At 49.8% G+C, this 140,062-nt stretch overlaps 5 protein-coding genes across 8 annotated transcripts in view; 1 reads left to right on the top strand and 4 right to left on the bottom strand.

Annotated features, from left to right (window-relative positions):
- Positions 1-7,831, bottom strand: part of CMTM2 (CKLF like MARVEL transmembrane domain containing 2) — an 11,991-nt gene extending 4,160 nt beyond the window's left edge. Inside the window, exons 1-3 of the mRNA XM_060000938.1 lie at positions 7,779-7,831; positions 7,229-7,376; positions 6,932-7,090 (exon numbers count right to left, since the gene is read on the bottom strand). Of these exons, the coding sequence (XP_059856921.1) occupies positions 6,932-7,090; positions 7,229-7,376; positions 7,779-7,831 (360 nt within the window). The remainder of the gene's footprint in view (positions 1-6,931; positions 7,091-7,228; positions 7,377-7,778) is intronic.
- A 13,277-nt stretch (positions 7,832-21,108) lies between these two features.
- Positions 21,109-33,939, bottom strand: LOC132417262 (chemokine-like factor). 2 transcript variants are annotated; one of them, XM_060000939.1, is made up of 3 exons: positions 33,760-33,939; positions 23,527-23,622; positions 21,109-21,225 (listed from the first exon to the last, which is right to left on the bottom strand). In XM_060000939.1, the coding sequence occupies exons 1-3, from the start codon at positions 33,835-33,837 to the stop codon at positions 21,109-21,111; spliced, it is 291 nt and encodes a 96-aa protein (XP_059856922.1). In that variant the 5' UTR covers positions 33,838-33,939. The 2 variants fall into 2 exon arrangements, with proteins under 2 accessions (XP_059856922.1, XP_059856923.1); XM_060000940.1 differs by lacking the exons at positions 21,109-21,225; positions 23,527-23,622 and adding an exon at positions 28,110-28,405.
- A 1,831-nt stretch (positions 33,940-35,770) lies between these two features.
- TK2 (thymidine kinase 2) lies at positions 35,771-63,597 on the top strand. Of its 3 annotated transcripts, none has more exons than XM_060000989.1 (10): positions 35,771-35,897; positions 37,136-37,173; positions 41,513-41,587; positions 43,948-44,001; positions 46,567-46,656; positions 48,875-48,948; positions 56,103-56,191; positions 56,766-56,845; positions 59,699-59,779; positions 60,163-60,200. In XM_060000989.1, the coding sequence occupies exons 1-10, from the start codon at positions 35,783-35,785 to the stop codon at positions 60,169-60,171; spliced, it is 705 nt and encodes a 234-aa protein (XP_059856972.1). In that variant the 5' UTR covers positions 35,771-35,782; the 3' UTR covers positions 60,172-60,200. The 3 variants fall into 3 exon arrangements, with proteins under 3 accessions (XP_059856972.1, XP_059856973.1, XP_059856971.1); XM_060000988.2 differs by lacking the exon at positions 60,163-60,200 and adding an exon at positions 60,907-63,597 and having other exon boundaries at positions 35,777-35,897; XM_060000990.1 differs by lacking the exons at positions 59,699-59,779; positions 60,163-60,200 and adding an exon at positions 56,932-57,191.
- Positions 63,598-68,948: 5,351 nt separating this feature from the next.
- LOC132417255 (spermatogenesis-associated protein 2-like protein) lies at positions 68,949-71,067 on the bottom strand. Its single transcript, XM_060000932.1, has 2 exons — positions 70,726-71,067; positions 68,949-70,046 (listed from the first exon to the last, which is right to left on the bottom strand). Exons 1-2 carry the CDS (start codon positions 71,065-71,067, stop codon positions 68,949-68,951), a joined length of 1,440 nt encoding a protein of 479 aa, XP_059856915.1.
- Positions 71,068-76,707: 5,640 nt separating this feature from the next.
- BEAN1 (brain expressed associated with NEDD4 1) lies at positions 76,708-115,979 on the bottom strand. The gene is made up of 5 exons (XM_060000933.1): positions 115,910-115,979; positions 106,964-107,070; positions 84,800-85,063; positions 79,919-80,069; positions 76,708-78,909 (listed from the first exon to the last, which is right to left on the bottom strand). Exons 2-5 carry the CDS (start codon positions 106,986-106,988, stop codon positions 78,567-78,569), a joined length of 783 nt encoding a protein of 260 aa, XP_059856916.1. The 5' UTR covers positions 106,989-107,070; positions 115,910-115,979; the 3' UTR covers positions 76,708-78,566.
- Positions 115,980-140,062: the final 24,083 nt, after the last annotated feature.

Raw genomic sequence — 140,062 nt, 5'->3', positions numbered from 1 at the left:
AAACGCTTCCAACATTTTACCATGAAATGCAATGTTCATTTTAGGTTTGGGTGGTTTTCTGTTATTAAGTTAAGGAGGTTCCCTTTTTTCCTAGTTTGCCAAGAGTCTTCCAAAAATTAGTATTGAATATTACTAAATAGTTTTCCTACAGCTTATGAGATGATTAAATGGTTTTCTCCTTTAAATAAAAGATGGTGAATTATGTTAACAGAATTTTGAGACAAAACCACCTTTACATTCCTTGCAGATGCCCTGCTTGATCCTGATGCATTGCTTGCTTATATATTGCTTGATTTAGTTTGCTAGTATTTTATTGAGAATTTTTATGGCTGTATTCAAATAATATAGGCCTATAGTTTACTTTCCTTATTATGTCTGGTTTTAAGATCAAAGCTTTACCAGATGGTACAACATATTATAACCCCCCCCCCTTTTTTTTAAGAGAAAAAGGGACAGACAAGTAGAACTGAATATGAATCTAGAAATGAATTGCATATGGGATTTTATTCTTTTTTTTTTTTTGCCACACGACGTGGCATGGGGGATTTTAGTTCTCCAACCAGGGATCAAACCAGTGCCCCCTGCAGTGGAAGCGTGGATTCTTAACCACTGGACTGCCAAGGAAGTCCCACGTATGGGATATTAGCATTTAACAAAAATGCCATTTCAAATCAGTGGGGGGAAGTTGTACTAGTCAGTAAATGAATAAACTGAGTGATAGGGTGGAACAGCTGGAGAGCCATCGGGATACAAAGCTGGAGCCATGGTTCACACCATATACCAAAAGGACTCCAAATAAAAGATTTAAATGTAAAAAATGAAACAAGTGCCAGATGAAAACATGGATGAATTATTTTATACCCTGTTTTTCTATTTCTTTTTCAGTCAATTTTTGTACATCATATGTTTTTCTGGGATATTATCATATAATAATTTATTGGCATAAAAGTTCTTATTTTCCCTGTGATCTTTAAAACCTCTTCTTTATACTAATATTTTTCTTTGTTCTCTTTTTTTCTTATGGTTTATCTACTTTATTAGTCTTTTCAAAGAACTAGATTTTGGTTTTATTAGTCATCACTATGAATCTTTGTTTCCTATTTTGTTAATTTTAACTCTTTGACATTGCTTTCTTAATTCCTTTTTTTGTTTTGTTTTGGTACCTCTTTTTAAAAAAATTTTATTTATTTTTTTATACAGCAGGTTCTTATTAGTTATCCATTTTAGACTTATTAGTGTATACATGTCAATCCCAATCTCCCAATTCATCCCACCACCATCACCACCCCAAGGCCCCTCCTTGCCCCACTTTCCCCCCTTGGTGTCCATACATTTGTTCTCTACATCTGTGTCTCAATTTCTGCCCTGCAAACTGGTTCATCTGTACCATTTTTCTAGGTTCCACGTGTATGCGTTAATATACAATATTTGTTTTACTCTTTCTGACTTACTTCACTCTGTATGACAGTCTCTAGGTCCATCCACGTCTCTACAAATGACCCAATTTCGCTGTAATAAATTGGCTGAGTAATATTCCATTGTATATATGTGCCACATCTTCTTTATCCATTCATCTGTCGATGGGCATTTAGGTTGCTTCCATGTCCTGGCTATTGTAAATAGTGCTGCAATGAACTTTGGGGTGCATGTGTCTTTTTGAATTATTGTTTTCTCTGGGTATATGCCCAGTAGTGGGATTGCTGGGTCATATGGTAATTCTATTTTTAGTTTTTTAAGGAACCTCCATACTGTTCTCCATAGTGGCTGTATCAATTTACATTCCCACCAACAGTGCGAGAGGGTTCCCTTTTCTCTACACCCTCTCCAGCATTTGTTGTTTGTAGATTTTCTGAGGATGCCCATTCTAACTGGTGTGAGGTGATACTTCATTGTAGTTTTGACTTGCATTTCTCTAATAATTAGTGATGCTGAGCAGCTTTTCATGTGATTCTTGGCCATCTGTATGTCTTCTTTGGAGAAATGTCTATTTAGGTCTTCTGTCCATTTTTGGATTGGGTTGTTTGTTTTTTTGATATTGAGTTGCATGAGCTGTTTATATATTTTGGAGATTAATCCTTTGTCAGTTGCTTCATTTGCAAATATTTTCTCCCATTCTGAGGGTTGTCTTTTCATCTTGTTTATAGTTTCCTTTGCTTTGCAAAAGCTTTTAAGTTTCATTAGGTCCCATTTGTTTATTTTCGTTTTTATTTCCATTACTCTAGGAGGTGGATCAAAAAAGATCTTGCTGTGATTTATGTCAAAGAGTGTTCTTCCTATGTTTTCCTCTAAGAGTTTTATATTGTCCAGTCTTACATTTAGGTCTCTAATCCATTTTGAGTTTATTTTTGTGTATGGTGTTAGGGAGTGTTCTAATTTCATTCTTTTACATGTAGCTGTCCTGTTTTCCCAGCACCACTTATTGAAGAGGCTGCCTTTTCTCCATTTTCAGGACTGGCATATTGTCCTCTTTACAACTCTATCTCCACTCTGATAACCTCATCTTTACTTGACCATCTGCAAACAGCTTATTTCCAAATAAGGTCATATTCACAGATACTGGGAGTCAGGACATCAACATATTTGGGGGGTACATAATTCAACTCATAACAGATAGCAAGTTTAAAAGATAGACTTCTTGGTGGACAGTTTGTTTTCCTTTAAGGACTTTAAGCATATCATTCCACTCCCTCAGGCCTCCATGGTGTCTGATGAGAAATTGGCTGTTAATCTTATCAAGTGTCCCTTGTACAAGATAAGTTGCTTCTCTCTTACAACTTTCAAGACTTTCTCCTTGTCTTTGTCTTTGGACAGTTATTATAATGTGTCTCAGTGTGGATCACTTTGAGTTTATTCTACTTGGTGTTTTTTTGGATGTGTAGACTCCTATCTTTTACCAAATTTGGAAAGTTTTTTGGCCATTATTTCTTTGAATATTCTTTCTGTTCCTTTCTCTCTCTCTTCTTTTGGGGCTCTGCCTATGTTAGTATGCTTGATGGTGTCCCATGGGTCTCTTAGGCTCTGTTCATTTTTTTCCTTCATTCTTTTTTTCTTTCTGTTCCTCAGACTGAATAATCTCAATTGACCTGTCTTCAGGTTCACTGATTCATTCTTCTGCCTGCTCAAATCTGCTGTTAAACAACTCTAGTGAATTTTTCACTTCAGTTATATTACTTTTCAGCTCCAGAATTTCTATTTGGTTTCTTTTTAAACTTCTCTTTACTGACATTCTGTATTTGTTCATGAATTGTTCTCCTGGTTTCCTTTAGTTCTTTGAGCATTTTAGAGACAGTTGATTTAAAGTCTTTGTCCAGTAAGTCTAATATCTGGGCTTCCTCAAGGACAGTCTCTATTAACAATTTTTTCCTGTGAATGCGCCATACTTCTTTCTTTGTGTGCCTTATAATTCTTTGAAAACTGTACATTTTGAATATTATAATATAGTTACTCTGGAAATCATATTGCCTCTCCTCCCCAGAGTTTGTTGTTGTTGCTTGTTGTGAGTTAAAGTCATTTGTATGTTTAATGATTTTTCCTAAACTATGTTTTGAAAGACTATTCTTTCTCTTGTGTGGCCAGTGAAGTCTTTGTTTTTCACTAGCTTAATGGTCAGGTAGTGATTTGACAGAGATTTCCTTAAATATTTGGAAACAAGTCTTTGCAGATTGCCTTTGTGTTGGGGCACTCCTTCAACACCTCTCCAGGATGTTTAGAGCTCTTAGTTTTTACTTGCTGCTTGTGCAGGGCCTAAAGGTCAGCCAAAGGTGAAAGCTTAGGGTTTTTTTCTGGGCATGTGTCCAGCTCTGGCCATGTGCAGTCCTTCTAGATTCCCTGGTATAGGTGGGAGCTTTTCAAAGCTCTTATTCTCCCAAGCATCTGCTTCCCAAACTTCTGGTCTGTCTACTGCTTGGGAAACCTTGCCCCGGGTGGCTATGGTTAGTATATACGTCTTTAAATGCTTTAACAAATGCTATCTAGGAGACTGCTTCAGCCCTGAGAAAACTCTGAGGCAGGTGAAACAAAGGCAAGTCCCTGGCTAATCCCTCAGGGAGCCACCAGACAGGTCAAGCACACAACTCTAATGCTTTGGGAACAAGGTTTTTTTGTGTTTTTTTGCGGTACGTGGGCCTCTCACTGCTGTGGCCTCTCCCGTTGTGGAGCACAGGCTCCGGACGCGCAGGCTCAGCGGCCATGGCTCACGGGCCCAGCCGCTCCGTGGCATGCGGGATCTTCCCGGACCAGGGAATGAACCCGTGTCCCCTGCATCGGCAGGCGGACTCTCAACCACTGCGCCACCAGGGAAGCCCAGGAACAAGGTTTTTATTGTTCCGTCTGCCACCAGCAAGGAATGTGGCCAGGAATGTGGGCTGTCTTCATGGCCACTGACCAGCTGGGGATTAAGGGATGGCAGGCAGGTTAAGTAAAATGCTACAACATTCTCTTACCAAAATTCAACAGCCTCTTTCTTCATTGAGCATTCTCCTGTTTTATTTTGTTTTGAATTAGATTCCAGAGTTCTGAAAAAGTCGATTCTGACAGTTTTTGAGAACCTAATCATTGCTTTAGTGGAAGGACAGAGATTTGGAGTTCCCTACTCTGCCATTTTTAGTGATGTCACTCTTATTAAATCTGGCAGGTTCTCAGTCACTATCACTTTGAATATTTCTTCTCTATTATCTTGAGTGTCTTCTTCTGGAACTCCTATTAGGCTTATGATGAACTTTCTCATTCCATATTCTATGTTTCAACTTCTCTCTTTCATATTTTCTCTCTTTATCTGTCAGTACTATAATCTGGGTAATTTCCCCACATCCTTCAGCTCATTACTTCCCCAGCTTTTGTCTGATATGCTTTTTAACCCATTTATTGACATTTTTATTTCGATAACTATATGTTCAATTCTAGACGTTATATCTTGTACTTAAAAAAAATCTGTCTGTTCCATCCTAATAATGTCTTATTCTTTTCTTAGGGCTTTTATTTATGTCTTTATAATTTAAGTGTATTTTAAATTATTTTCAGACAGTTCTTTTATTATCTCATATTCTCAGGGTTCTAATCCTCCCATTTCTTGTTTTTGCTGGTTCTTGATTCTTAGTCCTGGGGATTTAAAAATCAGGTGTTTTGTAGTTTTGAACTGTGAGTTGATTTTTGTACACCCCCCCCCCCATATCTGTCCTGTGAGAATCTCTTTATGCTTTGATTATGATTTTGCATTTGTTTTTCAGGAGTCCCATGGATTTCTTCAGAATACCATCAAATTGGGATCGATTTTTATGCCAGTTCCCAGGCACTACATTTTCTAAGCTGCATGAAGGTTTCTAGGCTGAAGGTAGGAAAAACTTATACCAAATCTGTACAAAGTGTAGGCTCAAGGTTCGTATTTCTCAAGGCGGTCTTTTTTGCTTTTCCCCACTCAAAACTCGGGCAGAGATGAACATGCTTTCTTGTTCCTCTGTGTGGGTGAAAGGTATCGTCTCTGTCTTTTCCCTTAGGGTGCAGTCTTTGCAGGGTGCTGGCCTTATGCAGGATTCTCAGTTCTAAATTCCCACTTTGCTTGGGACCAAGGCCTCAACTCCTAACTTGAAAGTATATGAGAATCCATATTCTAGGTTCCTGGGATAATATCTCGTGGGTCATTTCCACCCACACTGAAGCAGCTGATTTGTCACTGCTCCTGTTTTCCATTTCCAGCACCTCTGTGTTTCCTCTTCTTTTTTTTGCCAGCTCAGCTATTCAGTTAAAGCAATAGTGTTTACATTTCCCCTGGTAGTTTTAGGTAAGTACAGCAGGAGGATTTTCAGGGTTCAGTGATTTTTCATCTTGCTGGAGCTAAAAGTATCTTCTCAAGCACCTTGGCTGGGAATGTGTCCTCTGCCTGTCTCTTTACTTTGTCCTCTGCGTATCCATCTCCCAAGAGTCTTATATGGCCCTCTTTTCCTTTCTCCTGATACTGGGAGTCCTCATCTACCCCCCTGAGACCTATGGATCCCTGGACCCTAATAACTTTTAATAAGTAGGCAGGACACAGTGTAGTTAGGGACTCAAGATTCTACTGATAAAGCTGGGTTTGAATCCTTTTTCTGCCACTTACTGCCTGATTTACCTGGGGGCAAGTTACTTAGCCATTCTGAACCCATTTCATGTGTAAAGTGAGTGAAACAGTGAGCATAGGCTCTGGAGACATGCTGTGAATGTGCAATGAACAAGGGACCTTGGGTTAGTTGGGAGTTAGGTAGGTAAGCTTTGTGATTACAGAGGTAATGGGCAGGGATTCAAGTCCATGAGTCTTCAGGCACAGCAGCTGGGGCTTTACTTTTACTCCTGAGGAACAATCTCACACAAGATTATTACTGTCTTCATGTTACAGATGAGGAAACAGAGTCTGGGAGTGGGTGGTAACTTGCCCAGCTCAGTCCCATTCCAGTGGATGACTGCTTTGGGCTGAACATCCTTCTGGGCTTAACATCCCTTGCAGGGATAGTCACTGGAGATCTGAGGCTGCTTTAGATGTGACTTTTTTTTTTTTAATTCTCATTTTATATTACTGATTTTTTTCTTTGAATTCTGGGGATGGGGTACCGTCAGAGTGGTCTTTCCAGTCAAGTGGGAGCTGGCACAGGGGATGGAAGGAACCGCTGGTTGCTACACCTCCCCTGCTCCCAAGGAGAGCAAAGCCTCAGGAAGGCAAAGACTCCTTCCTTTGACCACCAGGTAGGAAAGAGGTCCTCCACCCCCAAGTTGGGCTTTCTGGAAGCCTTTTCTACCTAACTTCAGCTGCCCCTGCTCTGGCCCCACTGGAAGGTCTGAGCCCATGCCCGGAGCACAAATAAGGGAGATGAGGCATATCTCTCTGTTCAGTCGCTTTCCAGGTGCCAGGATATACGCGTGAACGCACACCAGGCTCAGGCACTCCCCACCGCCCCTCACTTACAGAAATGGGCCACAGGATGAAGAATGTGTATCTCTGGATGGCGAAGGTGTAGATAATGATGAAGAAGATTAAGATGGACAACTCCATGGTGATGATGAGTGTCACGTGGGGGTGCACAGTGGTCCCCTTGAACATCATCAGTGAACCTATTAGGCAGCCCTGCCGGGAGACATGCCCTTTGAGCCACGGCAGAGGGCTCGGGCCAGAGGAGGCCTCGGGGAGCCCGCTCCTCCCTCTGCCCGTCTTTGGGCACTCCCTACCCCCCCCAGCCCCACCCAGGGATACGGGCCCACTTACCAAGATAATGAGCTTGACCTCAGCGTACCCATTAAGCCAGAACTCTCTATTGCTGTTCTTGACTTCCAACTTGTAACGGCGACACCACCCCTTCCACCCTCCCACTTCATCGCCCGGAGGAGGGGCCGCCCCCAGCGCGGCTGCGGCTTTGGCTTTGGCTGCGGCTGCGGCTTTGGCTGCGTCTGCGGCTTTGGCTGCGTCTGCGGCTTTGGCTGCGGTTGCGGCTTTGGCTGCGGTTGCGGCTTTGGCTTTGGCTGCGGCTGCGGCTTTGGCTGCGTCTGCGGCTTTGGCTGCGTCTGCGGCTTTGGCTGCGGTTGCGGCTTTGGCTGCGTCTGCGGCTTTGGCTGCGTCTGCGGCTTTGGCTGCGGTTGCGCCTTTGGCTGCGTCTGCGGCTTTGGCTGCGGTTGCGGCTTTGGCTGCGGTTGCGGCTTTGGCTGCGTCTGCGGCTTTGGCTGCGGTTGCGGCTTTGGCTGCGGTTGCGGCTTTGGCTGCGTCTGCGGCTTTGGCTGCGGTTGCGGCTTTGGCTGCGTCTGCGGCTTTGGCTGCGGTTGCGGCTTTGGCTGCGGTGGCCCCGGGTTTGCCCTTTTTGCCTTTGTCAGCCATCTTGCCGTGGAGTTCTCAGCTTCTCACGGCCTGCCCAATTTTTGCTGTTCCCGGCCAGGCCTGGCCTTTGAGCGAGCCGAATGCCCACCGACCTGCTTGGAGGCCGCGCTCAGCCAACCGCCGGGAACGACGAGCGAAGGCCAGCGCTTAGCGCCCTCTCGACGCGCACCTAGTCTCTGCACGCGAGTCCCCTCCGCCCAGCCGCGCCCCCGCGCCCGGCAGCAAGCGCCTCGAGTGTCCGCGGCCGCCCAGACCCTGCGCGGGAGCCCCCGCCCCCACGCCGGCTCCGGTGGTGGTCCCGCCTCCACGCGGAGCGCTCCCCACGCGGAGCGCTCCCCACGCGAGGCCTCTGGGGGTGCCGGGGGCTGTAGCCGCTGCTCCCGCCTTCGGGTCGGGTTGGCTGAAACTGTGGCCGCCTGGGGCAGTCGCGCCCAGAGCCCCGAGGGCGCATTGGCACTCGTTTGAAAATGTAACGCGACTTTTACACAAGGCAGCACGAGCAAGCAGAAGTGTTCCAGGTTTAGCAGCCCTGATTTTACGATCACATGTGGGCTGAAATGGGTGACAGCGTGCGAACTCAGCGGCGGGAGGGAGAAGACGATGGTGCTTGCGAAGGTGCCCGCGACGGTGCCCGAGAGGGTGCTTCCGAGGGTGGCTCCGACAGGCCGCGTTGCTTCATGGTTGCCCTTGTAGGTGCCCTTGGGCTTCCCCTTGGGGGTACCCTTGTGCGTGAGATGGGTTCCTGGGTGGGGGAGGCACCGGTTTTGGTTTCGATTCCCAGAGCTTTTTTCATGGTATTCCTCATCGTCTTGGTGACCACAGTCGCATCGATGAGACACACGATTGCCGCTGTGAGACACAGGGACTGTCAGACACAAGACCATATGCGGGAAGGAAAGGCGGGGTTATTCTGCAGCTTCTTAGCAGCCTGTCCTCCCTATCTGGGCGGCGGGCGTGCAGCCTCCTGTCCCCCTCTGACCCTCCACTACCTTCCTGGTGTCTGCCCAGTCGGCTGCTGCAGCCCATTCTGGCATTCCCAGAGAAAGGGTTTTTGGAAATAGGCTTTTCTGCCAGTGACGGCCTTGCCTAAGGTCTGAGGCACCAGGACGAGAGTAGGGCACTGATCCTAGGAGGCTCCGGGTGGCTGTGGGCCTCCCGAGAAGGCCCCTCAGTGGAAAGGACTCTTGGGCTATGTTTGAAAAGGCAGGAAGGAGTTTCCAAGGGGACCAACTGGGAGGAGAACTCCAGGTACTGGACAGGGGTCTCCAAGGAATCTGGTGTGGCTGAGACGTATGGAGCCGGTGAGGGTGGGGGCAGAGTTGAGGCTGGGGAGGTGCAGGATCTGGGACTTCATCAACAGGGGAGGGGAGGTTCCCGATTCAGAAAGCCCACTTGTCGCAAGATGAATGGAAAGCGAACCAGGCTGGTGGCAGGGAGACCAGTGGAGGGTGGTAGGAGCCCCTGCCATCCAGGTAAGGATTGATGGAGACCAGGGCGTGGGAGCTCCTGGCAGGTAGGAGAAGGCTTGGTGGCTGAGTTAGCAGATGGGGGTCAGCGGGCTACAGCACACTAGATTCCAAGTGCTCCCCAGCTCCTGTCTACCTTGTATGTTTTTCTTTACTGTCACTTAATCCCTGGCTGCCTTCATGAACTTTTCCCAGATAGGTCTTGCTCTAGCTAATCTGTGAGCTCCCTAAGGGGGAAGGGACTCTATCTCCAACACTGAGCTCAGGCGCAGTCCAATGGGATCGACAAACATTTACTGATCATAGAATGAATTCAAAGAACTTAAACTTTTTTTTTTCTGGATTAATTTCTGTTCCCATAGCTTAACTTCTTGAATCAAAGTCTCACCACCCCGTTCCACACCCCCTATCTTCCAAGCATTTAATCTGCCATTTCTTGTGGTCTTCATATGTTGAGGATTTGTCCCAGCCTTGTGAGCCAGGGTAAGGTATTTAACCTCAGTTCCCATATCTGTAAAAATGAGAGTTATAGAGATTAAAACAGAACGTGCCTAGCCTGGTGTGGGAACTTCTTTTCCTTCCTCAACAAGGCTGAATCACTCACTTTTGACAATGCACTTTTTCTTTTCTACAATCATTTTTTTTCTTGTGATTTAAAGTATGATTTTCTAGTCCAGAAAAGTCAAAGTCCTACTTATAGATAAAAAGAACATCTTGTTGCAACATTTAAAAAAATAGTGTGTATGATTTTCAAAAGAGATTCTGTAGATTTGTTTTCCTACCTATTTGGAGAATGAGCTTAGAGTTTGTGCAACCTCAAATCTTCTGAAGAAGTCAGCACAAGAAAGAGAAAGGGTGGTGGCGATGGTGTTCTATAAATGAAATAATGATAGTCTGCCAGTTTCCCTTTTCCAAAGAGTCTTGAAATACTGATCTTAAATGGAGTCATGAAGGCTTCTACTTACCCCTCCAACGTAGAATAAATGACCTCTTTCCTTTTCTTCCATCGCCAAGACGGCAACTACGAAAAGGAACACAGCAGTAATGAAACTGTTGATAAGATCCTGCAATACAGAATTGAAAATTGTCAACTTCACATGAAAATGTAATTTCATAAAATATTTAAATTGGTCAGTTACCCATCTAAGGATGGATGCCTTTTAAAAACTTTCCCTTTGAGGAACCCTCCTGCACTGTTGGTGGGAATGTAAATTGATACAGCCACTATGGAGAACAGTATGGAGGTTCCTTAAAAAACTAAAAATAGAACTACCATATGACCCAGCAATCCCACTACTGGGCATATACCCTGAGAAAACCATCATTCAAAAAGAGTCATGCACCACAATGTTCATTGCAGCACTATTTACAATAGCCAGGACATGGAAGCAACCTAAATGCCCATCAACAGACGAACGGATAAAGAAGATGTGGTACATATATACAATGGTATATTACTCAGCCATAAAAAGGAACGAAATTGGGTCATTTGTAGAGACATGGTTGGACCTAGAGACTGTCATACAGAGTGAAGTAAGTCAGAAAGAGAAAAACAAATACCATATGCTAACACATATGTATAGAATCTAAAAAAAAAAAAAAAAGGTTCTGATGAACCTGGTTGCAGGGCAGGAATAAAGAGGTAGACACAGAGAATGGACTTGAGGACTTGGGGTGGGAGGGGGGCGAAGTGAGAGTGGCATTGACATATATACACTACCAAATGTAAAATAGATAGCTAGTGGGAAGCAGCAGCATAGCACAGGGAGATTCTGTGCTTTGCAACGACCTACAGGGGTGGGATAGGGAGGATGGGAGGGAGGCTCAAGAGGGAGGGGATATGAGGACAAGTGTATGCATATGGCTGATTTGCTTTGTTGTGCAACAGAAACTAACACAGTATTGTGAAGCAATTATACTCCAATAAAGATCTATTAAAAAAACAAAAAAAAATCCAAAATAAACTTTCCATTGATTAATATTAAGAGGAACTCTCAGCAGCATAATTCTTATATCTTCCATAGACATGAGTTTATGTGATTATAAGGTTCTGGATAGGACCGTCAGTAGAAATGGGTTTAACTTCATTAAAGAACACTCTTAAAAAAAAAAAAGCTGACAACTTTTCCATCAGACTTTTTAAAGGTCATAGGAAAATGGGCAAGAAAAAAACCTAGAGGTCTAGGGGCCTCACCCATATTGACCCTCCATAAATATGATCTTATTGAAGTTTTGTATTTTAAATTAATGTAAATTCTGCATTCTATTCCATAATACATTTGTTTTAATATAAAAATAAAAATTTAGATGAACACTTTACTGATTTAATTCTACTTCCAAATCTGCAAATCAGTAGAACTGATACTTTGGAAGTTGGATCATATTTATTCTTTAGGGTCCCACATCCCAAGAAGCAGGAACCCATCTGAGGAGCTAGCCTGATGTTCTGGAGTGAAAATGACTTTCTCTCTTTCCTAAAACGGCCAGAATTGAGTCTGCCTTGACATCTATAGGCTATCTGTGTCCTTCTTTTTGGACATTGATACTGGGTTCTTCAAATGCTGGCCCAATCTGTTTCTTCATGTGCTAAATAAAGGATGAGGATGAGTGGGAGGGGCACACTCCTGAGGATAAGCACAGCCTGGGCTTTGGTAGCACAGTGATAATGAAAGAGAAGGTTCTCACTGAGTCAGCGGCACCAGCGTTGGAGGATGAGTAAAACCCCGGGGTCCTTTAACCTCCATACGGCCCAGGTAACTAATCTGAACATTTTAAGTTTTTACGTCTTGGTGGCATGACTTGGTAGTGTCAGCTTGGCTGGTGCACTTGCCCAAACACAGCGAAGAGCCCTGCTGTCTGATCATAATGGGTCTAAGTGGAGCTCCTCAGCGTGCCGAGTGTTTCCCCTCTTATTACCTCATTTAACCCTCACAAACACCCTCCAAAGTCAGTATGGCTAGGATCCCCATTTTAAGAAGATGTAACAGAGGCTTAGAGAAGTTCATTAAATTGACTATGATTGAATATCTGGCAAGGAGTGGAGTCAGAACTCAACTCACTATTGCCTCCCATCAGGGACACCCAAATAAGGAGGAAATGATCTGTCCCCCAAGGTTGGCAGTGCCGCACCCATCTTTGGCATTTTCTGTGGAATGGGTAATGGAGGGTCAAAATGGTATGGGACAAATAAGGACAAATAATTGGCCTGCCAAGTCCTAGATGTATGACCTGGGGCGTGTTTTATCACCCCTCTGTGCCAACAGGCTAGGATCTTAGTTCCCTGACCAGTGAATGAATGTGTGCCCCCTGCAGTGGAAGTGCAGAGTCTTAACCACTGGACCACCAGGGAGTTCCCCCAACAGGCTTTTTTTTTTAAACATCTTTATTGGAGTATAATTGCTTTACAATGGTGTGTTAGTTTCTGCTTTACAACAAAATGAATCAGTTATATATATATATATATATATATATGTTCCCATATCTCTTCCCTCTTGCGTCTCCCTCCCTCCCACCCTCCCTATCCCACCCCTCCAGGCGGTCACAAAGCATGGAGCTGATCTCCCTGTGCTATGCGTCTGCTTCCCACTAGCTATCTACCTTACGTTTGGTAGTGTATATATGTCCATGCCTCTCTCTCACTTTGTCACAGCTTACCCTTCCCCCTCCCCATATCCTCAAGTCCATTCTCTAGTAGGTCTGTGTCTTTATTCCTGTCTTACCCCTAGGTTCTTCATGACATTTTTTTCCTTAAATTCCATATATATGTGTTAGCATACAGTATTTGTCTCTCTCTTTCTGACTTACTTCACTCTGTATGACAGACTCTAGGTCTATCCACCTCATTACAAATAGCTCAATTTCGTTTCTTTTTATGGCTGAGTAATATTCCATTGTACATATGTGCCACATCTTCTTTATCCATTCATCCGATGATGGACACTTCGGTTGTTTCCATCTCCGGGCTATTGTAAATAGAGCTGCAGTGAACATTGTGGTACATGACTCTTTTTGAATTATGGTTTTCTCAGGGTATATGCCCGGTAGTGGGATTGCTGGGTCGTATGGTAGTTCTATTTGTAGTTTTTAAGGAACTTGCATACTGTTCTCCGTAGTGGCTGTATCAATTTACATTCCCACCAGCAGTGCAAGAGGGTTCCCTTTTCTCCACACCCTCTCCAGCATTTATTGTTTCTAGATTTTTTGATTATGGCCATTCTGACTGGTGTGAGACGATATCTCATTGTAGTTTTGATTTGAATTTCTCTAATGATTGGTGATGTTGAGCATTCTTTCATGTGTTTGTTGGCAGTCTGTATATCTTCTTTGGAGAGATGTCTATTTAGGTCTTCTGCCCATTTTTGGATTGGGTTGTTTGTTTTTTTGTTATTAAGCTGCATGAGCTGCTTATAAATTTTGGAGATTAATCCTTTGTCAGTTGGTTCATTTGCAAATATTTTCTCCCATTCTGAGGGTTGTCTTTTGGTCTTGTTTATGGTTTCCTTTGCTGTGCAAAAGCTTTGAAGTTTCATTAGGTCCCATTTGTTTATTTTTGTTTTTATTTCCATTTCTCTAGGAGGTGGGTCAAAAAGGATCTTGCTGTGATTTATGTCATAGAGTGTCCTGCCTATGTTTTCCCCTAAGAGTTTGATGGTTTCTGGCCTTACATTTAGGTCTTTAATCCATTTTGAGCTTATTTTTGTGTATGGTGTTAGGGAGTGAGGCTAATTTTTAATATGGGGATAATGATTGGGATTCATTGCGTTCATCTGAGGATTAAATGGCACAATGAATCTGAAAGCATCACATGAGGTGTAGTGGGAATGCATCAAAGTGTAGATTCCTGATATCTGCCTTCAAGATAGTAAACTTTTCTGTGAACTTCTGGTGTTCTTCCTGTTGAGACTGTTGAGCAAGGAGCCCTGTTGTGGAATGGGACTTGCCTCTTGGAGAGGCACTAATGTCTGTTATTTGGGTGCCTGGTGAGTAACACTGGAGGGGGCACGTGGTGCAGGGCTGGTGAGGGTTGGAAGTCAGCTCCAGTTGGGTTCTGTAGGCTGAGTGAGAGGTCTGCCCACACTGGGGCAGGTACAATGGTTTTCAGCTTTGCAGGAAGCGTAGGATCTGAGGATTGTGTAAACCAAGATATCAAAAAATGTGAACAAGGCCCCAAGCGGAGTGTAAACTTATAAAATTAAAACTTAACTAACTGCAGTCTAGATCATTGAGAATTTGGACGAATGCACACTAATAATGATAACAGTAACAAAACAAATGCAGACTCGGTCTCCCTAGCCAATTGTTGACTCCCTGTCAGAGTTCCATCTCCTCGCTGGACTATTGGACATTATAGTTTACTGTGGTCCTTACTTGCAAGGAAGTGCTCTTCTGAACTGTCCCTTGGAAGTAATGCTTTCTTCGTACCTAACATTTCTATTGTAGCTCACATATCTTGAGCACTTACTATCTGTCACATACGGTGCCAAGGTGTTCATATGTGATCTCATTTGATTCTCACAACAAACTCTCATTATCCCCAATTTACAGATGGGTAAGCAACTTGCCTGGGGTTGCTCAGCCAGTAAGTGGCTATGACCCTCCTCAGTCTGACTTGAGAGCCCAAGGGTCTTCTCCTGACTAACACCCCCTCCCTTTTGCCTTAGACACAGACCCTCTTGTTGGCCTCATCTTTGACAAAGAGAAAGATACGTTCTCCCAGATGGGTAAAACTACAGCTGAGTCTTGCCATGTGCAAAAGCACTTCTGGTTTCCCCATAAATGTCATCCTTACTCATCATCTTTTTCTTTCTCCTTTTGACTAAATACCTTATTGACTCAAGTACCTGCCTCTGACACAGTGAGAGATGGGTTTGTGACTTGACTATTATTTTTTTATAAAGCCCCCAAACCGTTCCCTGAGATAAAGAAAATTGTATAGAATTAAAATTGGGAAAGAAAAAGATGCTTTGAGGGTGAATGCTTTTTTTTATTTTTTTAAATCATTGAATATTAGGAAGAAGTCAAACCTTTACACTTTGTTTCACAAAATGTGGTATTTGTAAGAAGCATGTATATACAATAAACATTATGTGGTATTTGTGCCTTGGGGTTCTCCAAACACATGGCAGAACCTGATCAGTCATCACCAGAATCTGAAGGGGACATTCTGAAGCTGATACCTTTTACTTGTAAATGTAAAGATATTGCTGGTAGTCTTGGAATCATCCCTTCAATAGAGTTCTAGTTAAATATGTTTATTATGTTCTTTCTTCTAGATTGCTTTCTATTGGAAAAGACATCAGCTTGACCAGAACTCAGTTTCTCGGACTGTATGGGGAAATACCTTCTTTACAGTGTAGAAGTGTTGAAAATATGGGCTATTCAGAAGACAATAATTATACTTCATACTTTTCTTGGGTACGCTGGTGACATAAGACTAGGGTGGGTAAAGTTGATAATGAAATCTAGCAATGAAGACAGTGACCCCACCACAGGTGGGGTGAGGAAAGCTGGCCACACCCTGGAGGACAGAAACAAGAAAAAGGCAGGGGCTTTGTATCACGCTCTGGGCTCCCATAGCTATCCAAAGAAAAGAGGATGCTCTCCCCCAAGGACAGAGGTAGCAAAAGGGGGCCTGGCTTTACCAGAGTCGCCCAGAGGCCTGCAGCTCTCCACAAGCTGGCCTGAGCTGCCCGTGACTGGGAACAGCTCCTCTCGCAGCACCTGCTTCATGCTTAGGAGACCCTGGCTCCTGCCTCTCCCTGAGGCTCTTCCTGGACGCTCCCCCTGGACCCTCCAGCAAAGCACGGGGCCTTGAGGCTCTCTCCAGCTCTCCAGCTTTATGGCCATGGGCCTTTGGAGGGCTCCGGTCCTCCTGACCACAGCTGCTGACCTTGGTGCAGCCCTCAGTCGCCGACCCCCAAAGGCTTGTACCCTGCCCTCCACTCCAGGAAAATCAGTTCACCGTTCGTCGCACATTTTAAGGAAACCATGAGAAAATGGGAGCGGATTCAGAGAAGGTAAGATTTTGAGAACGTGAGGGAGACAAAGATGTAGGGAGGGTGAAGATAAACCAGCACAAGGCTATAGGGCATAAAGTCTGGAAAGAGTCTGGGCTTTAGAGTCAGACAGACCTGGGCTCAAATCTGAGTTTCCATGTGCCTAGATACAACCACGGGCAACACAGTCTCTTTAATCCAATTTTCTCATTTGTTAAAGGGGGAGTGGGGGACGACCACAACCTCACTGGGTTGTTGTGAGGATTAAATGAGGTAATCTATATGAAGAAGTACCTGGTGTGTGGCATGTGCTCAGAAACAGTTATTTTACCTTCCGCTCTTGAAAACTTCCATGGACAGAGATTTTAGTTTCCGCTCAGAAACCTCTCCGTGGTTGTAGCTCTCCAGAACTGAGAGGGTCTTCCACGTGTCCAATTAAAGCTGCTCAGAGATTGCTTCCTGTGCTTTCTGCTGCTGAGAGAGCTCAGCAGCCTTTCCAGAAAATCCCTCAGACGCTTGGAGAAAGTATTTTGAGTTTTAGTTCAATAGCAACCCATCCTACCTTACAGTTTAAAAAAAGGTACCATAAAAATGTGGAATGATGTGGAAGAGGCATGGGCTCGGAGTTAGGATGGTTCACGGTGCAAAAGATAAAAGGGTAAAAGCCACCCAACTGCCTCAGGGGGTCCAACCCACACTTTGTAGCGAATATATTTACTTTGTGGCAAGCCTTTTGTGATCTTTGCTTTAAACACATTTAAATGTTACAGGACCCCTATAGACAGCTCTTATCATCATGCTTTTCCTTCTCTGAATTTCCCAGATGGGGAAACTGAGGCTAAAGTTCTCACAGCTAGTAAGGTGGCAGGGCCAGGAACGGGGCCCATGTCTGTATCTGGACAAAACTATGCTTCCTGTCCAGTCTGTGAGGATACAGAGCCTCAGAGTCCGGAATGAGAAGGATTTTTCTGTGACCTGAGGAATTAGCTTTGGGAATTTTTCAGTTGGTAAAGAGTATGAAATTCTGGAAAAAGCTATTGAAGAAGGCCATGCAGTGTCTTTTCCTGAATACTCCACCATATGGCACCCCTTTGGAAAAGCTGGACCCTTGACACATGAGAAGTTTGACTCTTGCACTCCTTCAGGGCACACGTGACAGTTTTCTGCCACTTAGCCATGTTGTAGAAACATGCTTTTTCGGAGGGACATTTGTAATCTGTTAGAGAGGGTGCTGTTTGACAAGTAGAAGAAGCACGTGCCGTTTTACAAGCAATATACTACTGAATACACTGAGTAAAATTTTCTTTAGGACCAGCTGAAAAGTACCACGTGTTTAGGGCCGTAGTGAGATGGAAGCAGGTGTGTGTGTTGGTTGTCCTATAGATGGAGGGATTCAAGGAATCTTTCTGAGCTTTAGGCTAGTTTCCTCTCTGGGATTAGGGTGACACTCTGTCATAGCTCAGCTATGTCCTTGTCCAGAGAGATCTCTCTGTTGTGCTCCCTTGAAGAGAGCCTTTACTGTGGGGCTGAGGGCAAAGCTTATATGAAAATTATGAAAATGAACACTTACAAGTAAGGACCAATGTAAATAAGTCATCGAGTGGTGAAGGGTTAGCATATATATTAGAATGAAAAAAAAGAACGATGCAGGTTTCCAGGACTGTGATTGCTATATAGGACTCCTGGGCTTCAGCAATGATGAAACAAACTAGTGCCCCTATGAGAAGGCCCTGCAGTAAAAGAAACAGGATTTGTTTTAATGCAAATGAGCTATTAAAAAACAAAATAAAATAAATGATCAGACTGTAAATCTGATTATATTGCAATTGCCTGTATTGTTTGCACATATATATTATTTAAAAAATTCCTTACATGTTTAAGAAATGAAATAACACAGACAAAAATTGCACACAGTACAGAAGCTTCTTTCTCCTCCCTCATCCCAACCCTAGTCTATCTCCTTAAAAGTAATCACTGTTAACAGTGTATATTTCATACCAGAAAGAATTGTGTATATACAGGTCAAGTAAAGTAAATATATACTGATTTTGATAGAAAGAGTGAGGTAGAGTCCCAGCTTTCTTTCTTTCTGAACAGCTGTTGATTATCCCAACATCATTTATTGGGAAACACCACTGATCTGAAATCCAACCTTTATCATATACTAAATTTTCGTGTGTATTCGGGATGCTTTTGAAACTCTTTTCTTCTATTGAGTTGCTGATTTCTTTTCTAGTACTTCTGAAATTACAAGCAACTCATTTTATGTTGTATTATTGTCTGACTTAGTCCCCCTTTCAGTACTCATTCTCAGGTTATGTTTCTCATTTTTGTCTTGGTCAAGTTCCCGAAGCTAAGCCTGTTGGTATTTTAATTGGGATTTCCTTTAACTTATAATATGGAAAGATTACAAAATTTAGTCTTAACTCTTTAAGAACAAAGTATATCTTTCCGGTTATTTTAGTGGTTTTTAAAATATCTCTCAATAGAGTTCTAAAGTTTTCTTCATATAGGTCTTTCAAATTTATTTCATTTAATCTTAGATATTTTGTCATCTTGATTGCTATTGCAAAGAGAAATATTTTCTTCTATTTTAAGTTCTTGTTTGCTCATTTCTACTAATGAGTTAGTAGAATTTATCTTGTTCTAAATTGTTTCCCAGTTGATTTTATTTTTTAGATCTTTGATCATATCAGCTGTAAGAAATGATATATTTTGCCTCTTCTTTTCAAATAGTCATACTTATTCCTTTTTCCTGTCTGATTGTGGTGACTAGTGGGCATCCTCTTTGTTCCTCATTTTAATGGGAATACTTCTGAGGTTTAATTATATATGATGCTGACTTTGGGGTTTATTTTTATAATGTCAGTGAAATATCTGTGTATTCCTATTTAACTGGTCTCTCTCTTCTTCCCTTGTTCACTTTTTTTTTCACTCAGAGATGAAAGTTGAATTTTGTCAAATGTGTTCTCTACCCTATTTGATACTGTCCTAATTTTTTCTTCTTTTACTTATGGTGGATTAGTTTAATAGAGTCCTAATATTGAATCATCCTTATGTTTCTTCTTCATGGTGTGTTTTGAAGAAGCACTGATGAGCATTTTCTGTTAATATATTAATACTGCTGCTTTGATACAAGTGAGATTTCTATTTAGTTTTCTTTTTCTGAACTTGGTCAGGTTTTGATATCAGTGTTACACTGACTTTGTAAAAATAGCTCAGAAATGTTTCTTCTTTCTCTATTCTTTGAAAAAGTTTGAATAGTATCAGAATTGCATCCCATGAAGGTTTGAAAAGAGTTAACCTGTGAAAAAGTCTGGGCCTGACACATTTCTGAAAGATACTCTCATTCCCCACCCCCCCACCCCCCACCCCCACCCCCCCGGTGCTTATATTGGTCTGTTCAGGTTTTTCTCTGTTCTGGGATCAGTTTTGGTAATTTATAGTTTCCCAGAAAATCAACTCTTTGATCCAATTATTCACATTTATTTGTTTTGCAAAGTGCTCCTGTGAATCCTTTCAGTTTCTTCGGGGTTTGCATTATTTTCCCTTTCTGGTTTCTAACTTTAAATATACGTCCTCTTTTACCCCATTTTTTCCTGTTATATTGGCCAGTGGTTTATCAACTTTATTGGTCAAGTCTATTATTCTTGTTTGCTAATGTACACATTTCTGTTATTATCTCCATTGCTTCCCTAGTTCCCTTTGTGAGGGGAAACCTGAGGAATATAAAAGTGAGGGGTGGAGGGAAGCGTGCCAAATTTAGTAGCAAGGGTAGAGTGTGTGGGAGGAGCAAAGGGAGAGGAGGAAGAAAGGGGAGGCGAAACAATGTGGACCGGCAAAGGGAATTAGGGAAGTTTCCCCCAGGTGGCGCCCCTGGGAATCACTCACTCCCTGAGGCCGAAGCCGGCCTGCATCCGCCCTTGCATCCGCCCAGCGGGCAATCAGCTCTCTCTGCTCACCAGCCTAATGATCTTCAAGATTCTTGTGGGCGAGAAGAGAAATCGCTTGAGGCCGTCCCTGAATTTGGGCGGGAGTTTGGCGCGGCCCTCAGCACGCTTTTGTATGGCCTTCTTCTCTCGCTGGCTGGGGATCGCGGGTTGTGCAGTGGGCTTGAGTGTGGGTGCAGTGCGCCCCCGGGATGCTGAGGGCGCCGCGCTTGTGTCCCGCACCGAGCTTGTGGATGGCGCCGAGCGCTCGGGATGCGCCGCACGGGCGACGTTTAGTGAGCGGGAGGGACGCGCCCCGGATTTCGAGTCCCCCGAACGTGCGTTGTCGTCTTCAGGATTCACGGTGGACCCCCGGGCCTGGTGGTGTCTGACGGGCCCCTCGGCTCTGAGCCTGCACGGCGGCGGCCGGCTCTCCCCGGGGAGCCAGCGTCGCGCCCCAACGGCTGCCGGCCGCCTCTCCCTCGCGCGCAGTCAGCTCTGGCTGCCGGCAGACAAACCAAGCCCTTCAGCCGCCCTCGTAGCCACTGGGATGCGACGCCGCTGCCTAGCCTGGGCACTCAAGGTCCCCTCAACGCCACCACCTCCGTGCTGCCAGCCAGCCGGGGAGCGGGCTCTGAAGACCATTTCGGGCGCTCCCGGCGCTTTCTCCTCTGCCTCCCGGGCCCAGGAACAGGAAAACCAGATCCCATAAGATTGAGGCGCTCGAGCGCTCCCTTGAAAGTTCAGCGCTGGGCCCACAGCTCCTAAATCTCTTCTTCCAGCTCCCATATAGAGATTAAAATGAGAACTGCAGAAAATATGTGTTAGAATAAAGAGATATGTTTAATAATTAGCATCAACTAAAAAGGAATATAAATTTACAAAACTTATAGTTTGTCATGAACAGCACTTTTCTGATAAGGACCACTTGGATTAAACAGCAGCTTCCGGTAAATGAGGGCCCCGTCGGCAATAGAGAGCACCGAGGCCACGAGTCCAAACACCTGAAACAAAGACACAGTGTCACTGCTGTGGCCATGGTCACACAGGTTTTAAGTGGTCTGCCCACCGGCTTCCTCTCCTGCGAGGGCACCAGGATTGCTCCCTACGCTGTCACCTAATACTAAAATGGGAAGAGACTTCAGAGATCATTTTATTCTCATTCCCAAGTTTTCCCAGTACCTTCCTAGAGAAAGGGAAAGGTAATTTAAGTGAGCAGAAACAATACTGAGGTGGTGTGGGCTCTGAAACCAATACTTGTCTGGATCTCTTGACATGCTCCTGGATATACTGTTTAAAGCCCTGCCGATGATACTTAGTTACTAATCAACATTTCTATACCCAATGATCAACTGTTTGACTTTCCTACTGCAAACTGTACTGGAGAAAAGGTCAGGTTAACACCAGCTCAAGCTTTAACCATGGTGATAGTAGCTGTGATAAGAGATTTGGAGAAATGGAGTGATAAGATGACCCAAAGTGAACTCTCAAAGGCCGGGCTACATCCACTTAAGGGGTGGGATTCTAAATAGGCCTCAGGAAAACAAAACTGAAGTAAAGGGAATAAACTAGAACATGGTCTTTAGGTACTCTGATGGCTGTTTGAGAACTGGTGCCGGGGCTGGAGAAAGGGGATGTCAGTGTTATTTCACCAGCTCCATCCAACTGCCAAGAAATCTGGCTTTCTGGCTTCAGACACTGTTCCTTTTCCATCCTGAATCTCAAACGCAGCTTCCTAGGTTCTGACCACGCTACATACCTCCTACCGGTGCTTTCATGACTCTGGTACACAGCATGTTGCTGGTTCCTCCACCTGGAACCATCCCCGTTTCCTCCCCTTTAGTTCTGGCAAACCACAATTCCACTGCTGGAGAGAGGTAGCTGCTTCCTCTTCTCTGTGCCCCACAGTACTCTGGTAACAGCTCAGACACAGCTGCTTGCACTTTTGTCTCCTGTATTAGGCTCTAAGCAACTTGAGGATAGGGCTTACATTCTAGTCCAGAGCTGTCTAAACGAAATATAATGTGAGTCACCAATGTAAGCCACATGATTCACTTAAAATTTTCTAATTGCCACATTAAAAAGTAAAGAAAAAAACAAGTGAAATTAATTTTAATAATATATTTTATTTAGCCTGATACATCCAAAAGAATGTATTTTTAACATGTCATCAATATAATAAAATTATAAATTCTACACTCTTTTGGGGGTAGCAAGTCTTTGAAATCCAGTGTGTATTTTACACTTACAGCTCATCTCAGTTCAGACCAGCCGCATTTCCAGCGCCCAATAGCCACCTGTGGCTTGTGGCTCTATACTTTGTCAGCACCTACCGAAGTGCACTTAAAGAATGAATCAATGAGTGAATGAGTAAATAAGTGAGTGAAAGTAAACTCTATGCCTCATCCCTCTTTCTCCATAATTATCTTTAAAGACAACTAGGAGAGATTGCTGTTACAGCACTATGTCATTTCTAGAGTAATTCCCATCCCTCATGAAGTTGCTTTGGGCCTAATGAAGGAGTTGAAAAGCCATGGGTTCTGACATATGTGGCCAGTTCTCCTAAGTGGCCCATACTATGAAAAGACAAGGAAGTAGGAGGGAGATTTATTTAAGAAGAACTTAATAATTCACTTCTCTAGATCAGAACCTAGAAAAGCCAAATGATTTTGAACCCCCTGTAAGAAATCTAAAAAGAATATCAGATGGAACTGTAACTAAATTACTTGACTCTTCGTTTGTTTGGGCTTGCCTTCCAAATTAAACTGATTTGCTTCTCTTCAAGCAGTGTTCAAAATAATCCTTCAGTTACAAGGCTTCCTACCACCATTCCCTTACGATGACACATCTATTAAATTCCATCTGAAGCAGGATCTGGACAAGAAGTAACTGAGCTCAGAACAGTCTGTCTCACATTAGCAAGTGGGATGTATCCTCTTCTTGAAAAGGGAGAGCTCTGAAATTCATCCATGGTTTGTTTTATTCTTGACATCAGGTTTCTGAGAGTTTAGTTCTGTAACTGATTCCAGTAGCTTTTCTCAGTCTAGTCTAGCCCTACCTATCTATGAGAAATATGGAGGAATCTCTTTATTTGGTTAACTTCAATTTTAGCGTGAAATCATCTTCCTTGACATTAATCAGGGCACGTGTTCACACACAAAAGTATTAAGCCATTAGGTACTGTGTACTGGTATAGAAGCCTCAAGGATGAATACAGTCTAGCTTTCTGTTCTTGTATTTATTCTTCAAGTACATTTGAATTCTGATTGAACCTGAAGGAAGAAACCAGAAAGACCTCCACTTACCCCTCCAAGGACTATGTATGTTGTGGTTTCTGGGATCAGTGCCAACACAGATATAACTATCATGAATACTGCTGTAACCACTGAGTTGATAATATCCTGAAAACACAGAATAGAAAGGTCAGCTTTACATGAAGATCACCAACAAAATGAATCAGCTCCCTAAAGATTTCGAAAGTTCTATTTTATTAAACAAATTTATTTAGTTTAAATAGTTTTATTTAGTTTTAGGAAGTCAAACTGCTGCAGTAAAATATCACATATATTGTATTTGGCCTGTAATGATGCCTAATGGGTCTCTTATCCTATGATACACCAATCATTTAACTCCTTAACAGGCTTATGTCTTTTTTATTTAAATGTAGTTGGAGGGAGAACTCATCTGGTTAGGAGTGGATGACGTATTATGCGGAACGTTTAAAGTAGAATGGTACACTGGGAAGTCAGGATGCTGAATTTTAATAATATAAGAGAAAGTGTGGAGTGCTCTACACCATAAAATAAACAACTTTATAATGTTACTCCAAATGCAATTAATAAAACTTAGAGCTGGAGAAAGTGGTAATTTTCGGGAAAAAGCTCCCACGTATCTGTATGCAACAGCTGGCCAATTATGCAATTATTTTTTGATGATGTAGCTCATTCATTTAATAATTGCCTGAAATGAAGCACTTTCATTCTGAACTGTGGCTTTAAGAGGTGCAGCTTACATTTTGAATGGATGTAAACTGTGGGAAAGTTAAATTGTCTTTATTCTGGAAAGGTTTATGTATATTTGCAGACAACGGTAGCAAGAAGGAATTGTTAACACAGAAATATCAAACTTCAAAACTCTGGTAACTTAGGAAAGCGGTTATTACAAAGAAAATAGGAAGAGGTTCAACAGGGACAGGGTAAGATTAGATACATTTAGGCAGAAAAAAAGTCCTCATTTGCAGGAGATAGTGAGTTCTAGGTTAATGCTCCTCTGTGCTGGGTATTTTTCTCTGCTTCAAGGCAATAGACCACACCTCTGCTTCAGACAGGCAGCCCTGCCTCCTGTTAGTAATTTGGCTAAGTGTATGTGAATGGCTTCAGATAAAAATGGTGTTCTAGGGAGTGCAGAGAATCACGGGGGGGACAAAAAGGATGCACCTGCCCCAGAACATCAGTGATCCTTAATGGTGGTTTAAAGCATTGCTTTTCTTTTAAAACCAAACATCAGTATGCCATGGAGCAGAATATAAATTTTATTACAAAAATGGAGATGTCACAGAAATTTTGAGCCTGTACTTCCATATCAGCACAAAGCCCTGGGTTGGCTCACTTTGTGTGTTTTCTGTCCCTGGAGCACTTGAGGGGAACAGTCAGAGGAAGCCTGCTCTACAAACTGTGTTAGTTACTGCAACTTTGGGACGATGACACATCTGTGTGCAGATGACCAAGCTCTTTCCTAATCAGTGAAGACAGTGAAGCCATCAGATAGAAGTATTTACAGGTTACCTCTTCCCCACCTACAGATTAATTGGAATCTTCAGGCATCTTTGTGTCCTTCACTTTTGTTATAGTGAAAGAGCCACAGACAACTTCTCCAGCTGTGCTCTGGCCCCATTCCCATCAACCACTCTGCTGGGACCTCACTGTTTATTACCCTCCTTTGTCCCTGGCCAGGTTTCCTCAACTCAGTGGTGGCCCCTCTAGTTACAGCTGTGTCCTTCCCTGCTCAGTCTAACAATCCCACTGCTTTGCTGTCACCTGTCCATTCGAGGCAAACCACTCTGGGAAAGGCCACTGGGGGCCTCTATTAATACAGTCAGTAAATATAGATTTTTTTTTTTTCTGGGCTTACTTCCTTTACCTGTGACATTATTCACCCCTTCTTTCTTCTTGAAATGCTCTCTTCTCTTGGCTTCTGGGACATGGGTCTCCCTTGGGTCCTCTCCTGTCCTTCTCAGGCCACTCCTCCTTTCCACGCCAGATGTTGGTATTTCCCAGTCTTGCCTTATCGTGCTCTACTCTCCCTCGAGCCCTTCTCCCAGAGCTCATCTACCGTCACGAGGTGATGACTCCCAAAGCTGCAGCTCTGACTTCTCTCCCCTAAGCTCCAGACCTGAACGTCTCCCTGAATACCCCATAAGCAACTGAAACCTTCCATGTCTCAAACTGAGCTCATTACACACCACTCTCCTTGGCCCTTCCTTAAAGCTGTCCTTCCTCCTATACTTCCTGTCTCATTACCCTCTTAAGACAGTTCTTTAAATGGCAGCTATCCTTGATTTTCCTGTTACCCAGTCCTATCAGTTTTCATCAACACTTTTTCTCACCAGCTACCGTTTTAACCTTAATTTAGGCCTTTCTCATTTCCACGTCTGGATTAGGATAAGAGACTTTTAAGCGGTCTCTGAGACCTAACTCTAGTTTTGCTCCTCTTCAAGCCATTATCGACACTGCCAGCAGCGATCTCCTCAGATATGAGCTAATCATGTCACTCTCCTACTTAAAAACCTCCCAAAGGTTCCAGCAGCCTTTGGATTAAAACTCAGGGCATTCAAAGCCTTGCATGCTCTGACCTCCTACTGCCTTTCAAACCTCCACTCTTGCCCCTCTCTTCTTCACAGCCACTCAGAACTCCTGCAGGTCCTTGAGGGTCCAGCTCTTTCTCCCCCTAGACCCTCACACACACTGCTCCCTGTACTGGGAAAGCTCTCTCAGTCCCATATCAGTTGGTTAACTACTTTTCATCCTCCAGCCCTCAACGCAGGCGTAGTTTTCCTCAGACAAGCCTGTTATGACTTGGTCCCCTTCCCTTCCACACCATCCGGGTATACACCTGTCACAGCACCTGTTATACCGGATTGCTCACCTATCTTACTTTCTGGCTACATTGAAAGTTTCTCAGGTGCAAGATTTGTGTTTTGTTTTATCGAAGAAGCTAGTATAGAATCTGGGATTAGCAGATACTTAATATTTGTTGAATAAATGATTTCATGAGATCAAGAGCATAGAGGAATCTGGGTTTCATGATGGAGTAATAACTTAGTTGACCAATATAGCACCATTTCTAAGAGTACAGTATCAGCCAGGTGTGAGCCTCAGAGATTTGGAGACATGCTATACATAGGCCATGCTCCTTCTCAGTGTGTTCTGTTAACTTTAGGACTCCAAGTTTATTACTGGGACGTGTAAGAAGCTGCAGAGAATTACTACAGTTTGAGGAAAAATAAATGCTAAAATGTGTTAGTTTCATTAACTTTGGAAAAGCAGAGTGTGAAGAGCAACTATGCGACTTTTTGGGTACAAGATTAACAGGATGTGGACCATGTTCATCATCTCCTTGAAGAAATCCTTGGGATAATTTAGCTTCGTCCTTTCTGCCACTAAATGGTATCACATACCCTGAGGGCCAACTGAGGAAGGCTTTGTAATCTCTTGTCCCAGACCTTATACTGCAGTCAGGTCCAGCTCCAAAGTGTAGATCAAGGAGGATTTTGGAGAGGCGCCATGAAGATCCTATCTATTTCCCAGCCTTCCACTCTGGGGACTTGCTCAGCTTGTGATTAGTCTGAAATGCTCATCGTTGGTCTTCAAAAGTGGTTCCAGGAGGCACCACTTTAAGGGATGCTTATGGTTTGAGAATAGCTCTAAAGTCCTCTCTTCTTAATACGGGTTATCAGCTTGGATATCAGCACTCTGGAATCCAAGAGGATGAGACAAGTGCTTTCACCAGTCCAGCCAAAGGGTGGAAGGGCAGCAGGGGTCTCAGAAAGGAGACCTATGGACATAGGATTCTGGGGATAAGACTTGAAAGAGGAGCAGTGAAGTCACTCAGTCCTTCCTAGAACCAGCTTATGGTCCAGGCTGAAGGGCCAAGTATCCCTTAGTTAGTATCTTCAACTTGCCTATTTTGAAAGTTTCCAGGCCATCTGGGCATTCCACTGGGCAGTTATTCCTAATGCTGTGAGTATGGCAGGTAAAGTCCATATGCTACTAAATAAGGTTCTACAAGATGAGTTAAAAATTATGTGGCATTAATGATTACAGACATTTTTTCCGGTACACGGGCCTCTCACTGTTGTGGCCTTTCCCGTTGCTGAGCACAGGCTCGGGACGCGCAGGCTCAGCGGCCATGGCTCACGGGCCCAGCCGCTCCGCGGCATGTGGGATCTTCCCGGACCGGGGCACGAACCCGTGTCCCCTGCATCGGCAGGCGGACTCTCAACCACTGCGCCACTAGGGAGGCCCAACAGACATTTTGAAGTAAGAAAATGTTGTGTTTTATTTAGCCTCTAAATTATTTTGATTTTCCATTTAGTGATCAGGGATGTGTAAGATGTAGATACTTGTGTATCTGTCTCCATTTCTATTCCCCAATTTTGAGGTCATATCAACGTGCATTTAAAAAGGAGGTAAAGATTAAGAATGCCGTATAATTTCATTAACCATGATCTTGAATTTAAATTTCTTTTGAAGATCTACACCTACGTGAATTCTCCTTAGAAAGATAGGTCTGAAAGGTCAGCCACATCTACTGATAGATAGAGCTCAGAGGAGAATTTATGCTCCGTGGCTGCCCTGGTTCCCTGAGAATCTCCCCAGAGCACATTAGCAGTGGGTAGAGTTCCTCCTTCCTAAGCCTGTCAGAGATTCCTTAAAGGCTTAAGAAAACTAAAGAACAGAGTTTATTAAAATGTCTTTCTATGGCAGGAAAAAGTAGTTAACTTTAACAGTGAAACTGAACACTTACAAGCAAAGGCCAAAATATACAGTTAATTAATTGATCAAGTCTGAGTATATATAAAACTATGAAAAAGAAAGTAACAGTGACTTCAAATCCAGTGACAACAATGTATGGCTCTGGGGCTTGTGCGATGATAAAAAGGGTCATAGATGTCACAGTTAGCGCCTATAGGAAAAAAAAACATGATTTATTCAGTGATTATTGAATACAAGTTTAAGCTGTAAAAATGATCATTTCTAAAATAACGAAATAAATGGGTTTCTTCCATATACACTCACATCTAAAAGAGGAAGACTAAAATGGATGGATGTTGATGTCTCTTTGTGTTTTAGAGAACTAGGTATCCCTCTCTGTTTTAAGTCTATTACTCCGCTTGTATACCTAATACCATCACTTCCCACATCTGTTCCCTTGATCTTTTTCCACTAAATATCTCCTTTTCCCTCTCGTACCTTCAATCTCTCCTCCTCCACTAGTTCCTTTCCTCATCATCCTCTAAACATATCTAAGGTTATCTTCTCTTAAAACACACATACCTTCCTTTCACCCTGCTCCCCACAGAAATTCCCATTTTCTACTTCGCCCTGTAATGCTTCTCCAAAAAGTCTGTATACTGGCTGATATAATTCCTTATCATCCACTCATCACTCCTTAACTCTTACCAATCTGGAATCTGCTGTCAAATTTAAACTTAGAATGTTGCCATGAAAAATACTGGGGAGGAAAGTTGAAAACAAATTGTCAGAGAAAAACAATTCTCTAAAGAATCCTGTGAGGAAGAAAAGGAAAAAAAAAAACCCCAACAATTCTGATGCTTCACTTTTTAACACACTTCCTCTTATCTAAACATAATGCAATCAGAATTAACAAAAACTTAAGTGGAAAAAAAACCCTTGAAGATTATTAATCTAATCCAATCTCCTCATTTCCAAATGAAGATATAGAAAACAGAAATGAAAAGTGACTTAAAGGAAAAAATAAGCTGGGGGTCTGTCAATGTCATGATGTTCTTAGGAGATACAGCTCTATCCAAAGTCTCTGTGTTCTTGGAAAATGGTTTTGTCAAGAGTCTTCCCTGGCTAGACTTTTATGATCAGTCTGTCAGCATCCACATTCTCTTTTTAACCTTAGATCTATATAGGCTACTTATTCATAATTCTTTCAATTACTTTATTAGTATAAAAGTAGCTTACCTTTAAACTTCTAAATTGGTTAGTTTGCTTACACAGTAAATATAACTAGTTACTAAATAACTCATTCTTTATAATTAATATAATTACCATCAGCAACATGTCATCTCAAATCACTTCATTTACTTTACTGAACCAGGGTCTTGAGTTCATGGGTTATGAAATCAAGGGTCACTTTTTCAGTCCCCATCTTCTGTAACCTTGGAATTTGGCACTGGTGATCAATCCATTTTCTTAACAGTTCCCATGATTTCAGTCACACTGGGTTCTCCCCTAATCCATACTAACAGCTCATATCTTTCCTAACTCCTGGCTTTTGTTTTCAGTTAGCTTTTAAATATTCCACTAATACCTCAAACATTTCTTCACCACTCTATGTAGACTGCTTTTGCCAAGATCATCAATGATTGCAAAATTACTAAATTTAACAAACATTTTTCAATCCTTATCCTACTAGACCCCCATGACTTATTTGCCATTGGCTTTTTCCTACTTTTCTACTCCTTGGCTCCCATGTCACCTTTTCTAGTTCTTATACCTCTGAAACTATTCTCTCGGTGGGTTTCCTTTTGCCCATCTCTTTAAAATGATGGCATTCCTTTAGATTCTGTCCACAACCCACTCAACAAATCTGGGTCTCTGTCCCAGGTCTATCCTCAACATCTCACACATAAATAGCCATTTAGAATCTTTAATTCACCGTGTGCAAAACTGTCACCTTGCTCCTTCCTCCTGTATTCACTATCTTAATTGGTGATATGACCATCTATCTTTTCACCTGCCCCTGGAAACCTAAGATCACCGCTCCAACTTACTCCTTACAACTGACCAATCATCGGGTCCTGCTGACTTAATGCTTAAGCATTTTGGGAATCCACTTTGTCTCTAAAACCACTGCCCTTCAGTATCTTTTCCTTGAATTACCATGACAAATGTTACAGTAAAATTTCTAAAATAAAAATGTGTGCAATTCTTCACCTATTTAAAACTCTTCAATGGCTCCCCATGGTTTTTAGAATAGAGCCTACCTTCACCATGGTATTCAAAGTCTTCCATGACTCAGCTCCTGTCTACTTCTCTAACAAAGAGTTGTTCACAATTTATCCACAGGATAATTCCAATGCTCGATTCTCAGTCCTCATCTTACTTGAACTATCATCAGTATTTGACACAGTTGATCATTCCGTCGAGAGAGTTTTCATTTGGCTTCTAGGACACCATACTTTTAGTTTCTCCTGCCTCCCTAATTGTGCTTTCTCATTCTTCTTTGCTGATTCCTCCTTCTCTCTCCAATCTCTCTTTTTTTTTAATTAATTAATTTATATTTTTGGCTGCGCACGGGCTTTCTCTAGTTATAGTGAGCGGGGGCTACTCTTCGTTTTGGTGTCTGGGCTTCTCATTGCGGTGGCTTCTCTTGTTGTGGAGCACGGGCTCTAGGCACGCGGGCTTCAGTAGTTGTGGCACGTGGGCTCAGTAGTTGTGGCTCACGGGCTCTAGAGCGCAGGCTCAGTAGTTGTGGCGCACGGGCTTAGTTGCTCCGTGGCATGTGGGATCTTCCCGGACTAGGGCTCGAACCCGTGTCCCCTGCATTGGCAGGCGGATTCTTAACCACTGCGCCACGAGGGAAGTCCCTCCCCAATCTCTTAATGTTGAAGTGTTCTGGGGCTCCATCCATGGTCCTCTTCTCCACTCTATGTACACTCATCTCTTGATGATCTCATCAGTCTTGTGACTTTAAGTACTTCTATTTCTGCAGTGCCAATCTCTCTCCTAAAATCCAGTCTTGTATATTCCAAATGCCTGTTCAGTATTGCCACTTGAATGTCTAATAGACATCTCTAAAGTGAAATCCAAAATTGAACTTCTGATCCTCTGCCTACATTTACTTCACCCACAGGCTTTCAGTGGATGGCAACTCCATTCTTCCAGCTACTTAGGCCAAAAACTTTGGAGTGATGTTGGACTCCTCCCTCTCTCACACCACATCTGGTTCATCAGCAAATCTTGTTGGGGTTACTTTCAAAATATATCCGAAATGTGATCATTTCTTATAGCCTACTCCACTAACAGCCTGGTCTGAGCCGCTATCATCTCTTGCCCAGATTACTGCAATAGCCCCAACTCATCTCCTTTTTTTCTACCCTTGCCTCTGCAGGAATCCTCCTGTCCCCACCAGCCCCCACCTCCCAATCTATTGTCAACATATCAGCTGGTATAGTTTTTAAAAATGTTAGTCAGATCATATACAACTTTACTCAAAACTTTCTTCATCTCCCACTGTGCCCCTATGTCAGTCCACTCCCGCTATACTGGTTTCCTTGCTTTTCCTTGAACCCTTCAGGTACAGTCCTGCCATAGGGTCATTGTACTGGATTTTCCTTTGCCTAAAACACTCTTCCTTCAGATATTCATAGCTTAACTCCCTCATCTCACTCAACGCTTTGCTCAGAAGTCACCTCAACAAGGCCTAACTTGACCATTCTATTCCTGCAATCTTCCTCTCCAACCCTACCTTCCCTTACACTCTCTTAGCTGGCTTTAGTTTTCTTTGTTCCACAGCACTTACTCCCTTCTAGAATATTACACCATTTATTTATTTATTGTGTTTATTGTTTGTCTTCCCTGCCCTCCCACCCCAATATGTAAACTCCATGTGGACAGGGATCTTTGCTTTGTCCCCTGATATCTCCCAAGAGCCTGGAACAGTGCCTGGCACATGGCAGGCTTTCAATAAATATCTGTTGGCTGAAAAAAATAAGGTAAAACTCAACTTCTTATGGTTTGCTCATAAATCATGCTGGGTTTTTTTTTTTTTTTTTTTGCCTCCACGCCTTTGCTCAGGTGGCTGTCCCTTAAACCCTACCCAATGTCCCCCTAGGACGTTTCCTGACACCTCCTTGGTTAGATGCCTCACTCTGTGCTCTAACTTCATCCTGTCACACATCACAGCTATCTGCTTGTGTGCCTCTCTCTGACTAAACTGAAGGACTCCATAGTCAGGGACTTTTGTCTTGGGTGTCTTTGTTGTTTCAAGTCCTAACTCAGGGCTGGGAATACATTAAGTATTCAAAGTTTTGTTGAGGGAATTAATATATCAAAAATGAAACCTTTCTGGAGACTATAAAACCAGAAATAGAGGAATGATAAATGTGTTTCATTCACACTATAGAATACTTTGAAGCATATACAAATGATAATAAAGATTTATAATTATATTTAAAAAAATGGAACCTTTCTCACAAAATCCCATTTCTCCTCCAGTGTTCCAAAGCTTTCAGTACCTGGCATAAAACCCCAGACCCTCAGGTCACTTCTTTCCTGATTATTTACTTCCAACCCAAGCTAATCTCTCCGTTTTCTGAACTCCAGAGTAGTTTTCTAAACTTCTTTCATGCATTCTGACTTGCATTACGTCATAGTTATTTCTCAGAATCACAGACTTTGGTGTGAGAAGGACCTTGCGTGCAGTTTGTTCTGCCCACTCACCTGAAGCTGAAATCGCCATCACAACATGCGAAGTGCTCATCTGCGCCTGCTACCTTTTCTGTCTGGGAATGTACTGCCTTCCCAAGTGGCCACTTAATTTTGGCAACTTTCCCAATAAAAAATTCTTCCTCATAATAAGCAGGAATGTTTCCCTGTAACCTCTAACTTTCCACCTCCTCTCCTTATATGTCGCCTCTTTAAATTTTAAGAATTATTTTTTTCCTTCCCCTTTTCTCTTCTTGAATTCCTTCAACATATTCTCTTATGATAATTTCCTCTTCTCTAACTAGCCAGGTCGCCTTCCTCCAAATGACGATTCATTCTCTCCCAACCTCTGCCAGAACTGGCTGCAATGCTCCTGGCATGTCTGACACCCCAGGAACCAGGAGTTCCACCGTCCTTGCTCTGGACTATATGAGCCTTGAGCTCACTCACATCAAAACTACTGAGTTCTAGCAAGTAAACACAGCATCCACTGAAACCCCTCGGTGCTTTTGTTTTTGTTTTTAATCTTGTTGGCATCTGAGTGGTACAACTGCAGCTGCCTCCCCTGGTAACCTGGGTACCTGGTTTGTGGGTCCAAGTGTGGGCCATTCATGTAGGTGTGCGGATTTTGCTTTATGAGTGAGTCCGTAAAGCCCCTGATGGGGGAGGACAGCGCCCTATTTCTCTCCTCCTACCCTCAGGGTGCAGAGCGAAATGCCTTGCCTCTAGGAAGGCCTTGACAGAGGTTCAACAAGGTTGAAAGAGAGGACAGGGCATCGGCTTCATGCTTTGCAGCCCTACCTCCCTGCGGGGGAGCGCGCTGGGACACCGTCCCTCACCCCGAGGCCCCGCCCTCACCAGCCGCAGCATCTTCACGTGGCCATTCACGCTGAAGCAGAAGGGGCGGTGCCTCGGTTTCAGCTTCACCGTCGGCATCTCGCCTAAAGACCCAGCAGCAGCACTTCTCCGTCAGTTCCCCTCCTCAGCGGACAGCTCTGCCAGGCCTCACGCCACAGCTGCAACGGCCACTGTGGCCTCGAGCCGCTCTTGAAAGCGTCCCGCCGTCGCGGCGCGCATGCGCAGTTCACCTCGGCCCGCACTTGGGTACATGCGGCAGCCACCCTGGCCCTGTCCGCCGCCACCTACTGGTGGCCCCCGGTATGCGGAAAGCCAGGGTTCGCGCGCAGCGTTTCCTCAGACCTAGAGGGGAGCCAAGCAGGCCAGCTTCTCCCCACCCCCTAGTTGTCTGTCCAGTGGGAACGTTGGTTGTGCCTTTGTTAAAAGATAAATTGAGGCATATTAAAATTTTTAAGATTTTATTTGAACAAAAATGGATTCAAATCGGGTGGCATCTGAAGTTGAATCCGGCCTCTGTACCCTGCCACCGAATTAATCTCGGAGACAGAGTTTTGGGTGAAGTAGAAAAGTTTTATTGCTTTGCCAGGTAAAGGGGGCCACAGCTCGCTGATGCCCTCAAAACTGTGTGTCCCAACTTGGAGAGGTTAGTCAGAAGGTTTACAGTAATTGTTCAAAGAGGGCGTGATCAGCTCCTGGACATTCTTCTGATTGGTTGGTGGTAAGTGGGAGTCAGCATCATCAACCTTCTGGTTCCAAGGTGTCTGGGGTCTGCGTGCTTGTGGGCAGCATACCGTCCTTAACCACTGACTTCTCCCATCTGATGGGGGTTTCAGTATCTGCAAAACAGCTCAAAGATACTGTCGTGTATATCGCTTGATGGGGAGCCAGGACCTTGCCCCAAGTCTGCACTATTGTTTCTCTCTCCCTCTCTCTTTTTTTTTTAATTGTCTCTCTCTCTCTCTTTTTCTTTTATTGTTTCTCTTGACTGTTTGTTTCTCCTTTGTCTTGCATCCCCTCCCTTCCCTAATTAGCAGCTGCTTGAATATGCCAGATGGAATTTAGGGAAGGTCATAGAGGCTGAATGAAGCCTATTTCCTGTAATCAAAGAGATGGGGCACATAGAAAGGCTTTTGTGCCCAGGAGCCCCACAGGATCCTGCTAAGTGTCACACCCAATCTAACATAGAAAGGAGCTCTGAAGAGCTGTACAAAATGAAAGACTTTTATAGGCAGAAGGGAGCGAGAACAAGGAAGTTGGTTATTGCAAGGTTACTTTTCTTTAGGGCATGGCAGGGGGTCTATCAGGCAGGTCACCTAACTAGCGCTGATCAGACGAAGCCTGATTGACTGGAGAGCCAAAACTATAATTAAGCCTTGGTTTGGTGAATGGGGCTTAGCATAAGCGACTCCATTTGGGGCCTGTTCTCGTTTTTTTTTAAAATAACTTCCTGAGGGATCTAATATATTTACAGTCCAGACCCTGGAAATGTCAAAGTTCAGAGGAAAGAGTGCTGGCTGTAAAGCAAGATAGATGAGCTTGAATTCCAGCTCCACCCCTTAATGAATGCTTCTGATCACTTTTTACGAGTTACCTAAGTTTCCAAGGATCAGCTAAGCCCGGAGAATGGGATTGACAATATCCACCTATACGGTTGTTGGGAAGAATAAATGACACCTTGCGTGCCAGGTGCCTGGATACAACAGATGCTCAATTAACTAATCTCCAATAGTTAATTAACCAACCAGTCGCTGGTGTTATTGGCCACCCATGCCCCGAGTCTTGCCAAATCATGGGTTCATTCTAACAGCGTCTCGTTGGCGGGAAGATTTCCAGGCTTCAAAGGGCGAACCCCTCACCTTCTCGGAGAGAGGGTGAAATGAGACGGGGTCTCTTTAAGAGCCGGCAGGGCGGGGCGGGCGCGGAGCTGGAGGCGGTGCGCGGAGGCGGGCCCGGTCGCTGGGCCGCGCTTTCGCCGACGTGCGCCGGAAGGAAGGTCAGGCCCGGTGGATTCGCGCGCGGGGCAATGCTGCTGCGGAGGCTGCGGAGCTGGGCTTCCTGGGCGCTGCGCCGCGACAGGCCCGGGAGCCCCGCCTCCAGCCCGGGGTTGCCAAGGGCGCAGCGTTGGGCCTGGCCTCGGGGTAACGCGTCTCTCAGTTCCCTTTGCTGGCGTCCCGGAGGCGGCCCTCAGCCCCATTCCGCGCCCTCAGCTCGCGGAACCTGCCTGAACCCGAAACCCCTTCTCCGAGGCGCCAGGATTTCCTCGGTCGGCCTGGGGGGAGGGGCGAGGCGGTCGCTGGCTGGTGTCCCAGACGCCCGCCGGCAGGGAGCGGGTGGGGCCTTGGGGCTCCGGGCCCAACTCTTGTTCGGAGCTGGGGAGCCCTCTAAAGAGCGGAAAGAACCCCCCTCCCCCAAGGTTCCTGGGCCCATTCTTTGGGCCTTGGGGGAGATGCCGGCGAGCGGTGGATGCGTTAGGCTCGGTGCGCTGTTTCTCCCGCTGGGAGTGGAGACCCTCCCCTTCAGAAGTGAGAGCCCCTGTTGTGGCCAAGTTCTGGCGTTCTTTGGCTTCGGGGTGTTCAGTGGCACCTGAGAACCCCTGTGGTGTGGGTGGGCCGCGATGTCAGCCCCGGGCCTGCAGGAGAAGCCTGAGTCCTGTGCTGAAACCCACCCCTGGGTTTCAGTGGCCCACCCGCCAACCACTCTTTCCCCGGAGCTACGAGTGGAGGTAACTCTGCGTTTTAACTAGCTGGACACCCATCAGTGAGGATCATAAATATAAAATGTGTGGAAAATGGAAAGCAGAATATACTAAGTGACCAAAACTGAGCACAGTTGGGGCCCTGACGTGCCAACAGGACCCCGGCGGCAGTTTCAGTGTCACACAGGTAGATAGCAGTGGTAGGCCTGCCTCCGTCCACCTAGGGAGGGTCCCAGGTGTCACTGGAAAACATTTTTAGGCCAGGGAGCAAGCATAAAAATTACTGTTTTTGTCGTGGTTTAGAAAATTAGGACAAAGAAGAGTAAGCTATTTTTTTAATTTTTTAAAAAATTTATTTATTTATTTATTTTTGGCTGTGTTGGGTCTTCGTTTCTGTGCGAGGGCTTTCCCTGGTTGTGGCAAGTGGGGGCCACCATCGCGGTGCGCGGGCCTCTCACTGTCGCAACCTCTCGTTGCGGAGCGCAAGCTCCAGACGCACAGGCTCAGTAGTTGTGGCTCACGGGCCTAGTTGCTCGGCGGCATGTGGGATCCTCCCAGACCAGGGCCCGAACCTGTGTTTCCTGCATTGGCAGGCAGATTCTCAACTACTGCGCCACCAGGGAAGCCCAAGAGTGAGCTATTTAAAACTAAGTTAAAAAATTGATTTCCTTTCTTTTCTAGATAAAGGTAGAGAAAATGAAAAAGAGAAAAAATCAGTGGTAAGTCTCCCTTTTATGTGCCCTCTTTCCAGTGTAGGATTATATATGTGTAATAAACACACACGTATAATACACACATGTTTTGAGGAGGGGAGTGAAGTTTTTTTTAACTATGTGCACATAGTTAAAAAAACGAATACAAGAGGATCTCCAGGGATAAGGAAGTCTGTCTCCACTCCTGGGCCCCAGACTCCCTCCCCAGAGACCACCTCTGTTACTAGTTTCTGGTATGTCCTACCTGAGAATCTACACAGGTGGGAGAATACATGTATTCATAGCCTTAGGTGGATTTGGACTATTAGCTCGATGAATGATTACAAAGAGATTTGAAAAGTGGAAGTTTAGGTTGACTGGGTTAGTGGGTGGCAGCCTGGCTGTGAGGGCAGGTCTGCTGACCGCTGCCCCCAGAATTCCAATGCTGAGACTGGTGGGTGGGGGAGGGATAACAGAGAATTCATGGGGGTCCACAGACAAGGGTTCCACCAGTGCAATGACTTGGAGGTGCTAACTCTGGGGTGGGACTGTGGCTGGTGTGAGGTTGAAGGTCAAAGGAGGGTCAAACTGGACATGCCCATGGGATGTTTAAGACTTCAGCAGGCTGCGGTGGGGAGCAGTATCTCGGTCACCGTTGATCCAGAGGCTCAGTTCCTTAAGGGAGCTGGAAGTTGGTAGATATGGCTGGAAAGGGATTTGCTTGGAGGGTGTGGGCAGGAGTACCTTGGCTGGAATATGCAGAAGGCGGAAGGTGTGGGGAGGTCCCCTGGGGTATTTGGGGTGATGGAGAGGGCCTGGGAAGGAGTGAAGTCACACGGAGAGGACTGGTGATGAAAATGCTTGAGATTTATGGAAGTTTGTTGAAACTAGAGGTGGGGTGGGGTATGGCGTAGGCATCATAGCAGGGGGAAGGGGTTGGTAAGTTGAGCTGGATGGGAACTGGTGCAGTATTGTACTATTAATTATTGAGCTAGCATTGTTGTGAGCTGGCTTGTCCTAGGTGCTTTCTGGGTGTGGTCTGTTATCCCCCAGACACACAGTAGGTGGTCCATGGGAAGTGATGTGGAGCCTGCGTTCAGGCCCAGGGCTGCTCTTAGTCATTCAAATCCTCTGAGTTCCTGTGTGGACCTGGGGACCTGGGAATCCAACAGCCCCTGTTGTTAGTGAGCCTGTGGTTGGATGAGGGGGATGGCAGTGAATAGGACAATGGTGGATCTGGAACAAGAGGGAGTAGGGGCAGGGCTTCTAGAGGATGATGACTGAGGGGAGACTTGAGGCCTCCTGGGAGAAGGAGGAGAGGGCGAAGCAGGAGTGTTGGAGCAGAGGGAACTGCAGGGGTAAGTCACAGAGGGATGAGAGACTGAGGCTTGTGGCCAGTCCCAGAGAGGTGGCTGGGGAGGGCCTGGGGGTCGGGAGACAGGACCGGAGACAGATCCCAGCTCCCGGAGCCACTGAAAGACTTTACCAGCTGTGATCTGGTTTGCGTCTCAGGAAGAGGTGGTGGACCATGGATAAGGGATGAGGGACCTGGCCGGGCTGGACTGGAGGGGGAGAGGCCAGCAGGGAGGCTGCTCCCACAAGGAGGGTTAGAGACCTTAACTAGGGGCCAAGGAGACGGGCCAGGTTCTGCAGGTGAGTAGGAAGTGGGGCCCAGAAGTATTGCTGAGTTGCTGGGTGAGGAGAGAAGATATCCAGGGCCTTGAGGGTGTCTGGGTGGATGGTGCAGCCTTTCCTGAGGACAGGAACGGGAAGAGAAGCCATATGTGGGTGTTGGGGGGTGATAAATTGAGGTGCCCATGGGACATCCCATGGGATTGGACAGGACAGGGAATATCTGGGCTGAGCTGCAGCTGCGAAGTGAGTCACCACCACAGAATTACAAAATAAATTCCAAAGTCGGGTTAAAAAGAAATGACTAATGTTTTCAGGTGAACAAAGTCTGAACAGACATTTCCTGAGTGAATTTATTAATGGCTAATAAACATAAGAAAGTGCTCAACCTCCCTAACAGAGAAAGAATGCTTTGGGAGATGGAGTGATGAAAGCTGTGGATCAGACCTCAGACCTGGTTCCAGTCCCAGCTCTGCTCTTGGAGGTGGATAAGTCCTTAACCTCTTAGAGCCTCAGTTTCCCCATCTGTGCAAATATTCATAGCTGTGATTGTTGTGGGGATCAATGTGACAATGTTTGCAAAGTACAGAACCCACAGGGGCTAATTTTATAGACATTATTAACAATGAAATTAATGAAGATTTAGGATGGGATATGCCCAGCATTGGCACAGTATGTTGATAGGCTCACTCTCATCCTTCTAAAAGGGGTGTGAATTGGGTCAGCATTTTGGAGGGCAATTTGGCATCATGCATCAACAGCTGTAAAAACTCACTTATCCTTTGATGCACTGATTATATTTCTGGAAGTCTATTGAAGGGGATAATCAGAGCCAATGACAAGGATTTATGTACAGGAATGTTCACCACAGCGCAGCTTATCATATCAAAAAAATGGGTGTCACAACACAGTTTTATAATAAAAGTAACTGGACAGAATGTAACATCCAACAGTAGGGATTTCAATAACACGTTCCTTGCAATGAACAGGAAAGAAACAGTCTGTGCAGAATGATGTCTAGGTTGAGCTCTTTTTAAATATCTAGGAAAAGTTGTTTCCTTTAAAGAACAACAATAAAAATAAAATCCACTGGTGCCCTGACGGGGTCTCCCTTTTGCACATTCACTGTGTTTTCTTGTGCTGAAGGAGTAAGCTGACAGGGAGCCGGGATTGGAGGGCCAGGCCTCTGTTGGAACTGCGATTGTCCGTCCAGCTCTCCTAGGTAGCCGTTAGGATCAAGGCAGGAGGAAATCTTTGCAGCCAACTGAGAGAGAGTCCAGTTGCTGACGAGAGTTTGTAGAGGTGGGGCAAGGTGAGACAGCCCACCGTGCCCCTGTGTTTTATGCAGGGTGTGACTGAGGCTCCACTGGGGTCATGAGAAGGGAGTTGCCAGGCTTAGGTGTGAATTCTAGCTCTTTCCCCCGCCAACCCTGGCACCTGGGGCAAGTCACTTAAGTGGCCCACGTTTCTCTGTGGGTGCTTCCAACCTGGGTGTAAAGGTCACTGTGCAGCAGGACAGGTCCCCTCTGGCTCTGTGTACCCCAGGGGACATGTAATATGTGTTGTCAAGGGCAAGTTTGTCTTCTCACATATGTGGAACTGCCCATTTCCTCTCATGGTCTGATGGAACCAAAGCCATTTGGCCCGTGTCACCAGCAGTCCTGGCTGAGCAGCGTTTTGTCAGAATTGCTGGGCAGCAGATTCAAGGGTCCCAACCCAGAGTCTGATTGAGAGAGTCTGGGTGCTCCGCTGGTGCTTCTGGAGCAGGGTGTCTGTGGACCACTCGTTGAGAAACCCTGCCATGGGTCCGTGGTACTCAGCTTCCTCCATGTTGAAATCACCTGGAGAGCTTTCCAAGGTACTGAGGCCTGAGTCCCACCCTGAGATCATGCCAGAATTGGCCTGGGTTGTGGCTTCCTTTTGTGGATTCTTAAAAGTTCCCAGGTGATTGTAGCACATACGTAAGACTGAGAACCACAGCTTCAGTTGCTTTCTTTCCCTGCAGTGGGGTACTTGTAGGAGGCTCCTTGTCTTTCTTATGGGTAGACTCCTCCCACCAGTGCCAAGACAGCCCCTTCCCCCCAGTACACTTAGCGTGAGCAGAGTGAACGTTCAAGCTCTACTCCTCGCCTTATGCCCTTCTAGAGCCTCATTTTTCTCTTCTGTGAAAATGTTAGAACCCGCTTCTCAGGTTCTGGCAAGGTTAAGTGCAGGATTGGTGTATGTTGCCCATCTTAGTCCTTTTCTCCTGTCCTCATACCTTCCAGTCCACGGCCAAGCATGTTTTTCTGCACAGAGCAATGCATTAGGTTCTAGGTAACGTACACACGCTTCCCATCCTTAAAGCCATTAGGTTCTGGTGAAGGAGGCAGGACATTTAGGCCTAAAATCTGATAGTCTGAGGAGTTGCGCTAGGGAAGGGCAGAGCTAGCGTGGCCGAGGGCAAGCTGTGTGGGGTCTAGGCGTTGACCTAAGGGAGTGTCTGTCCCGGAGGGCAGTGGCCTGGTGGCCAGCAGCGGTGGACCTGGAGCCTGCCACTGAGGGGAAGGATCGGGTGGTTGCTATTACTAACAACAGGACCCTGGGGGTTTCCTCCAGAGGGATTTTCGTGTACACACTGGAGTCTTGGGCTGAACCAATTATGCTGTTCACCTGAGCCCTTCCCTAGAAATTCTTCCTGGTATTCCCCCAGGCACTCGATTTCTGATCCTAACATGCGTTTGTCTTTTGCTAGATATGTGTCGAGGGCAATATTGCAAGCGGGAAGACAACGTGCCTGGAGTTCTTCTCCAACACAGCTGACATCGAGGTACAGCTTCCACGCCAGGTTTGAAGGAACCTGCAAAAGCTTGGTGCATTTATAAAGGGTGCAAACCGGACCTGCCCTATAGAAATATTGCTGGGGGAATGCGTCCTGTGTGAGAGGAGGGAGAGGCCCCTTGGAAGCTTGTGCCTGGTTTTCCCCCAGGTTTTGCTCCACACACTCTTCTCCTTGGCTGATTCTGCTTTGTCACCTCTCACTGTAATAAATCTTACCTATGAGTATGACTATATGCTGTATCCTGTGAGTCCTCCTAGTGACTCCTCAGACCCGGGGAGGTGGGCGTCTGGGGGACTCCCGACACACCTGTCCTGAGCTGTGTAACTCTCGCTGACACTTTAGAAGCACGTGTATTCTCACTGAACACCTTGGAGCCAATGTACAACAACAATACCGTCAGCAAGGAGAGTGAACAGCTAATGAGGGTAATACTCTATGCCAGGCACTGTGTTGAGGCATCGTTATATTATCTAATTGATTTCATTCTTACAGGAGTAGTCGCTATGAGACAGGTCCTGTTATTACTTCAGTTGCAGAGGAAACTGAGGCTCAGTGAGGTGACATGGCTTGGCCAGGGTCGCATGGCTAGTGTGTGTGATGCCATGTCGCAGCCCAGGCTGTCTGCTCCAGGGGCCATGCCCTTGTTTGGCTCTATAGTATGCAGAGCTTTTTTGGCTTTAGGAAAACCACCCAGCCTTCAGATCTCAGCTCTGCTCTCTGACCTCCCCAGCTAGGTTACCCTCCATGGTGTAGGTTCTTCTGGCTCCTCTGTATCCTTTTTGTTTTGTTTTGTTTATTGTTTTTTGTTTTTTTTTTGTGGTACATGGGCCTCTCATTGTTGTGGCCTCTCCCGTTGCGGAGCACAGGCTCCGGACGCGCAGGCTCAGCGGCCATGGCTCACGGGCCCAGCCGCTCCGCGGCATGTGGGATCTTCCTGGACCGGGGCACGAACCCGTGTCCCCTGCATCGGCAGGTGGACTCTCAACCACTGCGCCACCAGGGAAGCCCTGTATCCTTATTTTGTACTACTTCTCGGGGTTTGAAAATATGTGTTGCTTTCTGTGATGACCTGATTAATGTCTGCTTCCCCAGTAAGTTTAAAGTTGAAAGCATGAAAGCAGGGCTGGGGTGGTTTTTCTCTTGCTGAATCCTTGGCACCTGGCACAGTGGGTGCTCAGTATTTGTTGAGTGACAGTGCCACAGATGGGGCACAGGTCAAGGCTGCCTGTGTCCCAGCCTCTGGTGGGCCTGAGTGGTACAGCATATGCTACTCAGGGGACAGGACCAGAGTGCTGAAGACCCAGAAGAAGGAGGGGGAGGTTGGGAGGAACAGGGAATGATTCACAGAGGAAGGGATATTTGAACTGGATTCTGAAGGACGTATAGGAGTTTTCCATGTAATGAAAGTTGAGGTGAAATGAGGTGAGGTGGGCATACTGGGCAGAACAACAGCATGAGCAAAGGCACAGAGGGGTAAAAGGTGGGGGGAGGTTACTCTTCAAGGGTCCCATGCATTGCTTTCCTTTGGTCTCTTGTGACCTGTGGCACCTACTCACATGGACTTGAAGGTCCACAGAGGGATCCGGATATTCTCAAAATCTTGGCCCCAAGAGCACCATTTACTTATTTATTTATTTTGGCTATGCAGGGTCTTAGTTGCGTCAGGTGGACTTCTTAGTTGCGGCATGCATGCGGGATCTAGTTCCCCCACCAGGGATCGATCCCGGACCCACTGTATTGCGAGCACAGAGTCTTACCCACTGGACCACCAGGGAAGTCCCAAGGGCACCATTTAAATCCTTTCCGGCACACACCTGCACAGCTTAGGGAGGCTACTAAAGAAACAGGACTCTGCCGTCAGTGTGCCCAACACAGAGATCAGAGGGAGGAAAGGGAGGCAGGGCACACTGCCAAGGTCGCTGGAGAGCCCCCAGACCGGAAGCTGGGTGCAAGCTGCAGCCTGAAGTGCAAGAAGCAGCCTCCCTCGTGGCTTCTCTCACCTCCCTGCCTTCCTGATGTGCTGGGCAGTAAGGGGCAGGATGGAACACGTGGAGGGGGGATTGGGAGAACCCACTTGCCCCCGGGAGCTCCTGTGGCGGCAGGAGAAGTGGCGTGTGCATATGCTCGTATACAGGGGTGGGCAGAGTGGTTCTCAAGTCATTTCTCGAAGCTGCGCCTGGAGCCACATCTGCATGGAGTTGTGGCCTCGCAGGGAGGGTTGCTCCACTATTTTGGCCCACCCTGGGCGCCCAAATCTTGACTCTCTCCCTGATCCCACCCCTAACACGAGCCTTCACAGAGCTCAGAACTGAGGAGCAGCAGCTCTCTGATGTTTTCTTTCCTGACAGGTGTTAACGGAGCCCGTGCCCAAGTGGAGAAATGTCCGAGGCCATAATCCTCTGGTGAGTGTGTTGTTCTATGCGTGAACCGCCAGCTGCCCCTTAAGTGTGCAGGAGCAGCGCTGCTGGTGCCTGAGCCTGCACCCTGTCCAGACGTGTCCTTGCTCTTCGCTGGGTGGTGGGGGAGAGGGAGGGGACAAAGGGAAAATGGCCGCATGTCGATGGTCTGAGGTCAAGGTTCTTTGAGGCCTGGCTGGGCATGTAAGGAGCCCAGGGACCTCCTGTCAGCTATCCCAAACTATCCCAAGTGGTCGGCCCCAGCTACCGGAGGGTCCTTCTCCTGCTGCTCATTCTTACCCCACCCTCCCCTAGAAGAAACCCAGGTCTCCTCAGGCCTAGCCCCCCAGGACCTGTCCCTAAGTAACTAGCTTCCTTGGTAAACCTCTGATTGGGGTTTGCACTTGCCAATGCCCAGGGGCTGCCTCATGCTCACCCTGAAGCTACCAGTCTGCTTTCCCAAGGGTGGACCTAGCAAGTAGGGGCTGTAATGTGCCTGTGCCCCTCCCACCTCCTTCCCGTTCAGAAGGCTCAACTCTGGCTGCTTGAAAGAGGTGGGTGGAGTCTGGGTCCTGTAAGAGTGAGCTCAAGAAAGGGATGCTGGTTCTGGGCTCCTGTCCCATGATGGAGGAACGATTAGTTTCGTTTTTCAGGTAAGGAAACCATGGCTGAAATAGGTTGCCCAAGGTCACACAGCTGGTAAATGACAGATCTAGGTTTGAACCTTGGACTAGGGGGAGCCTGTGCTGTCCTGTCATTTCTAGCAACACAAATGGCATCTCCTTGTGTGGGTCTTTAGACTCTGAGTTCCACTAAGGGCAGGGACTGTGTCTCATTTGGCTCACCGTTTTTTGCTAGAACATAGCACAGTGCTGAGCACTTAGTAGGTGCTTGTTCACTGATTGATTCAGCCAGTATTCATTGCATGCCTGCCATGTGCCAGACACTATTCTAGACGCTGGGGCGGTGAGCACCTCGAAGCTTCTGCTCTGCTGGCCCCAATATCCCAGTGTGGGGAGGCAGAAGGCAATTAAAAAGTGTGTGATATGGCCGGTGGTGACAGGAGCTAAGAAGGCATCTAAAGCAGGTAGAAGGATATTATTTAAATAAGGCAAAACCTCTCAGAGCTTTCGAATAAAGAATCCCAGAGACGGGAAAAGAGTTTCACCTCTCAGCAAGGGGGAGAGGATGGAATGCCAGTCGTGGGCATACAAGGAAGCTCAGAAACATTCCTGTCTTCTAGGAAACCCAGAGGAACCAGGGCTGGATTGTTATGTAAGACAACTAGAGTTGCAGACGTTAGGGGTTAGAGGTGACTTTCACAGGACCCAGTCCCAGTCTCAGAAGTCTGAGTATCCGTGGCACAAAGAGCATTGCCAATGACAGTTTTATAATAAAAAAAAAAAACAATAGAATTAGATATTTTTACACAAGTTTCCACTCTAGACAGAGGAGCAAGATTGATAGTTTTGTGAAAAGTCTCAGGTCATCACTTTATCTGAATTGGTTTTCTGATGCAGAAAGGTCTTTTTTTCTGCAGCTGTCAGGCAAGAGGGAGTGTTTCTCCTAACTTTTCTGAGATTCTTTCACCCGCAGTTAGGAGTTAGCAGTTTTCAATGCAGAGCACCGGAGTTCCATTAGTTAGCACCAAGAGAAAAAGAAGCAAAAATGTGGAAAAGAGCAGAATAGGATTTTTTTTTTTTTTTTTTTTTTTTTTTTTTTGCGGTACGCAGGCCTCTCACTGCTGTGGCCTCTCCCGTTGCGGAGCACAGGCTCCGGATGCGCAGGCTCAGTGGCCACGGCTCACGGGTGCAGCCGCTCCGCGGCATATGGGATCTTCCTGGACCGGGGCATGAACCCGTGTCCCCTGCCTGCATTGGCAGGCGGACTCTCAGCCACTGTGCCACCAGGGAAGCCCCAGAATAGGATTATTAGCAAGTGGAACATGGAGGAAGTATTTTGTATCTACACGCGGTAGAGAGTGATTGAGGAGGTGGATTCTGTTTTAAAGAGGATGGTTGGGAAGGCATCTCTGACAAAGTGACATTTGAGCAGAAACCTAAACAAAGCTTGGGAGGGAGCAGTGCAGGTGTCTGGGGGAGAGTGTTCAGACAGAAGGCACAGCAGGTGCAAAGGCCCTGAGTTGAAATCACACTTGTGTGTTTGGGTAACAGTAAGGAAGCTCATGTGGTTGGAAGCTCACAGAGCCAAAGAAAGAATGGTTGGAGACAAGAGAAGATGGAAGTGATTGTCTAGGGCCCTGTGGGCCTTGGTAAGGGCTTTGGATTTCATTGTGAATGCAGTGGGAAGCCAGGGAGAGTCCTGAACAGGGGAGTGATGATAACTGGCTCCTGTAGTATAACAGGCTCACTGGTTGCCAGATAGAGAGCAGGCTGTAGGGGCTCAGTGAACATGATTGAATGCCTGAATGAATGCTCCCTGGGACTTTATATAGGCTTCTATTATAGCTGTTCCCAGGCTGTCCTGTAACTGCTCCAGTGTCTGTCTCTGTCCACTCTGTGACCGGGCTGGGAGTCCTACAGATAGAGCACTGCATTCTCCCCTCTTTAGGGTCTGATGTACCAGGATGCCTGTCGATGGGGCCTCACGCTGCAGACATATGTGCAGCTCACCATGCTGGACCAGCACACTCGTCCTCAGGTACATTTCAGATGCTTGGTTTCAACCTTCTTTTTTTTTTTTTTTTTTTTTTGTGGTACGCAGGCCTCTCACTGTTGTGGCCTCTTCTGTTGCGGAGCACAGGCTCCGGACGCGCAGGCTCAGCGGCCATGGCTCACGGGCCCAGCTGCTCTGCGGCATGTGGGATTTTCCCGGACCGGGGCACGAACCCGTGTCCCCTGCATTGGCAGGCGGACTCTCAACCACTGCGCCACCAGGGAAGCCCATGGTTTCAACCTTCTTAAACACAGTTTTCTTCAAATGAGTGGCATGTGGTTGCCAGGAAGGGAAACCTCACAAGGAAGCCCCACTGGGCCTTCAGAGCTGCTCAGCCTTCTCTGTCTCTGGGGTGAAGGTCTCTGTTCCTACAGCTCTCTGAGGACCAGCCTCCAGTGCCCCCACCCACCAACCTCAGCTAGCCAAGAACTTGCTATGATGCCATGTAAGCCCGAGTCTTCATGACCCGATCGCTCCTGGGCTCAACTCCCTTTAACTCAGCTCTTCTCAAAGTGTGGTCCCTGTACTAGGAGCAGCGGCAGCACCTGGAAACTTGTTAGGAATGCACATTTTCTGGCCCCATCCTGGACCTGCTGAATCAGAAATTCTGAGGTGAGGCCCAGCAATCTGGGTTTTATCAGGCTCTCCAGGTGATTTTAACATATCCCTTATTTGTTTGCATGAGAGCTGCTGATCTAACCTTCACAAGGCTTGTTCACATTCTCAGTTCAGGTTCTTGAGAGAAGAATCTGATTGGCTCAGCTTGGGTCAGGTGTCCAGCCCTGGTCCAGTCAGGTATTGGGGCAGGTCACAAACACGGCCACTTAGGCCCCTTCCATCAGCAGGGTGTGAATAGGGGCAGAGTCTCTTAGAAGAAAGGCTGACTGAGAGATCCAATTGGCACCCGTGGTTCAGAATGGCAAGTACCACCTAAGAGACTGGCTTTGGAGGCTCTCCTTGAAGGAGACAGGAGATCCATCGGCCAGTTTCTCTGACACAGCCATTCAGTGGTTTGATGCAAGGCTGGGCACTTGCAGCCGTAGCTGTCATTCTTCTACAAATCTGTGTCTTTTAATAATAGAAAAAGATATGAGCAGAACCATATAAATTTCTATCTCCCCAAAAATCTGTCTAAAAGATCCATGTCAGAGTATGGTCTGAGGTTGGCCTGCAGCCTGCTTCTCCTGGGTGGGCACTCGATTGCAAATGTAAATTGTATCTAGTATATCTGAATATAACGGGCTGTGTGTGTGTTCCTCTGTTTAAGGAAATCTATCAGGAAGGAGGCAGAGAAAGAGAGATGGACAGACTAGGAAAGAGGAAGAGAAGGAGAGAGGGATAAATGGGGAACTAGCAAAAGATGGGCAGCAGAGAGTCATAAGTAAGGAGAGGACTGAAAAACAGAAAAGAAGGCAGATGGACAGATAGACAAATAGGAGAGTCAGGAAATTCCTGGGTTATGGCTTTAAATCAGCCTCCGATTTGCTGGTCCAGGCCCCATTGGATGCTGTGGGCCAGGCTGAGTGAGAGCAGTGTTTGTCCACTTGGTGTCAAGAGTAAGAGCACCTCCGGCTTCCCAATGGGACACTGGACAAAGGGAAAGGCCTTCTGTGGAGGGTGTGTGCATGCTGGCAGAGAGGGGCCATGTCAGTGTCGTCCTCCCTCTTCCTGGGCACAGTCCTTTCCAGTTCTGAAGGGCTGCAGTGATCCCCAGCCAGCCCTGTGAGGAGGCGGCGAGGTTGGCAGGCATGCTGGTGGGGTTCCATAATGCCACAGCCCAGCTCTCTCGGAGCTGTGCCTCCGCTTAAGCAAATGCATCCTATTTAGGTCCATGATAATCACCACGCTTTGTGCTTGCCACCACTTTCCCGGGGGGCACTTGGCAGTTTTTCTAGCACTTCCTCAAACCCACAGTCCAGTGGAGCCTCACCCCTCCTGTGAAGGAGGCTGCTGCTGACAGGCCCTCCACCCGGCCTTGCTGCACTGACCACTGAGATTCAGGGTATGGTGTGGGGAGGGTCCAGGGCCCAGGGAGCCTAACGTGGGACACACGGTTCTCTGGTGTCCACCTCCCTCTCCTGAGGCTTCTCAATTCTTGTATTCAGCATAGACCATAGGCAGGGGGAGCAACAGGCATTCTTCAAGGCTTCCTGACCCCTTCCTCTTTGCCTGAGTTAGTGAATCACTTTTTGTTTTCTTGTAGACATTGCCTGTACGGTTGATGGAGCGGTCAATTCACAGCGCAAGATACGTTTTTGTAGAAAACTTGTATAGAAGGTACCGTAGTTTGCACAATCGATAATTTATTAAACCATTACATTTTTAGAAATGAAATTGAAACTTATTTATCTAATTGACACATACTGAGTACCTACTGTGTTGCCACAGTAACACTGTGTAACAACCAACCACAAGGCCTCAGTGACAGCTCTCCGCGCTGATGGCTCGGCTGTCCAGGGCGGCCGGCCCGGCGGCTCTGCTGACCTTGGCTGGCTCAATGATATGTCCAGGGGTTGGCTGGTCTGGGGTGGCCCAGTGAGGGTGACTGGGGTGACTCATCTCTCATCTGCTTGCTGATCCTCCTTCTGGGACCGGCAAGCTGGCCTGGGCATTCACATCTCATGGCTATGGCAGATCAAAAGCACCGTAGTTCTTTTCAGGTCTCTGCTTCACGTTCGCTAACATCCATTGGCCAGAGCAGGTCACACCAGCCCACCCCAGTCTGAGAGGGGGCAGGGCCCTGTGGGTTACATGGCAAAGTGGGAGGAGACAGGGAGGGGTGAAGAGTCAGAGCGACCAGAGCCATCAGTCCAGCAGTGTGCATGCTCTTTGTTGTGGTTTCACTCACAGCTGTCTTCTGCCCTCGTGGGAGCAGACTCTGTCACACAGACCTAGCTGGGGGGGCTTCTGGTGGCCCTCAGTGCTGTGGCCTCAGAGGTGTGGGGTCCTCCACTCCTGCGCTCAGTTGACTGCTGATGTTTGGGGGTCTTGGGGAATGGGCTGCAGCTTCTTCTCTGCGTCTCCCTTCTTGGTAGCTTTGAGCTTCACTCCCTCACAGAGCTGGTCCTGATATCTGCCTTCCACTCTCTACACCCTGCCTCCCTGTTCCCTCCCATCTGCAGCTGTGGTCCCAGCCTCCCTGTCTAGGTGGGTTGAGCCTCTCATTCTTTTTTTTTCTGTTATTTATTTTTGGCTGCGTTGGGTCTTCGCTGTTGTGCGTGGACTTTCTCTAGTTGTGGCGAGCGGGGGCTACTCTTAGTTGCAGTGTGTGGGCTTCTCATTGCGGTGGCTTCTCTTTGTTGTGGAGCACCGGCTCTAGGGTGCACGGGCTTTAGTAGTTGTGGCTCGCGGGCTCTAGAACTCAGGCTCAGTAGTTGTGGCGCACAGGCTTAGTTGCTCCGTGGCACGTGGGATCTTCCCGGACCAAGGCTCAAACCCACGTCCCCTGCCTTGGCAGGTGGATTCTTAACCACTACGCCACCAGGGAAGCCCCTCTTGTTACTCTTAATTACTTCTTTCTGTTGGTTTTCTTCGTGGTATTCAAGACAACTTCTAATTAGGTTGAACCGTATGAAATTATTAGCACTTGACCAATTTTGACCTACAAAAATGGCAGTTTTGGGCTTCCCAAAGGGGGGGCCCAGGGGGGCCAGGCCATCCGCCACTTTGGTTTCAGGGAGATGAGAGAGAAGGCAGTGCTCCTCAAACCCTTTCCCTGAAGTCTCCAAAGGCAGAGAAACGCTCACCCAGGCGGCCGCTTCCCTGCAGGTTTTCCCAGCCTGCGTACCCGAAGCAGCCGGCTAACTAACTGGAAATTTCTTTGAAGACTTCTCTTCGAAGTCTTTGCATTCTATCCCATAACATATCCCTGTGATTGTAACAACTGGTGTGCTCAGCATGTGGCTGGGAGTCCCCCTCACTCAGCCACACTCCCCAGAGAGCCCGAGTTTGGGCGGCAGAGATCCAAGGGCAGGGACACCAAGAGGCACCTTCCCAGTGCAGGCCATTCACTTGTGGGACTGGTCCAGCTTACCTGAGAGTAGGCACGGCTCATGTGGTTGAGGGGCAGGGCAGGGACCCGTGGGCAGGAGCTACAGTCGTTGTCCTTCCGTTTGAGCCCTCCAGGCAGCACTGAGCTGGGCACTGTTGACCGCGTTTGGCAGACCAGGAACCACGTGGGGTTCGAAGGCCTTGCTCCTTCCTGGTTGGGCAGGAAACTGACCGGGGGGCTGACCTGCACACTGCTCTGTGGGGCAGCAGTGAAGGAGGAAGTGGTGAGACATCTAGATTTCTCTCTGTAAGGCCAGAGGCTTCAGGCCCAGGGGAGTTCCCAGTGTGCTGGCTCCGGGGGACCAGGCCTCTGCCCCTTTCCACCCAGGCCCTACACTCAACTTCTCCCACAGACTCCATGCATCTTGTTAATGCACCCATGCTGCTTCCAGGGTGGGGCCCGAGAGCCTGCATTTGTAGCAGAAAAGCACCCTGGGTAGCTATCATCCTGCTGGTTGGCGTCACACTTGGAGGGGCAGCCTCCGAAGAAGGCAGCAGCCAGGTGGCCCGCAAGGGGCCGTCTGTGCCAATCATGGTCCTTTCCCCTGGGAGTTTTGCCCCGTGGCTTCCTTGGGGCCTCACCTGGGCCTTAGGGGTCGTTGAAAGCAAGACCTGCGGGCTGTCTTTGTGGGGGTCCGTGGGGCAGGTGGCCAGCCAGAGTGAAAGTTCTTCGTGGAGCAGGATTTCCTCAGCTTCCTGCACCACCTGCAGTTTCTTCATTTCACATTTGTGGCTTCAGATTTTGGTTGTTGGGGGTTTTGTTGTATTACCTTTGTTTTCAGGGTCTCTGGGTGTATTCCTAGGTCAGGAGTGAGGCAGCTGTAGGCCAAAGGTTTTCCTTTTGGAGGCACAGTAAACGGTATTTCTAGCCAGAGCTAAAGAAGTGACAGGTGGGAGGAAGGGTAGGATGTGGGCTTTCTTCTTGGTCACTTTCATTAGAAACCCAGCTTCTCTCCATGCAGTGGGCCTTCCACAGTGAAGTGGTGCTGCGAATGTAGATGTTTCCATGCCCCCCAAATACAGATTACCATCATTTTGAGCCTAAACCAAATGACGCCTAGAACTGGGTTTGGCTGGATCCTTTGCTCATAGCCAGAATAGGATGTTTTGGTTCCCACCTGTGGAAGTTCAGCTGGGTACTGGGAACCACAAGATGGCTTGTGTTGGGTGTCAGCTCTTGCCTGGGAGCTTGTGTGGGGACAGCCCTTACACAAGGCAGGGGGTGCATGGTTGCTGCCCCTTCAGCCTTGGGGTTGGCCCTTCTCTCTTTCACAGAAGCCCTTGCAGCCTTGGCTTGGAATCTGGAGGGACTGGGATGGAAGGAAGTACGGTAGGCGTGGCTTTGCTGTCTGCAGTTGCAGGCTCGGGTGCCCAGAAAAGCCCACATTCTGCAATTCTGCATCCCCCAAAGCCAGATTTCTGGAAGGGCTTTCTTGCCTTTTGGGCCTTGGACAAGTGAGGAGCTACTCCAGGGAGAGACCCGCCTCTTCCGCCCGCATCCTCACCCCAGCGAGTTTGGGGTGGGCAGAACATACATGCAATTATGCCACCAGGGGTTAATTGCCAACAAGGAAGATTCTGGTTCCACAGTCTCCTTAAAGACTTAAAGAACCAGAAGGACTTCTGAGGTGTGGGCACTGTGCTGGAATGAACAGCTGAAGGTGGCGAGAAAGACTCAGGCAGCTAAAGCGGCCATGCAGGCCACTGTGTGGCCCGACCCTGTGGGCTAATTGAACACAAAGGTTTCACAGGATTGCCTGGTTGGTGTTCTCTAAGAACAGAAGGAAGGGAATTGCATGGGGCCCAGCTGGGGAAGTGACACACTGACTCACCTGGGGCTGCGGGTTGTGGACATCCATTAAGGCCCTGCGTTTGGAACAACAGGCGGGTCCTCCTGCTGCCCTGATGGGCCCTGGGGCTTGGACTCCTCCTCACTCTAGGCCAGACTGGGGACGCACTGCCTGTGTCATGGGCCTGCGAGCGGTGGCTTTCCTCAGGCTGAGGCTAGAGAGACACTGGACAGGCCCAGGGGCAGCCCCCTCAGCTGACAGACGGGGCAGGTGGGGTTGGGGCACGTGGTGCAGCCAGGAGCGTATGGGTTTGGGAGCCGCCGAGAGCCAGGCTTCAGTCCCTGGCTCAGGGCTGGGCTGAGCTTCTCTGGGCCTCAGTTTTCCTCATCTATAACTTGGGGCTAAAATTGACCTCACAAGGTCTTGTGAGAAACAAAAGAATGTCATGTGCACAAGGAGGCTGGCATTTGAGTGTGTGATTTCAGTTTCAACCCGTGCTCTCTGGGCCTCGGGGAGGGCGGCAGCAAACCGTGCCAAACAAAACAGCAGGATTCGTGTGGACTCGTGGCCTCAATTTTGCCCCCCTAGGATAAGGGGAAGGCACCATGAGACCCCCTCAGTCCACCGTTGGTGGGTCTGCAGAGAGGTGCTGCCCTCCGTGTGTTCTGTGGAAATAAAAGCAGTGCCTTGGCGGTGGTGCTGGGCGCCCCATTCTCGAGGCAGACAAAGGAGGAGCCGGGCAGATTTCTAGGAGGAAAACTGCAGATACAGATAAAACAGCGCCCGCTGCCTGACATGCCTCAGAATCATGGAAGGCAGCTTCCGTTTCCTCACTCCGCTCAGCCGGTGGCCAGTTGTCCTGGACCCCCCAGCACATGGCTCCTGGCAGTCTTGGAAGGGTTTTCTGGAGGTCTGCCTGCCGACCCTGCCCTCAGGGAGGCTGCCCCGGAGCCGTCTAGAGGACCTCTAAGGAGAGCATCGGGAAGGGAGGACCTGCTTCCTCCCGGGTTTGCCTGGGCCAGGTGAGAATGGGAGGTTCCTGAGCCACCCAGGAGGTGTCCTAAGACCACCTGGGGCCGATTTCCAGCAGAGCAGCGGCTCTCAGGCCCCAACACTTTTTGTGGTGTCAGCTGGTTTGGTTTTAGTTAACACTGTGCTACCTATATCCTGAATTGTGACTCAGTTCGGTGGCCACAGCTAAGGGTATCCTCCCAGCTCTGGGATTTGACAGAACCTCCCTTGAGCCTTACAGACACCGGTGAAGTCCTCTGGGGCAGTCTCACACCAGCTGTCCAGCGTTCATGACGTGGGAGGCTATTGGGCAACTTTCCCTCCATGTGTGCTGCTCACTGGCCCTCACCCTTGAGTTGCCAGTCTGTGCTGTGTGCCCAGGCTGCGTGTTCGGTGGAGCGAGTGGGGCTGATCAGCAGCTTCTTTTTGGCAAATCCTCATTCCCTCGGAGTCAGCTTTGTTCCAGAGAAGGAAAACATGTCAAGAAGAGTGGTTTGGTGTCTGAATATCAAATACTCTCAGCTGCAGCTAACTGCAGCCCAGCTCAAAGTAGCCTGAACACTGAGGTTGTCACGGGCTGTCTTAACAGCAGGCTTTGGTGTTGGTTTCATTCGGTGGCCCTAGTGCTGTTTCTCTCTGTTTTCCTACTGTCTTGTTTGTGTCCTCAATATGAGTCCCTCTTGGTGACACAACGCCTGTGGCAGAACCGGGCTTCTCATTGCTGGCCAGAGGGTGGATGTCTTGCCAGTGGCTCTCCTCTAAGCATGAGGAGCAAACCTCCCTCATGTCTCACTGGTCAGGTTGGGCCCTTTGGCCTGGGCTGATCAACCTAGCCTGGCCAGCGGAGAGGACGTCCCTCAGACCAGTTGGTTTGCTCTGAAGCTTGGGCTGCGGTCAGGTTTCCCTGAACACTCAGGCCTGTGGGATGGACCCTGAATAGACCATGGGCTACTTTTAAGGAGGTAGGAGGAAAGAATTGGGGGATGGGCAACCATATGAGCTGTGATCGCAAAGTTGTTACCTTTAGTATCTGAATTTTGGTCCCTTCTGCAATGTCCTGGGACTTCCTCCCTCTCCCCTCCCCTACAAAGCCTCCCCGACTTATTCGTGGGGGCGGGTGCTGGTCCTCACACGTTAGTCTGCTCTGGTCTCCCTGCTGAAGTCTGATGCCTGAGACCCCTCAAGGCGCCGACAACTGCCCGTCTGCCCCTGCTGTTCTCCCGGGCACCCTGCATTTTCCTGCTGCTCTGCCAGGCACAGCTCTTCTGCGCTGAGGGCGTCTGGTGGTCTCAGGGACTAGGGGAGGATGTCCCCCTCCAGTCTGTGCCCCGCCCCATCGTTTGGGCCCCCAGGCAGGGCTGCTTGAGCTTGTCATCTTCAGAGCGCCTTCCTCCACGCCCATCCTGCCCCCTCACCCAGGTGGGAGTCAGTTCACCACCCGTGGCGGGGGCAGCTGCAAACCACCCACTCCACTGGCCTCTTTCCCCGCCTTCCCTTCTTTAGTCAGCAGTCAGAAGACCCCCAGCTGCACACAGCTCAGGCACCTTCACTCGCCCGTAGCCCGCCTTGCCAAACCCAGTTCTGAGTGGATCCAAGATGATATTCAAGACGGGTGGAGGATGTTGAAAGGAATTCCTCTCCTGGGCCTTTGAGGGTCACCCCACAGCTGCCTGGTTTGTTTCCTCCAGCTGCTGCCCCTCCTCCCGCTCTTCCCTGCTCATTTCCTCCAGGGCAGAGGACAGACGCCAGGTCTCTCTCACTTGTGGGCTTCTTCTTCCTTTCTTTCTTTTTCAGTTATTACTTAAAATATGTAGTAATTTCCCCCCCACCCCCGCCCCGAATTGAAAACTAGTATGTTGTTAAATTTTGGAAAATACAGAAAGAGATAAAGAAAAAAATGTCTCCCATAATCCTACAGTTCAGAGGAAAGCACTGTTAACCTTTTGGTGGTTTTCTTTCCAGTCTCCTTTCAAAATGTGTGGATGAATACTCTTGAAAGTATGGTTGGGTCGTGATATATGCACAGTTTTATATCCTCCTGTTTTCACTGAATAATGAGAATTTGATTGTGAGCATTTCCCACGTCATTAAATATTATTTTATAGCATCGTCTTTCAGTTGCTGTGTGGTTTTCTGTTAGATAGATGTACCATGATTTAGTTTTTCATTATTTTTTAAATAGTGCTACGGAGGGCATCCACGATTGTTTCCACAAAATAAATTTCTAGAGGTGAAACGGGTTTGCTGTTCCACCTCCCAGCCTGAGCGCTGTCCGTGTTCTCAGGGGACAGGCTTCACAGCCCCTTCCTTGGTTTGGAGTTCAAATCCCAAATGAATTCTCCCCTCGGGCAGTGCCAAGATACTCGCTGCATTATACCATCGACCGTCCCTGGGCAGCGGGAGGTCGGGAGGTTTCGGGTCCTTGTCATCACTACCCGCTCAGTATCACGTGATTACACTATGTCATGGTTCCCTTGGCAGTGCCCTTTCAATAAAGGCAGTGCCCAGATGTTTTGGGGGAACGGCACAGCCCAGGAACTTTCTCATGGGGTAATAAAACCCTTATAACTCTCGTTCCAGTGGGAAGATGCCTGAAGTGGACTATGTGGTCCTGTCGGAATGGTTTGACTGGATTGTGAAGAACATCGACGTGTCCATTGACTTGATAGGTGAGACAGTCCCTCCCTGGCCTCCCTCCCCTGGGCCCAGTGAGGAGGTGGTTGGCTGGGCCTCAAGCAGCAGGGGTGGTGGGCAGGGCCCTCACCATAAGCAATTCTTCCCCTGCCTTGACTCAGCCTTCTCCCAAAGGGCAGATAGAATCTGGGGCTTTTGGTCCCTCCTGGAGAAGCACCCTGGCCAGTTCCTCAAACTGCTTTCCCCTCGGTCCCTTGTGATATGATGGGTTTTTTCTAGTTTGTAAAGGTGGGAGGAGGGACAGAACCTGGACCGTTACTGAGACGGGCCGGGTGCCAGGCCCTGTGCTAAGCTCTGGCAATGTACGGAACCTGTTCAGCTTCACAGTGACCCTGTGGGGCTGGTGATGTGGAAAGAGAATGAAAGTCAGGATGAGGGTCAAGAAGCCTGTTTGGCCACACAGCTGGTCTGCCTCTCCTGCTCAGGGCTGCTGGTAGATGTTTCTCTCCACGCCTTGGCCACACGCCTTCCTTCCCCCTACCCCTCACTTTCACTTCCAAGCCATGAACAGAGTAATTAAAGCCACATATATGTTTTTTAAAATCTTAGTTTATCTCCAGACCACTCCTGAGACCTGTTACCAGAGGCTAAAGATGAGGTGCAGGGAAGAGGAGAAGGTCATTCCACTGGTAAGAGCCCCTTTAACCTGGGGAAAGGTGCAACTTCATCCCGTCCTGGCCCCACCCTCTGTGAGATCATTGTGCTGTTGTTTCAGGGAGAGAAACAGGAACTGAGCACGTTGGAGGGTGAACTCTGACTTCCTCTGAGCTGGAGACCCTGTGCGGTGTCCAGGTCTGCTTCACTTCCTGTGGCCCCAGACTCAGTGGTGGGCACCCCCGGGGCTCAGAGGCGTCCCTTCTCCTGTTCCCACCCAGGTGTCCCCAGGACTTGTTTGGTCCACCTCCTGAAAATTGCCTGCCTTTGTGCCGTCCCCTGGACCCTCGCTAGGACGTGCCCACTTGCTCGCTGTTGCAGTGCCAGTGCTTGGCACAGTGCCTGGCTGGGAGGTGAAACTCACTAGTGTCTGCCCAGTGCCTCACCCTTCTGGGTTCTGGCTCAGGGCCACATCAGCTCTAGTCAGGGCTGTCTAACAGGCTTGGACTGCTCTCCTTGCCCTGGTCTCTCACTATCCGCATCCCCCTCAGAAATCCATCCTCCACACTGCTGCTTGGGTGATGTTCCCAGTACAGAACACCACGCATGCAATCCCCTAACCCCGCCCTCTTCAGTGCCTCACCACTGTCTAGGATAAAGTCCCCACTTGTAGCATGCCATCCGAGATCCTGCATGATTGGCTTCATCCCCTTCCACTCCCTGCCTTTCATGCTCTGGCCATAAAGAGCTAGTTGTGGCTACACATGCTCTCTCTCTCTCTCTCTTCTCCCCCCTCCCCCTCCCCTCTCCCCCCTCCCCTTTCCCCCCTCCCCCTCCCCTCTCCCCCCTCCCCTCTCCCCTTTCCCCCTCCCCTCTCCCCCTTCCCCCTCCCCTCTCCCCCCTCCCCCTCCCCCTCCCCCTCCCCCTCCCCCTCCCCTCTCCCCCCTCCCCCTCCCCCCTCCCCTCTCCCCCTCCCCCCTCCCCTCTCCCCCCTCCCCTCTCCCCCTCCCCCCTCCCCCTCCCCCCTCCCCCTCCCCCCTCCCCTCTCCCCTCTCCCCTCTCCCCTCTCCCCTCTCCCCTCTCCCTTTCCCCTTTCCGCCTCCCTTCTCCCCCCTCCCTTCTCCCCCCTCCCCTCTCCCCTCTCCCCCCTCCCCTCTCCCCTCTCCCCTCTCCCCTCTCCCCTCTCCCCTCTCCCCTCTCCCCCCTCCCCCCTCCCCTCCCCTCTCCCCCTCCCCCCTCCCCCCTCCCCCCTCCCCCCTCCCCCCTCCCCCCTCCCCTCTCCCCTCTCCCCTCTCCCCTCTCCCCTTTCCCCTTTCCCCTTTCCCCTTTCCCCTCTCCCTTTCCCCTTTCCGCCTCCCTTCTCCCCCCTCCCCTTTCCCCCTCCCCTCTCCCCTCTCCCCTCTCCCCTCTCCCCTCTCCCCCCTCCCCCCTCCCCTTTCCCCTTTCCCCTCTCCCCACTCCCGCTCCCCCCACCCCTCACCAGGGAGTTACACAAATGTACCTTTGCCATAGTGGTTTCTTTTGCCTCAGGTGTCACCTCCTCCAAGAAGCTTTCTCTGACCTTCCCTCTACTGTGGTCCCCCAGCCTCTGTGCTTATTATGATCACAGCCATTAGGACAAATATTCTGAAACTATTTCTTTATGTGTTTGCTCCCCATCCCTCAGAAAACTACCATGAACTTTTTAAGATTAGATCTTATTCCCTCTGCGTCCCTAGAATGTGTCCCAGGCCTTGGCACCTAGGGGTTGCTCAGTTAATATTGATCGGAATGCCCCATGTGAATGCCACTGGAAGTACACAGACAGAGGCTGGGCAAGCATTTACTGGGATATCATGGGGGTCTGAGCCCAGGATGGGCTGGACTGGGGTCCTAGAAGGCCAGTCCAGCTCCTGAGGCCCACCCAGCCTTGTTTGCCCCCGGCACCAGCAAGGTGGATTCCAGCCATGAAGGCCCAGGCCTCGTTCTGCGCAGCTGCTTTGAAATCTGGAGACTGGAGTGATTAGAGGAAGGGTGAAGTGGGGCGGGGCTGGACCAAGCTGGGATGGGGCACGGCAGCTCTGTGCGGTGACCCAGACGTTTGGAAGAAGTGACAAATCTGGAGTCTGTCCAAGTCATTGTCGAGGACATTGTCTTAATGGTTTTGACAAGGCCTCCAGGACAAGTCTGTTGTTGCCAAGGGAGAACTTGGTGGTGGATAAAGAGGCAGCAGTGTGGTTTACCCGAGAGCCTCAGGGCTGGGAGTAAATTGCTGCTTGAGGAGGTGTTTGCCTGTGGCCGAGAGCACCGGGGCCTGCTTGTGGGAGAGTGCCGTCCAGTCCTACCGGTTGCGCAGGCATGGATGCCCTAGGGGTGGGTCTGGGCCTCTTCTCCCTTGCGTTTCACCTTGTCCTCCTTCTGAAGTTTGCCCTTAAGCTTTCAAGGATCAATAGGTTACAAGTTGTCTGTTGGAGTGAGAGCAGCCAAGTGGGGCTCCTGGGCCAGTGAGGGTCATAGTCCTCTTGGTGGGAAGGACGGAGGGAGGGTTCAGAGGCTTCCCAGGCCCCTGTGAAGAAACAGAGGCCCTGCTGATGGAGAAGTGGCAGGAAACGAGAGCAGCCAGGTGGGAGGATATGTCCAAAGCGCCAGAGGAGCAGAGTGCGCTGGAGGGATGGGCAGGTGGCCAGAGGGATGCTTCTGCCTGTTGCGACACCTGGGCTGGCTGACAGAGTGCTTGGCCACGTTTCTCATTGTCCACCTGAGCCAGGTTGGCTGTTGTGGGTCCTTAGTCCAAGCCACTGCCCTGTGGTCATTGCCATTCACCTAACCTGCCCCTGATACCCCTGGAGGGGAGAGGTCTTCTCCCTGTGTGCTCCCCACAGCCCTTGCCTTTTTACCCCCTCCGGCAGGAATACCTGGATGCTATTCACCACCTGTACGAGGAGTGGCTCATCAAAGGGAGCCTTTTCCCCGTGGCGGCCCCTGTTCTGGTAAGCCCCCCTAACAGGGCAGGAGACTTTTCTAGAAGGAGGAGCGACTCGGGGGATGTCGGCCACTCTGCAGCTGGAGAATTTGAAAGAAGGAAGTGGGGAGGGTGGAAGGGACTCTGTCTCACAGTCCCCATTCTGGACTGAGCCTTAGTGAGCTGGACAGACCTGAGAGAAGGTGACCTGTCCCAGTGTCATTACGCTGGTGGCACAGTAGCATCTCAATTATCCAGCATTGTCAGCAAAGGAGAGTTCCAGATGGCTGGAGCCCCTGGACCTGGGTTTTGGCCTTAACCGCTTGGGGTGGTGGTCTTTCTGACATGCCCGTCCCTTCTCCGGCGGGTGGCAGGCCCAAAGCCTCATTGCACCTTTTCTTGGTGACCCAGGGCATCTGAAGGAACGTCAGTTGCTGTTCTGGTCTGTCACACAATGATGCCCCCTTAGGAGGTGCTGAGGTGTGTAGGACTGTTTGCCCCAGACTACTAATGCCTTTGAATTCCCCTGTTTGCTTTTTACCCTCCTTTCTCCTGCTGGCACTCACCATTTCTAACTGTGTTGATGCTTCTGCCCCATCAGTGTTTCCCCACTTCCTTGTCCCCTTGTTTTCTGATTTGCTGCTGCCAACTTTCTTTAGGCAGGCCGTTGGGTCCCTCGGACTGTTAGGAACGTGTGTACAGTGTGGGATCTGAGGGAGGGCCTTGCACAAACTTGTGTGCATGGCCTTGGAGACATCTGTCTGAGCTGCTCAAACACTGTACTCATGGCTCTTGCAGGCAGTGAGGTTGCTGGAAAGTGAGATATTACTGTACTGGATTTTTAAAGAAAATTTATTTTTTTCCCCTCATTATAGAAAAATGGTTGATATCAAATGATGATAAAAAAATCATTCATGAGCTTGCCGCAGGGACAACTATCGTGGATTCTTAAGTGAAAATATAGTTGAGAATGTGGATTGACCTAGAAACGGGAGCTGTTTGGCCCTAACCTTCCCTTTTCTCTGCCTGTGACCTTGGGCTTCCCTGCCTCTCCCTGCCTCATCCTGCCTGCCCCTGTCTCTCTCTCTTCATCAGTGAAGGGAGGATGATGTTGAGGTCAGGGGCAGCCCTGTGACCTGTGTGTTTAATTTCCAGGTGATTGAGGCTGACCACGACATGGAGAAAATGTTAGAACTCTTTGAACAAAACCGGCACCGAATACTAATTCCAGAGGATCGGAAGCTTGGTCCATAGGACGGGGAAGATCATGCCAGAGAAATGCCCGCTGCTGCCAAGTTAGCTCTCACGAGCAGTTTGGAACAATCCACTCACGAGAGGGCTTTCTATCTGGGCACATTTGTCTTCCTGATGGTCTTCTTTCCTTTGCCAGTGTCTTTATCCTGGGATTCTGGCCCTCGTGGGTAAATGACATGATGGGACCAATGGGTTTGTCGTGGCCCTTTGGTGTCGCAGCCTTGCATTCCCCCGGTGCTTCTCCTGGTGGTTTCCCACCTCTGAATCCCTCTAAATTAGGGAAGAGCCACCTGACTGACCCTGGGCTCATGGTCTCTAGCCCTTCAGACCATCCTCGAGGGCGAGGTAGTGGTCTTACATCCCAGGGGAGGAAGTTGAAGCTCAGACTGGCTAAGGGACTCCCCGGGGTCACACAGCCAGTGACAGTGGAGTCAGCACCATTCAGACTTCTGGTGACTCCCAAACGATCAATCTCTTGCCCCAGGCTGCCTCATCCCAAGAGCCCTGCCTTCCCTGCTGGAGAGCCCCACACGTGTGTGGGAGTGTGTGTGTGTGTGGGGGGGGGGTAGCGGGGGCAGCGGTGCGTGCAGCCAGCATCTTCATTTTCTCCTTATTTGAGCAGCTCCTGAGGACAGTTAGCATTTCTAGACTCTCACAAAATTGTGTGGTATTTGGCTGGAGCCCAGCGTTCGGTGGTTCACTAGCGTGAGGCTGATGTGGTACTTACCACCTCATCATCGGGACTTCGCTGTCCTTAGGAGAATCGTGGTTTGGCTCCTGAATGGTGCTTGGTCTCCTTGGTGACGGAGGTCCTGCTTGAGCTGCTGCCGATTCCCCGGCAGGGCAATGGCCTATGGCGCCAGGCTGGTGTGCCCAGTGCTGTTGTGGGCAAGGGGCTGCCAGCCTGGCTTCTGAGGCTCCCTTCCTCCATAGTGGCCTTGTGTGAGGAGCTTCACCCTTGGAATTCCTGGGAGTTTGTGGCCCAGGGGAGAGATACAGTGGCCTTACGTCTTTTTGAAATGTTTTTCCATCCAAAGGGACACCATGGGCCCTAGGGCATGAACCATCTTTATTAGTTCAGAGAATATCTAAGCTCCGCTCAGCTGTAACAATGCACTGAAGGCACGGCTGTCTCCTGAGTCAAGTAGGAAGCAAGAGAAAGGAGGAACATTCTCTTTGGGGACAGTCTGGGCAGGAAAGTTGGGGCTGGGAAGCAAAGGCTCTTGGAGCACTGGAGCTCCTGAATTTTGGAGGTGGGTGGAGAGAGCTTCCAGAAGGCTGTTGCAGACACGGGGAAGGATTGATTATGAACTTGGGGAAACAGGCCTTGGCCTCTCCCGAGTGGTGGTTGGTGTACCTGAAGGTTGGAAGGCCTTATCCCAGCCTCTGTGTGAGTGTGGCACCTGTGCATGCAGTTCTCTGACACTACATAGGTGACAGGTGCCCCGGGTGGCCTGGGCCCAGAGGCAGCGCTAGGAGGGCAGCACTCTGGCTTCCAGCCCTTTCTGGCTGGACTGACTCCTGGGCCGTGTGCACAGGGTGAGGGCGGCAGTCCGGTGGGGATGTGTCTCTCAGCCCAGATGTTGGTGATGGACCAGAAACCTGGGGGAGGCAGCGCCTCTGCTTCCAGGCATCTGGACATGCCAGGACCATCTTTGGGCCTTTGCAAACAGTCCAATTTCCCCTCAATTTGAGCATCTGTTTTGGGGGAAATGTGATTTAAAAAAAACAAAATCTTGCTCTGTGATAGCCAATAAACCCTTCACTTAAAACCTGGTGATAATTCTGGAGCGCTTCCTGCGCCAGCGATTTAGGCCCCTGCAGCGTCCTCATACCAGCAAGGTAATGTTTTAATTTTTAAACACTGTGTTCCTAACGGGATGTCCGGGTCCATAAGAGCTCTCTGTCCTCCCACCCCGGCACCTTGGAGAGGATGCTGTATGTACCCACAGTGGCTGGGGCCTGTCACAAAAATCTCCCAGCCCAGAGATGTCACAGGAAATGGCTAGAGCCCAGCCCACCAAGGGTTGCTCTCCCCCATGTGGCAGGCAGGGCTGGTGGTGGCAGGGATCACAGCAGTTATGAACACTGCTGAGAACCAGGGCAGGGAAAGGGCAGATGGCACGTGGTAGGCACGGGGCCCAGTTCCTCAAGCAGAGAGAGGCACTCCCCAGGGACTCCCAGGAACGGCTGTGAGGAGCGTGGCATGGCTTGGCAGGCCCTTGCTAAACGTGGGCCCTGGGAAGTGCTGTCACCCTGCTTGTTTTTCCCTTTCTTTTTCTCTTCCTGCCTCTTTTCTTCCTTTCCACCTGAGCCCCTCACCTAGCTGAGAAGCCCCCCTGCCTGAGAAATGCATCAGTCAGAGACCCTTCCTGGGGCTCCCGCAGGCTCCCACCATCTGACCTGAGGAAGGAAGGATTGAGGTATTTATTGCTGTGAGAGCAGGTAGGAGATGTTTCCAAAACCTGTCTACCCCTGGGTGCTATGGAATCCGCATCACCCTCATTTTCCTAGAGCCTGGGGCCAGATGGGGGAGCGCACTTCAAATGCTCGCACATCTGCGGAATGAGTAACCTCACCCCCTTGGCCTCTTCACCCTGAAGTTACAGTTATTAAAATAATTGACAAGCTCTTGGAGACGTCAGCCCTCCACTGTTGAGAATCTAATAACAATAATATTGTGCCCAATGTCTCTGGGCTTTGACAGTGGATTACTTATTTACCAGAGGCCCCAGGGTCACTGGCACACGCTTTCTTTTCCTAATTAACCCCAACCTTGTGGCTCCCCTAAGGCTGGGGTGAGCTCTGTGTTCCTCTAGTTTCTGTAAGATGGTGAACTTGGCAAAAGCTGTCGTTAAACAGAAGCTATAGGAGAAAGCCGAGCTTGTGGAATCAGAATGGGTATTGGCATTTACTGCTCTCTTCTTGAATTTCTGCAGTTTTTGGCTTTTCCTTCTCCAAGACTGGGGTCTGTGGAACACAAGTGTCCTGGGAGATAGGAATAGGTGCTCTGAGAAAAGAGGGTTCCGTAGTCCACAAAATTTGGGAAACACCACCTGGGTACTCTCTCTGAGATGCACAAGGTACATTAGCCTAGATAAAGTCAAGAAGTCCTGCAATAAAAACACCTTCTAAACTTTGTTTTAGCCAGGGACTCTCAAACTCACTTGACGGTAGGGCCTCCCATTTGGGGAGTATACATCAACAATCTCCAGATGGGCTAATGTTCCTTGGAACACACATTGGGAAGCACTGTTTTAGGGGGCCTGCAGCTGCTGCTGACTCCTGGTTCTGTGTCCTTTGGGATGCTCTAGCTCATGGTTCTCTAACTTCAGAGCATCTGAGTCCTCTGGTGGGCATGTTAAAACACAGACTGCAGGGCCTACCCCCAGAGTTTCTAATTCAGTAGATCTGGGATGGGTCTGAGAATTTGTTTTCTAATGACTTTCTAGGTGATGATGAGTCTGCTGGTCCAGGAACCACCGTTTGGGGACCACTTCTCTTAGCTTGATGTTTTCTAGAAGTGGACATCCAGGAGTTCCAAGAAAACTTGGCATGTTTTTGAGTGTTGTCACCCCTCGTGAGTGTTGGCTGTCTTACCTGTTGAATGGGAGCATTGCTCACTTACTAGGGCGGTGAGGATAACCAGCCTGGTGTGTGGAAGGGGCCCAGAGCAGGACCAGTTGCTAAGTTTTAAATAAATATTACCTTTGGGGATCCAGATGTTGAAACATACTATAAAACTTCTATAATTGAAACAGTATGATACTGGTGCATGAATAGACAAGTAGACCAGTGGAATAGAATAGAGAGCCCGGAAATAGATCCAAGTACATGATAAAGGTGACATCTCAATGATTATTGGGGATAAAGATGGATTTTTAAATAAATGGTGCTGAGATGACTGAGTAGCCATTTGGAAAAAGATAAAAATAGATCCATATCTCACATCATACCCAAAAATAAATTCCAAGTGGTTAGGGATCTAAATGTAAAAAATGAAACCGTGCAAGTATTAGAAGAATGAATTCTTCTTCTTTAAAACCTTGATGTAGGGAAAACTTTGTAACTCTAATTCAAAATCTAGGAACAATAAAAGATTGATAAATCTGACTAAAAAATGTGTATGACAAAACTCATTTGGAAACAAAGTCAAAAGGCAGTGGACAAAGTGGGAGAAAATATTCACAGTGTATATCACAAAGGGCTAATATTTGTGAAGAACTCTTAAAAATGGACAAAGAACCAAAACTCCAATAGAAGAATGAGAAAAATATCCAAACAGAAAATTTACAAAAAAGATAATAAAAATGGCCCTTAAAGATATGAAAAATACTCAAATTCACTCAATTAGAGAAATGCAGATGCTATGATCTAAATATTTGTGTCTCCCCCAAATTCATATGTTGAAAACCTAATGTCCAAGGTGATGGCATGAGGAGGTGGGACCTTTGCAGGGGGGTGATTAGGTCATGAGGGTGGACCCCTCATGAATGGGATTAGTGCTCTGATAAAAGAGACCTCGTAGAGCTCCCAAGCCCCTTCTACCATGTGAGGACACAGGGGGCAGTTGGCAGTCTGCATTCTGGAAGAGGGCCTTCACCAGAACCCAGCCATGCTGGCACCAGGATCTTGGACTTCCAGCCTCCAGAACCTTGAGATATAAATTTCTTTTGTTTGTAAGCCACCCAGTCTGTGGTATTTTGTTAACAGCAGCCCAAACAGACTAAGATAGCAAATAAAAAAACACTGAGATACTTACCAGACTGGCAAACACACGAACATACATATCAAAACATCCTGTTGTTGAGGCTGTGGGGAAACAGTCACTCTTACACGTTACTGGTGGGCATGCAAATGCGTTTACCCCTTCTGGAGGGAAATAGGATACCACCTGACACACTACATACATACTTACATCGCAATCCAGCAACCCCACTTCTAGGACATGAAGGTGTATATATGTACAAGGTTATTTATGGCAGCATTGTTTGTAATTGCAAAATAATTGAAAACAACCTATTTACCCATATACAAGAGAGTGGTTAAATAAACTATGGTACATCCACACAATGGAATAGTATACAGCTGTGAAGAAGAACAAGGAGGCTCTCTCTGTGAATGGATGTGATATGATTTCCAGGACACACTGTTAAGGGAAGAAAACAGTGTCCAAATGAGTATCTATAGTATGCTATAGGAAGTACAGGAAAGGCAACCCAGAAACTAAATAGATTGGTGGGAAAAGGCTGGAGAGAAGGGAAAAATGGGATCAGGGTTGCTGGGATGAGAGGGGAATACACTCCTGTGAATATATCATTTTGTATAACTCTAACCATAGTAATGTCTCACCCCCCAAATAAATAAATGGTTAAGGTGGAGTAGGATGTAGGGGGAACGGAAGATGGAATACAAACAGATGAATCACAAGTAACAACCACACTGAAGGTGCTGGGAAGAAAAGAACTCACTGAAGTAACCTTGGAAAACAGTGTCTTGATTGGATACGAGAAGAGTAAAGGTAAAAATTATTTTACATAAATGCTGAAAGATAGTTATTAGAAGTGTTTCTTGCAGGGATATGTTTAGCAATTCTGAAACTATACCAGAATCGACCAATATATTAGAATCGAACAAATAAGTAAATAGTCTGTAGATTATGAGAGCTGGGTTTCTCACTATTAGAGAATTTGAGTTTGGTGTTCTCTTATGGCTAGAGTGAGGTTAGACATTTTTGGCAAGATGCCACCATAAAAAAAAAAAAAGATGCTGTGTCTTCCCTCAGTGCATCTTATCAAAGGATGTATGATGTCCATGCATCTTATTACTGGTGATATTTACCTGCTCATCCCTGGAATAAACTACTAGGATCTCTGGTTCCTTGTATTGGAGAGTGAGTGATGTTTAGAGCCCAAGATCTAAGTGCCAGGTGTAGTCATTGTTACTGGGTGTCTGCTTCTAAGCCCACTCTTGGGACAGAGTTAGGAGACGTGTATGTGTACTAACCCACTCATACACACACATAGCTATATTTCTGTATCTAACTATAACTTAAAAACCATGAGTTCATATTGATACCTCTGATTCTAAGCCAACACCACAGAGTGAAAGTCATGATGGAACCTAGGTTTTAACAGGATCCTCTGGCAGCTGGATGGAGCTGACTGCAGGAGGATGAGGGCAGAGGCTGGGAGACCAAGAAGGGGGCTGGCGTCCTCCCAGGATCTGAGTGACAGGCCTTGGTAGCTCAGTCGAGGGGCTCAGGCCTCTGTGGAAGGAGGAGGGACGTGGTCAGATTTGGTCCTTGCTGTGACAGCTATAGTTGGATGAAGGATGTGAGAGAAAGAGAAATCAAAAATGATTCCTACCTTGGGCTCAGCTTTCAAGTAGATGGGGAACACTGCGGGGCAGGAACACGGGGAGAACAAAAGTTCTGTTGTGGTTTGGGACTGAGCATGCTTATTATGTTAATGATCAGAAAATAACGAATAAAAAATGGTCAGGGGCTGCAGGTCAGACCCAGGACTAGGTGCCCTGGTTGCCATGATTCCTAGGTCCGTACCCCCTCCCACCTCATCCCTTCTCCCGAGGCTCCTGACCCTCTCTATCTCCAGCCCAGCCTGTTCCTGACGTTCTCCTTCCCCAGAATGGAGGCTTATGGCTAGGGTCTGCTCCGACCATCCCCGCCCCCCGGCCCCGCTTCACTGGCTCCAGACGCTGACAGCTTACCGGCCTGAGTGTCGACTGCTGTGTGCTGTGCTGAGTAATTGGCATGGGTGAGTGGGAGGAAGGATGGATGGACGGATGGATGACTGGCCAGTGCCTCTCTCTTCCCAGTGCAGAGTGCTTCCCGATTTGTCTTGAAAAGCCTGTGTAGGGCCTGGCCAATAGTCTGATTGGGAGGGAGGCGGGGCCAATGCCCCTTAAATCCTTCCCACCTGTGGTCCCCCTTGATGTAGGGACTGAAAATGGTGGGGTCATATGCTCAGCTCTGGGGACAGCAAAGCAGGCGCCAACGTTTATTAAGCATCTGCTGTATGCCCAGAAGGGGCCTTTACCACCACCCTCAGAGGCAGGGGCCATCCTCCCCACTTCACAGATGCAAAGCCGAGGGACAGGCCCTGGGCAGGTGCCACCTGCCACCCCATAGAGAGGGTCTTGGCTTTCTCTTGGGGCCCTTATGAGGACTGCCCGTGTGTGTGTGTACGTTCCTGGACACACCCACTTGTGTGCAGGTGTGCATGCATGTGTGCATATGTGGGGGCAGGAGAGACTGGTGGAGGGGGCGCCCCCACTCCAGGCAGCCCAGATGATGGAGCCCCCAACCCTGGATGCAGAGCAGGTCATTGAGCTGACCCTGGGCTCCCAACTGTGGCCTTGCTCTCTGTCGACCTGAAGCTGGCTGAGAGAAAAGGGAGGCTGACAGAGGACCCTAAACAGATTAAGGGTATATTATACGTCTGGTTGTCTACACATCTCTCTTTTAATCTGCTCTGTGACAGGTGCCTTAAGGATGCTGAGGGAAACTGCTATTCAGAGATGCAGGGTGACTCTCCCAAGGTCACACACTGAGCTGGTATGTGAAGGGGACAGGAAGCCCCCCCTGAGGTCAGCACTATGCACACCTCCCCTCATTAACTCTTCTTAGCCTCCTGTGAGGTAGATCTGACACCACACCCACTTTGAGACGAGGAAACATGGCTCAGAGAGGTGCAGTGAGTGGCCCAAAGTCACACAGTCTATAGGTGGCAGTGCTGGGACCTGAGACCAGCTGGGATTAGCAGGTTTGTCCCTGTGGCTGACAAGCTGTGGGTTTGGCTGCTGTCCCCACTGTGGTCCCAGATCCACCATCTCTCCAAGCGTCACCTTCCTGGCAGAAGAGCAATCGGCTTAGTCAGGTGTCTGCCCCTGTGCCACCCAGGGGTGACAATCTCAGCTGTTGCTCATGTGGCACCTGGCACCTCCAGCCCCTCCGGGGGGACGTAGTGAGCACTGGGGGGCTCTTGTACATGAGAGGGGGCCTGAGGAGAACTCCAGAACTGAGTGATTGTACCGTCTGGGCTGCCACCCTCACCGGCTGGCTCTGGCCTCATGAGAGGCTCTGATTGTCCGTTCTCCTCAACCCCTGGGCCAGGGGAGCCCCCGGGGTGGCCTGCTGGAGCTGGGGCTCTGAGGAGATGGGCGAGGTACTCACAGAGCTCACCCATCTCAGAGGAAGCATTTGGAGGGGCAGCTTCTGGACCAGGGGCGGCCACCTCCAGCTGTGCTTCTGGCTTTGGGTCCAAGGAATTCTCTGACAACTGGGGGCCTGGCACCAGGCAGAGCTGGCCGGGAATGGTGACCCCTTTGCTCTCAGGAGCTGCGCTGGGGACCAGGGGCTGCTCGCTGCTGCTACCTGTGGGGGTAGTTGCCTCCCCTGGAGGTGGGCTGGGCCCCAGGCCTGGGCTCTGGAGTCGCTTTCCCTTCAGGCTGCTCAGGGGATGGTCCCTGGGGAACAAGGGTGTCTGGTGCAGCACAAGGTCGCTGTAGCAGGTCAGGAACTCCTCACTGTCCGAGCGTGTGCTGGCGCGGCGCTGGGGCCCCAAGGAGACCGGGGGGCCAGTGAGGGGGCTGCCGGGGGCTACTGAGATCTCAGGCAGGCTAAAGACCACAGGCAGAGAGCGCTGACCATCAGGGCTTTCAGCCAGGGCCCTCTCAGTCCTCGCCCCTGCTGAGGGGCCTCGGCTTGACTGGGCCTCCTGCAGGCCCTTGTGGGTCTTCAGCAGCCCTCTCTCTGAGCTCGGCCTGCAGTGGGGCCCGTCCGCGTTCTCTCTGCCCGGCCTGAGGAGCTGCCTGCCTGAGGTTCCGAGAACGGCCTCACACATGACTCTCGTCAGGAAGATCTCAAACACCATCTGCTTGGTGTCCTCCTCGCTGCTGGCCTGGACCAGTGAAAACTCGGCCTCGGAGGTGGCCATGTAGCCCAGCCTGCCCAGAATGGTCTGCAGTGTGTGTTCAGAAAGCACAGGCCGCACCCAGTAGACAAAGTTCCCTGTGTATGTCTGGAACAAACAGGGTTGTTTGTTAGAGGGGGACACGTCTCAGCAGAGTGGCAGAGAGGGGCCAGGCAGGACCAAGGGCTGATGTCCAGGGCACAGAGGCTCCTGAGAAGCAGGTGGGCCAGGGCATGGGGCCAAATGGAAACCTGGCCCACAGTCATGTCACCGCTGTCCCATTTTATAGAAGGGCACCCTGAGGCCAGAGGCAGGACTTTGTCTCGAGTCACACAGCAGGAGAAGGACTGAGCCAGCTGGTATCCTGGCTTCCAGCCCAATAATCCTGGCCTGGAGCTGGAAGAGATTAAACCTTTCCAGTGGCTTTCCATAGCCAAAATCTTTCCCTTGTTTCTTGTGAGCTCCTTGGTGCTGTCTCTTTAGAGAAGCAGTACAGCCTAGTGGTTAGGAGCTGCACTGCCTGAGTTCGAGTCCTGTCTGGGTTGCTTATTATCTGGTGACCGCAGGTAAGTTGCATTAACCTCTTTTAGCCCTCAGTTTCTACATCTGTAAAATGGGACCAAAGTCAGTGGGCATGATAGACGACACACTGTTCCCCCTCTCAGAGGCACAGCCCTGGTCCCTCCCCGAGACCCAGAGGCACAGCCCTGGTCCCTCCCTGAGACCCAGAGGCACAGCCCTTGTCCCTCCCCGAGACCCCCTCTCTCCGGGACATGGCGGTGCCTACCTTCAGGGACCTGATTTCCTTCCTCCAGGGAAACAGGAGTAGGTTGACGGAGATCAGCTCTAGGAACTCCAGTGCCCGCACCAGTTTGCGGCAGATGTGCTGGGCAGAGCTGGGAGCCCCCTGGGAGTGAGTGGTCCCCAGATCAGGGGCCACATCCTCAGGCAGATAGAGCTGAGGAGGGACCCCTGTGACCAGCAGCCGCTGGGCCCTGCAGGTGAGAGCTGCTTGCCTGCAGACCCCGAGCCGGCCCTCCCCTGCCCTGTCCAGGTAGTAGCTGATGAGGTCATCCAGGAGGGTCTCCAGAGCATCCTCGTCTGGGCCTGGGGGTCGGGGCCGGCTCATGGCGGCTCCAAGAGACTGGATGTGGACAAGAGTCCGGTGGGCCTCCCAGGCCAGGCCCAGGCTGGCCTGCCTCTGTCCCGCCCCACAGCTCAATCAGGAAGCCGAGGAGGAAGTTGTGTTAGCAAAAGAGAAAGCTGTGCATGGTGTGGCCTGCCACAGCTTGTCACTCTGGGGCTGTGTTCATCTCCTCCCAGTGGAGCAGAGCCGAGGTCAGTCTGGGTTCTCGCCTTGACCCAAGAGCAAGTGGGAAAGCACAGCAGCGCCTGCATCCTTCCACACCCCCTCTGCAGCGGTCGCAGCCCTGCTGCCCGGCACCCTCAGCCCACCCTGATGTCACCTGCGAAGGCTCCTGACGCCTCCTGCTTGAGAGCCACCTTTGGCTGGTGTGCGGGCTGCAAGTGCCAGGGAGTTAACACCCAGAGGCAGCCCTCAGCCCACCAAGGAGGGGCAGTGGTAGAAACCCCAGCTTCCTGTCCTTGGTGGGACGCTCTGAGGTGTGTTCTACTCTGTCTTTTAGAGGGTCCCCAGTGGATCGCCCCGGTTGCCCACAGCAATAACCTGCTCACTGATGCATCTGTGTTGACTCTTCTCCCTCCCCGTCTTAACTCCTGACTCCTTCACTGTGCTTCCTGGGATCACCTCCCACATAAACATTTACACCCAGATCTTGAGTCAGGGACAGCTTTTGGAGGAATTGAGGTGGGTGCAATCACCTATGCACTCTCCCGTCAAGCCTTCCCTCCCTCCACTGCCCCCTCCCTCTCTCCCTCTCTCCCATTCTCCCTTCCTTCCATTCACCCACTACTTAATTCAGTGATGATTCACTCATTCATTCAGCCACTCAGTGACTCACTCGTTCCACGTGGGTCAGCATTTCTCAAAGTGTGCTCCACCGAGGAGCACTTGTTTGGGGCTTTAATCAGTCTTATGTGAGTGAAGATGTCCTGTGGCCAAATGCATTGGGAACCACTGGATTAAGTAAGGTCTCTAGGCTTCTTGGCTTTAGGACCTCTCATGTGGGAGCTCACTGGGGGTGTGAGTTTCTAGGAGGGGGCAACCTGCGCTCTGTTTCCCAACTTCTTGGACCTGGGTCCTTTCAATGTTCTCATATGGTGCTTGCGACAGTGTCGTCCTTGAGCAGGTGGCCTGGCCCGTTCCACACCAGCCCGGGGACTTCAGAGGCAAATGAGACAAAGCACCTGCCCTCGGTGGCTCACAGTCTGGAGAGCCCAGTTGGGGTGTGTGTGTGTGTGTGTGTGTGTGTGTGTGCGCAGGAGCTGGCCGTGACCTTGTAGTAACACAGCCCAGGAAGACTTGGTTCTTGACCATCCTTTGCTTTCTGTGAGACTCTGCTGGCCTCCTGCCCCTCCAATCATCAGGAAGGGCATCTGCCCGGTGCTTGGCCTTGGAGCGGCCTCAGACCTGGGCTCACCACACCTGGGGTCTGTTTGCTTCCTGCCCCCGACTCCCCTGCCCCCTGCAATCTTTTCCGAGCTCTGTGGCCAGGGCAGTTCCTACCCCTCTGGTTGGGAATTTACTTCCTCATGGGAGTGCTACTTGGAAATGGGTCTCCCAGTGAGTAGCAACTCTCCCTCTGGAGGCTGGTCTAGGTTAGTCATTTTTTAGGTCCAGTGGTGGGGATGCTACTCTTTCACACACATTAGTTCACCTGATCCTGAACCTCAGCAAGTTTAGGTAACTAGTCCAGGTCACATGTGACCACCCTTCTGGGTAGGAGACATAGGTCAGGGCTGTGCAGGCCAAGGTGGGTGGGAGCATGCTGGTGGTCGTTTGTCATCCTGACAGCCTGGGGCCAAAGAGAGCCAGAGAGGCCCTTGTCCATCACTAGGCCAAATCCCCTTTCCTCCCATTTTATGAATGAGGAGACTGAGGCAGGGAGGGTAAGAGCTGGGATTAAAACCCAAGTATATTAGTTTCTTATTGCTGCTGTAACAAATTACTGCAAATTTAATGGCTTAAAACAACACAAATTTATTATCTTATAATTCTAGAGGTGAGAAGCCCAAAATCAGTCTCATTGGGCTGCTTCCTTTTGGAGGTTCTAGGGGAGAATCCGTTTCCTCGCTTTTTCCAGTATCTGGAGGCTACCTGCATTCCCTGGCTGTGGCCCCTTCCTCCATCTTCAAAGTCAGCAGTATAGCATCTTGAAATCTCTCACTTCTCTCTTCATTCTGCTTCAGTTTATCACATCTTCTCTATGACCCTGTGCTTCTCTCTCATAAGGACCCTTGTGATTACGCTGGGCCCACCTGGACAATCCAGGATAATTGCCTCATCTCAAGGTCTTTAATCACACCTGCAACGTCCCTTTGCCATGGAAGGTAACATATTCACTGGTTCTGGGGAACAGGACCTGGACATCTTTGGGGGGGCCATTATTCAGCTTACTACACCAAGTCTATCTGATACCCAAGGCCATGCTTTTTCCATAATACCAAATATTTGTAAGACCACCGAATAGAAGTGGCAGGTTTGGGGATGGGTCCCAGGCCACTGAATTATCTTGAAGGGCTGGTCACCAGATAATGGAATCGGGTCCCGGGGAGGTTTAAAACAAAAGGGTTTTAATTTTCTCTTTCTCTGTCTCTCTTCTTGGCCTCATTTGCTCTCTGAGGAGGGGCCTGGAGATGTTAAACCAAAGTTTAACAAACTGGTACACACAATTTAACCCCCCCTCCCATGTGATTCTCCTATTGCTTTTGGTTACCTATGATTTAAACACTTCACTCATTCTGGACATCTTAATCCTCGGCTCTTGGGAACCCCGTCATGTCTGTGAACTGCCTTCCACCCCAGTCTCTCCAGGGTGGTCCAAGATCATGGTGGGAGAGCGCTGGCAGTTTGCCTGGATCCATTCCCCTCCCTGCCCTCTCGCAGGTGGGTCAGCTCCGCTTCTCCAATGCCAGCTTCCTCCCCCCATTGGACCACTGCTTCTCTTGAACTGTCGGATTTAGTGTTAATCGCGTTATTCACACTTTCTGGGCCCTCAGGGGAGTGAGTGCCTTACTGAGAACCTGCTTTCTCTGCCTGCTGGGGTGACTTGCTTTGGGGACAACGCAGGGGGCAGAGGGAGGAGAGGGGATGCTGGAGATTTGTGGCGCGTGCTTTGACTTAGGATAGGCTGATGGGGGATGGGGTCCTGAGGCCCAGAGAAGGAAAGGGCCTGGCTCAAGGTCACAGGAGTCAGGCTGGTGGGGATGCATAGCTGTGGTCTGGCTGAGGCTGTGACCACAGGGCCTGAGGCCCTGCAGACCTGGGATTCCTTGGAGAGATGCTGAGCGGGCACAGCTGGGCTGCAACCCTGGGGGCAAGGCATGCCCCGCCCCCTCCCTGCTCAGAAGCACCAGGCCTGCCCCAGGCAATTGGTCCTACTTGAGAGAGTTCACCTGGGCTTGGGGAGGGGCGCTGTGAGGTCGAGCAGAGCAGAGCCAGGACAGAGGATTTGCTCTCTCAGATGTTAACGCTGCCTGTGCTTCCATTGCTCATGCCCCCAACCTAGTCAGTCTTTAGGGGACACCGATGATGACGCCTGAGCGTGAGTATGGGTGCCCTTGGGGTGTGCATGTGGGACCCCTGAGTGTGTGAGCTCTGAGTGTGAGGGGCACAGTGTGTGTGCAATGAAGCCATCTGAGCCAGCGCATACAGACCTCAGGTGGTGTGAGCTGCGTGATGCTGCATACGGGTGTGCGCCCGAGGGTCTCTCTAGGAAGCTGGTCTGAGAGACCCCTGTGTGTCTACGTGGGTGGGCTTGGCTGGTGCAAGCCAGTGGGTGTTCTGACAGGAGGCTCTGGACGGCCGTGCTTGGCATCAACCCTCGTTCCTCCCTCCCTCGGGTGATTCTGCTGCTCATGTGTGGCAGGTGCTGTGGGTGCCCTGTCTGGAGGCCGTGCTTACTCGCCCGGCGGCATCTGGTGCTGACCGTGGCGGTGGCCTCATCAGCAATCAGCTGCAGCTTCCCTGTCTGAAGACTTTCTTTGGCCAGAGGTGCCTGCTCAGCGCACAAGGGGCAGGGATTAACGTTCACTGAAGAGCAGCGTCAGACAGTGACCCTTGAGAGTCTGGGAGCCGCGCGTGAGTAATCCATTTCCCTCTCTGTCAGCTAACTTTAAGGCGAGCTCCTCGGAGTTGCCAAGGGGATGGAGCTCAGTTGCCCACAGTGGTGACCAGCATGACGACACCCTGCATGGGCTTCCTTCCTTTCCTGGTTTCACTGCCCACTCTGTGGTGGTACTCCTGGGGCCACCTTCCTCATCAGCCCCTTGTGTCCACATCCCGTCCCAGGGCCTGGTCCTGCCCCTCCTCCCGTTCCCACCATCCTGGGAATTTGACTTCACTTCCCATCTCCTTGGGGCCCAGGGTGCTCTCCTTGGCCTGACCCCTCAGGCCCCTGGCAGAGGGAGGCAGCCAGTCTCCTTGTAGGAGTGTGCACAAGGACCTTGGATGTGGCACCATATGTGGACACAAGGCACGTTGTGGATGGAGGAGGTGGAAAACACCGAGCTCGATAGTGCCTTGGGCCAGGGGGATCCTGAGTGTATTTGCTGTTGGAACTGGGTGTCAGCGTGGCGTGGTTCTGATTGGGGTCACCACGGGCACCACGTGGCCTGGGCACCGTCACCATGAAGGCTGCTGCATTCATTCCCAGGAGCAGGGGTCTCAGAGCACAGAGGTGGCACCTGAGCCGTACACGGTGGTGTCTAGAAGGACAGGGGGGTGATTATTTTGCACACAGCAAGGGGCATTTAGGTGTCTGGCTGTGGCCAGAGAGATGTGGAGGCAGGAGTGATTCCTGAAAATGGGGTACTTGAATGATTTAAACCTCATGGAACATCCCAAGGGTGGAGGACAAGCCCAGAACCAAAACAAGTTCTGTCTTCAATAATGAGTGTCCGCAGGCAGTGGGTTAGAAAGTGGAAGAAGGGAGCTTCAGGGGCTGACTCATTTGCTTTGAACAGTGACGGGAGGCAGCCAGCAGGTGGCAGTGTGGGCTTGCAGTGAGGCTGGTGGGACAGGGCTGTACCTTACTTCAGGATCGCACCCCACTTTTAGGGCACTTGGGGGTTTAGGACTATGCTAGTGGACTCTGCCTGAATTCGAGTGGGAGGGAATAGTGACAGAAGAAGGGAACCAGCCTCTGTCACCCAAGGGATCAACGACCAAAGCCAAGGTCTTACGGAAAGCAGAGGCAGGAAGAGAATTTCTGCAGAGGGGGAGAAAACAACTCATTTCAGTCTAATTACCCGCCCACCCCTTCCTGGCAGTCAAAGCCATCAGGGTGTGGAGAGCCAACTGCTGTCGAAGTGCAGTCCCTGGTGTTCCTGGAGTCCTGAAGTTTATGGCCTGTCTTGGTGGCAGTTACACTGGCCAACTTGGAGAAATGATGCCATGTTTTAGAGAGGTTAAAAAAAATTAACTCATGTAAGTCACTAGCTTCGCAAATATCCGCATCACTAGGAGAGTGAAAAGGCTTCAATGGCTGCTGATTTTGAGATCAGTAACACATTTTCCGTTTGCCGCTATTTACCATTTCCCTTCCTTACAAGTTTCAGATGGTGTCAGCCTCACCATGGGCTCCTTGATCTATTACTTCTTGCAACGTTTGTTACTGATATATTTATTTTGAACACAGAAAAGATACATTGTTGCTTATTTAGCGCTTAATCCAGGAACAAGAAAAGCTGTTCAGCTCCATCCCTCAAACACTGATGAGCATGTGGGGATTTTTATCTTTTCCGCGCCCACCCCCCTCCCCGCCAGCACTCTCTAGGGTTGCAGAAGCAGGATGCGTTTCTTAAAAGAGTCTCATCCCTGGAGTGCATTTTAAAGGCTATACAGTACAATAGACAGATATTTTTTGCCTAGAAAACAGTACACCACAAAGGTGGACAGAACTGCTTGTAAACAAGGTCCCTCCCTGGGGCGGAGTCGGGGGCTCCAGGATGCTACAGAACCTCTGGGTGGATTCCTTTCAGTTCTGCACCAGAAGAAATTCTATTTCTACAGAAAATAAAATTCACGATTGCCTTCCTTGCCCCCTCTCTTCAGAAAGGGATTACTAAATTGTCTTAGCCCTTTGTTGGAGGAATTGAAATGCGGGGGAGAGGATGGTTGGAGGTGCTGTTGTTTAAGGAGGGGGTGAGGAGGGAGGCAGGGTGGATTTGAGAACTCTCTGCCGCTGGTGACGCCGGCAGGGACACTCTTCACAGATGCTGGGCTGCCGCCCTCTGGCAGGCTGGGTCTTCAGGAATTAGCTCTGTTACTTGCATGGTCTCTGATGGAAATTGCTGGGATTCAGGGGCCAAGATCTGAGTCTCTACCACCAGGCCCACATATCCCCTTCCGTGGTACCCCCGGCAGCAAGGCCAAAATGTAGCCACTGGTGCTTTTGCAGTGGCATAGTGGGGCCCACATCCCCTTCATTTCGTCTCCTCAAACACCATGGAGGGCAGGACCAGAATGCATTGGCTCACAATTCCCCACTAAGCGCCACCGCCCAGGAGCACAGCACTGCTTCTGGGGTCTGACTCCAGCCCACTCAAGCTTAGGCTGTAGTGGTCGGCTGGGCACGTACTTAGCGAGGGGCTGCTCCTCTCCTCAGAACCGTACCCGGCAGCCCTCCATCTTCTTTGACGACCCTCAGTCCTGGGCAGTGGTTGGACTGACGTGGGCACAGCTGTGACCCACTACCACCACCGCATGCCCACCAAGGGCCCTGCCCATCACCCGTGGCTTGGGGTGGGGGCTTCGGAGATGATTCCGCTAGCACCACCAGACTGAGGGCACTGGGCGAGGGATGGGCAAGGCGGGCTGCGAGGGTCTCCAGGTTGTGCCTGAGCCCCCAGACCCGGGTCCCTTACCCTATAAGTGGCAGGGTGTTGACGTTGTGGCTCTTCTGCCCTGGGGTTGGGAGAGGGGGACAGTGTGGAGCTGAGCCTCACTGAGGCCTGTCCTGCCAGCCGGGAGGGCCAGCTGCTCTGGGGTGGGGTCGGGGCAGGCAGCTACCTGGGACGGTTGAGCAGTTTTTGGAGGCAGAATCAGCGTTTGGGCACAGCCTGCCTGGTGCGGGCAGGGCAGACAGGCCGGTGGAGAGGGCGGGACGAGCCCTGGTCCCTTCTCCACCTCTCTTCTCCCTGCATTGGCTACAGAGGCATCACTGACAGGCTGGGGAGGAGACTGGGAGGTCGGGAGAGCTTCCTTTATAATGAAACCTTCGCAGATGGGATTGTGTGTGTGGGGGGGGCTGTGTGTGTGCACGTCTGCACACGTGTGGGGCGTCTGGATGTGTATGTGCACATGGGTGCATCAGTGTGTGCGTGTGTCCAAGTTGTGTGTACATGTGGGAGTGCCATGTGTGCACATCTGTGTGCGCTTCTGTGTGTGTGTGTGTGCGTGCGTGCGTGTGTGTGCGTGCGCGCCCCTGCGTGCCTGAAAGGTGTGGCCCAGCTCTGAGGGGCTGGCAGGACCGGCCGCTGGGTCCCTCACATAATCCTCTCTGGGCCTGAGGCTGGGGCCCGGGTTGGGGTGGGCGAGTCCTGGGAGCTCCTCGGCCCTGGTTCTGGTCTCGGCAGTGGCAGCAGGCCCGATGGGGGGGGACTGGCCCCACACACGGCCTCATAAGGCGGCAGGGTATCCACGGAAATGGTGCGGAAGCCACTCTGGCCCTGCGGTCTCTGTGCCTGCTGGTGTTGGCCAGGGCTGCGGCCACTGCCCGCATCCAGGGCGCGGTCCAGCGCAGGGCAGGAGTCGGTCAGCGAGTAGGGGGGTGGGGCGTCTGTGGGGACGTACAGCTGAGTGGCCCCCGGCCCCACACACTCCTCGTAACTGCAAGAGAAGAGGCTCCCTCAGGGCCCTGTGCAAGCCGGCCTCAGTGGTGGGTGGCGGGGTCGCCCCCGAGGGCCGGGGGCCTAGCCGCAGCGACAAGCTGCCCCGGCATGGACCAGGTCAGGCCTTTGTCACACTGACTCCGATGAAACCCCTCTACTCCCTGGGGAGGGGCACCCCAGAACCACCGAGACCTGGATTCTGGCCCTGACTCAGCCCCAGTGTTCCGTGTGAACGTGAGTGAGCGAGCCACCAAATTCAGGGTCTCAGATCGCTCAGAACTGTAGCCGCTGCTGCTGGAACATCTGCAGGCTGGCCACCGAGCGTGGGTGGTGCTGGTGGGAGCAGCCTCGGGCTGCCAGACACTTCTGGGTCTCAACTCACCCCAAAGTGGCCCTTCCAGGGTTAGGAAGGTGTCCCTGGGGCCCATGGTTGCAGGGTGAAAAAGCACCCACCTGCAGGCAAAGTTCATACCTCCCAGTGCCCCTGGGGGCAGAGGGTAAAGGGTGATGGAGAGGATGGGGCTGTTTGTGGGGCCCAGGTGGTCTCCTGGCGGGGAAGTGATAGAGGCCCAGACTCCTCTTTTCATGTACAAACTGGTGGCGATATGCCTGAGGGTGGCTGGCAGGACAGGATAGGACTCAAAGGCTCCCCAGGGAAGAATCCCCCCCATGGGACAGGGCCACCTGCTGGCCACGAGTGCAGTCTGGACACAATGATGCCTATCCCAGTGGATGTGATTTGGGCTCCGGGGGCGCAAACTAAGGGGTTGGGGCCTGGACCTTCCACCTCACCTCTTCACCCAGCCTGAAGGAGCTGAACGTTTCTTCCTTTTTCCTTTTCGAGTGTCTCTCAGGGACATCTGCTGAGTCACGCCCCGCCTTACAGGGACCAGCTTGGTCAGGAGGGTGAGGAGATGTTTTCTGCCTTTATGCCATCTGGGGTGTTGCTGTTTCCCATGGGGGCTGGAGATTCTTGCCCAGAGCCCTGCCCTCTCAGGCCTCCTTACCCCGGTGGAGAATCTGGGTACAGCTCTCGGAGCACCGTGGCATCCACGTCCCCATCAGAGCTGAGGTCCAAGGGTGGAGGCCAGTCCTCGGCAGGGCTGCAGGTGTAGCGTGTCCTGTGGCTCGAGCGGCTATACGTGTGCCTGTCGGACACTGCAGGGAACGGACATTCAGCCTGGGCCTCAGGCTGGTGCCAGGGAGGGTCCTCACATGTCTGCCTGAGGCCACTGAGATTCTGTTCTCTCTGACTCACCATCCTGCCCCTTACCAACCAGGGCTGCTTTCATTCCGTCAGCAACAGCCCCAGAATGTGAGTGCCAGTGCCCTGCTGGGCATGGGGGTCACAGGGAGCAGAGCTGGCCCTGCCCTGGTGGGGCTCCCAGGGTAGTGAGCAGCCTGTCCTGCGGACAGCCTGGTAGTGGGCAGCATGTCACAAGCTTTGATAGATGTTGTACTGGGGCTGTGGGAGCAGAGACGGGCCTGACCCAGCTTGGAGGTCAGGGAAGGCTTCCTGGGGGGAAGGGCTCCCAGAGCTGAATCTTGTCTAGAAATCAGCCAGGGGAAGAGGGGCAGGCCTGGCAGAGGGAACAGAACAGCTTGAGCCAAGAGGGGGAGTTGTGAAAGAAGACTGTAGTGTGAACGGGAAGCTTTGAGCTGTGGAGAAGGGCTGGGGCACAAAAAATGGGGAGGAAGTGTCAGGGAATGAGGACAGCAGCGGTCTCTGGGGTCAGGCCTCCGTCCCTTTAGGTATCCCAGGGAGAAAAGGGGTTTCTCTGATGACTACATCTACTACACTCTCTTCTGGTTTTTTTTGTTTGTTCTTGTTTTTGTTTTTATCACATAGTACATCAAAGGCTCTGAAATGTCCCACAGCTGAGAAACACATTTAACTGTGCTTGTGCAGCATTTGGCCACGGAATCTTATTTTCTGAGACCTAGTAACACTGCTTAGGAAATGCCGATGGAGTACAATCTTCTCATTCTACAGCTGGGGTTCAGAGAGGCTCAGTGTCTTGCTGGAGGCCACACAGCAAATTATTGGTTGGGCCGAGGGTGGCTGGATGTCCCAGCTCCTCTGCCTCCCAGTTTCTGACAGGTCTGGTAGAGGGGTGGGCCGAGAGGGGGTGCGGACAGGGGAACTGCAAAGATAACTGGTTGAGACACGAGGTCTCCTCACCTCCAACCGGCTCCCAGGTGGCTCAGAGGGCAGGGCATAACATCAGGGGCGGGGCTTGTCTGTCTGGGGTGGGACTCATGACCTTTCTTTGAGGTCAGCAGCACTGTTGCAGTTGCCCTTTCCATTCTACAGCCAGAGGCTCAGGGTCGCATTGCTGGTAGAATGTGGAGCTGGAATTCATGCATAGTCTGTAGACCCCAAAGATTGCTCTTTCTACGCCCCAAATCTCTTTTTCTCACGTCGATACAACAATGAATGGAAAAAATCTGGATATGAAACACTATTTGCAGGTGCAGTCCCAGGGTTATCTATGGACCTCGAGAAAGCTCTCGGAAGAAAATATTCCAAACATAGTAACAGCGGCTCTGTCTGGAGGACAGGATCAGAACCCTTATTTTCTTCTTTATATTTTCTGTATTTTAAAGGTTTTCCACAGTGAACACATATTACTTTTCTACTAGGAAAAAGGAACCCAATAACATATGCTGTAAGAAGGAACTGAAATGAGATTTGTTTCCTTTTAGGGCACCAGCTGAAGGATGAGAATTTTGGGAAGAAATTGGGGAAGAAACTCAGGAGAGAGGAAGACATGAAATAAGTGCGTGAGGACAGAAGTGGAACCGAGGCCACTGGGCTCTGGTGCCAGGATCCCGTCCCTGCCAGCGTTGCTGCGGGGAGGGTCCCACTCGCAGTGCCAGTGGCGGGGGGCGCTATGGCTGTCCAGACCTCGGGAAGGTAAGGCTATTTCCTGGTGGGCAGGTCTGAGAGCTGACCGGGCCGAACCACTCTGCTGTTCACCTCTCTCCCTGGGTTGCTTTTCTTGGGCCCCCCAGAGGCTGAGCGTCTCAGGGAGACTGAGGCTTCCCTGAGGCACTCACCTAGTCCAGACCCCAATCCTGAGATGACCCAGGTCAATCCCAGACATCCAGCTGGGTGGAGGTCCTGAGGAACAGCTGGAAAGAACCCCCTCCCCCCACACACACCCTGTTTGAACTCCCCAAATTCCTTTCTTATCTCCTTTCCTTTCCTGTCTTCAACAACAGCACAGACCCAAATGGTCCAGGGAGGCCCAAATCTCCCTCTTCCCTAATTTACCCAAGTTAAGATATACTTCGGTTCATTATTCAGCCCAAATCCGAGGTTAACAACTTTGACAGGCCCGGGAGAGGGGGGAGGAGGAATTTGCATCCATGAGCACCTCTGTGCTCTAGCCCCACGATCTCATTCACCCTCAACAATTTGTGAGAGGGGGAAAGTGGCTACTCCCTTCCCTCAGATGACGAATCGGATATAAAGCCGCTTGCTCTAAAGCCCAGGCAAGTGAAAGGGGACCAGATCTGTCTCCTAAAGCTCAAGGTATTTCCATCTTATGGAAGGAGAATTTCCCTTCCTCCCTCCCTCCCTCCCTCCCTCCCTCCCTCCCTCCCTCCCTTCCTTCCTTCCTTCCTTCCTTCCTTCCTCCCTCCCTTCCTCCCTCCCTTCCTCCCTTCCTCCCTTCCTCCCTTCCTCCCTTCCTTCCTCGGTCTTTCTGTCTGTCTCACTCACTCACTCCTTCATTCATTCTCAAACATTCGTTGGCTCCTCTCTGCACCTGACCAGCCTACAGAAGGGCCCTGTGGGCAGACAGAGGAGGACCGACTTTGTCCTGAGGGCAGCGGGGAGCCACTGAGTAGTGTTGAGTGGAGTCACAATTCAGTCCTGTTGGCTGTCTTGTGGAGAATGCCTTGGAGGTGCCAGGCCGGTGGCTGGCAGGTGTGGAGGTTGCAGCATTAGTGAAGTGGCCCTGGAGTAGGTATTCTCGGGGTGGTAGGGAGAGATCATGAAAGTAGTTAACATTTACTGAGCACTTACTCATAAGCCAGGTACTGTGCTAATTTAGTCCTGACAATAACTTTTGGGGGTGGGTCCCCGTGTACCCATTGTACAGATGACTCACAGAGGTTAAGCAACTTTCCTGAGGTTGTGCAGTAGAAGCGGAAGATTAAGGCTGTTTTGTACCCCCTGGGTCTGAGGTGCCTCTGAGACTTCAGGGGCCGGTGTCTCGGGGACGTCTGGGTGAGGGTGGTGGGTGGTGCTTGGAGCTGTCAGGTGGATGAGATGGGCATGGGTACAGATGGGGTGGGTACAGAGAGAGGACCCAGAGCCCAGGGTTGGGCTCTGAGGGACCTTAATATTCCTCTCCTCAGAGAATAGGCATCCACCGGGAAGTCTGAGAAGGAGCGGCCAGAGCGGTGGGAGGGAGCCCGGGAGGGGCTGAGTCACTGGAGCGGGGGGAGGGCATCTGAAGGACAGAGGGTCCCCAGGGCCAGTAGGGTGGTGTTTGTCGGTGCTCTGCTGCTTTCAGGTCCCCTCTTCCCTGGCTTCTTTCCAAGGTTCCTTGCAGCCCCTGTGCACCCCCTGAAGGCTAGAAGGTGGTGTAGGGGCATCAGCACCTCCAGGCTCCCTGCTGAGGCCCCAAGGAGGTGCCAAAGCCAGAGCTGAGAACAGAAGTGGGCAGAGAGGCGGGAGCCCCACAGAGGGGTCTCCACGGTAACAGGGCTGCAGGGCTGCTGTGAGTCATCGGACCGGGGGCTGGGTAAGGAAAGGCTTGACCCCAGACTTGGCCTGGCTGTGGCCTGCTGTCACCCCACCTGCTCTGATGTCAGGGACAGGGCCTTGCTCATGTGGCACAGGCCCTGTGTCTCCACCACAGACTCAGGATGGACTGGCCTGCCCCTAGGTCCATCTCTCTCCTCAAGGCCAAGGTTGACCTCTCAACCTTAATGTAGGGAACCCCTGTGGGCATCTCTCCTAGGCTCTAAGTATGAGGCGCAGGCTCAGGGGCACTCAGGCCATTCAACAAGTCCCTCCAGCTTCCCAGTCTTTAAAATGGGCTAACACAGCTCTTGCTGTGAGGATGAAATGAAGTGGTTCCTTCCCTTGCCTGCGGAGTACTTCTTCTGGGCCAGGTCCTGTTCTGGGCTGTGAGCTCGACTCTCGGAGAGCTACATGCAGCTCCTGCTTTCACCGATGCAACACAGCCATCCTGTGTCGGGGTACTGATGGCAGTGTGGGTACGATGCTAAGGAAGTACAGGGAATGGGGGTCAACCCTGCCTGGGGGGGTGGTTGAGGAGGGGCCAGAGAAACTTGCAAAAGGAGGTGGTATTTGAGCCAGGTCTGGCAGGACAAGTAGGGTTTTGTCAGGTGGGGAAGTATGGGGAATGGCATTCTGGGCACGGGGAAGAGCATATGCAAAGGTGCAGAGGCAGAAAGCAGCATGGAAGAGGTGCCTGGGGAGGGGCAGGAGTGGACAGCACGGGTCCAGTTATGTGAGGTGGGCGTGCTGGCCGTCCTGCGGTGGGGGGAGGTCGAGGGCGGTACCTGGGCTCCTGGTTGGGGGTGGGCCTGCTCTGAGCAGGAGCCCTGTACTCTCCGGGGGTCAGGCTGGTGATACAAGGGTAGGAACAGGCAGGCCTGGTCTCACAGTGGCCAGGGCTGGGGAGGGAGCACCACACCCTCCCTTTGACCTTCAGCCTCACGCTTGGCAGACAACTGGGCTTCTTATGCCCCTGAGACATGGTGAGTGCCTCTGAGCTCTTCCTGATTACTTATGACCTCGAGGATGCCTCCTCTGACCACCCTGCGCCACCCATGGCAGAGCCACCACCTCCCTGATGCCTCCTGGGCTATAGGGGCCCCAGGGCCCGGGGTGGGCGGCAGCTCACCGTAGCCGTGCTCGTACTCTCGGTGGCGGCGGCGGCGGCGGCGATGGTGGTGGTGGTGGTGGCGGCGATGGCGGTGGCGGTGCCGCTGGAGCCGGGCTTGCCTGTCCCTGCGGATGCTGCCCACGATGATGGTGATGCAGGAGAGGATGATGACCACGCCTATGACTGCGCTTGCCACCAGCACAGGAGACACGAGCAGATGGCTGTGCTCTGAGCTCTCTGAGAACGTTGGGTAGAAGTAGCTGGTGCGGTTGTATCGAGCTACTGCGGACAGAGAGAGAGAGGACGCTGAGCCGGGGCACGGACCCTGCCCCACACCTTCCTCCTCCCTCCCTGCTGCCCTGTGAGTTATTCATCCCTAAATAAATGGAGGAGATTCAGGCGCTGCTCCCCTCCTCCCCGCAGGAGCCTCTGCTAGTGAGGGCTGACCTCCTCTCGCCTCTCCTCTGAAGCCTCTGGCCTAGGAGCTCAACCAACTCACAGAAAGGAAAAAGGAAGCTCAGAGAGGGCAGTGGACTTGCTCAAGGTCACACAGCAAATTAGCGGCAGAGCTGAGGCTTGAACCCACTGAACCTGACTCAGTGCTAGACAAGGAGTCTATTCCACCAAGACATGAGGTTGGAAGGTCAGCATGACTTTACCAAAGACTTGGGAAGGCATGGGGGATACACAGGGGTCAGAGTATGAGGACCAGATGTGCTGGCCTCCAACACTGGCCTCCTGCCTCAGGGGCGAAACCTACCGAGGGAACTCCAGGGAAATCGGGCAGGCGTGGGGTTAAGAGCACTAACTGACCCAGACATGACAGTGGGTTGGATCAGATCAGGGAAGGCTTCCCAGAGGAGGTGAAGCTAGGAGGTATTCCAGGCAGGGGAAGAACAAGGGTAAAGGTGCAGAGAGGTGGGAAGGGGCTTCTAGGAAGGGGTGTGGTATGGTGGGTCCCTGAGAACCCTACTAAAGGGAGCTTCTGGGGCCCACGATGGCTTTGTCCTCCCATAAGATAAGATGATGGAGCCCTGGGGGCTGGGGTCCCAGGGAAGGGTTGGAATCAGCCAGGACCATCCATGGGCACTCGCTGCCTCGCTCAGGGAGAGCCAGCACCACATTAGGGAGCGTCCGTGACTGCCCCTTAATTCCCTCCCACTCAGCTGGGCAGGGATGTGGTTTTCCCCTTTTATAGATGTGTGGACTGACGCTCGGCTCCAGCCCACGGTCACTCAGTCACTCTGTGGTTGAGCCAAGTGAGAACTCAGGCCCAAGCTTCAAAGTCCCGAGCTCACTCTCCACTGTTCCCTGCCCCAGGCGTGAGCCCTTCCTGAGGGTGCAGGTCCCATCTCTGGACAGCCGTACGGAGCCAGCTTCAGATACTCAGCGAGCCACAGGGCAAGCTTTCCTGGGCCCTGTTCTGAAAGCGGTCCCCCTGTCTGTCCTCCCAGAGCCTGTGTCCCAGTCCCTGTTCTGCACTTGTCGCATATGATTATGCACGGTTTCCAGGACTTGTGTTTGATCGCTTTCTGTGTCCTCAAGCTCAGCACTGGGCCTGGGCTCACCAAAGGTGCCCAAGCCACGTACTGAGTGAGTGGCTGCAGCCTTGAGACCAGATGGGGAAGTGGCAGGGAGGCCCTGAGCTGCCTCAGGGGAATGAGGTCTCTGTCTTGAGTGGTAATCAAGCGGAGTGTGGATGGTTACCTCCCTGGGTAGTTGTAGGAGGGCTTTGTTCCCAGGTGAGGGCATGGACTTATGCAAATCAGAAGGTAGAAACTCAACTGTGGCCTCCTGTACCTTCCCATCCCTTCCCAGCACCATCTCCAGAAGCCTCTCCCACACTCAGCCCATGTCAGGGACAGGTAGGTGAAGCATGAACTTGGGGCCTTTGCCTGAGCTATGAACACGCCCGCCAGCAGTTCCGGCCCATGCTGGTGGCTCCTGCAGCCTACTGACCTTCATTAGGAGGGGCTGGCCTCGAGGCCCTACTGCCTGGGCCGGAATGTCATCCTAGCCTGAGAGCCAAGCCTTTGCTCGCTGAAGTTCATTGGAAGCTGCTCCCCTGCAGGTGCCTTCCCTGGGGAGAGGGAGCTGCCCTTGGGCTTTGGCTGAGTGTGCGTGCTTCCTGACCCTCTAACGTGAAAATGCCAGGGTAAGCAGATTTCTGGGATTCTTTGAGGGCCAAACACAGACCACTGTTTTGAGAGCCCCCACTATGTGTAGGTTCTGTGCTGAGAGCTCACTTCATCCCTGAAGCTATGTTCTCCCCATTTTATAGGTGAGAATACTGAGGCTCAAAGGTATTAAGTAACCCACCACAATCATATATAGCCAGTATATGGCTAACTCAGAGTCATTCTCTTCCTGTTTGGCCCAGGAGGCAGCCGCAGCATCCTTTTCAACATAGTACTTCACACAGTGATTACCCTGGTCAGGAGACAAGCTTTTGGCCACCACTCATCTAGTCCGCCGTGCTTTCACTCCTGAGCCAATGACCGGGCTTTGGCTTGGACTAAGAGCTGAGCCAGTGGTTATTCTGCTACCGTATTCTCTCTGATAAAGTACAAGCCAGCTGGCCATCCAACCAATGTCACCCTCTTCCTCTCACCTTTGAAGCCAATGGCAGGGCTTGGGAATGTCAGAGACAGCAGCCCTCCTTGGGGACGGTAGGAGTGTATGGGGTCCACACTGCTCTCAACTGTCCTGTTCAGTCTGTTCCAGCTGCTGCGATGGTTTGGGATGTACTGGTCACCCCCACGGTCCAAGGCAGATGTGCTACCAGAAAGCTGGCCATGGCAAGGCTGGAGGTGCCCAGAATGAGAACCTAGGGTTGGATTTGTGTGTGCATGCCTGCCCTGCTCAGCACGCAGAAACTGCTGCGGAGGTGCCAGTCCCATGGGGTCACCCTGAAGACACCTCTCCCTCTCCCTGCCTCAGCAGCAAATGAGAACCTCGCTCTCGTGGCAGTGCCAGGCTCATCACCAGCCTGGTGTGGAGATGGCAACACCCATGCCTGCAGATGGAGCCAGTTGGTGCAGGCGTCCGCCTGCATGGCCAGGGGGAAGTTAATCTTCCAGTCCCTGCGACCGGCGGAGGTAGGTGCTGCTTTAAATTATGAGGGAAACTTCCAATTTCCAAATTCAGGGTCCACTTCATCAACAAGATAAAAATGACTGCAGAGAAACAACATGATGCTAGCCCCCTTTCCCACCGCTCTGCCTCGCTCTCCCCCTGCACCAGCTGTGGAAAGGACAGAGGGTAAGGCAAGCTTTGCCCCTATCCTAGACTTTCTTCCCAAGCAGCTTCTACAAAGGTGCTGATGATCAAGAGGAAATTGTACCTCAAGATACTAGGTCATCCCTGAGATGCGGCCCTCCCTCCACATACAGCATGAGTAGCTATCATCTCCTGGACACCTACTGTGTGTCATTCACCATGCTTGGTACTTTTCATGCTCTGTGTTATTTAATTCTTGTGATGGTCCATGATGGGATCTCCAGTTAACAGGTGGAGAAACTGGGCTTCAGACAGGTTATTTGTCCAATGTCACTCAGCCCACAGAGGGACCCGGGTCAGTGGGCAGCCAAAGCCCCATGCTGTTAGCCAAGATGCTACTCTGTGGCTACCAGGCACTGTGCACTGGCGCTCATGTTTCTGGGATCTTGCTAAAGTAAAATTTTTCTCTCCCTAAAACGGTGCTTTGCTTTTTCTGGGCCACCTTAACATGTAGTCAAAGTAGGCCATGACCTACGTCTTATTCAGGGTGAAGGTATATCATCAGCTGAAAGAACATTGCTGAGTATTGAAGGGCTGGCAGGGCCCTGCCATGAAGGTCAAATCAAGAGACTGTCTTTTATCTCAAGGGTAGAGAGGAGACACGAAGGGGCGCGGTCACAGTGTTTTAAGAGCACCCTCTGGCTGCAGAACTGGACACAGGATGGGGGGGCACCAGCGAGTAGGCTGCTGTGAGGATCCATGTGAGCGTGGAGCGTGGAGGGTGGAGCGTGGAGGGTGGAGCAGGGAGCGTGGAGGGTGGAGCAGGGAGCGTGGAGGGTGGAGCGAGGAGCGTGGAGGGTGGAGTGAGGAGCGTGGCGCGTGGAGGGTGGAGCGAGGAACGTGGAGGGTGGAGCGTGGAGGGTGGAGTGAGGAGGTGGAGGGTGGAGCGAGGAGCGTAGAGGGTGGAGCGAGGAGCGTGGAGGGTGGAGCGTGGAGGGTGGAGCGAGGAGCGTGGAGGGTGGAGCGTGGAGGGTGGAGCAGGGAGCGTGGAGGGTGGAGTAGGAAGCGTGGAGGGTGGAACGTGGAGGGTGGAGCAGGGAGCGTGGAGGGTGGAGCGTGGAACGTGGAGGGTGGAGCAGGGAGCGTGGAGGGTGGAGCGAGGAACGTGGAGGGTGGAGTGAGGAGCGTGGAGGGTGGAGCGAGGAGCGTGGAGGGTGGAGCGAGGAGGGTGGAGCGCGGAGGGTGGAGCAGGGAGCGTGGAGGGTGGAGCGAGGAACGTGGAGGGTGGAGTGAGGAGCGTGGAGGGTGGAGCGAGGAGCGTGGAGGGTGGAGCGTGGAGGGTGAAGGGTGGAGCGTGGAGGGTGGAGCGAGGAGCGTGGAGGGTGGAGCGTGGAGGGTGGAGCAGGGAGCGTGGCCCATGGAGGGTGGAGCGAGGAGCGTGGAGGGTGGAGCGTGGAACGTGGAGGGTGGAGCAGCGAGCGTGGAGGGTGGAGCGTGGCGCATGGAGGGTGGAGCGAGGAACGTGGAGGGTGGAGCGTGGAGGGTGGAGTGAGGAGCGTGGAGGGTGGAGCGTGGAGGGTGGAGCGAGGAGCGTGGAGGGTGGAGCGAGGAGCGTGGAGGCTGGAGCGTGGAGGGTGGAGCGAGGAGCGTGGGGCGTGGAGGGTGGAGCGTGGAGGGTGGGGCGAGGAGCGTGGAGGGTGGAGCAGGGAGCGTGAAGGGTGGAGGGTGGAGCGTGGAGGGTGGAGCAGGGAGCGTGGAGGGTGGAGTAGGGAGCGTGGAGGGTGGAGCAGGGAGCGTGGGGGGGTGGAGCGAGGAGGGTGGAGCGTGGAGGGTGGAGCGTGGAGCGTGGAGGGTGGAGCGAGGAGGGTGGAGCGTGGAGGGTGGAGCAGGGAGCGTGGAGGGTGGAGCGTGGAACGTGGAGGGTGGAGCAGCGAGCGTGGAGGGTGGAGCGTGGCGCGTGGAGGGTGGAGCGAGGAACGTGGAGGGTGGAGCGTGGAGGGTGGAGTGAGGAGCGTGGAGGGTGGAGCGAGGAGCGTGGAGGGTGGAGCGTGGAGGGTGAAGGGTGGAGCGTGGAGGGTGGAGCGAGGAGCGTGGAGGGTGGAGCGTGGAGGGTGGAGCAGGGAGCGTGGCCCATGGAGGGTGGAGCGAGGAGCGTGGAGGGTGGAGCGTGGAACGTGGAGGGTGGAGCAGCGAGCGTGGAGGGTGGAGCGTGGCGCATGGAGGGTGGAGCGAGGAACGTGGAGGGTGGAGCGTGGAGGGTGGAGTGAGGAGCGTGGAGGGTGGAGCGAGGAGCGTGGAGGGTGGAGCGAGGAGCGTGGAGGGTGGAGCGAGGAGCGTGGAGGCTGGAGCGTGGAGGGTGGAGCGAGGAGCGTGGGGCGTGGAGGGTGGAGCGTGGAGGGTGGGGCGAGGAGCGTGGAGGGTGGAGCAGGGAGCGTGAAGGGTGGAGGGTGGAGCAGGGAGCGTGGAGGATGGAGCGTGGAGGGTGGAGCAGGGAGCGTGGAGGGTGGAGTAGGGAGCGTGGAGGGTGGAGCAGGGAGCGTGGGGGGGTGGAGCGAGGAGGGTGGAGCGTGGAGGGTGGAGCGTGGAGCGTGGAGGGTGGAGCGAGGAGGGTGGAGCGTGGAGGGTGGAGCAGGGAGCGTGGAGGGTGGAGCGTGGAACGTGGAGGGTGGAGCAGCGAGCGTGGAGGGTGGGGCGTGGCGCGTGGAGGGTGGAGCGAGGAACGTGGAGGGTGGAGCGTGGAGGGTGGAGTGAGGAGCGTGGAGGGTGGAGCGAGGAGCGTGGAGGCTGGAGCGAGGAGCGTGGAGGCTGGAGCGAGGAGCGTGGAGGCTGGAGCGTGGAGGGTGGAGCGAGGAGCGTGGGGCGTGGAGGGTGGAGGGTGGAGCGTGGAGGGTGGGGCGAGGAGCGTGGAGGGTGGAGCAGGGAGCGTGAAGGGTGGAGGGTGGAGCAGGGAGCGTGGAGGATGGAGCGTGGAGGGTGGAGCAGGGAGCGTGGAGGGTGGAGCAGGGAGCGTGGAGGGTGGAGCGGGGAGGGTGGAGCGGGGAGCGTGGAGGGTGGAGTAGGAAGCGTGGAGGGTGGAACGTGGAGGGTGGAGCAGGGAGCGTGGAGGGTGGAGCAGGGAGCGTGGAAGGTGGAGCGTGGAGGGTGGAGCGAGGGGCGTGGAGGGTGGAGCGTGGAGGGTGGAGCAGGGAGCGTGGAGGGTGGAGCGTGGAGGGTGGAGCAGGGAGCGTGGAGGGTGGAGCAGGGAGCGTGGAGCGGGGAGGGTGGAGCGGGGAGCGTGGAGGGTGGAGCGAGGAGCGTGGGGCGTGGAGGGTGGAGCAGGGAGCGTGGAGGGTAGAGTAGGAAGCGTGGAAGGTGGAGCGTGGAGGGTGGAGCGAGGGGCGTGGAGGGTGGAGCGTGGAGGGTGGAGCAGGGAGCGTGGCGGGTGGAGCGTGGCGGGTGGAGCAGGGAGCGTGGCGCATGGAGGGTGGAGCGAGGAGCGTGGAGGGTGGAGCAGGGAGAGTGGAGGGTGGAACGTGGAGCGTGGAGGGTGGAGCAGGGAGCGTGGGGGGTGGAGCGAGGAGCGTGGAGCGTGGAGGGTGGAGCGAGGAGCGTGGAGGGTGGGGCGAGGGGCGTGGAGGATGGAGCAGGGAGCGTGAAGGGTGGCGCGTGGAGGGTGGAGCAGGGAGCGTGGAGGGTGGAGCAGGGAGCGTGGGGGTGGAGCGAGGAGCGTGGAGCGTGGAGGGTGGAGCGTGGAGGGTGGAGCGTGGAGGGTGGAGGGTGGAGCAGGGAGCGTGGAGCATGGAGGGTGGAGCGAGGAGGGTGGAGCGTGAAGGGTGGAACGTGGAGCGTGGGGGGTGGAGCGAGGAGGGTGGAGGGCGGAGCGTGGAGCGTGGAGCGTGAGGGAAGCCCGCAAGCCCGCACTTGGAGCGTGGAGCCGGGCTCAGCTGAACGCCTTTGATGGCAGCTGCTCCTGAGGAGAGTTCCTCCACCTTGCGCAGCTGACGTCCTTTGAGCAGGCCTCAGCGACAACCCTGGTGCTCTCCCCACTCTGTAGATGGGGTCCCAAGGTCCCCTTCGGGGCTGTGCCAGGCAGAAGCCAGTTCTCGCGCCTCCAGACCTCTGCTCCAGGCTGGGACTGGGAACCACAGGTGGGTCAGAGGCCCTGCATGACCGCGGCCTGGGTGTGGGGCCGGGTCTGGCGCTTGCCCCTTCTGTGTGCGGAACCGTCGTCACCCGCATTTGTAGGACACTGAGTCTTGGTGAGCTGAAGTTTGCTCACCTAGTTTTGTGGCAGAGCTGGGATTTGAACCCAGGTGTGTCTGATAATCCACGCACTGGGGCCCAGAGCAGGGGAAGAGAGTTGGGTGCGGTGGAGGTGGAGGCAGGAGAACGGGGCTCCGTTCCTGGTTCTATCACTCACTCGCTGTAGAGTGGGTTTGTCCTCTGCCCACTCTGGACCTGGTCGCTCTCCGCCTGAAAGACGCTTAAAGACGCTTATTCTTGAGCCGTTTTAACTGCAGGGTGGGTGAAGGGGTCTGAAAAGGTGGGGAGGAGGTGGGAGCCAGGTGAACACAATGGGCGAGGCAATGAGATCCAGGCTTGCGTCGGGGGATGGGGTCAGGGCTGGCTGCAGGCTGGGAAACGTGGGGAACGTGCAGGGCAGGGAAGCTGAAGCAGACCATCACTACTGACTGCTTGCTGAGTGTAGTGTGTGGGCAGCTGTGCAGTCACTCTGTGTGGGTTCAGGCAAGTGCTCTTTGCAGGCTGAAGCCACCTGGGAGCACTGACAAAGAAAGGGCACCGATAGTGGAGGTGCTGAGCCAGCATCTTTAGGCCTCCAGAGCTGCCCACACCTTCGGAGACGCTGGCTAGAGGGAGAAGGGGGGGGGGCCAAGAACTGAGATCTGACTGATGGTTCCTGTCACCAAAAATTCTGAAGACATTTGTCATAGGTCCACTTGCCTGGCAAGTCTGGCCTCAGTAGTTCATCTCTTTCTCCACTGCTGAAACCACTAGGGTGAGGCCTTGAGGTCATTGGAGGGAATCTGGGGAACAGGATTCAGGCACCGTCTTCCCTCTGCTCACCAATGGCTGGTCTCAGCCTCCCGGCAGGGATTGGAACAGGGGACGTGGCAGGGCAGGCTCACTTGCTTGGGCACTTCTGAGTCCCTTCCCCTTCTGTTTTGGGCAGCCTCTTAGCCCACTTGGTGATATCACCTCGTTACCAGGAGACTGTAATGGAGAGAGAGTACTGGGAACAGGTCAGGGACATATCCGCACAGAGGGGCTGGGTCTCGAAGGATGAACCAGCAGAGCAAGATCAGGGGAGGGAGGAAGGGGCCTGAGCGGGAGTACAGAGGGTAAGGTCCCAACAGAGCTCAGGAAAGGAGGAGGTGCTCCTGGGGTGAGGCTGTGGGATGTCCCCTGAACATTGGGATATGGGGATGAGGAAGAGGCTGCTTGGCGTTCAGTATTCTTCTTACAATGGGACGTAGCTCTAGAAGAGGTCAGCTAATGGTATGTCAAGGCCCTGACACGTTTTACTTGGCCATTTGTGGCATTACAGGTGGGGCAGGTTATAGTGAAAACGAGGATTGGAATGTGAAGTCATCCACCTATTAATCAGTCCTCCATAAATTCACTCACCCTCCTAAAGTATTTATCTACCTAGGCGTCTATTCAGGATCCACTCGATCAGCCATGCATCCATCCATATATTCAGTCATCCGTCCATCTACCCACCCATCCATCCACTCACCAATACTCACTAAGTGCTTATTCTGTGCCTGGACACATGCTAGGCACTAGGAACATGTATATGAATCCACTAAAATGAACCTCTCAAACCGTGGAAAGCAAGAGTTCCCACACAGGTGCCCCAGTGCTGAGAGGGAAAGTCTTGGTACACCATGGAGTTCTCTGCTCTCACGTCATGCATAGTAGCTCTGCTTCCCTCTGTTTTACACATCAGAGTTAATAGGAGAGTGCTCCATTGCCAAGTGGAAGATTTTCAGCCACTGCATTAAAATATAACTGGAAAAATATAAGTGACCACCCACAGGCCTTTCATGATTCTATAAATATAAGATGAAAGTGATTTATTCCACTATTGAGATAGATTCTGCCACTTAAATAAACTCACCAAAATTGATTATAGCAATTCAATGTCAAACAGTGTCAACTGAGTATAATACGTCTTGTGATGATATAGGAAAACTGATTTGGGAACCTAGGCCTCATGTTCAATGAGGGGACCTAAGACAGCCTTTCTTCAAATAATTGATAAGTAAAAAGCCCCACAGTATTCCTTTTTAGTTCGAAAAGTGCAAGTCTTAGCAGCAGCTGACAGGAAATGTGTGATATTTACCCGGGCTGTCTTTTGATGATGACTCATATTACTAGTGCATTTGCTACTTCTGATTACCTATGTTTCAGTACTAGTGTCACTTTAGTGCTTGAATCCTATAAAGATTTTTGCAGTGGAAGTATAGTTCTTGGTTACCTACTACACTTAGAAACAGGTCCTCATTCTGTTTTTATAATATGTTTTTTGCATTCTACTCTAAATCAAAGCCAGTGTTGAACAAAGAGATGATGCTGTGCGCGTTTCTCTCTTGTGTGTGTTTCATCAGCTCGCCTTCCCCATGGCTCTTGTAATAAGGCAGTGGTGTATAGCTGGGCCTTTCATTCTTGTGCATTTAAAAATAAATGTCACTGCAGGAGAAATGCTGGCTGTGCTAGGATTGAGCAGAAATTGATTTTGAAATGATAGTAAACGGTTGTTAAACCAGACACTGAACTTCACGCGCTATGGTGGTTACATTACTTAGTTCAGTGTTTTTAATGCTCAATGTAATTCCTATTTTAAAAGAATTTAAGGAACAACCCACAGGTTTCTGAATATACAAACTGAGAAATAACATACTCTCTGGGAATCTGATAGTCATGTTGTTTTAGATAACTGGATTTTACACTTGGTAGATACGCCAGTGCACTAATGTCACTCAGGTGTAATTGATCATCCTGTTCGCTCGCAAGGATGAGGAGAGCCACTGTGCCCCAGTGCTATGATTCTTATTGTTTAGACAGTGTTGGTGACATACTGTGCATGTGTAGTAGCCACGTGTACTATAACAGTACTTAAGCTATTGGGATCACTGTCAGTATTTTAGTGTTGGAGGTACTTTTTTATCTTGAAAAAAATGAGAGATTTTTAAAAAAGTTTAAATTGTTTCACGAGCAGTCCTTTAAGTTTCATTTAACCTAAAACCTGAAATTTCAGTAATAGACAAAAACCCTTTAACAAGGCTGCCGTCCAACTTAAAAGGTGCCCACCTTGGCTTTCACATTTGTAGAAATGTATTCTTTGAAGTGCAGCAATAGAATCCTCTGCTCCTAAGGAGTACAAGAGGGTGTCCCCTAACTGTGTGCTCCGTATCGTTTTATTTTCTGTAAATTTTGAAGTTAAATATGTATAAAGCAAATTATATACAAGAATAGATAGTCTATATATAAAAGTTTAAGAACATCTGTGCATCCAAAGACATGATTATAAGAGTCAAAAACCAGTCCACAAAGAGGGAGAAGATTTTTGCAATAATATATCCAACACAGGACTGGTGGTCAGAATATATAAAGAACTCCTAGAAATCAGTAATAAAAAGACCCAATGAAAAAGTGGGCAAAAGGCTTAAACAATCACTTCACAAAAGAAGATATCCAAGGTGTTAAATACACTGTACTTAATCACCAGAGAAATTCAAATGAAACCACAAGGTAATATCTCTACTGTCTAGCCGAATTGCTAAAGTGAAAAAATCCAGACAACGCCAAGCATTGGTGAGGATGTAGGGCAACTAGAGCTCTCATGTATTGATGTTAGGAGTGTGGATTGGTACAGCCACTCTGGAAAACTGTTTAGCTCTATCTATTATCTAAATTCCACTCCTGGGCGGAATGAATTCTCCAACAGAAAAGCATCAGTATGTTCACCAAAAGTCACATGCTAGAACAGTGCTGTCCAGTATGGTAGCCACTAGCCGCGTAGCTACTTAAATTAATGAAAATTAAATTAAAATTCAGTTCCTCAAAATTGGAGGTGATTCAAAGAAATAGAAAGCTATCCCATGCTCCTAGATTGGAAGAATTAGTGTTATTAAAATGTCATACTATCCAAAGAAATCTATAGATTTAATGCAATCCCTATCAAAATACCCAGGACATTTTTCACAGAGCTAGAACAAATAATCCTAAAACTTATGCGGAGCCATAAAAGACCCCAAATTGCCACAGCAGTCCTGAGAAGAAAGAACAAAACTGGCAGATACACACACTACTATATCTAAGATAGATAACCAACAAGGACCTACTGTATAGCACAGGGAACTCTATTCAGTGCTCTGTGGTGACCTATATGAGAAAAGAATCTAAAAAAGAATGAATATATGTATAGATATATAATTGAATCACTTTGCTGTACACCTGAAACTAACACAACATTGTAAATCAACTACACTCCAATAAAATTAAATACAAACAAACAAAAAACCACCAAAAAACAAAGCTGGAGGTATAACCCTGCCAAATTCCAGACTATACTACAAAGTTACAGTAATAAAAAACAGCATGGTATTGGCACAAAAACAGACACATAGATCAATGGAACAGAAAAGAGAACCTGGAAATAAACCCACACACCTGTGGTTAATCAATCTATGACGAAAGGGGCAAGAATACACAATGGAGAAGAGACAGCGTCTTTAACAAGTGGTGCTGGGAAAACTGGACAGCCACATATAAAACAATGAGATTAGAACATTCCCTCACACTATATACTACGAAAATGAACTTTAAAAGGGTTTAAAGACCTAAATGTAAGACATGAAACCATAAAACTCTAGGAGAGAACATAGGCAGGACACTCTTTGACATAATTTGGAGCAATATTTCCTTGGACCAGTTTCCTAAGGCAAAAGACATAAAAACAAATTAAACAAATGGGACCTAATTAAACTTAAAAGCTTTTGTACAGCAAAAGAAACCATCAACAAATGAAAAGACAACCTACAGGATGGGAGAAAATATTGGAAAATGATGATACCAACAAGGGATTAATGTCCAAAATATACTAACAGCTCATACTGCTCAATATTAAAAAAAAATCCAGTCAAAAAATGGGCAGAAGACTTGAATAGACATTTTTTCCAAAGAAGACATAGAAATGGCTAACAGGCACAAGAAAAGATGCCCAACATCACTAATTATTACAGAAATGCAAATCAAAACCACAATGAGGTATCACCTCACACCTGTCAGAATGGCTGTCATCAAAAGGACCACAAATAACAAATGTTGGAGAGGATGTGGAGAAAAGGGAACCCATGTACACTGTTGCTGGGAATGTAAGTTGGTGCAGTCACTATGGAAAACAGTATGATGTTCCTTCAAAAACTGAAAATAGAACTACCATATAATCCAGCAATTCCACTCCTGAGTATATATCTGGAAAAAATGAAAACACTAATTCAAAAAAATTTATGCACCCCAGTGTTCATAGCAGCACTATTTATAATAGCCAAGACATGGAAGCAACCCAAGGTGCCCATCAACAGACAATTGGATTAAGAAGATGTGGTATATATATACAATGGAATATTACTCTGCCATAAAAAGAATGAAATACTGCCATTTGTAACAATGTGGATGGACCTAGAGAATATTATGCTTAGCGAAATAAGTAAGACAGAGAAAGACAAATACTATATGATATCACTTATATGTATAATCTAAAAAATAAATGAATGTATATGCAAAATAGACTCACAGATATAGAAAACAAATGTGGTTATCAAAGGGGAGAAGGAAGGGGAGAGGGACAAATTAGGGATATGGGATTAACAGATACAAACTACTATACATAAAATAGATGAGCAACAAGGATATACTGTATGACACAAGGAATTATACTTATCTGGTAATAACCTATAATGCAAAAATACTGAATCACTATGCTGTACACCTGAAACTAATACAATATTGTAAATCAAGTATACTTAAACTAAAAAAATTCAGTTCCTCATTTGCACTAGCTACATTTCAAGGGCTCAATAGCTGCACATGGGTCATGGCTATCATATTGGGCAGTGAAGATACAGAACATTTTCATTGTTGCAGAAAGCTCTGTTGGACAGCACTCTACTAGAATGTTCACTATTCATTCATAGCCCCAAACTGAAGACTACTCAGATGTCCATTAAAGTAGAATGGATAAGTTATTTGTGGTATATTGACACAATGAAATACTATACGGTGATGAGAATAAGTGATCTACAATTATATACAATACTGTGGTTGAATCTCACAGTGGAATGTTGATCAAAAGAAGCCAGAAACAAAAGAGAACATCCTGTATGATTCCAAATGTATAAAGGTCAAAAACAGGCAAAACTAATTTATGGCGACAGAAGTCAAGACAGTAGTTGACCTGGGCATGGGGTAGTGACTGGAAGAGCACACGGTAGATGTTCTGGGGTGCAGCTTATGATGTGTTTCTTGATCTGAGTGTGCTTAGTTTGTGAAGATTCATTGAGTTGTACACTAACGATTTGTGCCCCTTCCTGCATGTATGTTTTATACAGTGGTGCGCTGGCAAACCAGCTTTCCAGGAAAAAAAAAAAGAAAAGAAAGAAAAATCCCTGATTTGTAGTGTTGGTTGCCAATTTCCATGGTGTAAATACTCCCATCATGATGGATTTCAGGCTGGCTACCAATGATTAAACGGGTCATGAATCTCCTGAATATTTAAGTATTCACTCTTGTGAGCTGGTATCTCTACTAAACAAACAAAAAACCAACCCCAGAGAATCCCCAGAAAAGGAATTCCTCAGTTCAGTTCTCACTCCTAACTTTCACAGGTCCTCCTGGAGTCTTGGGGACCAGAGGGGAAGGACTGAGTAGGCAGGAGGGAAAGGGTTTGCTAGTCTGACTGTCCACTGCCTCCATGTTAGACTGAGGGGGGACTATGTTCTAACAACCTTTGTCCTTTTAAAGACTGGCTTGGTAAGCCAGTCCTGGTATTACCATGCCCTCAGTATGATTGGCTTAGGGGTGGACATGTGACTAAATTCTGGCCAATAAGACATGGGGGTGGTGTGCTGGGGAACTTCTGGGAAAAGTTGTGTCACTGCCTGGGTTGATGGGGCCATCTTTTTTTTTTAATATTTATTTATTTGGCTGTGCTGGGTCTTAGTTGCGGCAGACAGGATCTTTGTTGCTGCATGCGGGATCTTTAGTTGTGGTATGTGAACTCTTAGTTGCTGCATGTAGGATCTAGTTCCCTGACCAGGGATTGAACCCAGATTCCCTGCATTGGGAGCGTGGAGTTTTAGCCACTGGACCACCAGGGAAGTCCCTGACGGGGATCATCTTGCAATGCAGAAAATGTTGGTGTAAGAAGATGGAAAGAACCTGGGTCCTTAATGATGTCCATCCTTGACCACTGAAATTGAGAACCCTAACGCTGTTCCGTCTCAGGACTTCCCTCCCTGTGCGGAAACAATAAATGTCTTTATTGTTAAAAAAACAAAAAGACGTGGCTTTTGTCAAACAGTTTCGCTTTCAAAAGAGGGCTGCTCTTTTTCTGCATCTTCACTGAGAACAGGGGAGCAGGCTCCATGTGGAAGGAGCACTTTATGTGGAGTCAGGCTGGGAGCATCAAAGTTTCAGCCACAAACACGCTGGGTGACCTGGTCCAGTCCCCAATCTGCATCTCAGTTTCTCCACCTCTGGTGTGGGGCAGTTGGGGCAGAGTCCCAGGGTAAGTCCTAAAGGGTCAGCAAAGGACCTCTTACATCCAATCTACAAGGTAGAGAGAACACATTTTCTTGCATTGTCCCGTTGTGTGCCTGTGATGGGATCCGGTGAACGGCTGGCATCTGGCTGGCCCCTGATTAGAGCCTGTCAGATGAAGGTGGCCAAGCATGCCATGCTGTGTTTCAACACTAGCCTGGGGCTGGCTGGGAAGGGAGAGGGAACACGTGATCTCCCCTTGGAACGGGCTTGGGAGGACCCTGCAGAGAAGACCGAGTGAGTTCTGCAGCTCTCGTTGTGGAATGCAAGAGCCAGAGGTGAAAGATAGAACAAACTCTTACTGAGCATCTATGTGCTCACCAAACTCTCAGTCATCCTGGAAACTGGGTCTCATAATCCCATTTCATAGCTGAATAAACGGAGGCTTGGATGATTTAAATACATTTGCTCCAATGGTTTTTTGAACCTGCGTCTTTCAGCTCTTGCTGTTTTTACTGTATTAGACTACATCCCCAGCCTTAGCCACATTCCTAGGGGAGAGAAACATCATCCAGTGGCTGAAGGCCCTGGCGGATGGGCAGAGGAAAGCTCTGGAATGACTCTCTCGAGCAAGGCCTGGAGGTCACCTATGGACACGTAGGTTGGGTGGGGTCAGGTGGGAAGAGGGAGCAGCCCTTAGAAGCTGATGGTTTGGGGGCTAATGGAGGATACGGTTCTTAAATGCAGAGAGAAGCAAATAGAAGGAACTCTAGGAGGTGAAAATGTATCAAGCTCTCAGAGGGAGTAGCGTGGCCAGTGCCCTGGGCTTGAGCCTGGAAGCCCTGCTTTTGAAACCTGTCTCCTCCGTCGGTAGCCCCTGGGTCCATGGGGCATGTGACTTCTCTCTTGGGGCCTCTCTCTCCTGTCTGGGAAGTGTGCAGGCCTGCACACTTCTGTGGTGACATCACAGAGGAAGACCAGCCTTTCCTAATCACCCTGGGCACAGTTCCAGGTGCAGGATGGGTAGCCAATCTAGGGTAGCCCTTGGCAGAGAAATGGCAGTGTCCTTACACATCGCTGTTTGCAGGTCAGTCCTCTCCAGTGTACTTGACTTTGGGGTGCCGTGGGTGACAACTCTGGGGGTCATGCTTTCCTTGGCAAGATTTCTAGATACAGAAACCAACCCAAGACTCAGTCTCTAGATCCTTCCCTTTTCCACGCTCCCAGGGTTGTGGCAGAATAGGCCGGAGGGGGACAAGAGGGGGGCAAAGAGGGCAGTTAGTCCAGTTAGGACAGTGGTACAGGTGATGACAATGATGTCTTTGGTCCTGGGGCTTAGAGGTGGAAGTGGCAAGACGGGGTCAGATTTGAAAGTGAAACTGTTAGGATTTTCAGATTAATTGGTTTGGGGGTAGATGAGAAGGAGAGCAGTAAAAACTGAGAAAGTTTGGGGTTTGAGCACATGGAAGGACTGAGCTGCCATTTCCTGAGATGGGGAAGATGACGGGCAGCTTGGGTGGGGTCTTTGAGTCAAGATGTAAGGTTTTGACATGTTCTATCTGAGATAAGCTGTAGACACCCGAGTGGACATCCGAGTGGAGATATGGGGTGGACAGTTGTATATCTGAGTCTGGAGTTCAGGGAGAGTCTGGAGCTGGAGATGTAAATTTGGGGACCGTCAGTGTATGGAAGCTGCTCAGTACCATGAGGTGGATGAAGTCACCCAGGGAGCCCACTGCCAGGGGACGGGGAAGTGCAGAAACTCTGCCAGCAAGGAGTGCTCTGCAAAAGCTGGGGCTACTGCTACTGTTATTAGTACTACATGATGCACTCAAGCTGAGGTTGATGCCCTCTTGCCAAGGACTCTAATATAAAACGATCGTGCATTTAAAACTGAGCTTAGCTATCAGATGCTGAGCTCGACCAGAGAACTCTGAGGAGGGGCAGCCAGGATGTTTATGGGGTTGCAGAATGGACTTTCCATTCGAGGGGTGGAGGTGAAGGAGCAGACTTGACTCTACCCTTTCTGTCCAGCTGCAGATTATCCAAAATTGAGCCCTGGAAAGACTCACCGGGGGTGTATCCCTGACCCCCACCATTTTCCAGCTGTGTCACCTAGACTAGCTTCTTCACGTCCTTGAGCTTCAGTTTCCTCAGGCCTGAAATGGCCACACTGACCCCTCCTGTGCAGAGTCGCTTCTAGGAAGCAAGAAGGCCACATAAAGAAATGATCATAAGGCCTTGTAAGCCCTTTATCTGTGGTACCTCATTTGATCCTCAGAGCAGCCCTCTTGAGGTGGACAGTCCTTTCAACTTCCAGTTTACAGATGAGGAAACTGAGGCTCAGAGAGACATGGCCAGCCGAAGTCACTCCTTCTATTCCCTTGCCCGTTCCAAAATCAGACCTCAGCAAGGAATGGACAAAGGTTTCATCTCACAGGCTAATGATTATTGGGTAGTGCCTGCCTGTGTTCAGAGGGAGTCTGAGGTTGCATTCGGGCTTAGTGGGAAAGAGCACTGCAGTTGATTAGCAATGTCTGCTCTGGGCAGAGAAGTGGTAAATTGCAGAGTGTGCCCCATCATTTGCCCTCCTAGCTTTCAAGTCCTTCCTTCTGTTGACAGCGAAGTCTCTGCAGAGGCAACAGTTACAATGAGCAGAGCAGAAAACAGGAGTGTCCGGTCCAAACCCCGGATTCATCTCCAAAGTCCCCATCTCTCCTCATTTCCCGCATTCTGTTACCAAAGACTTGGGTCATAGTAAGCTGTGTAGAGAGAGAGTGGTCAAAAGACAAGATTTTCAAGTTTCTTGAGCATCTCTCGGTGCCTGGCACCGAGCTAGATGCTCCTTGTGGTACACCACATCTGGGCATCAAACCGAAAGGCTATTATGACTATTTCCATTTTACAGATGAGCAAATTGAGGTTTCTAGACATTAAGTAGCTTGCTCCGGATCACACAGCTGTTAGTGTCAGTGCCATGTTGCACTCGAACTCAGGCACTGTCTATCACATCACACCAACGCTGAGGGAGAGTCAAGCCCATCCAGAGACTTTTGCAGGCTGCGATTCCTTCCAGCCCTGTGGGCAGCCTGTGAGCTTAGCAGAGACAAGCCCCACCTGATTTCTCTGTGGCTCTCTTTCCTGCTTGGCTACAGGCTCAGTCTCCCCTGCGGCCCCGAAGCCCCTCCTCCCCCAGATCCGTCCGTTGAGGCCACCTCCACCTCACAGGGAGCTCTGTGGAGCTGCCATGTGCTGGTGGCGAAGAAGAGGTTGTGAAGCATCTGTTCTTGGAGCCTGGGTCCTGGGGGAATCCTGGGCTGCCCTGCCCAGCTGGGGCCAGATGGAGGAGGCTCCCATGCCTCCAGCCTCTCTGAGGAGCCAGGCTGGTCCTCCTCACTCAGTGCTTAGGGCTGGAAATGGCTCACAGGCCTGCACTTGCAGGGAGACGACCAGACTTCCCTCCTGCAGCCTTGTGGCCAGAACCCTCAGGGCTTCCCCTCCCCTGTTCTTGCTGCCTCTCCCTGCCCTAGTCTTTTCATCTGCTTGACTGGGCAGAGGGGCATGGAGGTCTGCTGGGGCTGTCTCTGCGAGGGGCCGAGATGAGCTGAGATGCTCGGAAGGTAAGATGGGGCCGGGGATGTGGTAGGACCTGGGAGAAGTGGGCCCAGCCTGGTCTGCTTCATGGCTGCCCAGCTCCTGAGAGGCCAGTGGATGGTCCCACTTCACCCAGTGTCTGAATCTGTGGGTACTGGGCAGACGCCTGCCCATCGCCCTACTCCTCCCTGCCCTGGATCCACGTTCCCTACTGACTCTCCCTGACCTCCTGAACTCTCACTCCTAGGAGGTGGGTCTTGCTTGGGAAACTCTAGGGCTTGTTTTTCCTTCTGGGGACTTTCCCTTTTGCCCTTCTCAGTCGGCAGGGTGTAGGGGGTGTGGAAACCTAAACAGGAACAAGCTGTGATTCCTATCCTAAGTTTTCCAGGTTTTAATGGTCTTTGGCACCTTTGCATGTACTGAGCAAGATGATTTTGTGAGCTAAGAAGGTTCAAGGATTCCCTGGTAGGTGTCTAAATTCACAGAGCGGGAAAGGAGGTGCTAAAAGAAGAGGGTGTGTGTTCACGGCAGGGCCCTCTTTGGACTTCCGGCTTCATCCCTCATTGCTCCGGGTCAGGTGTATGTGGATGTCTGGGGCCCTTGTGCATCCCTTCCAGAACCTGCGTGAAGGCCTCTGGTCTGCGAGCCCAGGAGGCCGCCCATAAGACATCTGCTTCACCTCGATTTGCTCACTTGTCTGGTTGTTCCATAAACATCTACTGAGGCAGCAACTTCCAGGTGGGGTCTGAGGAGGGGCCCGGATGGTGGGGGGAGTCAGAAGGGAGATGTGTTGACCCAGTTTGGAAACCCCGGGGTCTCCTTGGGCAGTTGGCAATGATGGGTGTGTTGGAGGAGAATTGACGGTCACTCCCAGATTTCTGGCCTGAAGAACTGAGTGGTGGTGATGGTGGTGGTGATGGTGGTATCCTAAACCAAGACAGCAAAATCAAGCAAGCCAGCGTGGAGGGGGAGACAAGGAGTTCAGTCTGGGACAGGCTGTATTTGAGCAGTGGAGACGGGGGCTGCCCAGGGGAGCCAGGCAGCAGAAGGCAGAAGGAATCAGAAGCTCAGGCAGAACTGGGCTGGGAGAGAGCCAGGAAGCTGCCGGCCTAGACGCTGCAGTTGAGAGCAGAGTGAGGATGAAATGGTCTGAAGTGTTTGGGGCGAGAAGGCCAGCAGGATTGGAGTCTTGGGGGACCCAGCATCCCAGGTCAGGTGCGGGAAGAATCCACCCACCTCCAGCACCAAAGGAGACCAGGAATGGATGGTCAGAGCCCAGGGAGCCAGAGGGGCTGGAGGAGGACCTGAGGGCTCAGAGTCAGGAACTCCTCAGTGGAGGAGTTACCTAGAAGACTGATGTGACCAACAGCGTCAGATGCAGCTGAGAACTGGAAACTCTGGGATGGACTTAGTGACACAGATGCTGATGTGTTGGTGTGGGGTTGGAGGAGCCAGATTGAAGCAGACTAAGGGTGCTGAAAGGGGTGCTGTGAGCACTTCTTAAACAAGTGCAGAGAAAAGGTAAAGAGTCTGATTGGACAACATGAGGAGAAGAATCCGGCAGAGAAGGGGAGAGATGATGGAGGAAGGGGTGGGCCTGGACAACCCCATGGGACCCAACTTGCCGTTGCCTGGGACACCCTTCTCCAATTGAAATCTGAATAGACCCCAACCTGTAGATGTTAGCAGAGCTGCTCTGGCTGAAGCAGTGGGTGGTGGGGCTCCTGGGTTCTGCCTGCCTGGGCTCTCCTCACCCTCCAAGGAGCCTCACAGTTGCCCTGAGCTCCTGGAACCCACTGGCCTCAGTCCCCTTCATTTTAGAGATGAGGACGGGCTGGCCAAAGCCACAGAGAGAATCTGGTGGCAGAGTGAGGAGCTTCAGCTTCTCCCCCTCCAGCACCTCATCCACAGTGTCTGACTGTGCATTTATTTATTCAACAAACATTGAGTGCCTACTGCATGCTAGGCGCTGGGCCTGTCGGTGTGCGGCAGGGCGGTGAGGGGGGAGGGGAATCAGAGACGCGCAGGAACTGCTTCTGACCAGCCCAGCATACCCATGACCGTACCCTGGAGTCCTCAGGAGCTGGATGCACAAAGCCCTGTCCTGGGCTGTCGGCCCCTATTAGTGCAGATGGGCGGGGCTCCGAAGGGCCTGGCTTGAGCCCAGAAGGTTCTGGAAAGCCCTCCGCACTCAGCAGCCCCAGCCTTCTCCACTGCCGGCTGCTCCCAGGAGTGAGGGCACAGCCACCCTGACCCTCTGTGGGGCAGGTGTCCCTGGGCTCCGACCTGCTCCCCCTGTGGCTTTGCCACCTGATTATGCCACAGCAGCAGCCATGGTGACAACAGTAACAATAATTCATTGAGCTTGTCCTACCTATCAGAAAGCTTATCACTCTTGACCTGTGCCCTCCTCGGTACCCACGGCAGCCAGCAGCCAGGCTGGGCTCCCCCGCCCCCTGAACACCACTCTGCACAGTGAACCCATTGCCACCTTGTCCTCCCCGGCCCACCTGGGGATGATCGCTCCCAGACGGGGGGCCAGCTCTCCCCACCCCGGCTACAGCAGCCCTTTGATGTTCAAACAATTGACAGTTGGGATTTCGACTATATGCAAGAGAGGCCCCCAACCCCACGATTTGGGACACGTAACCAATGGCGCAAATTTGAACAGACACTGGTGAGCGGGCCGAAGGGAGATGACAAGTAGAGGGGGGCTAAGGTGGGGCCCTGAACTCACACAGACTCACAGTCCCGCCTCACCACGGAGAAGGGATGGGGAGGTTACGCACGTCCTCCCAAACTGCAGCAAATGATGGTGGCTTGAGGGGGTTCAGGGGACATCATGGGAGGAAGCAGGTGGCTGCCAGGGGGAGAGGCGAAGGTGACTCTGGGGTAAGGGTGGCAGCATGAGTCGGTGAAGGCAGGGCTGATGACGACTAGGGGAGTGAGCCCTAGGGACTGCGACCTTGAGCCCCGGGGTACACCTGGTTGTGTCCGTCGTCTAGACGCGTGGGCATCAGGGAGCCATGAGAAGAATGTTACGGGCAAAATCATCTATGGCTTCATTAGATGGAAATGAATTAGTAAATGAGGGGCTGTATGGCGGGGCTACTCCAGGAAGGGTTTTCTAGGACACTGAACTCCAAGGAGTGTGTTCTGTGGAGCACCCATCCCGTGAGACATTCCTTGTGGTCAACTAGATTTGGGAAGATCACTGGGCTTTCTCTTTGCTGTGGAGCCTCACAACACAGCACCATATTAAAGGTTCTGAAAAGTCCAGCAAAATCTACTTGACGTCTCACTCAGCGTTTCCCACACTCACTTGACCATGGAATTAAAAAAATAGTAACCCCATTAATATCCCTTGGAGGACCCCTGACCCACACTTTGGGAAGTGCTCATGCAGAGGGATTCGCAAAGTGAGATGTCTCTTGCAGATGTCAGGAGTCTTCTGTGCTGCCCTCCCCCCATCCGTCATATCACATCACACCCTGATCAGACCCCTGGAGCTCTCTGGCCAAACATCCTAGAGATAATTTCTGCAGTCCTGACTCTGCCCTCACCTGGCCCTGGTCCATGGGAAGATGTGGGGAGGAGACTTACAGGGGCAGGGGCGTTTGAAGGACATGTAATCCTTGGAGCAGAACAGCGGAGCCAGCCTGCCCACGTGCACAGCTGTGATTTCTCGCAGGGAAGGACCCTCCGCTCACCTGCAGAGACACAAACAGGCAGGTGATGGGGGTGTCCATACAGCACCTACTGACCCTGCAGGGCGCTCCTGTACCCTCGGCTGTCAACCTCTGGGGAGAGGATGGTGACTTTGAGAGCATGGGCCTAGTCTGAGTGGGGGCCTGGAGGGCTCTGGGCTGCAGAATATGGGGGTTCTGGGCAGGGGTGGCACAAATGTGTGCTAGGTTCTCAGTCGTCAGTGGAAGGGGGGAATCTCTCTCCTGGGTGGACCCTTGAGAATCTTGTAACTGTCAGGGCTGGAAAGACCCTTAAAGATCAGTTCAATGTCCTCATTTCACAGAAGGGGAAACTGAGAACTGGAGAGGGTGAGGGACTAGTTTAAGGTCCCATAGCTGGCTTTGGAAGGGAATTCATAGATGCCTAGCTCAGACCTTATTATCATCATCATCATCATCATCACAACAGTTTTAAGAGAAACATGCTCTGCTCTTTTCATTCTCATTTTATAAATAAGGCAGTTGAGGCTCAGAGAGGTTATGAAGCTTTCCAGGGTCACACAGCTTCTAATTACAGGCTGGGACTAGAACCCAGGTCTGTTTGACTCCAAAGCCCACACTGTCAGCCAGCACACTCCCTTAAAAGGCACCTAATATATTAAATTACCAATTCAGAAATAAGAACCTGGAGAATGAAACTGTTCCCCAATTCCCCCTGTACCCCCAAGTAACACCCAGGTGTCAGGATGTCTGGGCAGCAAAGGACTGCCAGGTCACTCTAACACCCATTTGCAATGGAGGAGACATTTTCAGAAAGTAATCCATCTTCCCATGCTGCTTGAGATCTGAGTTGATTCAGTCTCTCCTGGTATGTCCCCAGGTGACAGGAGGCTATGGGAATATTAGGGAGTTACAGTTCTTATTTCTAGGCAGTGCGGTCACTTCACGTGCAGAAACCAAACTGCACCTTTGGATGGATGTGGAGCCGAGCAGGTACTTGCAGGGGAAGCTGTCAGTCATAAGCCAATGGGAGAAGAGCCTGGCCCCTCTAGGTCCCAGGGGACATTCGGCTTCCCTGATCCTGGGGATGGTATCATTGTGGACAGAACTTTTCTGTAAGAGGCGGGTCCAGAGGTCCCACCCTTTTCTCCTCCAGGGATCCCTTTTATCATATATTTTTTTTCTCCAAATGGGTCCTCTGTTTTGACGGGGCCAATTGGCCAAACTACACTAATAACTGATTATTCTATTTAACAAACAAATCAAACACCTATCTTTGGAGAGCCTGAGCTCATTAGTCCGATTCCTGAGTGCTGATATCAACTCTGCCACTTCCTGGCAGTGTGACTTTGGACAACGCACTTCAGCTCTCTGAGGTGCAGCGTCTTCCTGGGGAAAGCAGGGTAAGGACACTTAACCTGCCGTGAGGACGGGGGTTGTGTACGGAAAGCCCATGGCAGGAGTGTGTGGCTGCAAAACGTTCATTCTGCTGCCTGAGGGGGGTGGGAGGGAGGGGCCATGACTGCTGCTGACCTGGGAATCCCTCTTCAGGTGGCTTCTTCCAGCTCAGCCTGTCCTGGTGTGAACCCCAGGCTGGCCTGACACCCACTCCCAGTCCCCATAGAAACCCAGTCAAGAGTTCAGATGGGGGAAGTGAAGGTAGGATGTGATCTCCCCAGGCCTGGTAGAACCGGCGTGGCAGGCTGCTTGGGGAACTGTGATTTCACACCAGAAAACTCACAGAGCATCTCAGGGCCTGGGATCTGTGCTTTCTAAAAATACACGTGTGTACGTGTGTCTGTGTTCATTTCTGCGGGTGTGCTGGTGTGCCCTGTGGCCGCGTGTGAGTCTGGAGGAGGATGTAAGTGGGCTGACAGGTCATCTCTTGTGCTTCCTCCAGAGAGGTCTTTCTTAAAGGCAAAATGGATTTTGTCACTTGATGAAAAGTCTTCCACAGCCTCCCGTGCCCTGAGGAAAATGTGCTGGCTTCCGCGCCAGCCTCCACAGTTCCAGGGCTGTTGCCCTCTCTAGTGAGGTGGCATAGTGTGGGCGCTTAGTAAATGCACACTGAATGTACACTTACTGTAAGGCTATCCTGGTGGCACCTGATGCCATGGAGGGTGCTGACCAGCTCCGACACTTCAAGCAGCTGTCCCCAAGGTCCTGCTTCTCCTAGAGGCCCCCTGTACCCCCTCTTTCCTCCCACTGGGCCTTGTGGCACTGAGATGAAGGCTGGGGTTTTGTAGGGTGTGGGGAGGTGAGAGATGACCTCCCAGGGAAGGGGGCACCAAAAACCCTTGCGTTACGTATCATTTTCCATGGTCAGTTTGGGTGTTTGGTGGACAGCGTGTTAGGTTCCCAGGTGGCCAGGAGGCTGGCAAGGGGCCGGCAGGTTTGGCCATGGGTCAGGTAGACATTTCCGTATGTGGAGATGTTCTGGGCACGCCGGCTTTCAGGGTGGCTCACGTTCACCAAACACCTGCGTGTGCCAGTTAAGATCACCGAAATTACTGCAACAGGTGCCCCGAAGTGGGTAACAGTTTCATTTTGCAAATGAGAAAACTCATAGGCTCCGTGACATAATAACCCACCCGAAGTCACCCAGAGAGAAGAGGTGGAGGAAGAGCAATGCAGGGACGGAATCTGTCACCCCTCCCCCCCCGTGCCCCTTGGTTACTGCAGGGCCACCCCACAGAGATCTGACACCAGGTCACGTCTCCCCCCCACGCCCGCCTCACTCAGCACCCAGCATCTGAGGCGAGGCGTGTCCCTGCCTGTGACTCATCTCCGACTGGATTGTCTGGCTGGAAACTGGAGGGCGGGCCGGCGGGCTGCGGTATTCCAGGTTCTGAAGTGGCTGAATGGTGGGCGGCGAGTCCACGTCACTCCCACTTTGTCCCTGCTCCCGGAATACCTCCTTTCTGTAGCCACTGCGACACTGATCTCGATCAATGAGCCTGTGGTTAGTGGACTGGCGCCGTATCCCTGGCGGAGGCGGCCAGGTAACAGCGGGGACAGGACGGTCAGCGCATGCGCGGCAGAGGCACCCGGACTGGAGGGTTGAGCTTCACCGGAGTCCACGGCAGACGGGGCAGGGCCAAGCAGGGGCTGGCCTCCGGGATGGGCCACGTCTATGCAGCGCCCGCTCAGCCCACTGGATCTCAAAACAAATCCCCATTTTACAGTTGGCACAGAAAGGAGTCTCAGAAATGAGGGAGGCGGGTCTTTAGTCTGGGACCCAGCTGATGGTTTCCTTAATGGAGAAAAACATTCCTTGGCAAGTGCGGGTAGATGTCATTACAGGCATATCTCGGAGATATTGCGGTTTGGTGGTCGCGAGGCTCCAGACCACCGCAATACAGCGAGTCCCACGATTTTTTTGGTGTCCCGGTGCATATCAAAGTTAGGTTCACCCTATACTGTAGTCTGTTAGGTTTTGCAGTAGACATTTTTTCAAAAAAAAATGTACATACCTTAATTTAAAAATACTTTATTGGGACTTCCCTGCCGGCCCAGTTAAGACTCCCTGTTCCCAATGCAGGGGGCTCGGGGTTCGAACCCTGGTCTGGGAACTAAGATCCCCCATGCCGCATGGCGTGGCCAAAAAAAAAAAAAGAAAAAAAAACTTTATTGCTAAAAAACGCTAACCATCATCTGAGCCTTCAGTGAGTGGTAATCTTTTTGTGACAGTAACATCAAAAATCACTGGTCACCAAAAAAAAAAAAAATAAATAAAAAAAATAAGGGCTTCCCTGGTGGCGCAGTGGTTGAGAGTCCGCCTGCCGATGCTAGGGGAAGCGGCGGGTTCGTGCCCCGGTCCGGGAAGGTCCCACATGCCGTAGAGCGGCTGGGCCCGTGAGCCATGGCCGCGGAGCCTACGCGTCCGGAGCCTGTGCTCCACAACGGGAGAGGCCACAACAGTGAGAGGCCTGTGTACAGCAAAAAAAAAAAAAAAAAATAACTGGTCACAGATCACCACAGCAAATACAACAGCAATGAAAAAGTTTGAAATGTTGTGAGAATCACCAAAATGTGACATAAGGGACATGAAGTGGGCAAATACAGTTGGAAAAATGGCATGGATAAGACTTGCTTGACGCAAGGTTGCTCCAAAACTTCAGTTAGTAAAAACAAGCAATATTTATGAAGAGCAATAAAACGAGGTATGCCTGTAAACGTTTGTCATGTGATTAAATGAAGAAGCAAATGAAAAAGAGTGAGAGGACGGTGGCAGAGAGGCTGGCAGAGGACACGGAGGTTTGCAAACAAGTAACTTGGTCCTGATGTTAGAAAAGGGATCCAAGTGTGTGACAGCCTCTGCAGCAAGGAGGCCTTCTGTCCCCGTGCAACATCTGGCCACATGTGTGCTACACTGGGTTGGTCAGGAAATGCGTGGAGGTTACTGGGTCTTCAGGTTGCCTTGATTTACCTGGAGTAGTCCTCTACTGGGTCAGCTGCCTTCCCTGCTGCCACCAAGGCCCAACTTCTAAGACTTGACATACTGACTAACTACATAAACCGGTCCATCTGCAAATCAGCAAATAGGTCCTGACCAAGGGTGTAGAGAAGCCTGATTCAGGGCCCAGAAAACACCAAAGAGGGCATAGAAAAGTATTATTACAGTGGTGAAACATGGGATGCGACCCCAGTGTCCAATAAGAGAGGAGAGGCTGAGAAAAGTTTGGCATACGCTTATGATGGAATATTGTATACCCATGGAATCATGTTTTTAAAGAAATTTTAATAACAGAAAAGACTTTCAGTATACTGTTAAGAGGGGGGAAAAACCCCACCAGGTAAGCAGGTTCTAGAACTCTGCCTACAATATGATCCTTATTTTGTAAGGGGGAAAAAAAAAAAAACTAGAGAAAATATTCACACATAGAAAAAGATTAAAAGGAAATAGACTAAAATACCCACAGTCACGAACTCTCTGGGCAGTGGTGGGATGGAGGAGGCTTTTTATGTTCTTTTATTTTTTAAGAATGATTTTCCAAATTTTCTTCAATGAACATGTATTACTTTTATAATCTGAAAAATCATTAAAATGAAGATTTGAAAACACCTTTTATGCTAACAAAATAAAGAATAACTGAATAAATCAGTGACAGTTAACTCATTGGAAGTTTTAAGCGCTAATGTAGTTGCCTTTGAACGTGCCATTTTTTTATTGCCAAAATTTAAAAAAGTTAACTTGTATTTGAACTTACTGATAAGGAGCTTTATTAACATGTTAGGAAAATAATCTCCACTGGTTTTAACCTTCATCACATTTTCCCTGGCGCTTGAGCAGGTCCTATTTGCCAGATTTTTGAGAGAACAGTTTCTGCCGTGAACCTTAAGGTTTATCTTCAGGCAAACTAGACACCTGGCAATAATAATAACAATAATAGACCTTATGTTTGTAAAACACTTTATACTTTGCAAAGCATACGAAGTGCTGGTTATTGTTCTAGTCCCTGGGGATATGAGAGTGAGCAAAATGGTTAAAAGTCCCTGCCTTTGGGGAGTTTACATTATATTGATGAGGGCAGACAATAAACAAATGAGTAAGATATATAAATGTTGGGGGTGATAAGCGCTATGGAGAAAAATGGAGAGAAGAGAGATAGGGAATAAATGTGGGGGGAGCTGCTCTTTTAAATCAGTTTGATACTGTTTGAATAGAAAAAAAATGAAGATGTCTCTAAAAATTCTATAGCCCATGGGCAATTAACACATAAAGATACAATGATTGAAGATCTCCATTGAGGAAGCATTCCATTAACTAATTACATATCATCTAAGATGCAATGTGCTAATTAACAATTTTACAAACTCATAAAATTATGATGAGTCATAGTGATGTTTTAAGTTTTCTATACTTAGCAAAGTTAGTCCTTAACCTTTCTAAGCCTCAGTGTTCTCATCTATAAAATAGGGGCAATTATAGTACTTAGATCAGAGGGCTGTCCTCAGACTCCAGACAGAAAATACTTATGCTTGGGAAAGAGCATGCATTCAGTGCATGTTCACAATGCAGACATAGCAAGGCCATCGCGAGGGGTCCATTCGTCCCTGCCACGTGTTTCCTGTATATTGTTTCTCCAGTCCTCGCAACTATACTGGGAGATGTAGACGATTTGTTCCCCTTTTCAAGAGGAAATTGAGGCTCTGAAGGGTAAATCTCCTGCCCAGAATCACAAGCCATAAACCCAGGCAGTCCAGCTCCAAGAAGCCGTGCTCTCAGCCACAACTGCACTTTGTGCCAGGGGGACTCAGAAGCCCTCCTGGCTTCAGTTTCTCTCTTGAGGAGGCTGAGAGCTGGCTGCCACCTTCTCGTCCCTTACCCTGTGCTGTGAGCACTTCCAGGGCAAAGGCTTCAGGTAACAGGCATCTGAGTGTGTCTAACTGATTATTCCCCAAGACTGAAGGAGGTGCCCGTATCCCCATCACGTTGCTGCCTGGCTGTACTCCACTCTGTGAACCAGGTGACACAAACCTCCTAAATTAGTTTCTGATTAACTCCTTTGGGAAGAAGAGGTGAGGATTATGGAAGATGCTGGGATGTGACTCCCTGGTGGGTGAATGGGGGAGGGGTGGGAGTAGGCTACAGAGGAAGAAGACGACGGGGGGGGGGGGGTTTGTGTAGAAACAGCCCCCAGGAGGCAGCCCATTCTGCCTGTCTCACTAGGTCCCCACCAGGCAGCATGTGGACAGACCCCCCACATCCCCCCGTTCTCACAGCTGGGGCACAGGTGAGCAGGACTAACGCGGGTGTCCACAAGCTGGACACTTGTTTTCTTCCCAACGATGCTCCTGGTTACCTACACCCTCCATGCCACCCCAAGGATTCCAGCATCCTCTCCCAGGCCTTGGGCCTCATTGGTTCTGCTCTGGGTCTGAAGCCCCAGCTGCACAGACTGGGCAGATCTCTTCCTGGGGCCCTTCCAGCTCTGAACTTCTAACCTCTCAGTCAGCCACGGGCTTCATTTCCTCTCCAAGGGTTATCATTTCTGGTGCCTCGTGGCTCAGTCGCCTGGATGAACACACCACGGTCAGCGCAGGTTCAGGGTTGGGACCCCTCCGACTTCCCGCTGTCTCCTTGCCCTGGTGGCTGCTCCCCCTGCGGCTCTTCACTGCCTGTCTGAACTGTCACCACTGGAACACCCAAGCCACCTGACTGTCTACTGTCTGATTGCTCCGCAGGGAAAGCAGTCCTCCCCAGGCCCCGGTCCCCGGAGCGGAGGGAGGTGTGAATTCCCTCGCACAGAGTGTGAGCAGCGGAAGTCAAGGGCAGAAGAAAGAGCTGATCAGATACGGTCATTCCCAACCTGGATGGAGATGACAGGTAGGGAGGCGAGCACCGCTGGGAAGCAGATCGCCCGGGGAGGAGGGAACAGCTGAGAAAGGGCAGGCCCTAAAGAGAGGGATTTGCACCGCAGTTAGATGTCAACAAGCCCTTGGGGGATTCAAAGGCCTCCTTGGAGGGGGGCTTGGGGGGTTGGGAGGGGGTCGTGTCGCCGCCACCTCAGGGCAACTCGCTCTGCCTCAGCACCCACTGGTGCTGCGTGCTTCACAGAACGACACCTGTGGTCAACCTGAATTGAGTGAGGGCTGAGTGCCAAGCACCATGCTAGGCCCCCTACAAGCATCGCCTCACCTCCCAACCCATCTTCCCCATGTTTCAGATGGGGAAACTGAGGCTCAGAGAGGTTAAGTATCTTGCCTAACATCACACGGCTACGAAGTCTTCCAAGCCCACCCTCTGGTTCCAAAGCCCTTAAACACTCTGTTCACCACAGAATCCTACCTACTTGTCAGCAGAGGCAATTGAGGCACAGGGAGGTGAAGCCACTTGTTCCGGTAGAGCAGTCAGGATGTTTGAGGAGAGTCAGGGGGGGCTTGCGCAAGGCAGGTGCCCATGGACTGTGTGAATCAAGACCAAGGACCAAGCTCCTGGAGCCCCCGCCGCTCACATCTGTCACTGGTGCCCTCCCCTTCCCAGCCTGGGCCTGGCCATCTCCGCTGGCACGGCGCGTGGGATCAGGAGGGCAGCCCTGGGTCCTCCGCGCGCCAGCCTCAGGACCGCTGGGCCGATGGGGAGAGGGGGAGGGTCGTGCGAGTCTGCCGTGGGTCTGGTGGGCACTACCCAACTTCCGAGAGCGATTAGGGAGAGGCGGCTGTATCGCTTGGCGCTGCGCAGCCAGCCAGAGCAGCCGCCTCGGACTCAGCCTCGAGTCCCGCTTACCGCGCCAGGGAAAGTCGGCCCCGGAGCTGGAGAAGGTGCGGCGGGGACACCACCTCTCCCACCGATGGTGCTGAGACAGGCCAGCGTGGTAGGCATCGAAGCGGGGGCATGGCCCTGGTGGCCCGCCCGCCGGAGGGTCAAACTTCCCGGCTCGAGGGGCGGGGGTGGGTTCTAGCTTCAAACTCCACAAAGCCCAGAGCCCCTTTCCTCTCCTACCCCGACGAAAAGTGCGTCCTAGTTTACCCTTCTTGGGTGGGTTGTTCAGGGGTCCGCGAAACCGAGGGCGCGGGGTCGTGAAGACTGTCTTATGCTCCCTCCGTGGGGTGGATGTTTGTTTGGGACTCAAGTCGGGCAAGAACCGGGAGACCTCTCCGTCCCTGCGGCCCGATGGCATGCTCAGGGGCAGCCACGGCCCGCGCGAGTCCCGGTGGCCCGCCCGGGGGCGCGGGGGTCGGGGCCGGGGTCCGCGGGAGAGCGGGGTTCCTGTTCGGAGCGCGCTGCGGATCCGCCGCGGACCGCGCTGAGCGACCCCGGGTGTGTGCTTGCGCCGGGGCCGCAGCAGAGCGCGGGGGAAGGGGCCGGGACCCCCTCCCCGCCCCTCCCCAGCGCCGCCCCCGGCCCCACGCCCCTTACTCGGCTTGGCTGCCTCGCTCCGCTCCGTGCGCCGCACTGCCGGCTCCAGCTTCGGCTCCAGCTCAGGTTCCCGCTCTGGCTCCGCTCCCGCTCCGGTTCCCGCTTGGATGCCGCTGCGTTCGGGCTCGGGCTCCGGCGTCGCGGGGGGGGCGCGCCGCTCCGCCTCGGCCTGCTCGGCGCGCAGGGGCGTGGCGGGGCGGGGCCCTGCCGAGCCCACCTGGGGCCTGAGATCCCCGGCCGAGGCGGTGGCGGCGGCTTCCCGGCTTCCCGGCTTCCCGGCTTCCCGGCTTCCCGGCTTCCCGGCTTCCCGGCCCTGCCTCAGCCCCGCCCGGCCGCCCGAAGCCCTGCCTCAGCCCCGCCCGGCCGCCCGCCGGCCCAGCACCGCCGCCCACGCCACGGCCGCCCGCTCCGGCCGCCCTGCGCCGCGGCTCCGGGGCCTCAGCAGCGCTGGGCCGCCGCCCGGGTCATTCCTGAGCTGGGGGGACGCGGCGGAGGGGGAGGGCCGAGCCGCGCCCCTCTGCGCACTGCCAGCCCGACACCCACACAGCGGCAGGCGAGGCGGCGCGGCGAGGAGGCCGAGAGATGCAGGGAGGCCGGCGTGCCAGCCAGACGTGTGAGGACAGACGGACAGGCGTGTGTAGAGAGTGACATACAGATAGGCGGGAGCAGAGGCGCAGACTCAGACATGTGCAGAGAAGGGCAGACAAACGATACGTGCAGGGCAGGACAGCCAGACAGGTTGTTCAGAGGCAAGCCTGGGCATCCGGGTAGGGGACCCCTGTCACGGCCACTGGGAGGGGCAGACGAGCCTGGCAGAGCCTCCTGCTCCCAGTTGCCGCGCGGTGAGTTCTAGGGTGTTCAGGGATGTCAGCTAGGCCCGGCTGAAGCCTTCCTCTCCTGAGGGACCAGCTTGCCTATTTCCTTTACTCCTGGCCTGATCCTATGCCCTCTGTATCCCCCTATCCCCAAACCTTGGGCATAGAGCTTGACCCTGGCAGATGCATGCCTGCCTCAAGGGGTGCCTGGCTCAGGGAGGGGCTCCTGGCTTACGGACCTGCCCTGTCCGCACTCTACTTTGGGGCCTTGGACAAGCCCAGCCCCATCCGCCAGACCTCCCTTTCTTTATTACACTAGAGCTCCGGTTTATTGCGCTCTTGCTAGTCCTGGTCCTTTCCAGTTATTTGTGGAATCATTTATTTAATCTCCCCTACTTAACTGGGAGTCCCAGGAGGGAGACCCTTGGGGGCCTGCACAGAGCATGCACTCTAAATTTGATGAATGAATTGATGAAATACTTTGTTGATAGTTCTCCTAATCCCCATTTTGTCGATGGCAGCTAATAAGTGGTTGTCAGAAATAAAACATGAGGATAGGAGCTGCACATACTGACGATAAAACTTGGGGAAGGGGAGGAGCCATAGGGATGGCGTGGAAGAGAAGCCAGGCAGACAGTGGCACTGCAGGGAGGGTGGGAGCAGAGCAGGCTCTGGTGGAGAAAACAAACCTCACTCCAGCCCACCTCTGACAGTCACCATGTCTTGGGCTTCCCTGGGTGGAGGCAGAGAGACCTGCATGGTCTAGAGCCTTGGTGGGTAAGGACACTTCCCCGCCCCCTTTGGCAACTGTTCATTCTGGGCTCTGCCTCCTGCACTGCCTACCCCATCCCCCAGACTGAGGGGGGTGGAGGGACCCAGGCTGAGGGATTCCAGCTCCATCTGGGGCCATCGGGAGGCATGTGTGCTATGTGGGGCATGGGGCCAGAATAAAGGGAAACATTTCTGAGTCCTAAGAAATGGAACCTGAGGGGCCCTTTGTCCAACCCCATGCATTTATTTTATGGATGAAAAAATAAAGGACTGGAGAAAGCAGGGGCAGGCCAGGGCTAGGCAGCTAGGATCGGAGGCTCTAGGACTCCCAGGCCAGGGCCGTGCCCCGCTGTGCAACCCTCCTAAGAGTGACCTTGACCTTCCTAAGCAGACCCCTGCTGATCTGTGCAGGATGGATATACTGGTTGTTGAGTGGTTTTCCCTGTAGTCTGTCCCCTTTGGCAAGACTGTGTGTACGTGTATTTTGTGGCGCGGCCTGTGGAAGGCTCTAGCTGATGAAGAGCTCACCCCCTCTACCCTCTGTTTGAGCATCGCAGGGCTGGCAAATCTGGCTTGTTCTTCACACTGGAGCCCGGAATGGGAACTGGTTTCCGCTGGGCATGGTGGTGTTGGGGTCTAGGTTTGGGGAGTTGGCTTATATTGATTTGCCTGTCTGTACCTCCATAAACAGGGCACTGGAGAAACATAAAAAGGTGGAAAAAGAACAGCAAAGCTGGTCACTGTTAATGTTGAGGTTTCTTTTTCTTTCTTTTCAATCTCACATCTCTACGAGTGTCCCTAATGGAGCGAGCTTGCTAACTCTCTCCTCTTCTGTGTCACACTTCTCATGGCTTGCATGAGATGGCTGTACTGTATTTTATTTAACCAGTTCTCTACTGCTGGGCATTCAGTTTTGAGTTTTTCTCACTTCTAGACAGCACCACAGTGAACATCCTCGTGGGTAAGTTTATGCATGCCTGTGATTATTCTTGATTTCGCTGGGTACGTCCATATAGTTTTGAAGCTTTCTTCTGTATGGGGTCAGACTTGCAGGAGGGACATTTCCAGGGAAGCACAGTGATATTTAGTGTCTGCTACACCAAAGGGCGGGTTAGGGAGGCTGGAGGGAGGAGCCTGGGAGAGGTTACGCAGTGCCATCTGAGGACAGTGAGATGCCAGGCTGTGGGGACCTGCCCTAGAGTGTGCTCTGTAATACCCCTGTCACTCATAGGTGTGGTCAACTTATCAAGCCTATTGTTGGGGGGAATCTTCTGATACTAAGGGTGGAGGAGGGAAGGAGGAAGGGCCGTCAGCATGGTCTGGCCTCTGGGTGGGATATCTGTCCAAAAAACCCATCACAGGGAATTCCCTGGCGGTCCAGTGATTAGGACTCTGCGCTTTCACTACCAAGGGTGCAGGTTCAGTCCCTGGTTGGAGAACTAAGATCCCGCAAGCCGCGCGGCAATCAGACGATCCCATCACACCCTTCAGGAAGGTTACCTTGTACTAGTATATCCCTTATACAGAATTATGTCAAAAGCATCTTCCCAGCCTTGAATTACGTTACAGAGGGCCCGGCTCTCCAGATTGCCTTGGCTTTGGGGGTGGGGAGTACACCATGCTCTAAAAAGAGAACGAGGTGAGGGAGGAAAACCTAACCCACCAGCTTTAAAACGATTTTTCCTCTTCCCCTCTGATTTTTGCTAATGGTCCCCCTGAACATGTTAAGGGGGATGAAGGAGGAGAAGAGGGCTTGGTTCTTGCTTGGTGGCAGGTGGGGTCAGGGACCAGAGCCCTCCCAAGGCCAACAAGCCCTGAGGTGGTGCTGAAGTAGCGAGAGGAAGCCGGGGGCAGGGAAGCACCTGTAGAACCTGAGGCAGCCCCTTCTGGAGTTGCTCTCTGCTGAGAACACGGAGGGTTTTGTGCTCTCATCCCACTTTACGGATGAGGAGACAGAGACCCACCGAATTTAAGTGACTTTCCAGAGATTCACACCTGGTTAAGCCACTCCAGGTGAGATGATGAAACACTTTTAAAACAGGCAGAAAAGATTACCAGGTGTCCTTCGAATTGACGATTCGGTGTTACCTGGCACATGGTTGTCTGTTTCTACAGGAGTTTGTGGCTTTCATGGTCTCTAAGCTGTTTTATTATTTTGGAAGTTGTAGAAAACTGCGATGGGAAGTTGTTCTTGTCCATTAAGATGCAAATACACTTCATCAGGTGAAGTCAGTTGAGATCTTGTAGCGAGGGGGCTAAAAGCTATACTGTGGCTGTGCTTCGGATTCTCCTTTAAATTGTGTATAACGTCTTGTTTTTCCCTAAGTAATTAATCCGTTAAATGAAATCTTTGACATGTGTTGTTTATTTTATATTTGTATAACATTCATGATTTTAAACATTTAAACATTTAAACATTCATGATCCTTTAAAAAATGTGTCTTTTAACAGTAGTAAGCTGGGGACTGCATCCACATGGGTCTGTTTTACGTAAGACCTTAGCCTTTCATTGGAGGCATCAGGCCCAAGGCCCTCAGAAGAGATGGAAATGAGTGCGGGCTGGGTCAGTCCTAGAGGGCTTTCTGGAAGACGGAGAGTGTGGGGTTTGAGGGGTGGGGAAGGATTTAGAGAGGGACACCTGAAGACAGAAGGCTTTCCAGGTTGGAGGGCGGGGCCTGGGGTGGAGAAGGAGTATGGAGGCTGGTGAAGAGGCCTGTCTGGATGAAGGGTGGGCTCTGGGGTGCCAGGTGCCAGACGGAGGATGGAGGTGGGATTCCAGGTAGAGGAGACTGTACCTGATGCTGTAGGCAGCGGGGAGCCCCCATAGGCTCTTGAGGGAGGAGGGGACTTAAAGAACTGGACCTGTTAAGAAGGCTGGTCTCTGGGTTCCTAAACCCTTCTGGGCACTGAATAGGCCCTGAACACCCTTTCTCCCGGGTGGAGGGCTGGGGCAGTCTGCCCCTCGCTGTCTCCTGTTAGGAGGGAAGCCACCCTTCCAGGGCCCTGAGAGAAGGTCCCCGGGTAATGAGTGTGAAAGTCAGCCCCTCCTCTCTTATCCGCCGAGGCCCATCTCGGGGAGCCTATTTCGGGCCTGCTTGAAGATTTGTACTCAGGGTAGAGCTCATTTCAGGGTCAGCTGGCTGCGGGGTGAGCAGGGTCTGCACGCACACCTTTCTGCTGCTGTTCCCAGCCAGTCATGACACGTCCTCCCAGTGACCATACCCTCTGTCAGCCACTCTACGTGCATTATTCAATTCCGTCCTTACGGTATCCTGTGGAGGCGGACGATATTTTCTCCATTTTTTTTTTTAATTGTGCAGGAAGGAGGTTTATGGAGGCCGAGTAACTTGTTCAAATTCACATGGCTAATTAGGGGCAGAACCCAGATTTGCACCCAAGCCTGCTTGACCCCAAAACAAAGCCAACATAGTCACGGTCTCTCCTTTGTGGGGCTTACTGCTTAGAAGGGGTGACACACGTTAACCACGGAGTGACAGAGATAAATGTCAAGTTGCCATGATAAGACGTGCCGCAAGTTTGAAAAGCATGTGAGTGAATGTTTCAGGAGGTCTGACCTCGTCAGGGTGTGGGACGAGGCGGGAGAAGTGGGCAGGGGACAGGACTGCTTTCGATCTTGAGAGCAGTGGAAGGCATAAGAATGTTTTAAACAATATTGGAGGAGTGGTGGTGGCATAATCAGACCTACGTTTGTTTTTTGGGTTTTTTTGGCTGCGTGACATGTGGGATCTTAGTTTGCCTGCCGGAGATCGAACCTGCGCCCCCTGCGTTGGAAGCGCGGAATCCTAATCACTGGACCACCAGTGAAGTCCCCAGACCTGCGTCTTGAGAAGATTGCTTTATTGGTAGTGGGGAGTTAGTTGGGGGCAAGACAGAATGGAGGCAGGGAGGCTGAGAGGTGGTGAGCACACTAGCCCGGGAGGGAAGTGATGGTGGCCCTGGAGCTGGAGAGAGATGAACAGGTTAGAGGTAGATGTTGAAGGTAAAATCAATAAGACGTGGTGATGTCTTGGGTATGGGCGTGGCAGGAGTGGATGGAATCAGGGATGATGCCTAGATTTCTGGTTGGTGCAGCGGGATGGACAGTGTTGCTGTTCACTGAGGAGCAGAACACTGGGAGGGAATCAAGTTTGGAGAAGAAGATTGTGAGTGTGATCTTATACATGTTAAATTTCGGGAGTCACTGGCAGGCAGCAGAACTGTGAGAGAAGTCCAGGCTGCAAAGACAACCTAAGGACTGAACCCTAGGCTTAGACATGCAGGCATCGGAATTGACTGATCCATCCATTTATCCATCTATCTGTCCACTCATCCATCCTCCCATGAATTCACATACCTTTCTCCCATCCTCCTGTCATCTGTCTATTTATCCACTCATTCACCCATCTGTCCTCCCACTAAGTCACCTTTCCCAACTCCTGTCTTCCAGTCCGCCATCCGTCCATCCATCCATTCATCCATCCATCCCCTTGAACATGTCTCGGTAGTGTTAAAGGGGGATGAAGAAAGACGTTCATGCTTGGTGGGGTGTGGGGACAGTGGCAGGGCCCTCCTAAGACCAACAAGCTCAGAGGTGGTGCTGAAGTAGAGGGAAGAAGCTCAGCCGGTGGGGAAGCATCTGTAAAACCTGAAGCAGCACCTTCCGGAGCTGCTGTCTGCTGAGAGCTTGAAGGGTTTTGTGCTCTCATCCCACTTTGCAGGTGAGGAGATTGAGGCCTTCTGAATTTAAGTGGCCTTTCAGAGATGCACACCTGGTTAAGCCATGCCAGGGAAGATGATGAGACACTTGAAAACAGGCAGAAAAGATTATCAGGTGTCCTTCTGATTATCTATTAGGTGTTACTTGGCACATGGATGTCTGTTTCTTTAGGAGTTTGTAACTTACATGGTCTCTAAGCTGTTTTATTATTTTGGAAGTTGTGGAAAACTGATTGTGATGGAAACTGTTCTTGTCCATTGAGATGCAAATGCATTTTATCAGATGAGGTCGATTGATATCTTGTTGGAGGTGAATGGGCTAAACGCTGTACTTGTGGCTACATTTTGGCTTCTACTTTGGATTGTGTATAACATTCTATTGGCTCCCTCATTAGTTAATGAGTTAAATAAAATCGTTGACATCCATCCATCCATCCATCCATCCATCCGTCTAACCTTATTTTCATCTATCTACCTCCATATCCTCCCACACATCCACTTATTCTTCCTCCTATCCATTTACCCATCCATTTATCCATACAAACTCCCATTTATTCACCCATCTACTTATCTATTTACCCCATTTGCATGCATCCATTCACACATCCCAAACATACTTACTGATACCTACTACAGGCCCAGCACTCTGCTGTGTACTGGTGAAAAAAATGATGTAGAAAACTAGGTCTCTGCTCTTAAGGAGCCCACAGTCTGTCAGGAAAGGCAGATGTATAAACCAATGGTCACAGAACAATTTATTTTCTTTGCTAAACGTGCACAGAGAAAGGACACTTAACCCAATCTGAGGAGGTTAGAAAAACCTGCTTTGAGGTTGTGCTCCTTGAATTGAGCTTAAAGTTTAATTAAAATTTCGCCAGATGGACAGGACTGGGTGATGTTCCAGGAGAGAGAATAGCTTGTGTGTACGATGGCTGTGTAGCTGTCGAGAGACCAAGGTGATTCCAGGGACCCAGGTAATTTGGAATATTGGGAGTTGAGTGTGAATGAGTGGTGTGTTATGAGAGAAGATTGGAATGAAGGTCTGGAGTGTTTTCCACAGCAGCAATTGATTCTCCAACTCTCCAGACCTCAAGTGGGTGTCCAACAACTCGATTCAATTGTGCAGCTCCCCAGTTAGCACACGTGCCACAGCTTAAGGGCGCAGCACCACGACTGCCCCCCACTTTAGGCATCAGCTGCAGAACTACCCTTTGATTATAAGGAGAAAGTTCCCTTGATCCCCTCCTTGGGTTCAACAGTGCGCTAGAATGGCTTGCAGAACTCAGGGAAACACTTTACTTATGTTTACCAGTTTCTCACAAAAAATACAACCCAGGAACAGCCAGAGGGGAGAGATGTACAGGGCAAAGTGTGAGGGTGTGGAGTGGTGTGTGAAGCCTCTGTGACCTCTCTGGGGGTACCACCCTCCCTGCACCTCGATGTGTTTGCCCACCAGGAAGCTCATCAAGTCTCATTGTTCAGGAGTTTTTATACAGCTTCATCTCCAGCCCCCATCGGCTCCATCCCCTTTCTGTAGGTCAGTGGGTAGGGCTGAAAGTTCCAACCCTGTAATCACTTGGTATTTCTGGTGACCCTTGCCATCCTGAGGCTGTGTGTGGGCCCCCCACTAAGCCACGCCATTAGCATAAACTCAGGTGTGATCAAAGGGCTTGGTATGATTAACAAAAGACACTCCTGTCACTTAGGAAATTTCAAGAGTCTTAGAAGCTCTATACAAAAACCAAATATTGTGACAAAAGACGCCCCTATCACTCTTCACACTTAGGAAATTATGTGGGTTTTAGTTGCTCTGTGTGAGGAACCTAGGACAAAGACAAAATATATTTCTAATTGTATTGCAGCAGGTCATAAAGGCCTTGAATGACAGACTAATGCCTTGAATAACAGGCTGAGGGCCTTGGGGGCCACGTAAGAGCTTTAAGGAGGGAGTGATATGGTCAGGTATGTGTTTTAAAAAGGTCTCTCTGGCTATCTTGTGGAAGATGGGGTTGGCTGTGTGTGTGCAGAGGGGATCAAGTGGTCCAGTCTCTGTAGAATGAGGACTTTGCCAATGATGTGCTCTTGATCTAGGCCCTGGGGTTGGCCTAACCCCCAGGTTTAGCCTGGGCCCAAACCCAGTTCTCATTCCACTTACCCTGCCAAGGCTGAAGTTAAGGCAGCCCGGCTGAGGGTTGTGGTACGAGGAAGATTTAGGGGTTCTCCATTTTCCAGGGTGGCATGCAGTACCCCTCACCAAAGTCTTCAGTCTTGCTGTGGTCCATCTCCAGCTTTAGGACTGCTGTGGACTTTTGTGAACTGCTCACTGGTTTGTCTGTCAAACTGGGAAGGATCTCAGTTCCATGCCCCACTCTTCTGCGTCTACAGTTTGCATCCACAAAACCCATTAACTTCCCATCAGTCACCCCGTGATGTTTCCCCTGGCCCCGTGAAACCTCCATCCCACCAGGCTTGCTAGTGACACCTGACAGTGTTTATCCCAGGTGGAGCTGCTACAGGGAGTTAGACATGGCTCCAGCCCTCAAAAAGCTTGCAAAAGGGGTGAAAGATTGACCTGGGGCCCCATTGATCTGGACTGAGAAACCCCAGCATGTGGAATAGGAAACAGCTCAGGCTGCAGAGTTAGGTGGACTTGGGTTCGTGTGTTTGCTCTACCACTCACTGAATTGTGCCCTTAGGGAAGTCACTTCACTTCCTCTGAGCTTCAATTCCTTCATATGTAGAAAGGGAATAATAATATTTACCTACCTTAGTTTAGATTTTTTTGGGTAGCAACTAATGGGCGCCAACTTGAACCATTTTAAGCAAAAAGGAAAATTTACTAGAACCTAAGTCTGGGCTTTTTGAGGTCCTGGAGTGGGGAACAGAGAAGTAGATGGGAACCCAGGCAGGACTTTGCCTCTTGTCTCTGCATCTCTCTGCTCAGTCTCCTAATTTTCTCACCCTGCAGACCCTCTCTCTCCATTACTCCAAAAAAGTCCACCCTGCAGCTTAGGAGTGAGTTCGCAGTAGCTCATTTTAACCAAAAGCAGACCTGACTGACTGTCTTTCAGACGTAAGTCCAGATTCCCAAGAGAAAATCGGCTGAGTTGCATTCGGTGTTCACGTTTGATCCAATCAACTGTGACGAGGTTGGGGGTGGAGGGCATATAGCACGATGTGGCATCTATTGGATGTACGCATAAGCAGGGGGTAGTTTTTGTTTATTGAGGTATAGTTGATTTACAGGTGTACAACATAGTGATTCAAATTTTTCATAGGTTATACTCCATTTACAGTTATAAAAATTGGCTGTATTACCTGTGCTGTACAATATATCCTTGTATCTTATTTATTTTATACATAGTAGTTTGTACCTATTCATCCCCTACCCCGTCTTGCCCCTCCCTGCTTCCCTCTCCCCACTAGTAACCACTAGTTTGTTCTCAATTATCTGTGAGTCTGTGTTTTGTTATATTCTTTTATTTGTTTTTTTTAAATTTTAAGATTCCACAAATAAATGATAACACACAGTATTTTTCTTTCTCTGTCTGACTTATTTTACTAAACACAATATCCTCCAGGTCTGTCCGTGCTGTTGCAAATGGCAGAATTTCATTTCTTTTCCCCATTGTATACTTTTGCCTCCTTTGTCATAGATTAATTGACCATAAGTGCGTGGGTTTATTTCTGGGCTCTCTATTCTGCTCCATTAATCTATGTGTCTGTTTCTTGTGTCCTACCATACTGTTTTGATTACTGTAGTATAGTCTGAAGCCAGGGAGTGTGATACTTCCAGCTGTCTTCTTCTTTCTCAAGATTGTTTTGGCTATTTGGGGTCTTTTGTGGTTCTATATATAAAATTTATTTATATATAAATTTTAGGATTATTTGTTCTACTTCTGTGAAAAAGGCCATTGGTATTTTGATAGAGATTGCATTGAATCTGTAAATTGCCTTGGATAATATGGTCATTTTAACAATATTAATTCTTCCAATCCATGAATATGGTATATCTTTCCATCCGTTTGTGTAGTTTTCTATTTCTTTCCTCAGTGTCTTATAGTTTCTGAGTACATGTGTTTTACCTTTTTAGTTATATTTATTCCTAGCTATTTTATTCTTTTTTATGTGCTCCTATGTTAGATGCATATATATTTACAATTGTTATATCTTCTTCTTGGAGTGATCCTTGGATCATTATGTAATGTCCTTCTTTGTCTCTTGTTACAGTCTTTGTTTTAAAGTATATTTTGTCTGATATAAATATTGCTACCCTGGCTTTCTTTTGATTTACATTTGCACGGAATACCTTTTTTCATTCTCTCACTTTGTCTGTGTGTATCTTTAGATCTGAAGTGAGTCTCTTATAAGCAGCATATATATGGGTCTTGTTTTTGTATCCGTCCAACCAACCTGTGTCTTTTGATTAGAGCATTTAGCCCATTTACATTTAAAGTAATTATTGATGAGTATGTTCTTATTGCCATTTTGTTCACTGTTTTGGGCTTGTTTTTATAGTTCTTTTTTGTTCCTTTTTTCTTCTTTTGTTCTCTTTCCTTGTGATTTGATGCCTACCTGTAGTGTTATGTTTGGATTCCCTTCTCTTTTTTGTGTATGTATCTATTATAGACTTTTGGTTTGTGGTTACTGTGAGGTCAGGCTGTCTATCTATCTGTCTATCTATCTATGATTATTTTAAGTGGCTGATCTCTTAATTTCAAACACATTTTAACAACCCTGAAGCTTTACTGCCCTCCCCTCATGATCACTGTTTTTGACATGATATTTTCCATCCTTTTGTCTTGTGTATCCTTCAACTGATTATCGTGGATATAGGTGATTTTACTGCTTTTGTCTTTTAACCTTCCTACTAGCTTTGTGCATGTGGTTGATTTACTACCTTTACTGTATATTTGCCTTTACCACTGAGCTTTTTCCTTTTATAATTTCCATGTTTCTGGCTGTGGCCTTTTCTTTTTTGCTTAGAGAAGTCCCTTTAACATTTCTTGTAAAGCTGGTTTGGTGGTGCTGAACTCTTTTAGCTTTTGCTTGTAGGTAAAACTTTTGATCTCTCCCTCATATCTGAATGAAAGCTGTGCTGGGTAGAGTATTCTTGGTTGTAGGTTTTTCCCTTTTCATCACTTTAAATATATCATGCCACTCCCTTCTGGCCTTCAAAGTTTCTGCTGAAAAGTCAGCTGATAGCCTCATGGGAGGCCCCTTGTATGTACCTTGTTGCTTTTCCCTTGCTGCTTTTAATATTCTCTCTTTTTAAAAATTTTTTTGCCATTTTAATTACAATGTGTCTTATTGTGGTCTTCTTTGGGTTGGCCCTGTTTGGGATGCTGTGCTTCCTGGACTTGGACGTCTGTTTCCTTTCCTACATTAGGGAAGTTTCCAGCTATTATGTCTTCAGATATGTTCCCTGCAACTTTCTCTCTCTCTTCTCTTTCGGGACTCCATAATGAGAGTGTTAGCATGCTTTATGTTGTCCCAGTGGTCTCTTAAACTGTCCTCATTTATTTTTATTCTTTTTTCTGTTCAGCATCAGTGATTTCCACTACTCTGTCTTCCAGCTAACTGATCTATTCTTCTGTATCATTTAATCTACTGTTGATTCCTACTAGTGTATTTTTCATTTTAGCTATTATATTCTTCATTTCTATTTGGTTCTTCTTCATATTTTCTAATTCTTTGTTAAAAACTTCTAGCTTCTCACTCTGTTTATCCATTCTTCTCCTGAGTTCTTTGATCATCTTTATGATCATGACTTTGAACTCTTTATTGGGTAGGTTGCCTATTTCCACTCCACTTGGTTCTTCTTTTGAGGTTTTATTTTGTTCCTTCATTTGGAACATGATCCTCCGTCACCTCATGTTGCCTCATTTGCTGTTTTTGTTTCTGTGTATCTCGTAGTTGGTTACATCTCCTGACCTTGGAGAAGTGGCCTTTTGTACCACACGTCCTGTGCATCCCAGCAGCACACTCCCCTCCAGTCACCAGAGCTCTATGCTCTAGGTGTGCGCCCTATTTGGATAGGGTGGGTCCTTCTGTTGTGGCAGGCTGACAACTGTGGGTGGTCTGGTAGGCACGGCTGGTCCCCAGTCTGGTTGGTTGCCAGGCCCTGTCTTAAGCAGGGGGTAATTTTCAGAGAAAGTGGGGACTTGTGAGGTGGGCAACACCCCCAAAGTGGTCTCCTATGTTATCTCAGGTTTGTTGAGAAGACTGAATAGGATAATGAATATAAACATTTGGCACAGTTTCTGGTATATACTTTGGGCTCTATAAATGGTATCTGCTATTATTCATTCATTGACTTATTTAATAAGCACTTTTTTTTTTAAATTTCAAGCATGGACATGTGTTACTTTTTTAAAAAAATTAATTAATTAATTAATTTTTGGGTGCCTTGTGTCTTTGTTGCTACTCACGGGCTTTCTCTAGTTGCAGTGAGTGGGGGCCACTCTTCGTCACCGTGTGTGGGCTTCTCATTGCAGTGGCTTCTCTTATTGCAGAGCACGGGCTCTGGGCGCGTGGGCTTCAGTAGTTGTGGCTCACGGGCTCTAGAGCGCAGGCTTAGCAGTTGTGGCGCACAGACTTAGTCGCTCGGAGGCATGTGGGATCCTTCCAGACCAGGGCTCAAACCCGTGTCCCCTGCATTGACAGGCGGATTCCTAACCATTGCGCCACCAGGGAAGCCCCTTAAAAGCACTTTTTAGTGTATGGTTTGTATTAGATCTTACACTAGGTGCTGAGGGCAAAGCTGTAAGTTGTTGCTGGGGTTTTTGTCAGGATTGAAAGAAATAGTACATACAAAGTGTTTAGTACAGTTCCTGACACAGAGTAAAGTTTCAGTAAACGTTGTCTGTAAATGTTGAATGTCTAACTGCAAAAGAGTGAAAAAATTTTTTTTTTCCTATATGTTTTTTGGTCCCTTGGCCATAGGACTAAGACATGTTTCATTACAAAAATGGATTTTAGTGATCAAAATAATGTCAGCTGCCAGACTGACAGTTTTCAGATGCTGTGTTTAAGTCAAATTTAGGAAAAGTTTAGGAAAATGACATTGGCATCTTCTAAACTCAAGCACTTAAACAAATCATTAAGAGTTAACTCAGTTAAAAATACCCATGTGCAACCTGTGATTGTCTTTATCTTCCTGACCAAGGATGGATGGACCTGCCCATCTGCAGGAGACTAAATTGTGGTATAGCCACACGACAGAATTCAGCAATGAAGGTGAACATGCTACGGCCACAAGCAATGTATGGGCAACTCACAAACACAGGGTTGAGCAAAGGAAGCCAGACACTGAATGATTCTATTTAAGTAACTTTCCGAAACAGGAAAAGCACATCTATGGTATTAGAAGTCTGGGCAGTGTTTGCCCTTGGCAAGGTGTTGGCTGGGAGGGGCCTTTAGGCTATGTTGGTAATGTTGTTTCTTGATCTGAGTGCTGGGTACACAGGTGTATTTTGTAAAATCTTACTGAACAGCACACTTAACGTGCATTTTAATGTATATATGATCTAGTTTGATAAAGTTTTAAAAACAGAAGAAAGAGTGCCTCATCTTTATGCACCTGCCCAGCCGAGGCAGGTGAGGCAGGCTCCCCACTTGGTGACTGAGAAGGAATTAGATTTCTAGGCAGAGGGGGCAAAGGGAAAGGAGCTCATATTTATTCAGTCCATGGGAGAACCTGGTTTCGAGGCTCAGTAACAAACATAGTTTCACTTCTTCTGAACAATAACTTTTTCCTTTTTACTTATTTAAACATATCTCTTGAATATTCTGTAGAGGGTGCTTCCCTCTACAGTGGCTGCTACTGAAAGTCAGTTTTGGACTCCGCCTCTTACAAGTGCAGGAATTGTATCTTTCATTGTCCTCCTGAGATTTTTCTTTTATTTCCTATCTTTATTTTTCCTTTGTCCCAATTCATTTACTTATTTTAAAAAAGTTGAGATGTGTGTATGTTTCCTTTGCCCCTAGTTACTCACTTATTAGAGAAAACATGATAGTATGTGTGTGTCTTTAAGTGGCTTTGATTCTTTTTGGAGGAACATGGTGTACGAATAAACAAAACAGTGCAGAAAACATTTATAGCAGCCTTACGTGTGTTGGGTATTTCCACCATTTATTTCAGGGGATGTTACAGGGGAAGGGTGTGGTTTGGAGGGGCTGGCCTGGTACACAGTAGGTGCCCAATGCACTTGTGGGGCATTGGCCAGTGAGGGATGGGGATGGAACACAGAGGACCACATGAGGGCTCTGCTTTCTCCAAGTACCAGAAAGCAGAGAGAAATTCACTCTGGTCTGGGTCAGGAGCTTTGGGCTTGGAGCCAGAAAATCTGGGTTCAATTCTCCTCTCTTTCACCTGCTGTGAGTCCTGGGGCGAATCCCTTGTCCTTTAAGAACCTTGGTCCAGCAGAAGGGTCTCCATCAGGTACCACCTGGGGCCTGGGTCTTCTGTCCAGCATCTTCAGACTGTGGCCCCCTCCCCTGGAGCATCTGTTGAGTATGAAGGGGACTCTTTTTTTAAATTGAAGTATAGTTGATTTACCAAGTTGTGTTAATTACTGATATATATATATATATATATATATATATTCAGTTATACATATGTATGATTCAGTTATACACATATATGTGATTCCGTTATACACACATGTATATAGTGATTCAGTTATATATATATGTAAAGTGGCTCAGTTATACATATATATCTTCTATTTTTTATATTATTTTCCATTATGGTTTATTATAAGATATTGAAGATAGTTCTCGGTGCCTTGTTGTTTATCTATTCTATATATAAAAGCTTATATCTGCTAACCTCAACCCTCCCCCAACTCCACTCCCCCTTGGCAACCACCAGTCTGTTCTCTGTGCCTGTAATTCTGTTTCTGTTTCATAGATAGGTTAATTTGTGTCATATTTTAGATTCCACATATAAGTGATATCATATGGTACTTGTCTTTCTCTTACTTCACTTAGTATGATAATCTCCAGTTGAATCCATATTGCTGCAAATGGCATTATTTCATTCCTTTTTATGGCTGAGTAGTATTCCATTGTATGTATGTACCACATCTTCTTTGTCCATTCATCTGTCGACAAACTTTTAGGTTGTTTCCATTTCTTTAAAAAAAATTTTTTTTTTTGGCTGTGTTGGGTTTTCGTTGCTGCATGCGGCCTTTCTCTAGTTGCATTGAGCAGGGGCTACTCTTCATTGTGGTGCGTGGGCTTCTCATTGCAGTGGCTTCTCTTGTTTCAGAGCACGGGCTCTAGGTGCACTGGCTTCAGTAGTTGTGGCACACGGGCTTAGTTGCTCTGCGGCATGTGGGATCTTCCCGGACCAGGGATCGAACCTGTGTCCCCTGCATTGGCAGACGGATTCTTAACCACTGCGCCACCAGGGAAGTCCCTCCATGTCTTGATTATTGTGAATAGTGCTGCTGTGAACACAGTGGTGCATGTATCTTTTTGAATTAGAGTTTTGTCCAGGTATATTGCCCAGGAGTGGGATTGCTGGATCATATGGTAATTCTTTTTTTTCCCCAAGATTTATTTATTTATTATTTATTTATTTAATTTATTTTTGGCTGCGTCAGGTCTTAGTTGCAGCACGCGGGATCTTTGTTGAGGCATGCGGGATCTTTCGTTGTGGCGTGAGGGCTCTTCGTTGTGGCACGTGGGCTTCTCTCTAGTTGTGGCACGTGGGCTTCTCTCTAGTTGTGGCACGTGGGCTCCAGGGCGTGTGGGCTCTGTAGTTTGCAGCACGTGAGCTCTCTCATTGAGGCGCACGAGCTCAGTAGTTGTGGCGTGCGGGCTTAGTTGCCTGGCGGCATGTGGGATCTCAGTTCCCTGACCAGGGATCGAATCCGTGTCCCCTGCATTGTAAGGCAGATTCTTTACCACTGGACCACCAGGGAAGTCCCTGGTAATTCTTATTTTTAGTTTTTTAAGGAACCTCCATACTGTTTTCCACAGTGGCTGTACCAACGTACATTCCCGTCAACAGTGTAGGAGGGTTCTGAAGGGGACTCTTAACCCTGCCTCTCCTTTCTGTCCTGGTCCTCTCCACCAGAGTTCCTGGGGACTCTTGGTAACTCGGGAACATCCTCATGCCACCTGCTCACATCCACAAATTTCAAAAGAACAGGAAATCCCAGAACCCGACAAGATGGCTGTGGGGAGTTTCACTGCCCCCTGCACCTGCTCCTCTTAAAGTAGGCTTAGCAGCTCAGGAACCTAGGAGAGCTGGAACCTGGACTGGCAGAGACAGATGGGCCCCTTTTTTGCCATCCCTTAGGAGGCAGTCTGTCTGCTGTTTGTTTTGAGCTGACCAGGGTGGACTTGAAATGCTGCTGGGAGAACTTGTCCCTGAGAAGTATGTTTATCATGTCACCCGAATGCAGTACAGAACAGTTTACACCCCCAGCCTGGAGTAGCTGAGCCTTTGCACTTGGGAAGAGGCAGCGCAGCGGTCCTGCAGAGTCTTGTGAATTTGACCCTGTGGGGAATAAGCTGTTTCTCAGCATCTCTGTTTGGACTGTCACCTTGTTCATTTTCACTGGCATACAACGTGCTACAAGCATCCCGCTCCCCCTAGAGCACGGCACAGGCTGCCCTCAATGTAACCTTTTCTCACCTCAGTCTGGAAGAAAGGACACCCTTCCACTGCAGCCTTGGCACTGCCTTAAATCAAGCCACACCCTTGCTTAAGCCCTTTAATAGTTACCCGTTGCTACACGGTCAGGTCCACACTGGAAAGGACAGTCAGGGTCCTTTCTGATCTGGTCCCTGCCCACCTCTCTAGGTTCTATTCCAGTCACTCTCCCCCTTACCCCTTGGGCTCCAGCCATCTCTAACATCCAAATGCCCCCTTCTTCAGCTGCTTCTCTGACCTTGTTTTCCCTTAGGTTGAATTAATATCTCCTTCATCTGGGGCCCCATGATACACTTCACATTTCAAAATGATAGAAATTGCATAAGATTTTTTTGTGTGTTTGTGCATACATGCCTCCCTATTTGTGAGCCTTTGGAGGGGAAGAACAGAATCTTATTCATCACTGTGGCCCCAGCTCAGGGTCTGGCACAGGGCTCCATAAACATTTGTTGCACCAGTGGAGTTAGATCAGAAAGACACCAGCGACTGTGCTGGAACAGGGGGCTGCCTCTGGAGGGCCCCATCTGCCCTTGTGGTGTTCTAGTTCTTTCTCTCTCCCTGCCCCTTCTCAGTGTGTTACTTCTAGCTGTCCTCCTCCTTCCATTTGATACTTATAAGCTTCACAGAAGAACTGTAGGTTTCTTGAGAGAACAGTATCCATGGTTGCTAAATAAATAAGCTACATTCACCGACAATTCAGCAAAACCACGTTTGGTGAGAATGACTGACTGTATTCTTACCAGGACACTGCTGGCTGCATAGCAGTCCTTGAGAAGACAAAACACTCTTTTTATTTTAAAAGAATTTTAGAAGAATTGCAAAAATGGAGCTCACGTATATCCTTTACCCAGCTTCCCCTAATGATAGCGACTTATATAACCGTAGTACAATGATCAAAACCAGGAAATTAACAGTTGGTACAATATTGTTATTGTATCCTATGTGAAGTTCACTAGTTTTTACCTAATGTTCCTTTTCCGTTTCAAGATCTGCTTTAGGATCCCACCTTGCTTATGGTTGTGTCTCCTCAGATTCTTCCAGTCTGTAACAGTTCCTGATTCTTTCCTTGCTTTCGTGAACTTGACATCTCTGATGAGTATTGCTCAGTTACATAGAAGTTTTTTATTTGCTTCTGGTTCCTGGTTGGTTTCCAGGTGATTGAGGTTCCTGGAGGTGTGTCTTTAGGGTTAGTTCTGGATAAGTGCTTCTTTTTCCTTTCCCTTCTCCTTCTGCTTGATTCCCTTGGGATTCTCTGGAGCAGGAGTCAGAGGAGGGCGGCATTCTGTGGAGGTGCTTAGCGTCACAGTCAGCGCTCCCGATCACATCTGCAGTCAGTTATACAATTAGCCGAGCACAGTGACCTTGCGATGGTCCAGATTCCTTCTTGCTTCTCCTCCTTTTCTGCATATCTTACTTTGCTCCTCCCCTCTCCCAGTTGTCCCTTGTTGGTAATCAATTAGAGGATGCTTCAGGACTGGCACCCCAGTGCACACACTTTCCTGGAGTTACACTCTCTGGGACATCTCTGCCAGGTCTGCTGGGGGAACTGGGTGGTGTATTTGGGAAGTGGGACCGTGTGCTGGGTCTTATGGCCCCCCTGCACTCACCAGTGATGGGGTCACGTGGCCCTTGAGGTTAGGGACAGGAGCAGAGGCCTGGGAGAGGAGTCAGCTGTGGTAACAAAGTGTCAGTCAGCTCAGCCCCATTACATTCAGTCACTCATCCTCTGATGGGAAGCCTGGGCTTTCTGAGGGATGATGTAAGAACATGCTAGAACCCAGTCCCTTAATTCATTCACTCAGCTATTCATTCACCCGTTTATTTGACCAGAGTAAGGCCTGGTTGGTTATTATTATTGTTTTTGTTGTTGCTGTCATTATTATTAAGTCCTAGGAATGAGACTTCCCTGGTGGTCCAGTGCTTAAGACTCTGCACTTCCACTACAGGGGGCACGGGTTCGATCCCTGGTTGGAGAACTAAGATCCTGTATGCTGCATGGCGCGGCCAAAAAGAAAAAAAAAGTCCTAGGTACGAGGACATAGAGATGAATGTGACTCAAGCCCAGCCCTCAGAGTGCTCAGAGAGAGAGAGAGAGTGAGAGAGAGAGCGAGCGAGCGAGCTTGGAAGACCTCAGCACCATGTGACACGGGCTCTGTTGAAGGGATGTGTTAAGTTTGTGGGAGCAAGGGAGAGGGAGTGACTTAATTGTGACAGGGATGTGCAGGGGATGGGGCAGCTGATGCTGAAGGATTTGGAACAGTTAGGCCGGCAAACTGGGAAGGGGCTGATGTTCCAGGTAGGGAACTGTTTGCCTGTGCAAAGGCCTGGAGTGCGGAAAGTCTGGCTAGCTGAAGGGATAGAAAACTCTCCACACCTTTACTCCTTCATTTATTCGTCCACTCATTTGTTCTGGGCCAGGCTCTGCTGGGAACAGGGCCACCAAGGTGAGGCAGACCTGGCCCTGCCTAAGGGTCTCATGGTGGGGGGGAGTCATACAATTATTATGAGAGCAGAAATATGCGTAGATGCCTTAGGGAGGATAGAGAGGTGGGCAGGCAAGCTTTCTTTGAGGAGGATATCTCTGAGGTTTGATTTGAGGAGTAGCTGGGCAAGTGAAGAAGCAGAGGTGGTCATTTTTTACAGAGAGAGAGTAGCATGTGCAAAGGCCCAGGGGTCATCTGTTTTTTCATTCACTTATTTGTTCATTCTACAGATATGTATTGAGTGCCAGCCCTGTGTCTGTGCTATGCATAGAGGTTACAAAGTGAACAATTATGAAGCTTACATGGAGAGTTTTAGTCACCTTAGGCTAAATTATGCTTTGGTGACAACCTGAAAATCTCAGTGGCTTACAACAGTGAAGGTTTATTTTTCACTCAAGTTATGTGTTCATCGCTGGTGGCAGGGAGAAGAGAGGTAGTGGAACCATGAGCTGGCTCTTAAAGTTTCGGCTCCAAAGTGGCAAGTGTCTCTTGCATTCGTATTTTATTTGAGAAAGTGCATCACCTGGCCAAGTTTGACATCAGTGGGTGAGGGAATGTGTAATCCTCCCACAGAGAAGGGCAGTGCATATTTTGACCAGTAAGACAACCTACCAAATGTCTGAGGAAAGGTAGCTTAATATGACTGGAGGCTGGAGACAGGAAGAGCAATTGGGAAATTTTGGAAATACCATAGTAGAGAGAATGAAGAGGGCCCCAACTAAGGTTGGAACAGTAAGAGGAGAGGAGGAGAGGGCTTCAAGAAATGGCAGGAGTAGAATGAAGGGAATTTGGCACATTGTTCAACAGATAACTTAGAGAGAAAGAAGGAACGAGTAAGTGTGTGTGCCTGGACCTTGTACACCAGTGAAGTAACCAATAAATCGATCACTTATAAAGTGAGACAGACCTTGATCAAATATCTCTCCATTAAAAAAATTGTTGATAATTAAAAAAATTTGGGGGGGCTTCCCTGGTGGTGCAGTGGTTGGGAGTCTGCCTGCTGATGCAGGGGACACGGGTTCGTGTCCCGGTCTGGGAAGATCCCACATGCCACGGAGCAGCTAGGCCTGTGAGCCATGGCCGCTGAGCCTGCGCGTCCGGAGCCTGTGCTCCGCAACAGGAGAGGCCACAACAGTGAGAGGCCCGTGTACCGCAAAAAAAAAAAAAAAAAAAAAAAAAAAAAAAAAAAATAAAATATTTGCATACAGTAACATTCACTTTTTTGGAGTATAGTTCTATGATTTTGACAAATGCACATTGTGTAGCCGCTACCACAATTAAGATACTGAAAAGTCTCTCTCATGCAGCTTCTCTTTGTTAATCAAACCATCCCTCCTCCCCAACTCCTGGAAACCCTGATCTATTTTCTGCTGCTGTAGTTTTGCCTTTTTCAGAATGTTGTATAAATGGAATCATACAGTATGTAGTCTTTTAAATCTATTCTCTTCCACTTAGTGTAATGCATTTGAGACTCACTCAAGTTGTTGCATGTATCAGTGTTTCTATTACTCAATAGTATTTAATTGTATGGCTGTACCATGTGCATGGTTTAAAAAAAAAGCCCCTGGTCACATTTTGTTATTCTCTACACTCTGCAAAATGGTGGCTGCTTTATGCGATGCCCCAGGCAGGGTTTTTTCTGTTTCTTGCCGAGCACCCTATGCCTGTAGGTCTCCCTCTGCTCAGTCAGGAAAAGCCTTCTCTGGTTCCCTGGGCTCAAAGGTAGAATTTCATTTTCTTCCTTTGATGTAAAGACTCACTTCCTGCTCAGAGTCCCATATGAAAACAAAACCCCTTTGCGCAGCTTCCTGTGTAACATCATCAAACATCCCACCAGCAGCCGTTACTCAGGAGCATCAGAGGTTAACAGCACTTCCTACACCTTATGCTACAAAAGCACATTGCAAAGTTCTGTGAAGTCCCTGAGAGTTGGTGGACACTCAGCTTTCCGAGACATCCCCAGATGGTCTCTGGATGGACTATGGGAAATTGGTCTCCGCTTTTTCTCTTATATGTTTGAGTAATGTAGTGTAAGAGTAATGTAGGATATTTCTCTTTTTAAAATTAATTAATTAATTTTGGCTGCATTAGGTCTTTGTTGCTGAGCACGGGCTTTTCTCTAGTCGTGGTGAGTGGGGGCTACTCTTCGTTGCGGTGCATGGGCCTCTCATTGCAGTGACTTCTCTTGTTGCAGAGCACAGGCTCTAGGCGTGTGGGCTTCAGTAGTTGTGGCACGTGGCCTCAGTAGTTGTGGCTCGTGGGCTCTAGAGCACAGGTTCAGTAGTTGTGATGTATGGGCGGGCTTAGTTGTTCCGCGGCATGTGGAATCTTCCCTGACCAGGGCTCAAACTCGTGTCTGCTGCATTGGCAGGTGGATTCTTAACTACTGCGCCACCAGGGAAGTCCCTAGGATATTTCTGTGCATTGCAGAATCCTGTGGGGTCACTTGGCTGGAAAACCAGGTTTTCCTCATCCCATGGACTATAATAGTTCTGATCCAGAAAGTTGCTGGAAATCTGGGGTTAAAAAACTCCAAAGGCTAAGAGATGACGATCCCACAGGACCAAGTTCAAAGGAATGATTTAAAAAAAAAAATCAACAACTTGTTTTGCTGGGTTCAAAAGCAATTAGTTAATTTAAAAAAAGTATCTGTTGCATTAATAGATAGTAAACCAAAAACCTTTTTTTTTAAAAAACAAAAACTTTAAATGATATGTGGGGACAAATTTTGCTTATCAAATTTACTGTTTTTCAATGAGAAGGAAGTGTTTACAAGTTAACATTAAAATAACATTCTTTTCTGATTATAAACATAATGCATGCTGATTATTGAAAATTTGGGAAACACAGAATTAAAAAGAAAAATTATTCATAATTCCCAAGCCTGGAGATGGATATCTGCTACAAAAAGTTGAGATCTGACTGTAAATAATGCATTGAGTTCAGCTTTTTTGTTTGACCTTGAGATCAACTCAAGGTCACCATGTCACAACTTAATGGCTGCCAGTGTTGTTTTATGGATCCTGCCGTATTTTACCTACGAGTCTTTTATTATTGGGCATTTCTGTTGTTTCCTATTTTTTGATTTGTATATACCTGAAATTAACACTGTGGCAGATACGTGCTGTACTTGTCTCTTAGGCTATGTCCTTAGAAGGGGAATTGCTGGGTGGTCTGGAGTTTTGGTTTTGAAGATCAGAGATTCAACCTATCATTTCGAGGACAGTAGAATTTATGGTAAGGATTCTTGACCTGGGCGATGCCTGGAACCAGGGTGCTCAAGGATGGCTGCTCTTTCTGGCCCAGAGCCGATGCTCCAGGATTGGCTTGGCGAAAGCAGGCTGTAGCAGAGCAGGAGGGCTGAGTGTGGACACTGAGGCAGGGGACCCTGGTGCAGGAAAGGATAATGGGGTGCACATGCCCAGGGATCCCACAGCCAGGGCCAGCTGCTCCCTCTAGTTGAGATTCTGTTGTCATCAGTGCTGCTGGAGACCACAGGTACCTATGGGGAACTAGGTACCTGCCTTTCTTTTCCCCATCAGAGACTGGCAGGAGGGGAGGTGCAGAGTGAGTTGTGGGGCCAGACCCCATGGTTGCCTCTCTGATCTGGGTTCTGCCAAGGTCCAGGCCCCTTGGAACCTGAGGTCTGTGTCAGGATACCGTGGTGTTCCATCCCCGGGATGCTATCGAGTCCTGAGCACGTGTTGAGGCCGTGCACCCCCTAGTGGTCATTTTCTCCATGACTAGCACAATGGGCGTGGAAGATGTTTCTTGGTCCAGCCTCCAAGCCCCCAGGTCTGAGGAGGTCTCCCGCAGATCCACATTTTCCTGGGAGCCAGGAGGCGGGTGCTACTCCCAACTCTCTCTTTAACTCGCTGTGTGACTCTGGCCACTTTTTATTGCACAGAGCCTCAAGGTCAGCCAGAGAAGAGAGCTTAGGGCCTTCCCAGAAAGGCAGAGTTCCAGAAAGATCCCTTTCTGGGTCTCACTTTAGTCATCTGTGAAATGAGGAAGGTCATGCTGGCTTCATAGGTTTGAACTGGGGAAGGGCTCAGAGCCTTGGCGGCTCCTGCCCACTTTGGCCAGGTGGGGGGCCCATGGACCGAGCAGGTATGTGCGTGTGGTAAGCAGATTCCAGGGAGCACTGGGTTTGTGCCCTTTCCTGGTGTCCACTAAAGGTTCCACACTGAGAGGTGAGCCCTTAGCTGTCATGAGGATCACTCTTCCCGCCTCAGGGTAAATAGGAGTCAGAGATGTGGCCAGGGTGGCGAAGTGCTCAGAGCTGGGCCCCTCTGGGAGGGTTGGAGGGAGAGGGACTGCCTGATTTGGGACCGCCTGGGAGGCTTCTTGGAGGAGGAAGTAGTGAAGAGATCCCATGGGCTCCAGGGATTGGAAAACTGTGAGTTCAGAGGGCAGGCACTTCAGACAAGTAGGAAAATAGAACACAAAAACCATCCTGAGGGGGTGACATCAGCAGAAATGGCAGAATAAGGAAATCCTCTCTTCCATAAAAGCAATGAGAACACTGGAAAAAAAATATCAAAATCAACTTTTTCAGAACTCTGGAAATGAAGCAAAGGCTTGAAACAATCCAAGGAGTATTCATTAGAAACAATCAGCTAAATCTTGGTAAGAATAGTGAACTTTGTAGTGTTTTAACTTTCCATAGTCCCATTCCCCTCTCTCCAGTCCTGTAGTA

Source organism: Delphinus delphis, chromosome 20, assembly GCF_949987515.2.
Source record: "Delphinus delphis chromosome 20, mDelDel1.2, whole genome shotgun sequence".
Taxonomy (NCBI): Eukaryota; Metazoa; Chordata; class Mammalia; order Artiodactyla; family Delphinidae; genus Delphinus; species Delphinus delphis.
This window is presented reverse-complemented; position numbering and strand designations above follow the sequence as displayed.

Excerpts from the sequence above, each read along its gene's own strand:
- LOC132417262 (XM_060000939.1), bottom strand. The coding sequence starts at position 33,837 with ATGCCGACGGTGAAGCTGAAACCGAGGCACCGCCCCTTCTGCTTCAGC. Across the intron at positions 23,623-33,759 it reads ACGTGAAGATGCTGCGGCTG|GATATTATCAACTCAGTGGT; the intron begins GTGAGGGCGGGG and ends CTGTGTTTTCAG. Across the intron at positions 21,226-23,526 it reads CATACATAGTCCTTGGAGGG|GTGTTTGGACTCGTGGCCTC; the intron begins GTAAGTGGAGGT and ends TCTTTGTTTCAG.
- TK2 (XM_060000988.2), top strand. The coding sequence starts at position 35,783 with ATGCTGCTGCGGAGGCTGCGGAGCTGGGCTTCCTGGGCGCTGCGCCGC. Across the intron at positions 46,657-48,874 it reads ACCAGCACACTCGTCCTCAG|ACATTGCCTGTACGGTTGAT; the intron begins GTACATTTCAGA and ends GTTTTCTTGTAG. Across the intron at positions 59,780-60,906 it reads CCGTGGCGGCCCCTGTTCTG|GTGATTGAGGCTGACCACGA; the intron begins GTAAGCCCCCCT and ends TTTAATTTCCAG.
- LOC132417255 (XM_060000932.1), bottom strand. The coding sequence starts at position 71,067 with ATGAGCCGGCCCCGACCCCCAGGCCCAGACGAGGATGCTCTGGAGACC. Across the intron at positions 70,047-70,725 it reads AGGAAATCAGGTCCCTGAAG|ACATACACAGGGAACTTTGT; the intron begins GTAGGCACCGCC and ends TGTTTGTTCCAG.
- BEAN1 (XM_060000933.1), bottom strand. The coding sequence starts at position 106,988 with ATGTCCTTCAAACGCCCCTGCCCCT. Across the intron at positions 80,070-84,799 it reads AGAGTACGAGCACGGCTACG|TGTCCGACAGGCACACGTAT; the intron begins GTGAGCTGCCGC and ends CGTTCCCTGCAG. Across the intron at positions 78,910-79,918 it reads TACCCAGATTCTCCACCGGG|TTACGAGGAGTGTGTGGGGC; the intron begins GTAAGGAGGCCT and ends CTTCTCTTGCAG.